We start from the raw sequence: 144,179 nt of genomic DNA on the forward strand, positions 1-144,179 counted from the left end.
TCTATAAATAAGGGAAACTTAAAAGACTTAGGAACTTCAAGAAAAATATTTAAAAATTACTCTAAAATTTTGCAATTTCTAAGTTATACTAACATCAAGAAGAATCATGGAGTACAAGTGCATATAAGTGTCTTAAGTCAATTTTCAATATATTTTACTGACTTCTTTTCTTCAAGTATTTTACCTTCTTTAAATTCTAGTTTGTTTTCTTTTTTATTTATTTAATTTAATTTCTCATTTACATTCGTATTCCAAATTATTCACATTATTTTTACAAGTTATATCAAATACTTCATATATTTTATACAAGTAATTTTTGATACACTGAGTAAATTCTGAATCGAATTTCTTCTTTTAAGAGGAATCGTATCTACTCCCCAAATTGAGATCTTGATACAAGTTTGAGTCGACGACACTTATTGAGACTAACGAAAATTAAGCAAAACAAATACAATGTACCATTTATTTATAGATGATGAACAAATAAAAAATAATCAAATAATAAATATCTAATATTTTATTATTAATAGCAATATCAATCATAGTCAATCTAATTAATATTCAAATATCGTAATGAAAGTTTTCAATGACTTAAAGAAGGGAGTTGAATTTATGGCCTATTTTTGCTTCTTTTTTAAACTTTAAAACCAAAAACATATTCTGTTGTGTCTACAATATGGATTATGCAGGAGATAATTTAATATTGTCTCATAACGAATATAACAAAAATAGAACATAGAAGAAAGAAGTACACAACCATGTATTATGGTTCAATCATCTTGTGCAATGTGCTTTACGTCCAATCTCCATCACAACAATAGTAAAATTCTCACTATCTTTTCAAATATTACAAACAATAATTCCCTAGAATTCTTCTTAATCTTATACGAGACAAACCAAATTTCTAACCAAGCTTGATTTGGCTAGATTCATTCCCTGAATTCTCAACACTAAGTGTCTACTCAACTTAGTAAGAAAACCTCTTAGATTCAAGAAATAAAATAGAAAATTATTGCAAAAGAGATTAACATAATTTTTTAATTTTCTCTAAGCAAACTCTCTTTACTTTTTCTCTCAATGGCTTTTTCTAAATCCTCACATTTATGCCTTTTTTTCATTGAATGAAAAAAAAAAGATAAAATTGAAGAATTAGAAATATTTTTATCATTCAATATCCTAGAAGGGAACCCACATTAGAAGTAAAATTCCCAATTGTTTTTGCCATCGGAAGCTGCGAGACCAATGAGAAATTTTGTAAATGCATGACCTCTCTTTATCACCGCCACCCTTCAATGTTATGGGTTTGGCAACAGTAGTACCAATATCTGCTATTTTTTCAGTTGGTGCTTGGGATGAAATAAAATATTATTCGTGGACCGATAGCCTCAAGTGCTGATTTCTTCCTTTTGGTATTAAAGCGGCTCATTCTTTTTGGTTCACGACTCATCTAAAATTACTTTCCTTCTAGCTTGACTTATTCCATTAGGTATGTGGCTTTGTTGTAAGCGGACCTACCAATCATCCTCTCCCCCTTTTTCTAAGGGGAAGTGTAGGCATCAGAGAAGTCCTGCGCAGTGCTTGCCTTTCTACCTCTCTCTGTAGTGTATTCATCCCATCTTTTGTTTATGTTCATCTTTCCATTCTCTTGGGCTCCCAAAGAATATTCCATCACATCAGCCAACCTTTCAAACATCATACTCCTTGTTATCGTATGAGTCATGGTATAATCCTTTAGGGCTATCAGTCAAAGTGGAAAATATTGTTGTCTGAAAAGTACTCCATTACGTATGTATGGTAGTTTTTTCCATATGCCCATCTAAGCGTGAGTATAGGTTTTCGACTAGTCTTGGAAGTCTTGTAATGGATTCTTCTGGTTGGTTTGTAGCACGGGTTTCCATTGGGTGAACCCTTATTGATCTTCTTCTTGTTTGGTAAGCGACCTCTTGCCAGGAACATTAACCTCTTTTAAGATGATTTAACTACTCTTTGATCTCTTTTTCGCATTCTTTCATTTCTTTTGTATAGGGAGTGGATTAAGTTGACTTTTTTCCCCACTCTATAAGAAAGTTCCCTTAGCGGTCTAAGCTTTTCTGCCTGCTTTGTATTACGTATATCAGTCGGTTCGGTAATCATTCCGCTAGCTCTTCTTCCCGTAAGGATTCGAAGTAGTGTCTTACTGTAACTGGCCCCACCGGGTAGAAATCCTCTAAGAGTCCCACAGGTAACCCCATAGGCTAACTTATCCCTCTGCATATTCATTGAAGCGAGGGCCCGGTCTTACCCCTCATCAAGGATTTCTTTCTTTTATCGCTTCCTTGATAAAGCAGCCTTTGCCACATTTCCCTAGTCCATCTAGCTCTTTCCTTGTGCAAGCTTTCTATTAGCAGTTCAAGTAGTGGAATCGTTAACTGCCTAATCTAATTTGTTTGCTATTCCTTTTTTTCTTCTATGAGGAAGCAAAGCGGTAGCATGTAGGTTTGACTAATGCAACTAGTCGGCCGAGAGGAAATCAATTCTCATGAAAGAACCCCTAGTGGCCCGGTGCATCTGTGTCTTAGTCGTGGAAGGAGCATTGGCTTAGTCTTGAGACTCTTTAACTCCTTAGTCAAATAAGGTGTTTTCATTCTTCCCTCAGATGATGTCTTCGAAGTCGTAGATCAAGTGAATGCAGTTGTAGGTCTAGCGGCATCCCTAACAAACTCCATTTTTAGGGTTTATCTTGTGCTTAATTTAGAGGATTTTATCAACTTATCTCATATTTATTCAATGAAATAGCATGGTTTTGTAATTCTCCCTAAATTTGTGCTTAAGTGTGAAAACGTGCTTTTTAGGCCTTTAATTGGTTAATTTTAATTCACCTTTGATTCCACTAGATGCATTGATGTGTTTGTTAGTGAATTCAGGATTGAAAAGGGCAAGGAATGGATCAAAGGAGTGAAGGAAAAAGCATGCAAAGTGGAGAATTCATAGAAAAACAAGGATTTGGAGTGCGCAGATCGACGCGCATGCGTGGCATGACGCGCACGCGTGAAGAGGAGGTCGTCCAGGCGACGTGTATACGTGACATGACGCATACCCGTGAGAAGGAAAACGCCAGATGACGCGTACGTGTGGCCCATGCGTACGCGTCACAGCAGGCACGTGACCTCAATAAAGGCAATTCACTGGGGGCGATTTCTGAGCTTCCCAGGCCCAAATCCAACTCATTTTTGAGGCTATTACATGCAGAAGTCAAGAGGGGTCAAGGGGGGAGCAATTAGTTGAGTTCACCATGCTTTAGGTTAGAATTCTAGAGAGAGAAGCTCTCTCTTCTCTCTAGAATTAGGTTAGATGTAGATTAGGTTAATTTCTGTAGATCTAGGTTTAATTCATGTCTTGATTTACTTTTCCTTTACAATTTCTTGTTCCTTTACCTTTACTTTTCTAGTTTAGTATTTTACTCCTTGTATTTGTTTACTTTGTTGTTGATGCATTCTTGTTTCTTTGATTCCTATTCATGCAATTTACATTTTATGTTTCTTTATGTTTAATTGAATTGTTGTTGTTAATTCCTTGCAATTGGTAGTTGTTAGATTTTATTCTTGTTGTCATTTTATCTTGTTTTTGTAAGACCCAGAACTTTTGAAAAAGGGCTATCATGAGCTAATTTCAAATTCAGTATTTTTGTAGCTGTAATTTCAGAAATTCTTTATTGAAGAAAATTAAAGTAAGTTTCGATTAATCGAATTTGAAATAAATTAAGATTATTATCTAATTTTACAATTATTAGATTATTTTCTATATTCAAATTATAAAGTTGGTAATTGTGAAATAATAAGGATTTTTATATAATTTAGATTAAATAATTAATATTTTAAATATTAATACTGCTACTTTGGAAAATAAAGGATTTAATTATATTATTTCTAATGATTTGATTTGGACATTCCATTGAAAATAATTTGTAAAATTGATGAGTAAATAGTATTTTCTATATACAATTAGTATTGGATTTAATTTGGGTTTCAATTGCTATATCATTTCCAATTTTATTTGAAATTACCGAATCGCCCCTAACCCTAATTTTCAAAATAATGGAACCCTAATCCTCTCATCCCAGCAACCGAAATCCCCTTCCCCCCAAAACAGCAGCAAACACACATGCAAACCCCTCCAATGGAAACAAAACAGGGAGAGAGAGGCTGAGTTTCGGCTGAGGAGAGGAGGAGGGAAGCTCACCGCGTCGCGCCGCCGCAGCAGTCCATGCCATCAGAGTCGCACAGCCGGAAGCGTGAGCTTTGATAGTTAGGGTGTTACATTATGGTATCAGAGCGGTCTTTCCTGTAGAGCTTGGGGAATGGACTGACTATGCTTCAGTTGCATACTCTGAGCATTTGTCATGTAATAGGTCTTGTCCGAATAACAAGAATTAGAGCTTTATGCACATGACGATCTATTGATTAATGCCATTAGCCTTGCATTGCACAATTCCTGATATTAAGTTTGGCCAGCTTAATACTAGTGAATTATGTATATGAAAGCACTGATGGGTTATCATAGATGATATACGAGTTCTGAGTAAAGCGAATCGCGGATTTTGGGAACGTTGGAAACTATTTCTCGAGGCTATTCAGTTGTGTGTCTTGAATTCTATTCGAGTCGACTTGTTCTTTCATCCTGACTTGAAGTTCTTGTTTGCTACTCCTCTTGAACAGTAATTGGGTGTTTCAACTCTATTCCTCTTTTCATATGCATTCTTGTTGATTCTAATTGCATATGGTTGTTTGACATCCTTGTCGTATCTATCTTTCTCTATTTAAATTCTTCTCCTTGATTTATGTGTGCTTTGATATACCTTTAAACTGTCCTGATGCGCTGTACCTTTTTAACTCCGGATTCTGAGTCCATTCTTAGAGAAAATTTTGATTCAGTTTTTCTCTTATTTGGCAGTGATTATAGCCAATCTTGAGATTCTTATAAAAATTGCTGTTGATTAGATATATACTTATCTATATATGAAACTTTGAAAATTTCTTATATAGTTTAACAACTATTTACTTCTAATACCCCGCCTGTGTTTTTACTGGTTTATGAAACTACACTTACTTAAAATACAATTTGACTTTCTAGTAATTTTACTATAGTTCCAATGCACATCTTTATTTGATTATGTATTTGGCCATTTTTCCAAATTTCGGAAAGAAAGGATTTTTCGCTTTCAATCCGGTTGAGTTTCGTTTGATAAACTTTACTTAATTCATTTTGATTTGAGTTTGGCCTAGCATACTACATTGTTTATGCCATTGTTGTTCTTTTGAAAATGTTGGACTCATGGCTTTCTTCTTATGAGCAGACTCGTTCCTTATTAAGCTTTTTATCTCTATGAATGTCATACTTGATTCTGTTTTAATTATTCTTCTATCTCTTGTAAGCACTACAAACAATCTCAGTTTCCCCTTCTCTGGTGAATCTCATTCATGAGTCAGTTTGATTCGTTTCAAAATAGTGTATCATTTATCCTCTCATTGTCTCTACCAGAGTTTTTAGTTAAAGATTTATCCTTGAGAACTTACTAATGATTGAGTTGTCTTTCCTATGACTTTTGTATTCTTTTGGATCAATTGAAAGCTTGTTTGATATCTCATGCCTAGTGGATCTTGTTTGAACTATCTTGATTTAAGATCTTTTCTTGTGTGGCTTGACTCCTTTTTAAGTACATCCTAATTTTCTTGAATATCCTTCTGAGATGGTGATTTCAAGTATACTTTTGGAGTCTTGTTTAAGACTTTTTGAAGTTTTGAATTCTCTTTGAAGAAGTTCTAAACTAAATTTATTTTTCGATTGCCCAATTGTAATTGAAACCATTGTTCAATTTTGATAAAGTTGATTTAAAGTTGGCATGCGCCATTTTAAATGAAGTTTTGGGAAGCTTCCATATTTATCGAAAACCTGTCCGTTTGTAATGCACCACTTATTTCCTTTATAAATTTATAAGCAAATGTTACCTCGGATTTTCTTTTCTAAATAGAGTTTAACTTTCCCTTTCGTCCTTGCTAAAACTTTTATATACGCTTGTTTGAATATGGACCTTGGGAAATTTTAAACAAGCTTTTGATTTCTATTCCGAGTTTTATGATCACCTTTGGTTAGGTGGTGCACCTAACTATCTTTCTAACATATTTGAAGAGATATTTTAGCTCTTAGCCAAACTTGTGTGCATTTTGTTTTTAACATTCTATATAATCTACTTCAACATGAAATTGAATTAAAGCAAAGCCACGTTTATGCTTTTGTTACTCTCTTGAAGGATGTTTGTTGCTTAACTTCTCTTTCAGACAGTGAAGTGATATTTTCGCAAGTTTTTCGATCTTTTTATGAATGATGTATTTGGAAGTATTTTTAATCGTGCTCTTGAGTTCTGTGAGCTTTATCTTAGGTTTGAGATATTCTCTTCTGTAAACCTCATACTTCTTCGACTCAGCTTGAATTTGTTCAAACTAATGCGCTAGTTTTCTTCTTATTGATCCTATTGAATTTCTTTGATCCAAGGGTTGTCTTTGAAGTTGTCAATTGAATTGTTTCTAGCAAACTTCATTGCTTGAGCATCCTTGTTTATCTGGAATTGGATACATTCTCTCAAATCTATGAGTATCATCCTTGACATGTGTCTCTCCTTTCTAAAATCTTGTGTTCTTCTGAGTAGACTCGAGGATTATTTTGATGTCACGTGTGATCTGTAGATGTAGTAACGTGATGCGTTAGTTCTTTAAGACGTGATATGTATATACGGAAGTTAAAGCGGTAGGTGTGCAACGTTATGAGTTGTGGGTGTTTTGTTCCTTGCGAACGAGTTTGCGGTTGTTAGGCTTATGATCGAATATGGGGATTGAAAAGTGCTTGATAGAGTTGGAAAGTTGAAGCTTTGAGGTTGATATGAGATTAGTGTGCGGATGTTAAGTACGTCATTTTAACCCTATCCTGTTCTATAGCCTTCGAGGCCTTGCCTTACTATCGCATGTTTGAACCATGTCATCTTTTGCATGGAGCCTATCCGATAACGTTTGCTTTACAATCACACTCCTACCTTTGTATCCTTGTGCATACTACAACCCAAGTATTTGAAAACCGTATATATGTCTATATGTTGAGATATTTTTGCTTCTTCCTCAAATGTGATCACGAGTAAACTGTTGTGAAATTTCTTTCGTTTTGTATCAATTTTCGAGGACAAAAATTTTTATAAGGTGGGTAGAATGTAAGACCCAGAACTTTTGAAAAAAAGGCTATCATGAGCTAATTTCAAATTCAGTATTTTTGTAGCTTTAATTTCAAAAATTCTTTATTGAATAAAATTAAAGTAAGTTTCGATTAATCGAATTTGAAATAAATTAAGATTATTATCTAATTTTACAATTACTGGATTATTTTCTATATTCAAATTATAAAGTTGGTAGTTGTGAAATAATAAGGATTTTTATATGATTTGGATTAAATAATTAATATTTTAAATATTAATACTGCTACTTTGGAAAATAAAGGATTTAATTATATTATTTCTAATTATTTGATTTGGACATTCCATTGAAAATAATTTGTAAAATTGATGAGTAAATAGTATTTTCTATATACAATTAGTATTGGATTTAATTTGGGTTTCAATTGCTATATCATTTCTAATTTTATTTAAAATTACCAAATTGTCCCTAACCCTAATTTTCAAAATAATGGAACCCTAATCCTCTCATCCCAGCAACCGAAATCCCCTTCCCCCCAAAACAGCAGCAGACACACATGCAAACCCCTCCAATGAAAATAAAACAGAGAGAGAGAGGCTGAGTTTCGGCTGAGGAGAGGAGGAGGGAAGCTCACCGCGTCGCGCCGCCGCAGCAGTCCATGCCATTAGAGTCGCGCAGCCGGAAGCGTGAGTTTTGATAGTTAGGGTGTTACAATTTTCGTTTTATACCTTCCAACTGTTTGATAAAATGCTTGCAAGGATGTTAGAGTAGAATTTTTGTGTTCTTGACTTGGGATGGTAACTTAGGTGAACTTGAGTTGCTAATGTCCAAGTGATTGATGATTGGTGTCTACTGACTCTAGCTTTCACTAAGTTAAATAGTGAGGTGGCTAGGACTTATGGATTAGGATTGATAAAGCTCATTCGACTTTCCTTCACTTGTTAGAGGATGACTTAATGGGATTGATCCTTGCAATTATCGTGTTGTGGTTAGTGACAAGGATAAAGATCCTTAACCATCAACCCTTGCCAAGACCTTTTTATCATTTGAGTTTCATTTACTTTCTTGCAATTTATTTTTCATGTCCCTTATTCAAAACCCCAGAATATACAATCCATAACCAATAACAAGAACACTTCCCTGAAATTCCTTGAGAGACGACCCGAGGTTTGAATACTTCAGTTATTTTTATTGGGGTTTGTACTTGTGACAACCAAATTAAACTTTGGTTGAGGATTGTTTGTTGGTTTAGAACTATACTTGCAACGAGATATTTTTGTGAAAATTCTTTACCGACATAAAATCGCACATCAAATTTTGGCGCCGTTGCCGGGAAATTGCAATGGTGTTATGTTATTGGCTATTGTGAATATGTTTATATTGTGAATATCTTTCTTTTTGGTTATTTCTAGGTCTTGCTAGTAATTAGGAGTTTACTTTTTCTTTACCTTTTTTATATTTTTGTTTTGATTTCCTCTTTTCCATATGAAGTCTCATCCTTGTAGTTTTGGATATGGTCATGACTATGTTGTAGGTAATGGAAACTTTAATGATGGCTCACATTATGAGAGGGATGAATTCTTGAGAAGGGAGCCACATCCATATGAGCAATCACCATGGCAACCTCCTTAACCAAGCTACTATAATTGCAACCCCTCCTATAATGCATATCATTCCAATGGATATGATGGTACTTATCATGATTATGCCACTCAACCACCATCATTCCATGCACCATACTCTCAACATAGTCCTCAAACACCATCATTCCAACCACCATATTCCCAATCCACATCCTATTTTCATCAATCACCTCCACACAATCCTAATCCATATCCTCCATATACACACACGTATAACAATTACGAACAAGCACCCATGGAACCACCACCACTCCAACATCTTTACTCCTCTAACCAAGCCCCTATGGATGATACACTTGGTATCATTCCTCATGAGCAAGAAGAGCTCCAAACCGCATTCACCAGTTTCACCTCCGCCCTCCAAGAACTTATATTCGGTATACCTCTATCTTCTACCAACAACCAAAATACCTTCCAACCTCCAAGCTTTGATGAACCTCCTTTTCAACCACAAGACGAATTCTCCTTTCCATCACAACCCTCCATGGAAGAATATCCATGTCCATCAATCCAAGAGCAATATGATCCTACTTATGTTAGTGAAGTGGAATAAGATCCAAAGGATCGTCTCAAGAAAGCGATGGATCGACTTTAAGAAACCATCTGTCAAAAGTTGGACTCATGAGATTCATGCCACAAGCAAAACATGTCCACGGATGATTGTGGAGAAGCAACCAAAGAGAAGAGTGTGAGGAAGATTTTAGAGTCTCAACTTGAGAACAAGGAAATGGAGTGTGTTTTACAACAAGTGGAAGGGATGGAGATTGTTGAAGAAGATTGGTGCACGAAATTGTGATGTCCAGGCTCGAACAATCCCTGGTAATGGCTCCAAAGCTTGGTGCTTTGATCTTAATTCATAATTGTCACAACTTCGATACAACTAACCAGCAAGTGCACTGGGTCGTCCAAGTAATACCTTACGTGAGTAAGGGTCGAATCCCACGGAGATTGTTGGTATGAAGCAAGCTATGGTCACCTTGTAAATCTCAGTCAGGCAGATATAAAGTGATAATGGTGTTTTCGAATATTAATTAATAAAATAGGGATAGAGACACTTATGTAATTCATTGGTAGGAATTTCAGATAAGCGAATGGAGATGCTTTCGTTCCTCTGAACCTCTGCTTTCCTGCTATCTTCATCCAGTCAGTCTTACTCCTTTCCATGGCTGGCTTTATGTGATACATCACCACTGTCAATGGCTACTTTCGGTCATCTCACGGGAAAATGATCCAATGCCCTGTCACGGCACGGCTAATCGTCTGGAGGCATCACCCTTGTCAATGGCTTCATCTTGTCCTCTCAGTGAATAATATGCTCACGCACCCTGTCACGGCACGGCTATTCATATGTGGGTTCTCGATCATGCTGGAATAGGATTTACTATCCTTTTGCGTCTGTCACTAACGCCCTGCAATCGCGAGTTAGGAGCTCATCACAGTCATTCAATCATTGAATCCTACTCGGAATACCACAGACAAGGTTTAGACCTTCCGGATTCTCTTGAATGCCGCCATCATTCTAGCTTACGCCACGAAGATTCTGGTTAGGAGATCTAAGAGATATTCATTCTAGCTTATTTCATGTAGAACAGAAGTGTTTGTCAGGCACGCGTTCATAAGGGAGAAGGATGATGAGCGTCACACATAATCATCACCTTCATCACGTTCTTGGGTGCGAATGGATATCTTAGAAGCGAAATAAGAAGAATTGAATAGAAAACAGTAGTACTTTGCATTAATCTTTGAGGAACAGCAGAGCTCCACACCTTAATCTATGGAGTGTAGAAACTCTACCGTATGAAAATACATAAGTGAAGGTCCAGGCATGGCCGAGATGGCCAGCCCCCTAAAACGTGATCAAAGGATCATAAGGTAATCCAAAGATGATCCTAAGATCCTAAGATGATCAAAAGATGCCTCATACAATAGTAAGAGGTCCTATTTATAATAAACTAGTCACTAGGGTTTACATGAGTAAGTAATTGATGCATAAATCCACTTTCTGGGCCCACTTGGTGTGTGTTTGGGCTGAGCCTGAGTGTTGCACGTGCAGAGGCCATTTGTGGAGTTGAACGCCAGTTTCTGTGCCAGTTTGGGCGTTCAACTCTGGTTTTGGATCCTTTTCTGGCGCTGGACGCCAGATTTGGGCAGAAGGCTGGCGTTGAACGCCAGTTTACGTCATCAATTCTTGGCCAGAGTATGGACTATTATATATTTCTGGAAAGCCCTGGATGTCTACTTTCCAACACAATTGGAAGCGCGCCATTTCGAGTTCTGTAGCTCCAGAAAATCCACTTTGAGTGCAGGGAGGTCAGAATCCAACAGCATCAGCAGTCCTTTTTCAACCTCTGAATCTGATTTCTGCTCAAGTCCCTCAATTTCAGCCAGAAAATACCTGAAATCCCAGAAAAACACACAAACTCATAGTAAAGTCCAGAATTGTGAATTTAACACAAAATCTATTAAAAATATCCCTAAAAGTAACTAGATCCTACTAAAAACATACTAAAAACAATGTCAAAAAGCGTATAAATTATCCGCTCATCACAACACCAAACTTAAATTGTTGCTTGTCCCCAAGCAACTGAAAATCAAAATAGGATAAAAAGAATAGACTATACTATAAATTCCAAACTATCAATGAAACAGAGCTTCAATCATATGAGCGGGACTTATAGCTTTTTGCCTCTTGAATAGTTTTGGCATCTCACTTTATCCGTTGAGGATCAGAATGATTGACATCTATAGGAACTTCAGATTTCGAATAGTGTTATTGACTCTCCTAGTTCAGTATGATGATTCTTGAACACAGCTTCTTTATGAGTCTTGGCCGTGGCCCTAAGCACTTTGTTTTCCAGTATTACCACCGGATACATAAATGCCACAGACACATAATTGGGTGAACCTTTTCAGATTGTGACTCAGCTTTGCTAGAGTCCCCAATTAGAGGTGTCCAGGGTTCTTAAGCACACTCTTTTTTTTTTTTTTTTTTTTGCTTTGGACCTTGACTTTAACCGCTCAGTCTCAAGTTTTCACTTGACACCTACACGCCACAAGCACATGGTTAGGGACAGCTTGGTTTAGCCGCTTAGACCAGGATTTTATTCCTTTAGGCCCTCCTATCCACTGATGCTCAAAGCCTTGGGATCCTTTTTATTTGCCCTTGCCTTTTGGTTTTAAGGGTTATTGGCTTTTTGCTCTTGCCTCTTAGTTTTAAGAGCTTTTGGCTTTTTCTGCTTGCTTTTTCTTTCTATTTTTTTTCGCCTTTTTTTTTCTGCAAGCTTTGTTCTTTGCTGCTTTTTCTTGCTTCAAGAATCATTTTTATGATTTTTCAGATTATCAAATAACATGTCTCCTAGTCATCATTCTTTCAAGATCCAACATATTTAACATTCTTAAACAACAACTTCAAAAGACATATGCACTGTTCAAGCATACATTTAGAAAACAAGAAGCATTGTCACCACATCAATATAATTAAGCTAAGTTCAAGGATAAATTTGAAACTCATGTACTTCTTGTTCTTTTGAATTAAAATATTTTTCATTTAAGAGAGGTGATGGATTCATAGGACATTCATAGCTTTAAGACATAGTTATTACTACTAATGATCATGTAATGAAGACACAAACATAGATAAGCACATAACATAGAAAACGAAAAACAGAAGAAATAAGAACAAGGAATGAATCCACCTTAGTGATGTCCTTGAGCTCTTCTATGTCTTTGCTGCTCCTCCTTCATTGCTTTTAGATCTTCTCTGATTTCATGAAGGATGATGGAGTGCTCTTGATGTTCCACCCTTAGTTGCTTCCAATAATTGTGTGGAAGAAAATGTATCCCCTGAGGTATCTCAGGGATCTCTTGATTTGCAGTCAAATGTTCTACCACTGAGCTATAGACCCTTGATGGAAGCTTTTGTCTTCCCTTTCCTCTTTCTAGAGGTTTCTTTGGCCTTAGGTGCCATCAATGGTTATGGAAAAAAAAACAAAAAAGCTATGCTTTTACCACACCAAACTTAGAATGTTGCTCGCCCTCGAGCAAAAGAAGAAAGAATAGAAGAATAAGAAGAAGATATGGAGGAGATGGATGGGAGTGTGTATTCGGCCATATGGGTGGGATTGGGTGGGAGAGAGATGTTGAATTTTTGAAGGTAGTGGGTGTATGGATGTGAGTGGTAAATGGAAAAAAAGAAGGGATGATCATGAATGGAAAGAGAGATGATGAGGTAGGTGGGGATCCTGTGGGGTCCACAGATCCTGAGATGATCCTGTGGGGTCCACAGATCCTGAGGTGTCAAGGCATTTACATCCCTGCACCAATTTAGGCATGTAAAATGCCCTTGCACACAACTCTGGGCGTTCAGCGCCAGGTTGGTGCCCATTTTGGGCGTTCAACGCCCCTTTGCTGCCATTTCTGGCGTTGAACGCCAGAACCATGCTTGTTCTGGGCATTCAGCGCCAGGATGCTCCCATTCTGGGCGTTCAGCGCCAAAACTATGCTCTGTTCTGGCGTTTGAATGCCAGACAGATGCTCCTCCAGGGTGTGATTTTTCTTCTGCTGTTTTTTATTCCTGTTTTTGATTTTTTTGTTTATTTTGTGACTCCACATGATCATGAACCTAAGAAAACATGAAAAATAAGAATTAGATAAACATTGGGTTGCCTCCCAACAAGCGCTTCTTTAATGTCAATAGCTTGACAGTGGGCTCTCATGGAGCCTCACAGATGTGCAGAGCTTTGTTGAGACTCTCCAACACCAAACTTAGAGTTTGGATATGGGAGTTCAACACCAAACTTAGAGTTTGGTTGTGGCCTCCCAACACCAAACTTAGAGTTTGACTGTGGGGGCTCTGGTTGACTCTGCTTGGAGAGAAGCTTTTTCTGCTTCCTCTCCATGGTTGCAGAGGGAGATCCTTGAGTTTTGAATACAAGGGAGTCCTCATTCCATTGAAGGACTATTTCACCTCTGTCAACATCAATCACAGCTCTTGCTGTGGCCAGAAAAGGTCTTCCTAGGATGATGGATTCATCCTCTTCCTTTCCAGTATCCAGGACTATGAAATCAGTAGGTATGTAAAGGCCCTCAACCTTTACTAATACATCTTCTACTTGTCCATAAGCCTGTTTTCTTGAGCTGTCTGCCATCTCTAGTGAGATTTTAGCAGCTTGCACCCCATAGATTCCCAGTTTCTCTATTACAGAGAGGGGCATGAGGTTTATTCCTGAACCAAGGTCACACAGAGCCTTAAAGATCATGGTGCCTATGGTACAGGGTATTATGAACTTTCCAGGATCCTGTCTCTTCTGAGGCAATGTCAGTTGATCCAGATCACTTAGTTCATTGATGAACAAGGGAGGTTCAACTTCCCAAGCATCAATGCCAAACAATTTGGCATTCAGCTTCATGATTGCACCAAGAAACTTGGCAGTTTGCTATTCAGTGACATCCTCATTCTTTTCAGAAGAGGAATACTCATCAGAGCTCATGAAGGGCATAAGGAGGTTCAATGGAATCTCTATGGTCTCTAGATGAGCCTCAGAGTCCTTTGGTTCCCCAGAGGGAAGCTCCTTTTTGACCACTGGACGTCCCAGGAGGTCTTCCTCCTTGGGATTTGCGTCCTCTCCTTCCTTTGCAGGTTCGGCCATGGCGCTTATGTCAATGGCCTTGCACTCTCCTTTTGGGTTCTCTTCTGTATTGCTTGGGAGAGTACTAGGAGGGATATCAGTGATCCTTTTACTCAGCTGGCCCACTTGTGCTTCCAGATTTCTAATGGAAGACCTTGTTTCATTCATGAAACTTACAGTGGCCTTAGATAGATCAGAGACTAGATTTGCTAAATTAGAAGCATTTTGTTCAGAGTTCTCTGTCTGTTGCTGAGTGGATGATGGAAAAGGCTTGCTATTGCTAAACCTGTTTCTTCCACCATTATTAAAGCCTTGTTGGGGCTTTTGATCCTTCCATGAGAAATTTGAATGATTTCTCCATGTTGAGTTATAGGTGTTTCCATAAGGTTCACCTAAGTAATTTACCTCTGCTATTGCAGGGTTCTCAGGATCAAAGGCTTCTTCTTCAGAAGATGCCTCTTGAGTACTGTTGGATGCAGCTTGCATTCCATGCAGACTCTGAGAGATCATATTGACTTGCTGAGTCAATATTTTATTCTGAGCCAATATGGCATTCAGAGTATCAACCTCAAGAACTCCCTTCTTCATAGGCGTCCCATTGTTCACAGGATTCCTTTCAGAAGTGTACATGAACTGGTTATTAGCAACCATGTCAATGAGTTCTTGAGCTTCTGCAGGCGTTTTCTTTAGGTGAATGGATCCACCTGCAGAAGTATCCAATGACATCTTAGATAACTCAGACAGACCATCATAGAATATATCCAGGATGGTCCATTCTGAAAGCATGTCAGAAGGACACTTTTTGGTCAACTGTTTGTATCTTTCCCAAGCTTCATAGAGAGATTCACCTTCTTTCTGCCTGAAGGTTTGAACATCAGCTCTAAGCTTGCTCAGCTTTTGAGGAGGAAAGTACTTGGCTAAGAAAGCCGTGACCAGCTTATCCCAAGAGTTCAGGCTGTCTTTAGGTTGAGAATCCAACCATAATCTAGCTCTGTCTCTTACAGCAAAAGGGAAAAGCATGAGCCTGTAGACTTCAGGATCTATTCCATTAGTCTTAACAGTATCACATATCTGCAAGAATTCAGTTAAGAACTGAAAAGGATCTTCAGATGGAAGTCCATGAAACTTGCAGTTCTGCTGCATCAGAGAAACTAATTGAGGTTTCAGCTCAAAGTTGTTTGCTCCAATGGCAGGAATGGAGATGCTTCTTCCATGTAAATTGGAATTAGCTGCAGTAAAGTCACCAAGCATCTTCCTTACATTATTATTATTTTCGGCTGCCATCTCCTCTGCCTGTTCGAAAATTTCTGAAAGGTTATCTCTGGATTGTTGTATTTTAGCTTCTCTTAATTTTCTCTTCAGAGTCCTTTCAGGTTCTGGATCTGCTTCCACAAGAATGTTCTTATCCTTGCTCCTGCTCATATGACAAGGAAGAATGGACAGAAAAATGATAATAATAATAGAGATCCTTTATACCATAGTATATGGATCCCTTTGTGAGTGGAAGAAAAGGGGGAGACAAGGAATGTAATATAAAGGAAGAAACACAACTGTGAGAATGGAAGAGATGTGAGATGAGATGTTAGGATATGAATGAATAAATAGAATGAGATGGGGGAGGAATAATTTTCGAAAATTATTTTGAAAAAGAGTTAGTGATTTTTGAAAATTGGTTTTTGAAAATTAGTTAGTATTTTTCGAAAATTTTTTTGAAATAAAAATAAAAATAAAAATAATTAGTTAATTAAAAAGAAATTTTTGAAAAAGGGGAAGATATTTTCGAAAATTAGAAAGAGAGAATTAGTTAGGTGGTTTTGAAAAAGTTAAGAAACAAACAAAAAGTTAGTTAGTTAGTTGAAACAAATTTTGAAGAGATAAGAAGTTAGGAAGTTAGAAAAGATATTTTGAAAAGATATTTTTGAAAAAGATAAGATAAGAAGATATTTTGAAAAGATATGATAGGATTAGTTTTGAAAAAGATTTGATTTTTAAAATCACAATTAATGACTTGATTCATAAGAAATCACAAGATATGATTCTAGAACTTAAAGTTTGAATCTTTCTTAACAAGCAAGTAACAAACTTCAAATTTTTGAATCAAAACATTAATTGACTATGTTATTTTCGAAAATTTGATGGAAAAATAAGAAAAAGATTTTTGAAAAATATTTTTGAAATTTTCGAAAATAACTAAGAATTTTGAAAAAGATTTGATTTTTGAAAAAGATTTTGAAAAAGATAAGATTTTCAAATTGAAAATTTGATTTGACTTTTAAGAAACAACTTGATTTTAAAAATTTTTGAAAAAGTCAACTCAAATTTTCGAATTTGATGAGAGAAAAAGGGAAAGATATTTTTTTTTTGATTTTTTGAATTTTTATGAAAACATGAAAATTATGCAATGCATGAAATTTTTAGATCAAAACAATGAATGCATGCAAGAATGCTATGAATGTCAAGATGAACACCAAGAACACTTTGAATGTCATGATGAACATCAAGAACATATTTTTGAAAAATTTTTAATGCAAAGAAGACATGCAAGACACCAAACTTAGAATTCTTTAATGCTTAGACACTAAGAATTCAAGAATGCATATGATAAACATGAAAAGACACAAAACAAAAAATCATCAAGATCAAACAAGAAGAACTACCAAGAGCAACTTGAAGATCATGAAGAACACTATGAATGCATGATATTTTCGAAAAAATGCAAGATGCATATGCAAGTGACACCAAACTTATAATATGACTCAAGACTCAAACAAGAAACAGAAAATATTTTTGATTTTTATGATTTTCTGATTTTTTTGGATTTTTATTTTATATTTTTCGAAAATTAAAAAGAAAAATAAGGATTCCAAAATTTTTAATATGAATTCCAGGAATCTTGCCATGTTAGTCTAAAGCTTCAGTCCAGGAATTAGACATGGCTCACTAGCCAGCCAAGCTTTCAAAGAAAGCTCCAGTCCAAAACACTAGACATGGCCAATGGCCAGCCAAGCTGTGATATATGGAATTACATGCATTGAAGTTATTAGTTGAAGCCTCAGTCCAAAAGAATTTAGACATGGCTTTACAGCCAGCCAGGCTTCAACATGCTTTATGAAACACTAGAATTCATTCTTAAAAATCTTGAATAAAATTTTTGAAAACATTTTTATTTTTTTAATTTTTTTCGAAAACAAAGGAGAAATTTTTGAAAAATATTTTTGAAAAATTTTTGAAAAGAAAACGAAAAGAAAGTTACCCAATCTGAGCAACAAGATGAACCGTCAGTTGTCCAAACTCAAACAATCCCTGGCAACGGCGCCAAAAACTTGGTGCACGAAATTGTGATGTCCAGGCTCGAACAATCCCTGGTAATGGCTCCAAAGCTTGGTGCTTTGATCTTAATTCATAATTGTCACAACTTCGATACAACTAACCAGCAAGTGCACTGGGTCGTCCAAGTAATACCTTACGTGAGTAAGGGTCGAATCCCACGGAGATTGTTGGTATGAAGCAAGCTATGGTCACCTTGTAAATCTCAGTCAGGCAGATATAAAGTGATAATGGTGTTTTCGAATATTAATTAATAAAATAGGGATAGAGACACTTATGTAATTCATTGGTAGGAATTTCAGATAAGCGAATGGAGATGCTTTCGTTCCTCTGAACCTCTGCTTTCCTGCTATCTTCATCCAGTCAGTCTTACTCCTTTCCATGGCTGGCTTTATGTGATACATCACCACTGTCAATGGCTACTTTCGGTCATCTCATGGGAAAATGATCCAATGCCCTGTCACGGCACGGCTAATCGTCTGGAGGCATCACCCTTGTCAATGGCTTCATCTTGTCCTCTCAGTGAATAATATGCTCACGCACCCTGTCACGGCACGGCTATTCATCTGTGGGTTCTCGATCATGCTGGAATAGGATTTACTATCCTTTTGCGTCTGTCACTAACGCCCTGCAATCGCGAGTTAGGAGCTCGTCACAGTCATTCAATCATTGAATCCTACTCGGAATACCACAGACAAGGTTTAGACCTTCCGGATTCTCTTGAATGTCGCCATCATTCTAGCTTACGCCACGAAGATTCTGGTTAGGAGATCTAAGAGATATTCATTCTAGCTTATTTCATGTAGAACAGAAGTGTTTGTCAGGCACGCGTTCATAAGGGAGAAGGATGATGAGCGTCACACATAATCATCACCTTCATCACGTTCTTGGGTGCGAATGGATATCTTAGAAGCGAAATAAGAAGAATTGAATAGAAAACAGTAGTACTTTGCATTAATCTTTGAGGAACAGCAGAGCTCCACACCTTAATCTATGGAGTGTAGAAACTCTACCGTATGAAAATACATAAGTGAAGGTCCAGGCATGGCCGAGATGGCCAGCCCCCTAAAACGTGATCAAAGGATCATAAGGTAATCCAAAGATGATCCTAATATCCTAAGATGATCAAAAGATGCCTCATACAATAGTAAGAGGTCCTATTTATAATAAACTAGTCACTAGGGTTTACATGAGTAAGTAATTGATGCATAAATCCACTTCCTGGGCCCACTTGGTGTGTGTTTGGGCTGAGCCTGAGTGTTGCACGTGCAGAGGCCATTTGTGGAGTTGAACGCCAGTTTCTGTGCCAGTTTGGGCGTTCAACTCTGGTTTTGGATCCTTTTCTGGCGCTGGACGCCAGATTTGGGCAGAAGGCTGGCGTTGAACGCCAGTTTACGTCGTCAATTCTTGGCCAAAGTATAGACTATTATATATTGCTGGAAAGCCCTGGATGTCTACTTTCCAACACAATTGGAAGCGCGCCATTTCGAGTTCTGTAGCTCCAGAAAATCCACTTTGAGTGCAGGGAGGTCAGAATCCAACAGCATCAGCAGTCCTTTTTCAACCTCTGAATCTGATTTCTGCTCAAGTCCCTCAATTTCAGCCAGAAAATACCTGAAATCACAGAAAAACACACAAACTCATAGTAAAGTCCAGAATTGTGAATTTAACACAAAATCTATTAAAAATATCCCTAAAAGTAACTAGATCCTACTAAAAACATACTAAAAACAATGTCAAAAAGCGTATAAATTATCCGCTCATCAAAGATCTAGGGGAGGTTGAACAAAAAGGAAACTCCATCATTGAAGACAACTCTACACCAAGTGACAATGGTGATCTTGTTGAAGCTTTTAACATGAGATGTGAAACCGATGTTAAGGAGGAATGTGCACAACCTCTAATACATATTTTGATTAATGAGAAAGAGTTGGAAGAAGTTAGAAAACAAGAGGAAATTGAAGAAAGTTGTCAAAAGATGGAAGTCATCAAGGAGGAGTCAAAGGAAGTGGAGCCTAAAATGTCAAGACCATTGGATATCTTCCTTGCTAAGTCACCATCCAAATTACAAGTTGAATGGGTAACCATCTCATCCTTTAATTTCCTTGGCCGATATCATTATGCATTGTTAGAAACGGATGGTCAACTTAGAGTTATGTGTGGGTTAGAAAGTAGAAAATAGTTGGGTGTTGGTTGGCAATAAGAATCAAGGTGCATAGTGGAAGGAAGCTCAAATTTTAGGATTCATGGTTGGAGTGAAGCTCAATTCAAGGGATTTAGGATGATGAATAGGAGTTACAAGGAGAATTCAATAAGTTTGTCACTCAAATGGAAGCATGAAGATCAAGAAGAAAGGGGGTTGACAAACAAAGTATGGGACCCTGGAATATACATAGACAACCATCAACTTTGGGGTCTTGTCATTTGCTTAAGCTTCCTTAAATGCCTTGTGTGCCTAATTTGGGATCCAGGAGGCTATTGGAAGTGCAAACATTGGTGGGGATTCAAGGAAGAGTTCAAGCATAAGCCACCATAGCAAAGCTTACACCAAATGTCCAACTTAAGGACTTTAAATAAAAGTGCTAGGTGGGAGACACTCCACCATGGTAACCTCTTTCCATTCTCTTGTAGATATAATCAATGAATGAATTGAGTTACCATTGTAGGTAGTTTTTCTTAATTCCTATACTCTTTACATTGCTTTGATTGATAGGTTGCTTATTAGATTCATGTTTTGATTAGAATAATTGTTGTTGAATTGTATGTGCTTGAAGTGGAAGTTTTGTTTGTTTTTTATTTGAAAATTTTTCAAAACCCAAAAGATTTGTTGTTGAATTTGAATTTTGGTTGCTTTAGAATGTATATAGATTAAGAGAGTGCCCTGTTTCTGTTTTATTCTTCTATAAAAAAATGGTGCGCCACACGTGAGCGTGGCCGACGGCACGCGTCGTATGCCATATTGAAACTCCTAGTACAAAAACCAGAGAGTTGAACTGGAGTGGTGCTGCCTTTGTGCGAATAGCACAATTGATGCCCACGCGTACGCATGACTGATGCGTACGCGTCATCTCTATTTTCTGTAATCCATGCGTATGCGTGGTCGATGCTTACGCGTCACATGCCATTCCTGCTTTCGACGCGCACACGTGGATGAAGCGCGCGCATCGCTTTCGCGCCCTGTTTCTCCCCTGTTTTCTTATTCTTACTTCTTCTTTCTTTTTCTTTCTTCTTCCTTTCTTACCTTCTTATTTTCACTTTCTTCAAAATTCCAATTCTCATTTTTCTTATTTTTCATTTTCTTTGGTATGTTGCATTTGTGCATTTTCATTCATTGCATTTTAATTTTATTTTTGTAGCTCATTCTTATTTTCTTTTCTTAGTTTCTTGTTTTAACATTGGTGTTGAACTTTCCTACTCAATTATTGAGAATTTCTTAGATTCTTTTTGTGCTTCTTGACTTGTTTGATATTATTAAGTGATGAAATTTTTAGGTCAATGCTTAATCTTTGATGACTCTTGTATCCTTTGTGCATTGATATGTACTCATATTGTCTTTCATGACCCACTCTTTCCTATTTGAACTTGATGCTTCTGAGTGTTTTCTTCATGTCATTTACTTGTGCTTTGATTTTACTCGTGCATCAAGTGTTATTGATATGCCATTCTCTTATATTGCTTTTTCACTTACATGTTGTAGCTACCATGTAGTTGAGAACCCTACTCTTATTCGGCATTAGTCCCCGCCTATGTTCTATTTACTTTGATATCCTTGTTATGGGCTTAATCTTCTTTCTTTTTCTCTCCTGCTAGGCTGGCCACCAAGAAGGAAAAGGAAAAGTTTCTACATGAGATGACAAACAAGTCATCCGCACAATCTTTTGAAGAAACTCATCAGTTATAGCAACCCATCCACCTTGCTCGTCATTACATGCACCGAGGACGGTGCAATCTTTAAGTGTGGGGAGGTCGAGACCGACTTCCGTGGGTAAATACTCCCCTTTCCAACACCAATGTTCAATTTTTTTGTTAGTTAGTGTTGCATTTGCATGATAGGTTTCATAATAGTAGAATTTGTACATATTTTGCCATCCATTTCTTTCTTGCTAGGACTACTTGGCTAGAGTGATGATTTCTTTTCCAAGAAACTATTTTAGGGCATTTCACTAATTTGAATAAAAATTTTTGTTGAACTTGCTTGAAAAATGTATTTTGGAACATGGTTTTTGAGCTAAGAACACACAACCTTGTGAGTTTTGATCCTAATTGTGTGGTTACATCATACCACTACTTTCCTTCTTGTGTGTATTATTCTCTTTCTATGATTATAATCTTTGATTTGTTTGATTCTTTATGTCCATTATTCCATGTATACATGCATTTATATGTATACATGTATATATTTGATTCTTTATTCCATGTATACATCCATTATTCCATGTATACATGTATACCCAAATAGCCTACCTTTCATCAACCATTGTTAGCCAATTTTGAGCTTATTTTAATCCCCTCTTGTTCTTAATTTTAGTACATTACAAGCCTTAAAGCAAAAAATAATAAATGTCCTTTATTCGAATCTTTGATTAGCTTAGGCTAGTGAGTGTGTGTATCATTCAAGTGTGGAAAAACTTGGGACATTGGTTGAGGTAAAAGTATGTTTTGTATTTTCATTGAAGATCTTAGGAATTGGGTACATACTCATGCATTAAATGTTAAACCATATGCATTGATGCTCTTGTATATATTTTTAGTTTGAAAAGAAAAAAAAAAGAAAAAGAAAAAATATACATATATAAAAAATGAATGAAAAAGAAAAGAAAAGAAAAAGAAAGCAATAAAAAGGGGACAAAAATGCCCCAAAGTAAAGTAATAATAACAATGCATATGTGTTGTGATAAAAAAAAATGCATGAGTGTGTGAAAAAGTAAAGAATGGGTAGTTAGGTTAGCATTTAAATTGTATAGGTTGTCATAGGTTAGGTGGAAAGTTTAAGTTAATCAAAGATTCAAATTCTAGTCCACTTGACCAAATATAACCTCACATTAACCCTAACCCCATTACAACCTATGGATAAGCCCTCATGATAAATGTATGCATGCATTAAATAATTGTCAATTGTTAGATGAAAAACAAATCTTAGAAATCATGATTAGAGGAGAATTGAGTGGAACAACCCTATACACTTGAGCGACTAAGAGCGGATACACATCCGGTGAGGGTTCGATACTCAACTCCTTGTTCCCGACTTTCATGAGCTTTCTTCTTGCAAGTCTATTTGTACTTTATTTTGAGATTTGAATTAGTGGAATTCATGAGTTATCATACTATCTTAGCATTACTTTCTTATATATGTTCTTCGAGATTGATTTACTTTTAACCAAGTAGGTAGAAACATTTAATTGCATTCATTTAGATAGATTGCATTTAGATAGGTTGCATTTAGGTAGTTTGCATTGAATAAATATTGATACCCTTCGTTTCTTTCTTAGTTTAGCATGAGGACATGCTATTGTTTAAGTGTGATGAGGTTGATAAACCCCATTTTTAGGGTTTATCTTGTGCTTAATTTCGAGGATTTTATCAACTTATCTCACATATATTCAATGAAATAGCACGGTTTTGTAATTCTCCCTAAATTTGTGTTTAAGTGTGAAAACGTGCTTTTTACGCCTTTAATTGGTTAATTTTAATTCACCTTTGATTCCACTAGATGCTTTGATGTATTTGTTAGTGAATTTTAGGATTGCAAAGGGCAAGGAATGGATCAAAAGAGTGAAGAGAAAAGCATGCAAAGTGGAGAATTCATGAAAAAATAAGGATTTGGAGTGCGTAGATCGAGGCGCACGCGTGGCATGACGCGCACGCGTGAAGAGGAGGTCGTCCAGGCGACGCGTACGTGTGAATGACGCATACGCATGAGAAAGAAAATGCCAGACGACACATACGCATGGCCCATGCGTACGCGTCACAGCAGGCACGTGACCTCATTAAAGGCAATTCGCTGGGGGCGATTTCTGAACTTCTCAGGCCCAAATCCAACTCATTTCTGAGGCTATTACATGCAAAATTCAAGAGGGGTCAAGGGGGGAGCAATTAGTTCAGTTCACTGCTTTAGGTTAGAATTCTAGAGAGAGAAGCTCTCTTTTCTCTCTAGAATTAGGTTAGATGTAGATTAGGTTAATTTTTGTAGATCTAGGTTTAATTCATGTCTTGATTTAATTTTCCTTTACAGTTTCTTGTTCCTTTACCTTTACTTTCCTAGTTTAGTATTTTATTCCTTGTATTTGTTTACTTTGTTGTTGATGCATTCTTGTTTCTTTGATTCCTATTAATGCAATTTATATTTTATGTTTCTTTATGTTTAATTGAATTGTTGTTGTTAATTCCTTACAATTGGTAGTTGTTAGATTTTATTCTTGTTGTCATTTTATCTTGTTTTCCTTTTATGCCTTCCAAGTGTTTGATAAAATGCTTGGAAGGATGTTAGAGTAGAATTTTTGTGTTCTTGGCTTGGGATAGTAACTTAGGTGAACTTGAGTTGCTAATGTCCAAGTGATTGATGATTAGTGTCCATTAACTCTAGCTTTCACTAAGTTAGTTAGTGAGGTGGCTATGATAAAGAAATAGAGGCAGCAAACAGGCAAACAACCTTGTAAGAGTACCAGCTATAGTAATCAACCCACTCCACTAGGTCTACCCTTTGCATTCATCTTGGCAGCCGTTGGTTGCTTTGTTGCTAGTTGGATGGTTTGCTTTCGTGCTTCTGGTTGATTTCCTTTAGGTTTTTGCGAGAGAAATCCAGTAAAATGAAAAATATCAGAGAATGGGAGAACTAGACCTACCGGAAGAGGTGTAGCTGCTTTCAGGTTTGTTTAAGACAGTAATCCAAACAAAAATAGCCTTCCCTTGGCTTTGATCCAATTCTGAAGCTCATTTTCTCACTGGCCGATGTCATTTTAAATTGACTTAGTTAGAAAAGTATAGATATTTTAAGTAGAAAGAAGTTTCTTTACCTTCTCCGGGGGTAGTAGTGTATACGATACATATTTCTATTAGGAATGATCTATCCCTTTCAAGTGCCTATATCTGAGAGTTCTCTCTATTAGAAGATGCCAGTCTCATAAAAAAAATTTGAAGAACAAAAAAATTTAAAAAGTTCAAAAATACAAAAATGTTGACATCATATTATAATTTAAAAAAATAACTAAAGAATAATAAATTTGATAATCAAATATTCTATCAATATAATATAAGGGTGATGAAAGTAAAAATATAATAAAATAATAAAGGGAGTGCACTAATAAGTTTTTGTCTTTAATAAACCTTTTTCAGAAATTGATCATTCATCAATAAAAGAATTCACTTTGAATTTGGTGTATGCAAATCACAAAAAAGATTAAAATTTTGGAACTCTTGTAAAGCAACGAATAAAGTTGTGGCGAATGTTTCCCCAAAGTGACTTCCCAATTTGTAATAAAAACCTACGCTAGTGGTATCCCTTGAACATTTTTCTTAACGAGGTAGCCATTTTCTTTCCTAAGGCCCTCTCAGTCTTTTTTCTTCACTGACCTCTTTCGATTTCAATCTCCTTGCTTCTTAAGTTCTTGTATGTCTCTATATAAACTATATATGAAAACAAAATCGCACGCAACTACTTTATTAATAACTAGTGGATTGAATGTCATTTTTATTTATTCATGGGTATAAGTTTTACCTTTCCAATTCCACTTGTTTATTAATGATTTTTTTGTTGAAAAATTATTTGTATTTTTTATGTTGTATTTTAACTCTCTTCAATTCCGTCATACGAATATCAATCTCGCTAGATAATCAATTAGAGGTGTAGTCATCTGCAGTCAATTAGCAATTTTTTTGAATTATCTCTTCGAAAGGAACCTAAATTCAAACTATCATAAAAAGGATCCAAAATCTAAATGAAAAGAAACATCCAAAATCTAAAAAAAAAAATATTTAAAACCATTTTGAAAATTTTAAAATTTATTTTAAAAATTTATTTAAATATTCAAAATTCATTTTAAAAATTCCAAAATCATTTCTAAAATTATTTTTAAAATTTCAAAGCCATTTTAAAAATCATTATCAAAATTCTTAATAAAAAGAAACATCTGAAACGTACAAAAAAAAAAAACATTCAAAACCTAACAAAAAAGAAATATCCAAAATCATTTCAAAAATTATAAAACCTAATAAAACGAAACATCCAAAAAAACATTAAAAAAAGAACATTCGAAAACTAAGCAAGAAAAATTTAAAACTATTAAAAAGATCCTCCAAAACTAAAAAAAAAAAACATCCAAAACATAAGAAAAAGAAACATATAAAACTTAGGAGAAAGAAACATCCAAAAATAGTAAAAATAATCATCCAAAACCAAGAAGAAGTTGTGTTTGAATGTGGCGGGACACGATGCCTAAGACGGAGGTTGCTACATTCGAGAAAAGGGGACTGTGGCGATGATCGACAGCATTGTGTTTGCAAGGGGAGGGCCTGCGGCGGTTATCGACGGCGCTGCGTTTGAGGGGAGGGGATGTGGCGATGATCGACGAAGTTGAGCTCGCAAGGGGAGAGCAGTGGAAGTGCTTGATAACACTGCGTTTACGAGAGGAAGATGGAACAACGCTACTAAGAAATGCCGTGAAGAGAAAGGACGCAGGAGCGACTAGCAGGCAGCGTAGAGGTGGAGGATGCATGGGCGAGTAGCACATGCATTGGAGGGGGACACCTCAGGGGCAACTCGAAAACGCGGAGGAGGTGGAAGGACGCTATGGCGAATGATAGATGCAGTGGAGGGGGAGGAAATAGGCGCGAGGGAGGACGCAGGTGGAGGGACAAGAATTGTCGATGGAGGTCACGACTTTGAGAAAGACTGATTAGAGCGGGAAGTCAAAGTAGGGGTTAATGTTAGGTGGTGCGTATTTCTGAACCTAATCCTAAATTTTTGAATTTTAAATCAAAATTTTTAAAAAATTGTTCAAGTTGACTGCACGTATGGTTGGTTCGCTGAACTTTCTCTATGACTATTTTAAGAAATGAAAAAGTGGGCAACAACTCGGCAAGTAACAACTTCATGAAAGCTCCTTAGCATATATTATAGAGGTAAATACTAAATCGGTACTCGAAAGATTCTGGTATTGACAAAATTGTACCTAACTTTTGTTATTAACAAAATGGTCCCTAAATTATTTTAAAATTTGACAAGTGTGCCCCTAAATTCGTCGGAGCACGTCTCTGGTGAGAAAGATACTGAGGTGGCCATCGTATTTTGATGATATGGCAACCTTGTTAAATGTATATACCAAAGTGGAATTTTTAATTAATTATCTCAATCCAACCTGGAAAATCCCCCACCCCGAAGCCCTAATCCTCATCCCCAACGCACTCTCTCACTCTCACAAAGCCAAAATGCGGTACCTCAACCTTCTCACTCTCATAGTAATGTTGTCGCCGACATCGCACAGTCACTGTCTCGTCGCCGAGTCCTCTATGTTCGCTAGCTTGCGTCGTCCCTATGCCTTCACTGCTATCACTTTGCCTGAACCCACTCTTTGTCATCCCTGCACCTTTACTACTGTCTCCTCAGCGTCACCTCGCCCGTCTGTGCTTTGTAGTGGCTCGCTTCTCTCCCTGTGGTCTAGCATAAGAACAGACACATACAACAGTAGTAGTGTCTCACTCATTGGCGTCGTCGCACCTCTCACTGGCAGCTGTGCCTTGTCTCCCCGCCGCCAGTCACTGCTCGCAATTACTCACTGTTAACCGCCAGTCGCCGCTCGTATATACTCGCTTCTCTCGCTACTAGTCGTTACAACTTCCTTCTCTGCCTCCACCTCTTAATGTTATTTGAGGTTTTTTGTTTCAGATGGTTGTTTATTGATTTTGTTATTTGCATGTTTGATTTCAAGTTCGAAGCTTGAAGTTTCTATTGTGCGATTTGGTGTGTTGTAGTATCATAGATCATGATTCATTGTTGTTTCAGCATCTAATATTTCTTTATTGTTCTTCAATTTTTGTTTTTAGTTTTTTTTTTGAACTATTTTGTTTTGTCTTGTTATGGTGGTCCAACTACTTTTTATAGTGGTTTTCAAATCAGTGGTGGTAGTGGTGCCTAAAACAGCAATAGTGAAAGAGGAAAGAACCGTAAAAGACGTGAGGCGAATCCTTTTGTAGAGATTGACTTAGAAGAGTATAACTTAGCAAAAATTAGAGCAAAAGAATTGGAATTTTTCTATTTGTAAATTTTAAAATTAATTATAAAAAATAACTTAATAATTAGCTAAAGAAACATGCCATGTCATCAAAATATAGTAGCCACTTCAACATTTTATTCAACAGAGATGTATTTTGATAAATTCAAGGACACATTTGTCAAATTTTAAAATAATTCAAAAATTATTTTGTCAATAACAAAAATCAAGCACCATCTTATCAGTACCAGAATCTTACGAAGGTGGATTTGATATTTGCCTCTATATTATATAAATGCAATCAAGTTGCGTTAATTATGAATTCCAAATTGCATGCAAGTCAAATCTAGTAGCATACTAATACTATGGTTGCGCGTCAATGAATCAGCCAATGAAAAGTGAAGTCGAGACCCGAATGATTGCGACACCAGTGCTGTTCATTAAAATATGGTTTAAACCTCTTAATAATACAATAATACCTTTCCTTTTCAATATTCCCCCAGTTTGAAGTTCTTGGATTCGTGATCTGTGAGCCATTTAAATATGAAGAAAACATAGATCAACTTCATTATCTATTTCATCTAATTCTCAAAAACAAAAATGATAGGTAAACATTTTCCTTCATAAGAATATATAATTTTACCTTTACTTAATTTATTCCATAAAGGAAAGTACCAAAAAAGAAAAAAAAAAATCAGTGAAAGTTAATCATTTTCCTCCGTAGAAAATAAAGTGTGGCTAATCAGGGTTTATTGATGTAACATATGACAATAATGGGGAAATGAGTGAGACTGTCCCAGGTACCATAAAATGCCTCTCTCGCTACAATAATGTGTGTTAAGTCCACAAATATTCTGACAGCTAATATAAGACAAAAATGATTTACAAAAACATATTTTAAGAAAATCTAAAGTGGGTCCAATTTAAATGCCAACAAGTTTTTGTAATGGAGAGATAAAATAGGTCACTAGTCACTACTCACTAGTCCTAGATTTTCCTTCATGGAATGGAAGAGCTAACATAAGTTCCTTCGTACCTTAACCAAACTCCTATTGGTAAGGTTCCTCCTACGCGTTTTAATGATATCCATTTATTTAAATACAGCATTATAGCAGCGCAACCATGGGAAGCAACATGCTAAACGAATAAGCTACTCTTACTTCTCACTAGACATATTTTATGTCTTCCTCCCACCATAACCAAAAGCACAGAGGTTTATACAGGAATATCTACCTACAATAGCCAATGAAAAGCATCTTTTCTCTAAAACTTATCTGAGGCACTTTATGAGACTAACATACTATTAAGTATATTCTTTCCTCTTGAAGAAAGCATGAGAAGAATATATGACTTTTACCATTTCTTTACTTTCTCCTTTGCAGAGGAAAGAATGTAAAACAATCTTGTCATAATCAGCAAAGTGGTTTATACACAAAGTGACAGGAAATGAAAATGGAAGAAGAACAAAAAGAATTATGATCTAGTGAAAGGATTCGGAAGTAAGGAGGGGGGAAATAAAAAAAATAAATTACAAGCACCTGCATGCTGCGAAAACTATCTTATCTCAAAATGTCAGAAATAGTATTCTCTTTACCGATGTCAGAATCCGTGATGCCTGCTCACCGTCATAAAAGAAAGGAACTAGACTGGATCAGGGAACAATGGCTCACTCTGGTAATTTCAACCGGTTGAACAGCACAATAAAACTCTGTTCAGGCACAACATAAAGAAATGCGATATCTGCACCTTTTGTATGAGGTCCAAAGCCCTAAATATGACGAGGAGAATGAAAAATTATCAAAACAAATTGCCAAATAATAACAGATCCATTAGTAGTTACAATTAACCATGCTTGTACATGGGAGAGGAAACAAAAAAGCCACAACAAACACTTCAAACCATCCATCTCATACCTTGCCATTAAGCATGAGCAATTCTCCATCAACCCATTTCGGATTTCGGAAACCAAAATCTGCAATTCTCCCTTGGCCTTTGTAACTTGCATCCTGTAAGTAGAAATGTGAAATGCGTATTGTAAGTTTTGCACAACAGTCCAAAGCAGCCGTGCACACATATGTGTGCACGCATGAACACATGCTGAAAGGAACTAAGTTATAGATTGCAATTACCACTCCTATTTCATTGGGATACAGCCCACGGTTGGTGTTGCGATTGCCTCTCCCAATTTTTGCACGGAATGTCACCTGAATACCAAAAATTTAACTTTGCTTTTCTTTTATGTATAAACAAAATAAGTGCTATAATGACTCGAGGGACGAAGAGATTCAAAATGCATAAACCTGGCCAGCAGGAACATTAAGATCGCCAGTCAATTTCACTGCTTCTACATATTCAAAGAACTCCACATCTGAAGGGTTGTGTTCATTGTCCACATCATTCCAGTGTCCGAATTTCCGATTCAGTTGAACTACTTCAGTGCCATAAGGTCCAAAGGCACCGACATAGAGACCTACGTTTCAACAAGTAGATTTCACTCTGCAAATGGTTCTTTGCACAAATCCTATGGAACACAATTAGCATAGGAATAAGCAACCTCACCATCAAAAGGATCTAAATCCCCTCTTGATGTAGGAATCCGACTGAATGATGTATACTCAGATAATCTTCTTTTTTTCTGTGCTTGATTGATAGCAAGGTTGACAATTTCACGTACGCTTTTTGAAACCTGAATCAAGTGAAGGCATTGGTCAGTTCATTATCCAAAAAGAAATGAGATGGAAGCAAAAAATTTGTAAGGGAACAAGGGAATCAACCGTTGTTTTTTTTTTTTTTTTTCTTAATTTTAGATAAATATGAAACACCCATCATTTTTGGGGAAAACACACATTTGCCATAGTCACCGGGGTATTTAAATTTGATGATTCAGAAATATAATTACATGAACTATACATGAAAAATAAATAACCCCTATAATAATAATAATAATGATGACGACGACGACGACGACAACAACAACAACAATTAGTAGAATTAATTAAACTCCCATAACATTTAGGAAACCTAGAGAACATCATCTGGTTTTGAGTTATAAAAAGACTTACCCTAACTTTTCATGGAATATAAGGATGAAAATTTAATATTGCAGTCTGAAATTCCTAGAACTAGAAAAGATGATCACTTAGGTTTCATAAACTTGAGGAGAGATCAGCATAATTCATTAAAACACTTTAGTCAACTTGATTTTTATCACAAATTCAAAATCATATTTGGTGACTACATAAAGTCACTGATCTCTATTTCACCTTGGAAGAGACCTTGTCGGAAGCCCAAAATGCCTTGGCAACATCAGAAGGCATAAGCTCCGGGACTCCTTGTGCTGCCATGTTTGAATTGGGCAATTTCTGTTCCCTAGCCTGATAATCAAGATTGCCCCTAGGGACATGCAAGAGAAAAGAATCTCTTTCCATATCTTCTATTTCTGCTGGTAGGCGAATATATTCATCCTTAGCAGGAGTGTCGTCATTATTGTGTACAACACCACCAATAAAAAGCTTCATATCCAAATCCTTTTCTTCTGAAACATCACTATCTGCTTTGAAAGAGATCTCATCAGGTTTATCAAGATCATTACTTTCCTCTCCAGGATTCTCACTGGAGCTGGTTTTATTACTACTTTCCTGCATAAATTGCTTAATAGAATCATGACCCTTCACTCCTTCCTCCTCAACATTAACATTCATAACTTTCACCTTCAATCCCGGAATTTTTTCTTTAAGGAAATTTATTACACTTTTAATGCCTTCTTCTGTTGTTCCCTCAATATTCCTGTTTTTCTCATCATTTATCTCAACCTTCTCTTTGTCTTCCTGCATCTCAACTGATGATGTATTCTCTACCTCAGTTTTGGATGGGCTTTTAGCAACTGTAGATGGAGGGCTACTCATTGAATTCCCTTTAGCTCGTCGCAAGTACACTACCTATTAGGTGTTAACAGATATGGTAAGAACATTAATTATACAGTAGTAAAGAATTGATAACTGTACAAATGTAAGATGTCAAGGACAAAAGACTCAGTATAGGCATGCCATATATATATATATTGAAACACAGAAGTATAGTCTAGTAGGAAAATTTGAACAATACCTGCATATGGTATGTGCTATCAGCGTCTTTTACCACATAAATTTCAAATATTGGGGTCCCAGGAGATCCTGTGATCAACTGCCTGTAAAAAACCAAAATGAGCAGAGCACCCAGCTAAACCAGAGATAAAACCAAAACTAGAATTAACATACCTTGGACTGTAACTCCTGCCGACAAATCTGCCCATACCAGAACTTACATGTATTATTCTACCAAAGGGGTCGTCTGAATCTTTCGTGTAGCCTACCCACCAGCCGATCTGCACATAGTGGTTAAAATGTTAATAAATATGGATGGAATGTCCTTCACAAAAACATATCTTATGTCACTAGTGACATATATGATGCTCTCACCATTAGTTTTAACGTTTTGAAGATAACTTTCAAAACTAGGGCAATTGTATTTAAGAAATCGTACTATCATAGAGCTTAAGTAGATATCACATAAAAGAGAGAAGGAACTATGACAGTAAAGCTGAATATATAATTAGGAAACAAAATATGTTAATGATCATATCCAAACTAATAAGTCCGTAGAAACTCAAAAGTAAGCTTGTGTAATAAGATTAAATGACTAATAACAGTAACATATTCTAACATGTATCCTTTTGTAGACTACTGTATGACTCCAATAGGACACTTCAGTTTAAAGCATGCTCCCTTCCAGCCGAGGGTAGGACAAAGAGTTCAATTCCAAGTGGCAGCTCTCCCCTCTAATCCATGTTGCTTTCAAGAGCAACTCTCCTCGGCACTAAATGGTTATCAAAACCCAGTTCATCCACCCCTTGATTGTGGAATGACAACCTTTCCCAACCTGATGGGATTGATGAAAGCACATAATGAGAAGTATGATATTAATTGGGAAATTTGTTGTTTGAACTGAGAGTGTGTTCCAGTCATACAGCTCACTCTAATGCCAAATTATTTTCACAAACAAACTTGTTACTCACTCACTCCATCCCCAATCCACACCATTGCTTCTAACTTGTAGGAAGAATACTGCACGGTTTTATGAACTGTGCAGTTGTACCACTATTCATTGTGATTAAGCTAATGCTTGTATAACAGCTTGTGACATAAAATTACGCTGGAAGAAAAAAGTAACCGTTTCCTATTATTAAGTTTGTGTAACCCGTTTTTTATTGGCATATCAAAATAGCAAAATGAGTGCACGATCAACTTTCTGCCTTTCTAATAAAGCTCTTAGGTTTGTGCAACTCATTTGAATAAACATAGCAAATAATCAACTTTCTGCCGTCTTTGTGAAAACATATTCATATGTACCATTTGCTGTTAACAAAGAAGAAGCTAAATAGTTACTGGAATTAAATTGTACCAGACCGCTTCCACTGCATCTACACAATCTCGAAGCATCATGATAACGTTCCTCATCAATGGCATTCTGAGAAGAAAAACAAACAAACATAGAGACAAAGAGAAGATATCATACACAATACAAAGAATGAAAACCTGAGATGAATTGATCAAATTCAAATGTGAATTAGAACCTTTAATTGAGACATGATCTCAGCAACAGTGTCTTCTCTAGCAGCTTCGTTTATAGCCCTCTTCACCCTAGCAGCTTCTCGAAAATCCTCCCTCTCAATTGCATCCTCCAGTTGAAACTAATAAAGTAACATTTTTTTCAATAACAACATAAACAAAATAATAACTTTCAAGAAGATTAATATTAAAATTAAAATCAAATATTAAAAGAAAAGGTATGAAGAGGTAATTCACCTGAAGGAGAGAGGCGAAGCTCTCGGCGTGTTCAATTTGGGAGAAATGGCGGGTCCATCGATTCCAATCCCAATCTTCGAGGGAAGAGAAAGAGGGAGAAGGAACGCAACGGCAGAAGACGTTGCGTTTCGGTGTTCTTATGCATTGAGATTGAAGGAAATGGATCGTATTCGGGATTGGAACAAGCTTCGCCGGAATTGGGGCTAGGGTTGGTCGGAGTTGTGGATCGGAGATGGCACGCGCCACCAGCACCATGTTTCAGTTTTGGAGAGTCAAAAGTCAAGGTTCGAATTAATGGCTGAAAAGCACAATTATTGAATCAATGAATAATGAAGAAAGAGGAATGTGGTTGGAACATGTATGTGCCTTCTTCCTCTCCACCTGCACCTGGGTATGGATAAGCTTCTTGTTTTTCTTGTGTTAACCACACGCTCACAAAATTCACTAAGTGCTTTTTTTTTTTTTAAATAAATAAAGAGGTAATGACCAAATCAGTACCCGAAAGATTAAAACGCTGACATTGCGGTACCTAACTACTGGAAACGACAAAATGGTACCTAGTTGATTTTAAAAACTGACAAACGTATCTATAACCTGGCCGAACCTAAGCTCCAGTGAGGACAATGCTTACGTGGTCACCGGATTATACTGACAAATCATGTTTTAATTGAGTTGTCATTTCTAATTAATTAATTTGCTAGCCTAGGTGGAAATTAGGTTAATTGGAATTCAATTTGCCCCCAAATCATTACTCTTTGCCCTAATCCCAAATCAACAACGCTCTCTGTTCATTCATTCGCAGTAGGGGATCCAAGATTGGAAGATGCATTCTGCAAGGGCTCGTGGAAAATCTGCAACGCTGAGAAGGCAGCCCTCGATGCAAGCCTGCGACGTGGATGGTGCTTCGGGCATTGTGAGTAAAAGTTACGATGGCTGTTGCTTTTGTCCCCTTCCAGTGGTTCCGTTGAAGTCGAAGACAAGTAGCAACCCTGATAGATGGTTTCTACGCTGCCCTCTGTGGAAGATAAGATTGGAATTGTGATGAATATGTGAGGAAGTAGAATAATATCCCTTCTTGGTGTATCGTCTGTTCTTATTCATTTTTAGATTTCGATTGTTGTCTGATGTTTGAACTCTTCGTGTTGTGCCAGAACACAGAAATGCGTTGTGGGTATTTCCAATGGTTGGATGAAATACAAGCGGAATGTGTGGAAGGAGAGGTTTCTTCAGAGAACAGTAATATGCTGGGCAAATCAGAACCCAAAAAGAAAGGCAGAATCAATGTTGACTGTGGGGATGGCCAGAAAATTCAAAGGATGATGATGGTACTATCTGTGGTGAATGACATGAAGGAGAATCTGAAGAGGGTTGAGTTGTGCCTAATTTTTATGTGTATTTTGATTGGGTTAAATGTGGCCTTGATTATGTTTAGGGTGGCTAAGTAGGTAGACATTGTAGATTATAATAGTATAACAGTGAGAGATTGGAATTTTGTAATCTTGTCCTCAATGTAATTGAGATAAATTAATGTATGCTGTGTTCTTGTTGTGCTTTGATTGAGTTGTTGTTGTTGTGATTTGACCAAGATACATGGAGTCTATGTAAGCCATGTCAATTAGTTTTGTAAACATAAACTGAATAAAACACCAAAATAACATCAAGTTATAACCATTAACTATTTAGAGTAACAAAGTTCAGGCCCCAAATAAGACAACCAAAATGACACATGTTCATAGTAACTGCTACAGACCCAAGATGACAGTAACAAAACACAGAAACACTAGGTTAGCACTTACATGCCATAATGGCTGTTGGGTGCATTTTAAGTAAATCATGTCCAAAATGCAAATAACAACAAACTAAAAAACCCAAGAATCTAAGCTCATTTCTTGTCATTTGTTGATGGCTTTGATGGTGGTGGTCCGGATGGCTTTTTCTTCTTCAAGGATGGGGTGGGCATGAAGCCTGTGAACCTGCTCTGGGTGGCTGGGCTTGCTGCTGCCATGGTCTCCCTAGTCACAGTTGGGGGCCTAAATGGTACTATAGGTTGGGCCTGAAGAGTGGGCCTAAGTAATGGACCTTGAGGCTGAGGCCCAACATTGGATGGAGATGCAGGAATTTGGGATTTAGACCCAACATCAGAACTGACAAGACTAGGTTGAGTAGGGGGTGGTGGTGCAGCTGCTGCATTTTGTGCTGGAGTTGGAGTTGTTGTAGTGGCTGCCATTCCTCTTCGAGTGGTGCTGCCTCCTCCTCTTGGTGGAACTGTATTGCCCCTAACAAAAGATGGTCTGCCTCTCCTCTTTGGTGCTGGTGATGGTTCTGAACTAGCTGGTGGAGCACATGGTTGGTTGCTGCTGGTATGGTGGCTACATTAGGGGCTGAAGCAGTTGTTGTAGTGTTGCCATCATTGATGTTATTCTGCATCAGTTTGTGCATTCATGAAATCAAATCTTCTATGGAGACAGATCCAACAGTTTAGTATAAGAAGGTAAAATAAATCATTAACATTTACCTGATCATGCTGAGTTTGTGGATGGTTTTGAGTGAGCTCTTCCTCATCTGCAACATGTGCAGCGTGTGCAGCCTCCATGGTCTCCTCCCAGTTAGCTTCTTGCTCCCTAGCTTCATCCTCATCAAGATCTGGTTCTTCAGCTGCTGTTCCACTTGCTTTGTCAGAACAAGTTCTGCTATTATGTCCAGCCTTGCAAAAAACACATGAGTAAGGTAAAACAGCATTAATAAAGTTGCAGATAGGACATAAAAGGTAAAGTAAATACATATAAGTAATGGTTTTTGTGTTGCTTACCCTTTTGCAGGTTTGGCATGTTATCTGTCCATATCTTCTCTTGGCCTTGTATTGGCTGTCAGAACTTTGCTCAGTGCTATCCTTTCTTCTCTTCTTTGTAGGTCTGCCAATAGGCCTCTTGTATGGAGGGGGCAGACATGGCAGCCCTTTGTGATGCTCCCAGTACTCCTGACTCGGTATGCTATTAATGTGAAACATATAAGTCCTATTATAAGCCTCGATAGTGAGCTTGTGATGGACATAGTCTTCAGGTTTCTCATTCTTTCTTTGAATTGCTGCAATCCCATGATAGCATGTTAGTCCAGTGAGCTGCCATTTTTTGCATGAGCATGTCCTCTCTCGTGTATTGACTCTCACTCTATGCTGCCATTTTGTTACTTCAAACTGATTGTGCTCATCATCACCACACCATTGTGCTTCCCAGTAATTAGCTTGTCTTTTTTCTTTCTCTAACCTACTGACTTGTACAGGGGCTATTTGTCCAGTATAAGCCATCAGTGAGTCTTTGTGAGTTGCCATTGTCTTCATGATGTAGAACCTAAGCTCCTCAAGCATTGTTAAGATGCTCTTCCCCCGAAGTCCCACGATTGTTGAGTTAAATGACTCACAGTTGTTGCTTGTCAAACTGTCTACCGTTGGCCAGTCTGAAAACCTTGATCTCGACCACTGTTCTTGTTCAAATTTTGACAAATACTCCCAGGCCTGTTTATTGATCCGTTTCACAGCTCCCATTGCATCATTAAATTCCTGATCAGTAGTTGCCTTTGCACATTGCCAAAATGTTGCCTTAAGTTCCTTATTCTTCCATCTCTTGTTCAGATTTCTCCACATATGCATACAACAGAATCTGTGCTTCACCCCTGGCATGACGTCCTATAATGCTAGGATTAAACCCTGCATTGAATGGTAACCACAATGAATTAGAGGACATTTGAAAACTAATTTATATATACTTACAGGAACTCAAAAAACATTAAGATAGTCCACATCACCTTTTGCTGGTCTGACATAAAAACCCAGCCATTCTCATTGAAGTCCCCAATGTCTGTGTGCAACTCCTCCAGAAAGAATCTCCAATTTTCCCTAGTTTCTGCATCAACAACCCCATACGCTATTGGAAACAGCTAATTATTCGCGTCCTGACCAACTGCTGTTAGTAATTGCCCTCTAAAATACCCTTTCAGAAACGTCCCATCCAAAACAATAAATGGCCTACACCCTGCTCTAAAGCCATTTTTGCAAGCAGCCAAACAGATGTACAAGTTTCTAAACTTAGGCAACCCCTCTGGCTGTGGAGTAGTCCCCATGTTGGCTCTTGAACCAGGATTAGCCTTCATGATTTTGTTAAGGTAGTCTCTGAGCCTTAGGTATTGATCTTTCTCTGTTCCCTTGATATCTTCCTTGGCTTTGTCCATAGCCCTATACATCATCCTCTCGTTGAATGAGATGTCATACTCCACTTTAAACCATTCCTGTGCCTCTCTCTGTAGCATGTTGGGATGGATCCTCAGCTTTGGGACCAGTTCCTCAGCAACCCAAGCACATGAAACAGATTTACTCTTGTTACTCCTGGGGCACGTATACTCGTCCACAAATGTCTTTATCTGAAAGGATGCTGGGTAGTTGGTCCTGGCACAGTAGCACAACCAAGGGCAGTCTGGATCATAGCAGATCACCCTACACCTCTTCTTCTCATTCCTAAGGTAGAACACCTGTCTCCCAATTTGTATGTTGTACTTCTGCACTGCTGCTTTGAACTGCTCCATGGTCTCAAACTCCATATTCAACTCCAGAGTTATTTTTCCATATGGCGTGTTGGGATTATGTTGAGGAAATACAGGTTCGTCTTCGTCATCAGTTGCAGGGGGGCTACAGAGTTCTTCGGATTCATATTGGTACATCTTAGGTTCACTATCACCATCTTCTCTATTCGGGTTTGGCACCTCTACCCTTGGTGCTTCATCCTCCTTTCCAGGTACAATTCTTTGCCCAGACAGTTGAGGCCTTGGATGATTTCTCCTTGCATTGTCCCTCCCACTAGTTTGTGTTACATTATCTGCTGCAAAGTCAGTTGAGATACATGAGAATTGAAGCAATTTCTATTCACATATCCTCTAACTAAAAAAAAAAACTAATATACCTGTTAGGTTTTCTGTAACAGGTTCCTCTGCCCTTTCCTCATCCACGAAAGGTTCTCGAAATTCAGAACCTCCATTGAGACCAGCAACATCATCAACATTGGTCTCCTCTGTAGGTTCATTCCCAGCTTCAGCTTCTCCATGGTTACTCTCATTTACACCCTTATTCTCGGCAGCTCTTCTTTCTCGGGGTAAACCACTAGGGGCTGGTCTTGGATGTCTCTTTTTAACCTTCTTAGCAGGTTTCTCCGGAGCTGATTCTCCTTCAGTGTCTTTCTCCGCATTCCCGTCATTTGCAGCTTCAAACCCTGCACCACTCTCACCTTTGTTCGACTCGTTAACTTCAATAGTGGCCTCATTTACACCCTCATTCATATTCTCCTTCACAGCCACACTCAATACCATCTCCAATTCATTAACCTCACCACTGGTCTCATTCACACCTTCATTCTCCTTCTCATTAGCATGACCGTCAACCTTATTAGTAACTTCATCCTCCTTGACACTATCACCATCTGGATTAACTTCAACCACACTATCACTACTACCATCAGATACGACTTCTTCATCAATGATTTCATGGTTTGCGTCAATGGGGTGATCAAAATATAGGTGTACAGTGTTGTCATTCTTCATCGCACTCTCACACATTCTCATGACTTCAGCATCTGTCCTAAGCACTCTAAGACCCTTACCTAACTCTAAACCAGGTTCTAGCCAGTACACCTCATTGTATCCAGGGTAACCCAAGTCTAGAAATAAACCCTCAACAAAGAACAAATTACATGTCTCCACATTCACCCGGTGTATCTCAATTACTAAACCCCCGTCGCATATCACATTACCGTCAACACCCTTTTTCAAGGCACCCATATGATGATAAACAAAAGTAACTAGACGATCCATCTAAAAAATCATAGAGGAAAGATACAATGAATAAAACAATCAACATGATAATAATGCTGTCGACAGAAAGCACGTAAATGAGAGGATGGAGTGAAGGTGAACTTACCTCTACGTAGCGTTCTTCCTAGCGAAGACTGGGGTTGCGATGATGCCACTACCAACCCCTCCTTGTTGACGGTACGACTTCGACAATGTCTCTCAAATCCTCTTCGTTCTTCTTCGCGCCAAGTAACCAGGGCAACGTCTCTCCCTCTTTTCCCTCTTTACGTGACCTTTCACTTTTACTCTACGTGAAACACTAAGTCACAGTAAGTCACCCAGCAGTAACAACACTTGTTGATTTGGGATTAGGGCAAAGAGTAATGATTTGGGGGCAAATTGAATTCCAATTAACCTAATTTCCACCTAGGCTAGCAAATTAATTAATTAGAAATGACAACTCAATTAAAACATGATTTGTCAGCATAATCCGGTGACCACGTAAGCATTGTCCTCACCAGAGTTTAGGTCCGGCCAGGTTATGGATACGTTACCAGGTACCATTTTGTCGTTTTCAATAGTCAGGTACCGCAATGTCAGCATTTTAATCTTTCGAGTACTGATTTGGTCATTACCTCATAAATAAATAAAATCTTGTGGTATCAACTAGTAATTGAAAAATAAAAATTTATAACAATATATAATAACAAAATTTGTTTTGGTGTCTAAAATCCTTTTTTAATTTTGTCCTTTTTAATAATCTACCCTACTATATGTAAGTTATTTCCAAGGTTCGGAAAATCGAATCGATTATCAAACCGTTCTAGCTACTGGTTTATTGGTTTACTGATCCAACCGGTCTAATCGGTGGGTCAACCAAAAAAACCATTTTAAAATAAAGTAATAAATAAATTATAAATAAACATCCTAAAATATAATTATAGTATAATATAAATATTAAAATAATTTTTAAATTTAAAAAACTACATTAAATGTCATGAATCAAATTCTTATAATCTTATTAATATACAAACTCAAGTTAAATAGTATAAAGAAATATCAAATATTAAATGTCAACATAAAGATTTATCAATCATCAAAACCTCAAGATGTTCTTGTGAGTTTCTTTTTTTCTGAGAAGGACAAGGTTTTCCCTTGTCCAAGGCACCAGCGACCAATATTCACCTCAGACAATTCTGGAACATGAGTAAGCTCTTCATCTCTATGATATCTATCATTAGTCTTTGGAATTCTGAATCTAAATTTAACTTTTGGTTTAACTTGTGTAGCCCAATAATTTGGCTGGGTGATTTAAATTATCGGGTAGCCCTTTCTTATCGTGCGGCAAAAGCTCTTGTTGAGATGCATAACTGGAAGGACTTGTTAGAGAATGACCAAGTATGTTGCTTTCTTTTTCCCTTTTGCTCCTTTCTCAAATCTTACCTTACTCACCATTTGATATCTTTTGCTTTCAGCTGCGAATAGAGCAAAGACAAGGTCGAGTAAGGAAAAATATACTTCCCTCCCACATACAAGTATTCAAACAACTCAGGCAGGTATGCAGGAGATGGAAGACATTCAAAACAAAAGAGAACTCCAGCATGGTAGTGTTCTTAGTTCTTACCACCATCACCTGTATCAATCAGAGAAGTGGTTAATGGAAATACAAAACAATCAAAATAATGCATGTTTTTTTTTCTCAAGGTGTGATAGAATCTTATGGCATGGGAGAGGCCTTCACCAATTATCTTATGTTCGTGGGGAGTCATGATTCTCTGATCATAGACCTGTGTATAGCATATTCTCAGCAGAAGTTAATCAAAGAAGCTCTAGTGGCCAAAACATTTAAGCAAAACCAAAATTCAGCATTCCAAAACCAGCAAAACCAGCAACTACAAAACACTAAAATCTGCCTACACCATTAAGCATTTAGCACATTATGAAATATTCCAAAACACTAAATCTTTACCCAGCAAAATCAGTGGTGCGCAGAAATTGTGATTACACTTTGATTATATAAAATTCATTGCTCTTTCTTTCCCTGGTAATGGCGCCAAAAACATGATGCCAATAACATGGTTCACAACTTCGCACAACTAACCAGCAAGTGCACTGGGTCGTCCAAGTAATACCTTACGTGAGTAAGGGTCGAATCCCACGGAGATTGTTGGTATGAAGCAAGCTATGGTCACCTTGTAAATCTCAGTCAGGCAGATATAAAATAGTAATGGGGTTTTCGAAAATAATACTAAAATAAGGATAGAAATACTTATGTAATTCATTGGGTAGAATTTCAGATAAGCGTGTAGAGATGCTTTCGTTCCTCTGAACCTCTGCTTTCCTGCTATCTTCATCCAATCAATCTTACTCCTTTCTATGGCTAGCTTTATGTAAGGATGTCACCGGTGCCAATGGCTACTTTCGATCTCTCTCGGGAAAATGATCCAAATGCTCTGTCACAGCACGGCTAATCGTCTGGAGGCATCACCTTTGTCATTGGTTGCATCCTATTCCTCCCTATGAAAATGGTCCGATGCGCTATCACTGCATGGCTAATCATCTGGAGGTTCTCGATCATACTGGAATAGGATTTACTATCCTTTTGCGTCTGTCACTATGCCCAGCACTCGCGAGTTTGAAGCTCGTCACAGTCATTCAATCCCAGAATCCTACTCGGAATACCACGGACAAGGTTTAGACTTTCCGGATTCTTATGAATGCCGCCATCAATCTAGCTTATACCACGAAGATCCCAATATCTCGGACTCGGTCCCCTGTATTAGTAATTTAAGAGATACTCGTTCAATCGAAGGTAGAACGGGAGTGGTTGTCAGGCACGCGTTCATAGGAAATGATGATGATTGTCACGTTCATCACATTCAGGTTGAAGTGCGAATGAATATCTTAGAAGTGGAATAAGTTGAATTGAATAGAAAACAGTAGTACTTTGCATTAATCTTTGAGGAACAGCAGAGCTCCACACCTTAATCTATGGAGTGTAGAGACTCTACCGTTGAAAATACATAAGTGAAGGTCCAGGCATGACCGAGAGACCAGCCCTCAAAACGTGATCAATAGTCTCCTAAGATGAACAATGGATTAAAACTGAGACCAAAGATGTCTAATACAATAGTAGAAAGTCCTATTTATAATAAACTAGCTACTAGGGTTTACAGAAGTAAGTAATTGATGCATAAATCCACTTTCGGGGCCCACTTGGTGTGTGCTTGGGCTAAGCTTGAGTGTTACACGTGTAGAGGTCATTCCTGGAGTTGAACGCCAGTTTTGGTGCCAGTTTGGGCGTTGAACTCCACTTTGCAACTTGTTTCTGGCGCTGGACGCCAGAATTGGGCAGAGAGCTGGCGTTGAACGCCAGTTTGCGTCATCTAAACTCGGGCAAAGTATGGACTATTATATATTGCTGGAAAGCCCTGGATGTCTACTTTCCAATGCAATTAGAAGCGCGCCATTTTGAGTTCTGTAGCTCCAGAAAATCCAGTTTGAGTGCAAGGAGGTCAGAATCCAACAGCATCAGCAGTCCTTCTTCAACCTCTGAATCTGATTTTTGCTCAAGTCCCTCAATTTCAGCCAGAAAATACCTGAAATCACAGAAAAACACACAAACTCATAGTAAAGTCCAGAAATGTGAATTTAATATAAAAACTAATGAAAACATCCCTAAAAGTAACTAGATCCTACTAAAAACATACTAAAAATAATGTCAAAAAGCATATAAATTATCCGCTCATCAACTAGCAACTACAAAACAAAGCCATTAGCAAATTTGAACAAAAAAATTAGGAGCCATCAGCAACTAGTAAACCAGAGTAACAAACTAACAGAGCCATCAGTAAACTAACAGAGCAATCGAGCCATTGAGCAATTAGAAAACAGTCACACTAAAACAGATTAACAAACTAACAGAGGGAACGAGCCATCAGTAAAAAAGAAGAAGATCGAAGAAGAAGACAAAAAATTGAAAACAGTCACACTAAAAATGGAACAAAAATTGAAGAAGAAGACCGAAGAAGAAGACCAAAGAACAACAATTTCAGAACTTTAAAGTTCAAACCAAGAAGAAGATCGAATAATCAGTGAAGATGAAAACGAGAAGCCACTAACCTGGATTCTGTGCCGAGAAGCATGCGAAGATGAAGACGACGTGCCGCGCTACTGGGTTCCGGACATGGGGGAGAGGAAGAAGCAGCGACGCTGACGACCTGGGGATGGCGGCGGCGCTCTGGACCTGGGAACGGCGGCAGCGATGAAGGACTAGGGTTTCCCTTGGCTTGAGAGTTCTCTAGGATTAGGACGATTCACGAATGATTGGCTCACGAAGACTTGAGCCTGCTTTAGTTTTTTTTTTAAATCAACAAAACGACGTCACTTTATCCGAACTGGCCGGTTACCGGTCCGGCCCAACTGGCCGGTTCTCAGCCGATTCGATGGTTTTTCAGCGGTTTTTCTTTCAGCGGTTTTAGAGGGAGGACCGGACCGCTTGCATTGCCGGTTTCTGGTTGAGCCGGTTCGACCGGCCAATCCGGTCCGATTTTCAGAACCTTGGTTATTTCACGTTAAAAAACTTTCATTACTTCATCTTCTCTCTTATCATATACATTCACGTTTTCTGTTATCTCATACATTCATATTCATGGAACTTTTATAATTATCTCTTTCCTCCCTTATTATCTCTCACTTCAGATTACTGTACTGCAGAATAAAAAAACTTTCTTTTTTTCTTATTCATCAAAACGACAACGTTTTTTTACTAAAACTGGGTTACTTTTGTTACACTTTCTTATAGTCAAAGTTATACCTTTTAAATCTTTGAGTTCTTGTTGATGAAATTGACGTTTATTAGTTATTATACGTTTGATTGAGTTGCCATTGTTGATTTTGTTCATTGGTTGGTTATAGTTTTAAGTAATTTTGCAATTTCACTATATTTGGTCGTTATGCCCACTAAATGTTTGTAAAAATGTCAATTTTGAATATGGAGTAGATTTTCACTCCTTAACTTGGGAAATGGATACATAGGATACTAGAGTCATAATGTCTGACATTTAGTGGTGATTTTGGGTTGTTAGCTGCTCTTGTTTTCACTAACGCTAGCTTTTTACTAAGTTAATCAGTAAGTTAGCTCAGATTTGTGAATTAAGGACAATTATGCTCACTTGACTTACTCTCAATGTTAAGAGTTGACTAAGTGAGCCATAGTTGTGGTTATGACAAGGAAATGATTCCTTAATCTCCAACCGCAAGCCAAGGTTTCTATGCATTGAACCACATTTTCACTAGTTTTGATCTTGTCCTATTTAGCATTAATTGTTCTTTGATTCATTATTAGTTCATTATTTATGCTACTATTGCTTAGCTACGATTATTCACTTGCTTGCTTGATATTATTGGTTCCTATTAATTCATTGTTTGATCTATTAATTCTTTAATTCCTTTAATTTCTGCTCTATGCTTGTAAACCCCCAACTTCACAACCAAACTTGTGTACTCGTAATTGTCAACTCCATGTGAAGACAACCCGGGAAGTAAAACTCCCTGTTATTTGAATTGAATTGTGACACTCTTTACTCTAAACTTTGATTTGGGTCAATTGTTGGTTTGAAACTATACTTGCAATGCAATCTTTATTCGTAAGAAATTTCGAACCGACGTTTGGCCCTCATAAAGTTTTTGGCACCATTGCCAGGGATGCTTATACAATTGAGTGCCACATTTTTTGTTGTTGTGAATATGTGAATAGTGTGAATATTTACTTTTTGTTTGTCATTTGACACTAATTGGTAGCACGTTCCTTTGTTTTGGTAGTTTTTGGTAGTTGCTAGTTGTTAGCTTGCTTTTTGGTTACTTTCTTACTCTTGTTTGGTTTTGATAATTGCATGATTTCTATGATTCCCCAGTTGAATGACACGGTCGCTTCCAAATCCGAGCTTGGCCTCTTTTGATCTTGAGATAGAAAGGACTTTAACCCATCATAAGCAAGCTCGGCGCCCGTTATCATTTGCGTATAGTGAATCGGATTCTCTTGAAGAGCAACCCGATTCACCATCACTTTCTAACCGTGATTCTCATTCTCCATTTAATAAGGGAAACTTGTATTCTTCTGTTGGAAGTACTGAAATTTATGTGTGTGAATTAAGTGACGAGAACATGATGGCACCACCTCGGAGAGTTACTCTTAAGGAAGTGGAAGCTCCAGACATCACCTTGCAACCATTACAAGTTCGTTACCCGGATCTAGATGCAAACTTTGAACTTAAGAGTGGGTTGATCAACTTGCTTCCAAAATATCATGGGTTACGGGGTGAAGATCCTCTCAAGCACTTGAAGAACTTTCATGTTGTGTGCTCAACTGCAAGGAGACATGGCTTGGATGAGGTAGCTATGATGGTCTTGCTTTCCCTTTCTCTCTAGAGAGAAAAGCAAATGAGTGGTTCTACATCCAACCAAATGAGGTAATAACTAATTAGGAATTATTGAGAAAAGAGTTCCTTAAAAATTTCTTTTCACCTCAAAAGACGGATCGTTTGAGGAAAGAAATTTCATGCATTATGCAAAGAGATGGAGAGACACTTCATGAGTATTAGGAAAGATTTAAGAAGTTGTTGGAATCTTGATCTCACTGCCGCATAGACGATTTGCTGCTCATTAGCTACTTTTGTCAAGGTTTAGTCCCTCAAGATGAGCTTCTTATTGATGCCTCAAGTGGAGAATCTCTCATAAAGCACAAGACCGTGAAAGAAGCATGGGAAGTCATTACGAATTTGGTGGATTCAACACAACATTTGAGGGCAAAAAATACCGAACCAAAGTATTTGAGTGAAGTTTCCCCCGCCAGTGATGCTATTTTGACTAAGACACTCGGTGAGATGACCGTTTTATTGAGACAAATCTCCCAAAGTCAACAATTCCACCAATGCTACTTGCTCAACTTCAACCTACTAGGATTGAAGGACCTCCTAGACCTTGTGGTATTTGTGCTTGCAATAGCCATTACACCGATGAGTGTCCCCAAATTCAAGAGGACAACACATTGGTGGTGGCAAATCCTTATCCATAAAGGTCCAATTTTAATCAAAGCAATCAAAGGTCATACCAATATGGAGGCAACCAAGGTCAAGGGTAAAGAGACAACTAGTATGCGAAATTGTTACTCCGAGGTTGTAAAATTTGTTGTTCATTCTCTCCCTGGCAATGGCGCCAATAACTGGTGCACAATGCCATGGTCCAAATATAACTTCACAACTTCGTACAACTAACCAGCAAGTGCACTGGGTCGTCCAAGTAATAAAACCTTACGTGAGTAAGGGTCGACCCACGAAAATTGTCGGCTTGAAGCAAGCTATGTAACCTTGTAAATCTCAGTCAGTCGGATATCAAATGGTTATGGAGTTTTCGAATAATAATAATCAATAAACAGAAAATAAAGATACTTATGTATTTCATTGGTGAGAATTTCAGATAAGCGTATAGAGATGCTTTCGTTCCTCTGAACATCTGCTTTCCTGCTGTCTTCTTCCAATCCTTCCTACTCCTTTCCGTGGCAAGCTTTCTGTAAGGACATCACCGTTGTCAATGGCTACATCCCATCCTCTCTGTGAAAAAGGTCCAAATGCTCTGTCACGGCACAGCTAATCATCTGGAGGTTCTCGATCATACTGGAATAGGATTCACCCTCCTTTTGCGTCTGTCACTACGCCCAGCACTCGCGATTTTGAAGTTCGTCACAGCCATCCCTTCCCAGATCCTACTCGGAATACCACAGACAAGGTTTAGACTTTCCGTATCTCAGGAATGGCCATCCATGGGTTCTAACTTATACCACGAAGACACTAATAACTCGGACTCGGTCTCCTGTATTAGATATCCAAGAGATATCCATTCAATCTAAGGTAGAACGGAAGTGGTTGTCAGGAACGCGTTCATGGGGGAATGATGATGACTGTCACGATCATTACATTCACAGTGAAGTGCGAATGAATATCTTAGAAGTGGAATAAGTTGAATTGAATAGAAAAACAGTAGTACTATGCATTAATCTTTGAGGAACAGCAGAGCTCCACACCTTAATCTATGGAGTGCAGAAACTCTACCATTGAAAAATACATAAGTGAAAGGTTCAGGCATGGCGGAATGGCCAGCCCCCATGATCTAAGAACAAAACATCCCAAGATGTCTAATACAATAGTAAAAAGTCCTATTTATATTAAACTAGCTACTAGGGTTTACAGAAGTAAGTAATTGATGCAGAAATCTACTTCCGGGGCCCACTTGGTGTGTGCTTGGGCTGAGCTTGAAGTTTACATATGGAGAGGTCATTCTTGGAGTTGAACACCAGTTTGTAACGTGTTTCTGGCGTTCAACTCTAGTTCGTGACGTGTTTCTGGCGTTTAACTCTAGACTGCAGTGTAAAACTGGCGTTCAATGCCCTTTTGCATCGTCTAAACTCGGCCAAAGTATGGACTATTATATATTTCTAGAAAGCCCTGGATGTCTACTTTCCAACGTAATTAGAAGCGCGCCATTTTGAGTTCTTTAGCTCCAGAAAATCTACTTTGAGTGCAGGGAGGTCAGAATCCAACAGCATCAGCAGTCTTTCTTTAACCTCTGAATCTGATTTTTGCTCAAGTCCCTCAAGTTCAGCCAGAAAATACCTGAAATCACAGAAAAACACACAAACTCATAGTAAATTCCAGAAATGTGAATTTAACATAAAACTAATAAAAACATCCCTAAAAGTAACTAGATCCTACTAAAAACATACTAAAAACAATGCCAAAAGCGTATAAATTATTCGCTCATCAACAACTCCAATCAAAGATGGCAACAACCTTCTCAAAATCACCCTTTCCAACCTCAACAAGCTTATCTACCAATCATCCCAAAGCCAACAAGCCTTCCATCAACCAACTCAACCCCACCATCAATCATACCAACCACAAAGCCCACCTACTCACAATCCAATCAACAATCACACCCCCAACCAACATATCAATCCCCACCTCAATCAAGATATCAACCACCACACACTAGACCCTTTTCCACCAAAATAGCTAACCCTTTTCTTCAAACTAACCCCATATGAATGATGAAATTCAAACCTTCATCCAAGAGCAATAGGAGTTCCAAAAGAAATAAGAAACCTACGTGGAAACCAAAGCCTTGTCCCGTTTGACTCTACCTCATTCCAACAATCACAACACCTTCCAATCATATACCTTTAGTGGCCTAACCTCTCCACCTCAACCAAACCCCAAGAAAGAATTAATACAATCACCTTAAGAAGTGGTACAAGGATGGAGGAGGTTGGTCCTAAGCTTATACTTGTGAGGGAGGAGGTACAAAATGAAGAAGTTGAGGAGGAGATGGAGTTGGGTGAAAATGAGAAGGAAGATATTGTAAGAGAAGATGAGGATTTATTGAAGTCCAAAGAACCAAAGAGGAAAAATCCCCTTGAGGAGCCCACACCAATACCTTTTCCATCGGTGGCCAAGAAAGCTAAGAAGCATGAGGAACTTGATCCTAATGTGGTGCAAATTTTCAAGAATGTGGAGGTCATTGTTCCCCTTTTTCAAGCCATCCAACAAGTTCCGAAATACGCCAAATTCTTAAAGGATGTTTGTACTCACAAGGAGAAAATTGGTGAGTTAGGGAAGAGTCCGGTGAGCAATTCTATCTCTTCTCTCATTCAGGAAAAGTATAGTAATCCTGGTCCTTGTTTGGTAACTTGTGTGATTGGTGGAATGAAATTCATGGATTGTATGTGTGACTTGGGAGCGTGTGTGAGTATCATGCCGCTTTCCATCTATAAGAAGTTGAACTTGGTACCATTAAAGCGGTCCGGAGCTAGATTTGTGTTGGCGGATAAGAGCAAAGTATCGGTTGTGGGTATTGCAGAAAATGTGTTGGTGAACATTCAAGAATTGTTATTTCCGATGGACTTCCATATCTTGGAAACACCTCCAATTGACTCGGATAAGCCATCTTCCATCCTACTTGGAAGACTATTCTTGAAGACATCCTGGTTTAAGTTACATGCATTTTCGGGAGCTTATGCGTTTGAAGCCGAAGGAAAAGCGGTAAAGTTCATGTTGGATGGAACCATGAAATAACTACGTGAGGTGTATTCTATCTTTGGTTGTCATCTTATTGAAGAAGAGGTGATTGAGTCTCATTCTGGAAAAGATGAGGAAGTGATTGTCAACAAGAGTTTGAACATGGAAGGATTGAGCAAAGAAGATGGAGAAGCTCAACCATTGCCTACCAATCAAGAAGACAAGGAGCCTATCTCCCTATTAAAGGATGAACAAGCTAAGCATACCAAGGAGTTAGAGATTCCTCCTTGGGGATGCCCCAAGAGTGGATAATTGAAATCATGCCTGTCCAACTTAAGAACGTTAAACCAAAGTGTTAGGTGGGAGACACCCCACCATGGTAACATCTTTCTAACTTCACTTTGTTTATAGTTTTGGTTCATTAAATTTTACTTTTCTTAGCAAGCTTAGGTTTAGTTTGATTTTAAGCTTAGTTTGATTAAATTCTAGTTTTGATCATGTGTTTTTAAGGTATACTACATGTTTTGGGGTTGAAAACCTTTATTGGATATCATGTTTGGTGCCTCAGAGCCTTTAAAATTTTGTGAAAACAGAGTTTTGTGCGCACAATACCCCAATTCCTGTGATCTTTGCGTACGCGCACATGGTTGTGTACGCGATCTTGTTTTCAGCCTTCCTGCCACGTGTGCACGTACACGTCTATGTGTACACACACATGACCCTTTTCCCATTAAAAAAAATACCTCAGTGTGCGTACGCACCCAACTGTGCGTACGCAACACCGTTTTAAGCCTCCCTGCCGGGTGCGTGGGCACACGCTTGTGCATGTGCACACCCTGCATTTTTCCCTAGCGTGCGTACGCACGGACCTGTGTGCGTACGCACAGGCATCAAATTATGTGTTAATTCGAAAAGAAAACCCTACCGCACTATATTCCCTCATTACCTTTCTTCTTTCTTCTTAACCCCTACTCACCCAGCACCACCATTCACCATCCCCCTTCCGCCATCTCTGTCCGATGACCCCACTGCCGCCGACAACCACCATTGCACTCTCTCTCTCTCTTTCTCTCTCTCTCTCTCTCTCTCTCTCTCTCTCCTTTCCTTTCTTCTTCTTCTCTCTCTTCCTCCATTTCTGCTCTCCTACGAGCTCTGTTCCCTGCCTTAGCAACCGAAGTTGCGTGGCTCCTTTCCAATGCCGACTCCGCCATGACTCTGGCAGTGGCAACCTCCTAGTGCCACTGTAACATCTTTCCCCTTCGTTTTCTCTCATTTACTCAGGTTCTTTTTCTTTTTTTTTTTGTTTCTTCTGTTTATTTTATGTTGTATTTTAGTGCTGATTTTAGTAAGTATATAGGTAGATAGATTGATTGTTTGTTATATGAGTTGCAAGTGTTTGTTTGTTGATTTTTGGGTTGAGTGGTGCTTGAATTTGGCTCAAATTTTGTTGAATTTCCACATTGCATGCCAAGTGTTTGTTATATTGTCTGAGTGAAACTTATGTTTGATTCATATGTTGTGGTCACCATATGTCTTGAAGTTTATTCCTATTTGGAAATTTTTTTTTGTGAATTTTGCAATTTTGAAGTGATAGTAATAATGTTTGAAAGTGAGTTTGGCAATGCATTTATTCATTGGTTTGACTTGCAAACACCCAAATCGTTGAACATTCATACTTTGTTGCATAATGGGTAAATTTTTAATAAGTGCATTGAACTTAATGAATTGAATTGACTTATTTGTTCATCATGATTTTCAAATCTTTTCAATCACATAACAAATTGCTTGTGCTTGATGTTTTAAAGTTGTTGAATCAACTTGACATGGTCTTAGCCAAGTTGATTATGTCAAGTGCTTTGCTCATGTGATTATGTCATTGTTTGGGATGAATAAATGGTCTCTTCCTTGGTTAAATTGGTTATTGTTTGTTGTGCTATCTTATATAATCTTGCGCATTTAATTGCACAACTTTAATATCCATTTTTCTCAACGAATTCAATTCCCTTTTTCTTGGATTTGCTTAAGCTTGCTTATGCTTCACTCTTTACTTATCATGTGACTTGCAAATTAAGCCACTTAATTGAGAAACTTGGGCTTTAATTTCTGATTGTGCAGTTGAAGTTTTAACTAGCCAATGTATGTGTTCTAAGCACGTGCACATTTAGAATACACACATTGTCTTTTCTTGAATCATGCCCTTATACAATTTTCCTCAATTAAGTGTTTGTTACTTGATTCCATTGTGTTTACTTCCTCATTTGTTTTCTTATGCCACTTATCTTGTGATCTTGAATTCTATTCTTTTGTTCCTTTTTAGGATGCGCTACAAAGGCAAAGGGCCGGCTACATCATCCTCGACCCCTCGAGACATTCTTCCTTGTCTTTCTGATAGTCGGAGCGATAAGCCGGATACTTTCATAGATGAAAAGGCCGACATCCAATATGGAAAGCTCGAGCAAAGAGCCATACATTGGGAGTGAAAGCTCAATGTACTGGAAAACTATGCAGCTGCTATCCATGACCGAATTGCCTCCTTTCATTAGGAATTTCTTAACCAGGATCTGATGCATGAGCATCTTTACCCTATTTCCCCTATTTTCTAGTAATTTTTAGTTAGAATTTAATAAGTTTTATTATATTTAAATGTTAAAATCCTCCTTGGATGCTACTTTGAGTTATTTTGGTATTTTAATTATTTCAGGTAAAATTCGAGCGAATTTGGCATAGTTTTATACAAAAACAAAGGAAAAAAAGTAGATGTTGTCAATCCTGATCTCCCTGCCTTCTAATGAGCATAACTTGAGCTACAGAGATCCAATCGATGCGGCTCCAACGGCGTTGGAAAGTCAACTTTCAGGGCTTTCCAATGATAGATAATAGTCTATACTTTTTATTAGGAATCAATGCCAATTTTGGCGTTAAACATCGAGCCTGGTGTTTAGCGCCCAGGAAGACAAAACTCACTACCCATTTTCGGCGTTGGACGCCAGCTAAACGCCCACTAAATGCCAGAATATGGATCCACTTTCACCAAAGGAGCATCTTTAGTTGGATTTGGCTTCTAATTGCTATATTTTATTTTTTTATTTTTTTAATTACAAACAAAATCTTTTAGATTTAGAATTCAATATTTTATTTTAGTTTCAAATCAAATTAGGTTAGTATAAATGGGAAAAGATTCACCCTTTGGAAAAGGGGGACTTCCGCACTTTTCAGAATCTTAGTTTTTCTCTATAAGTCATGAGCCACTAGACCTCCTTGGTTAAGGTTAGGAGCTCTGTTTATCTTCTATGGATTAACATTATTGCTTTTCTATTATAATTAATATATTGATTCATTTTCAAGGATTACTTTCGTACTTTATTCTATGAATTTGGGTGGAACGAAACTATGACCCTTTTTCTATATGTGTTCTTGTGATTCTTGAAAGAGTTATCTCACTTGAACAACAGCTTGAAAGTAAATTCCTCCTAAATTGCTAATTACATGAACTAATTAGGATATGTGACATATAATCCTATTAGCTTTGGGTAATTAGGGTTTTTGTGGCCATAAACTAGTTTTAAACTTAACCCTCTAATCAGAATTAAGTGACAAAAAAGGTGACAGTTGATGAAGGTTAGAGGAGACTAAATCACTAAGACATTAGGGTTTAGTCAATTAGTTTGTGATGCGGGCAGAAATTGGTGAATTAAAAATTATTAGAATATATGCGTTGCAAGTATAGTTCTTAACTCGCCAGAAATCCACCGCTCAATTTAGAAAGGTGTCACAGAAAATTGAAATTTAAAATACTGGGAGTATGAATCTCAGGTCGTCTCCCAACGAGTTGCAGAAAAAGGTGCTATTTTATTAATCAGATATTTTCGAAAAGGTTTGAGTTGAGTAAACAGGAAATTAAATTGATGAAATTGAATAATGTAAATAAAAGCCTTGACTGGGAGTTGATTACATGGAAGCCCTATTCTTGATGGAACACTCTTAAGATTAATTGACAATTGAGAGTTATTTCGTTTAGTTATCCTTTACTAAGTAAGGGAAGGTAAAACAAGTTGGAATACTGTTCTATCCACAAGTCCCAATCCACTCTTGGGAGGATTGGTGTCAGGAATTAGAAAGCAAACCAACAATAACCCAATTACAATCTTTCTCTTGAATCTTCCAACTCAAGGGTTCCTTTCAATCAACTCCCCATCAAGTTAGGGAACTACTCACTCATTATAAAGGTAAAATTTATAGCATATAAAAAAGAATTAAAGAAAGACATTATAAATAAAAATAAAAAATAGTTAATTAAAAATAAAAGTGATCCTTGTATTAAATAATCCTAAAAATATTCCGATGGTAAAATTAAACAAAGCAAAGAACATGGAAGAGTAAGCCAAGTAAAGAAAACGAACTAGAATGACGAAGTCTTGATGAGGTAATAACTCTTCTCAATAACCCAATGGAAAAAGCTAGAGAAACTAAAATCCTAAGAACTATCAATGTCTCCAGAGAAAAAAAACCTAGGGGAGGAGTAAAACTAGATCTAAAATCTAAAAACTATGTAGAATGAATGTTGTCTTTGGTTTCTGCATGTTCTCTAGCTCTAGTCTGCTGTTCTGGGCCGAGAACTGGGTCAAAATAGGGTCCAAAATCGCCCCCCAGGGAATCCTGCAGATTATGCAGATCGCGCATGTCACGCGATCGCGTCATCCATGCAGACGCGTCATTCGCGCTTTTCCTTGCCACGCGTTCGCGTCGTCCACGCCTCCGCGTCACTCGTGCTTTTCCAGTCCGTGCGGTCGCGTGAGCCATGCGGCCGCGTCACTGCGATTTCTCCTCTTTCGCGCGGTCGCATGAGCCATGCAGCCGCGTCACTTCTCACTGGTTATCTCCTCAATTTCTTGTGTTCCTTCCATTTTTGCTAGCTTCCTTTCCAATCTCCAACTCATTCATGCTCTATAAAGCCTGAAACGCTTAACGCACAGATCACGGCATCGAATGGAATAAAGGAGAATTAAAATGCATAATTAAGAGTCTCTAGGAAGCAGTTTTCAATCATGTAATAATTTCAGGAAGGAAATATAAATGCATGCTAAATTAATGAATAAGTGGGTAAGGATCATGATAAAACCACACAATTAAACACAATATAAACCATAAAATAGTGGTTTATCAACCTCCCCACACTTAAACATTAGCGTGTCCTCATGATTAATTGAAGGAGATAAAGTAAATAAGTATGAACATGCAGAAACTCATGCAATGCAATGCAATCCTATATATATGAATGCAACTATATGATTCCTGTCCACTTGATCAAAAGTAAATAAGCTCTTCAAAACAATTATAAATCAAATTTCACTAATTCTATCATTATACAGTAAGACAGATAAAAGTGCAAGAAGATAGCTCATGAAAGCAGGGAACATGGAAATTCAAGCATTGAACCCTCACTGATGATGTATGTACGCTATAATCTCTCTAGTGTATAGGGTAATCACTCTATCCTTCTCTAATAATGCTCTCTAACTTTTGTTCTTCTCCTAACCAATCAACAACAGTTAATATACCAATGCAAACATCATGAGGTCTTTTCAAGGTTGTAATGGGGCCAAGGTAGGTAGGGATACATGTATGGTCAAGTGAGCTTATAAATTGAATCTTTAATTAACCCAAGCTTCAACCCAACCTATATAACTTGCATAACCTTAGAATTCATACCTAGCTACCAAGAGTTCCCCTTTTATATTCCATACTCATGTATCAACTTTTTATTTTAATTTTTATCATATGTGCATTGATCTTTGAATTCTCAATTCAGCATTGGGGTAATTTTGTCCCCTTATTCATTTATTTATTAATTTTTTTTAAATAGAAGTAAAAATAAACATAGCTTATCAATGCACATAGATTTTTAATTCTTATAGTTTCACATGAGTAGGTACCCAAATTCCCATTAAATTATCATGACACATTCCCTTAATAACTTTTGTTCCCACAATTTCCCATACTTAACTAGCACACACAATTCTATCTTAAGCTAACCAAAGATTTAATTTGGGATATACAATTGTTTTTCCGCTTAAGGCTAGTAATGTGGTGAAATATAGAACAAATGGGATTTAAAGGCTCAAAGTGGTTAACAAAGGTAATTGAAAAGGGTAGGCTTAATTTGGATGAGTGAGTTTAAACAAATAATGGCCTCAATCATGTGCAAGCATATAAATATAATAAATATTGGACATATAAGATAAAACAAAATATAGATTACAATCATAGAGAAGTAAACACACAAGAATAAAATAATTATGGTTAAATAATGTAACCATGCATAAAGGCTCAAATCTTCACAGGTTGTGTGTTCTTTATCTCAAACATCATGTTCCAAATACAACTTCAAGAAAATTTATCATAAATTTTTTTTTAAAAATTAGTGAAATTTTGTTCCAAAGATAGAGTCTTAGAAGAAACTTATTGTCTTTTCAATCAAGTAGAGCATGCATGCAACTAACTTATTACTATGCAATTTATCCTATTCTATAAAAGAAAGAAAAACTAACTAAAATATCCTAATTTATTGGTGCTAGGGAAGAGAAATTACCTCTGGAAGTCAGGTACTGACCGACCTCCCCACACTTAAGGCTTTGCACCGTCCTCGGTGCCATCTGTCAGGAACAGGGGTGGGCTAGTTGCAGTATCTCCACAGTTGGGACCATCATGGCTCCCTGTGCTGGTAAAAGAAGTGGAGTCCGGGGTGTCTGAGTCCTTGAAGTGTCCCTTGAGTAGCTCCTTGAGGTGTTTGAATCGGCGCTCGTTACGGCACTCTCTTAACTTCACTTTCTGTTCTTGCCGATCCAATCTTTTGATTATCTGCTGGAGCAGTTCATCTGTGGTAGGTGCTTGTGGTGTTGAAGAAGGGATATCTTCAACCGGAGTAGTGGGAAGGCTTGTAGTGGCTGCTGGAAGTCTGAGGTACTTCCCATTGGGGACATACTAATCATCCCGTGGAAGCATGGCTTTGGTGTCTCCAGCTCTGTAGGAAACTCCGGCTGCTAAGACAAGATCTGAGACCAAGGCGGGAAAAGGTAAGTTGCCCGCAATTTGTATGTGTCCCATGGCATTCCGGATATGTCTTGGTAGATTCAGAGGCTGGTCCGTAAGGATGCACCATAGTAGAACGGCCATGTCTGCAGTGAAGGAGGACTCGTAAGTGCTCGGAAAGACGTAATGGGACATGATCTGTGCCCATACGCGAGCCTCCAAGGTAAGTGCTGAAGCTGATATTCCCTTAGGGCGGGTACGATGGTATTCGTAGAACCAACGGCTGCCAGGTAGTGCGATAACTCTGAGAACAGATTCCCAGTCAAATTGGTACATCTGGCGCTTGAGTGCGGCTTCTTGAAAGGCGTCCAATCCTTCTAGACTAGGGGGAAGACTCAAAGCTTGTTGAATAGCCTCTTCTGTAATGGGGACTTGCTTTTGACGGACAAAGACAGACTGCAGGGTGGGCAGGTAGAAGTTAGAGTAGAACTCGACTACCCAAGAAAGATTGACCTGCTTCTGTTGTCTCTGTAGGAAATCCCATTGTCTTCGTTCAATTTGCGGCTCAACAAAAGTAGCAATATTAGGCGGGAGGATAAGAAGGTGTTCGTTGTGGTAACTCCTTCCAGCTAGAATAGGGAACATCTGCTCACAGTAGCGATTTGGAAATCACGCAGTGTCCTTTGCTTGAAAGGCTTTCTCCTTTTCATCAACCTTTATGATCCTCTTAACTCTTTTTGTTGAGGGCTTGACTGCAGTTGAAGAAGGCTCTGCCACTAGTGCTCTTTTAGTTCCTCTTCTTGCTGGGGGTTTGGGAGTAGCTTTCTCTTTTCCTTTCTTGGTGGCCATCCTGAAAAAGGGAAGAGAAAGTAAATTAAATTCAAAGAGATATATAGCAAGGAAAAGAACGGAAAAGGTGGTGATGGATGCACATTAGGAGGTAACTGACATTAACACACGCTCATGAGTACATGTGAAAAGTCATCAAAGGAGAATAGCCAGTGCATATAATGACAAGTGAATGCAAGGTGTTTATTGGCATGCCGAAAAAGGGCATGAGTAGCATAGACCAAGCATTACTTTGTAACAAACCATCACATTTGTATTGACAATTAAATTCAATTAATTTAATAGTAAAGAGAATTTGTGAAAAGCAAGCATTGAATATTAGAATAACATAGAGAAGTGCATAATGCCATATGGGCTTTTTCACAAACACATAGCATGCATGGTAAATAAGGTATAGAAAGTATTAAAGTGAACATGCAAGCAACCCTTTAAAGAAAATAATATATAATTGCCAAACAATTTGCAACAATTCACAAGCATATAATGAAGAATAATGACTCAATTAAAATTCTAACACCATGTAAAAAGGAAAGAAGAAGAAAGAAAATATGAATAATGAAAAGAAAAAGAAAAGAAAAGAAAATAACATATAAAATAAGAAGAATGAGAGAAAAGAAAAGGATGAAGAAGAAAATAAAACCTTGTTAATGGAAGTGAGGGAGAGAGAGTGAAAGGTGAGATAGAAGGAAGAAGGGAGGAGGAAGAAATAAGGAGGGAAAAGAAAAATTAGGATTTGGAGAAGAAAAAGATATGATAATTGGCAAAATTAGGTTGAGCTGTGCGGCGCAAGCAACGCGATCGCATGTGGCACGCGGTCGCGCGACTTGCGCTTAAGGTGAGGGACGCGGTCGCGTCGGTCACGCGGTCGCGTGACCCAGTTTTGTGCCAGTGGCACGAGGGTTGCCTCGCACTCGCACAACTCTCTGTTCAAAATCATTAAATGCCAAATTTTAGGTGACGCGATCGCATGGGGCATGCGATCGCGTGAGTGGGCAGTTTATGGGGTACGACGCGGCCGCATGGGGCACGCAGTCGCGTGAGGGGGACTGCGCATCCAGCGCCAGTTCAGCACCACTCTAGCATAACTTTCAGCTGTGCACCCTTTCTACGTCGAAAATCAGGGCACGCGGTCGCGTGGGGCACGCGGTCGCGTGGGAGGCCATTATTCCCATATGACGCGGTCGCGTCAGCGACGTGGTCGCGTGGGGTGAATTGGGCCATTGGCACGCCTCCAGCCCTGCTCCTGCGTATCTCTCTATTTGTTTTTATTTTTCTCCCCTGTCCTTGCGACGCAGACGCGTCGCTGATGCAGTCGCGTCGCATGGCATTATTTTTTTATTTTTTTTAAATATGTAAATGCAGATGCACGAAATATACTAATAAAGAGAAGAGTTATTGGATAAGAAAACTAAAAATAGAGAAAAGAACGATCATACCATGGTGGGTTGTCTCCCACCTAGCACTTTGCTTTAACATCCGTAAGTTGGATGCTCCACTAGCTCAGTCTTTGGCTATGTGGGGATATTCCAAGAGGAAGATCTCGAGTTCCTTGTCTTTCTTCCACTTTTCACCATGGTACAGCTTTAAACGATGTCCATTAACTTTGATAAGCTCCGAGCTCGAAGGATGGCTAAGGTGATAAACTCCGTACGGTTCGGCCTTCTCTACTCTGTATGGACCTTCCCATCTTGATCTCAACTTGCCTGGCATGAGCCTCAGTCGAGATTTGTAAAGGAGGACCGAGTCCCCAGGTTGGAACTCTTTCCTCTTGATGTTCTGGTCATGTACAGCCTTCATCTTCTCCTTGTGTAGTTTTGAGTTCTTATAAGCTTCTAGGCGAAGGCTCTCCAGTTCTTGCAGTTGCAACTTCCTTTCAGCTCCGGCTTTCTCAATTCCCATATTGCACTCCTTGACTGCCCAAAAGGCTTTGTGCTCTATTTTAACTGGGAGATGGCAAGCTTTTCCATAAACTAAGCGAAAAGGACTCATCCCAATGGGTGTTTTGTATGCTGTTCTGTATGCCCAGAGTGCATCTTGTAGCCTGGTGCTCCAGTCTCTTCTATGAGGCTTTACTATCTTCTGCAAGATACGCTTTATCTCTCTATTTGATACCTCGGCTTGCCCATTGGTCTGAGGATGGTATGCTGTCGCAACTTTATGAATTATCCCATGCTTCTTCATTAGTCTTGTTAGTCTCCTGTTACAAAAATGGGTGCCTTGATCGCTCACGATTGCTCGTGGGGATCCAAAGCGACAGATAATATGGTTTCTCACAAAGGAAACAACAGTGTTAGCATCATCAGTGCGGGTAGGAATTGCTTTCACCCATTTGGAAACGTAATCCACAGCTAACAATATATAAAAATAACCATTAGAATTCGGAAATGGACCCATGAAGTCAATGCCCCAAACATCAAAAATTTCACAAAAAAGCATATATTGTTGAGGCATCTCATCCCTCCTGGATATATTACCAAATTTTTAGCATGGGAGACAAGATTTACAATACTCAGCAGCATCTCTAAAAAGGGTAGGCCACTGGTGCACGAAATTGTGATGTCCAGGCTCAGACTATTCCTGGCACGTGAGCAACTTGGTACGCGTAATCGTGATTACACATTCATAATTTGTCACAACTTCGATACAACTGACCAGCAAGTGCACTGGGTCGTCCAAGTAATACCTTACGTGAGTAAGGGTCGAATCCCACGGAGATTGTTGGTATGAAGCAAGCTATGGTCACCTTGTAAATCTCAGTCAGGCGGATATAAAGTGATAATGGAGTTTTCGAATAATAAATAATAGAATAGGGATAGAGGTACTTATGTAAATCATGGGTAGGAATTTCAGATAAGCTAATGGAGATGCTTTTTGTTCCTCTGAACCACTGCTTTCCTGCTGTCTTCATCCAATCAGTCTTACTCCTTTCCATGGCTGGCTTTATGTGATACATCACCACTGTCAATGGCTACTTTCGGTCATCTCTCGGGAAAATGATCCAATGCCCTGTCACGGCACGGCTAATCGTCTGGAGGCATCACACTTGTCAATGGCTTCATCTTATCCTCTCAGTGAATAATATGCTCACGCACCCTGTCACGGCACGGCTATTCATCTGTTAGTTTTCGATCATGCTAGAATAGGATTTACTATCCTTTTGCGTCTGTCACTAACGCCCTGCAATCGTGAGTTTGGAGCTCGTCACAGTCATTCAATCATTGAATCCTACTCAGAATACCACAGACAAGGTTTAGACCTTCCGGATTCTCTTGAATGCCGCCATCATTCTAGCTTACGCCACGAAGATTCTGGTTAGGAGATCTAAGAGATATTCATTCTAGCTTATTTCATGTAGAACAGAAGTGTTTGTCAGGCACGCGTTCATAAAGGAGAAGGATGATGAGCGTCACACATAATCATCACCTTCATCACGTTCTTGGGTGCGAATGGATATCTTAGAAGTGAAATAAGATGAATTGAATAGAAAACAGAAGTACTTTGCATTAATCTTTGAGGAACAGCAGAGCTCCACACCTTAATCTATGGAGTGTAGAAACTCTACCGTATGAAAATACATAAGTGAAGGTCCAGGCATGGCCGAGATGGCCAGCCCCCTAAAACGTGATCAATAGTCTCCTAAGATGAACAATGGATTAAAACTGAGACCAAAGATACCTAATACAATAGTAAGAGGTCCTATTTATAATAAACTAGCTACTAGGGTTTACATGAGTAAGTAATTGATGCATAAATCCACTTCCGGGGCCCACTTGGTGTGTGCTTGGGCTGGGCTTGAGTGTTGCACGTGTAGAGGTCCTTCTTGGAGTTGAACGTCAGTTTTTGTGCCAGTTTGGGCGTTCAACTCTGGTTTTGGCTCATTTTCTGGCGCTGGACGCCAGATTTGGGTAGAGAGCTGGCGTTGAACGCCAGTTTACGTCATCTATTCTTGGCCAAAGTATGGACTATTATATATTTCTGGAAAGCCTTGGATGTCTACTTTCCAATGCAATTGGAAGCGTGCCATTTCGAGTTCTGTAGCTCTAGAAAATCTATTTTGAGTGCAGGGAGGTCAGAATCCAACAGCATCAGCAGTCCTTCTTCAACCTCTGAATCTGATTTCTGCTCAAGTCCCTCAATTTCAGCCAAAAAATACCTGAAATCACAGAAAAACACACAAACTCATAGTAAAGTCCAGAAATGTGAATTTAACATAAAAACTAATGAAAACATCCCTAAAAGTAACTAGATTCTACTAAAAACATCCTAAAAACAATGTCAAAAAGCGTATAAATTATCCGCTCATCACAACACCAAACTTAAATTGTTTCTTGTCCCCAAGCAACTGAAAATCAAATAGGATAAAAAGAAGAGAATATACTATAAATTCCAAACTATCAATGAAACATAGCTCCAATCAAATGAGCGGGACTTATAGCTTTTTGCCTCTTGAATAGTTTTGGCATCTCACTTTATCCATTGAGGTTCAGAATGATTGGCATCTATAGGAACTCAGAGTTCAGATAGTGTTATTGATTCTCCTAGTTCAGTATGATGATTCTTGAACATAGCTTCTTTATGAGTCTTGGCCGTGGCCCTAAGCACTTTGTTTTCCAGTATTACCACCAGATACATAAATGCCACAGACACATAATTGGGTAAACCTTTTCAGATTGTGACCCAGCTTTGCTAAAGTCCCCAATTAGAGGTGTCCAGGGTTCTTAAGCACACTCTTTTTTTTGCTTTGGACCTTGACTTTAACCGTTCAGTCTCAAGTTTTCACTTGACACCTACACGCCACAAGCACATGGTTAGGGACAGCTTGGTTTAGCCGCTTAGGCCAGGATTTTATTCCTTTAGGCCCTCCTATCCACTGATGCTCAAAGCCTTGGGATCCTTTTTATTTGCCCTTGCCTTTTGGTTTTAAGGGTTATTGGCTTTTTGCTCTTGCCTCTTGGTTTTAAGAGCTTTTGGATTTTTCTGCTTGCTTTTTCTTTCTAATTTTTTTTTATTTTTTTTTTTGCCTATTTTTTTTCTTTTTTTTTTTTCTGCAAGCTTTGTTCTTTGCTGCTTTTTCTTGCTTCAAGAATCATTTTTATGATTTTTCAGATTATCAAATAACATGTCTCCTTGTCATCATTCTTTCAAGAGCCAACATATTTAACATTCTTGAACAACAACTTCAAAAGACATATGCACTGTTCAAGCATTCATTCAGAAAACAAGAAGCATTGTCACCACATCAATATAATTAAGCTAAGTTCAAGGATAAATTCGAAACTCATGTACTTCTTGTTCTTTTGAATTAAAACAGTTTTTATTTTAAGAGAGGTGATGGATTCATAGGACATTCATAACTTTAAGACAAATTTACTAACTACTAATGATCATGCAATGAAGACACAAACACAGATAAGCACATAACATAGAAAATGAAAAACAGAAGAAATAAGAACAAGGAATGAATCCACATTAGTGATTGTGGCGTTTCCTTCTTGAGGAACCAATGATGTCCTTGAGCTCTTCTATGTCTCTTCCTTGTCTTTGTTGCTCCTCCCTCATTGCTTTTTGATCTTCTCTTATTTCATGAAGCATGATGGAGTGCTCTTGATGTTCCACCCTTAATTGTCCCATGTTGGCACGTAATTCTTCTAGGGAGGTGTTGATTTGCTCCCAATAGTTTTGTGGAGGAAATTGCATTTGAGGCATCTCCGGGATCTCATGGTGATGAGCTTCCTGCGCCTCTTGAGCTCCATGAATGGGCTCTCTTGCTTGCTCCATCTTTTTCTTAGTGATGGGCTTTAGAGATGAATCTTTCCATCTCCCATGGCTCAGAGGTGAAAGCACTTGCCTTCCCTTTCGTCTTTGAGGTTTCTCTGGCCTTAGGTGCCATTAATGGTTATGTAAAAACAAAAAGCTTATGCTTTTACCACACCAAACTTAGAATATTGCTCGTCCTCGAGCAAGAGAAGAAGAATAGAAGAAGAAGAAGAAGATATGGAGGAGAGGGGGAAGGTGTTGTGTTTCGGCCAAGAAGGGTATAGAGGGGTTGTGTTGTGTGAATTTGAAGAAGAATGGAGGGCTTTATATAGGGAAGGGAGGGGGTTAAGGTTTGGCCATTTAGGGTGGGTTTGGGTAGGAAATTGGTTTTGAATTTTGAAGGTAGGTGGAGGTTATGAGGTAGGTTTATGGGGAAGAGTGGATGGATTTGAGTGGTGAAGAGGTGATGGGGAAGAGTGTTTATGGGGTTTTGTGAAGGAGGGGTGAGAAGAAGTGAGTGGAGGTAGGTGGGGATCCTGTGGGATTCACAGATCTTGAGATGATCCTATGGGGTCCACAGATCTTGAGTTGATCCTGTGGGGTCCACAGATCCTGAGGTGTTCAAGGATTTACATCCCTGCACCCATTAGGCATGTAAAAATGCCCTTGCACACAACTCTGGGCGTTCAGCGCCAGGTTGGTGCCCATTTTGGGCGTTCAACGCCCATTTGCTGCCATTTCTGGCGTTGAACGCCAGAACCATGCTTGTTCTGGGCGTTCAGCGCCAGGATGCTACCCATTCTGGGCGTTCAGCGCCAGAACCATGCTCTGTTCTGGCGTTTGAACGCCAGACAGGTGCTCCTCCAGGGTGTGATTTTTCTTCTGCTGTTTTTGATTCCGTTTTTGATTTTTTTGTTTGTTTTGTGACTCCACATGATCCTGAACCTATAAAGACATATAACTAAGAAAAATATAGTTAGATAAATAAAAATTGGGTTGCCTCCCAACAAGCACTTCTTTAATGTCAATAGCTTGACAGTGGGCTCTCATGGAGCCTCACAGGTGTGCAGAGCTTTGTTGAGACTCTCCAACACCAAACATAGAGTTTGGATATGGGAGTTCAACACCAAACTTAGAGTTTGGTTGTGGCCTCCCAACACCAAACTTAGAGTTTGACTGTGGGGGCTCTGGTTGACTCTGCTTTGAGAGAAGCTTTTCATGCTTCCTCTCCATGGTTGCAGAGGGAGATCCTTGAGTTTTAAACACAAGGGAGTCCTCATTCCATTGAAGGACTAGTTCACCTCTGTCAACATCAATCACAGCTCTTGCTGTGGCCAGGAAAGGTCTTCCTAGGATGATGGATTCATCCTCTTCCTTTCCAGTATCCAGGACTATGAAATCAGCAGGGATGTAAAGGCCTTCAACCTTTACTAATACGTCCTCTACTTGTCCATAAGCCTGTTTTCTTGAACTGTCTGCCATCTCTAATGAGATTTTAGCAGCTTGCACCCCATAAATTCCTAGTTTCTCTATTACAGATAGGGGCATGAGGTTTATTCCTGAACCAAGGTCACATAGAGCCTTAAAGATCATGGTGCCTATGGTACAGGGTGTTATGAACTTTCCAGGATCCTGTCTCTTCTGAGGCAATGTCAGTTGATCCAGATCACTTAGTTCATTGATGAACAAGGGAGGTTCAACTTCCCAAGTATCAATGCCAAATAATTTGGCATTCAGCTTCATGATTGCACCAAGAAATATGGCAGTTTGCTCTTCAGTAACATCCTCATTCTCTTCAGAAGAGGAATACTCATCAGAGCTCATGAAGGGCATAAGGAGGTTCAATGGAATCTCTATGGTCTCTAGATGAGCCTCAGATTCCTTTGGTTCCTCAGAGGGAAGCTCCTTATTGGTCACTGGACGTCCCAGGAGGTCTTCCTCCTTGGGATTCACGTCCTCCTCTCCCTCATTGGGTTCGGCCATTTTGCTTATGTCAATGGCCTTGCACTCTCCTTTTGGATTCTCTTCTATATTGCTTGGGAGAGTACTGGGAGGGATTTCAGTGATCCTTTTACTCAGCTGGCCCACTTGTGCTTCCAGATTTCTAATGGAAGATCTTGTTTCATTCATGAAACTTACAGTGGCCTTAGACAGATCAGAGACTAAGTTTGCTAAATTAGAAGCATTTTGTTCAGAGTTCTCTGTCTGTTGCTGAGTGGATGATGGAAAAGGTTTATTATTGTTAAACCTGTTTCTTCCACCATTATTAAAGCCTTGTTGAGGCTTTTGATCCTTCCATGAGAAATTTGGATGATTTCTCCATGATGAGTTATAGGTGTTTCCGTAAGGTTCACCTAAGTAATTCACCTCTGCTATTGCAGGGTTCTCAGGATCATATGCTTCTTCTTCATGAGAAGCCTCTTGAGTACTGTTGGATGCAGCTTGCATTCCATGCAAACTCTGAGAGATCATATTGACTTGCTGAGTCAATATTTTATTCTGAGCCAATATGGCATTCAGAGTATCAACTTCAAGAACCCCCTTCTTCATAGGCGTCCCATTACTCACAGGATTCCTTTCAGAAGTGTACATGAACTGGTTATTAGCAACCATGTCAATGAGTTCTTGAGCTTCTGCAGGCGTTTTCTTTAGGTGAATGGATCCACCTGCAGAAGTGTCCAGTGAAATTTTTGATAGCTCAGATAAACCATCATAGAATATATCCAGGATGGTCCATTCTGAAAGCATGTCAGAAGGACACTTTTTGGTCAACTGTTTGTATCTTTCCCAAGCTTCATAGAGGGATTCACCTTCTTTCTGTCTGAAGGTTTGAACATCAGCTCTAAGCTTGCTCATCTTTTGAGGAGGAAAGTACTTGGCTAAGAAAGCCGTGACCAGCTTATCCCAAGAGTTCAGGCTGTCTTTGGGTTGAGAATCCAACCATAATCTAGCTCTGTCTCTTACAGCAAAAGGGAAAAGCATGAGCCTGTAGACTTCAGAATCTACTCCATTAGTCTTAACAGTATCACATATCTGCAAGAATTCAGTTAAGAACTGAAAAGGATCTTCAGATGGAAGTCCATAAAACTTGCAGTTCTGCTGCATCAGAGAAACTAATTGAGGTTTCAGCTCAAAGTTGTTTGCTCCAATGGCAGGAATGGAGATGCTTCTTCCATGTAAATTGGAATTAGGTGCAGTAAAGTCACAAAGCATCTTCCTTACATTATTATTATTTTCGGCTGCCATCTCCTCTTCCTGTTCGAAAATTTCTGAAATGTTATCTCTGGATTGTTGTATTTTAGCTTCTCTTAATTTTTTCTTCAGAGTCCTTTCAGGTTCTGGATCTGCTTCCACAAGAATGTTCTTATCCTTTCTCCTGCTCATATGACAAAGAAGAAGGCACAGAAAAATAATAATAATAATAGAGATCCTTTATACCACAGAATAGGGATCCCTGTGTGAGTAGAAGAAGAGGGGGAGACAAAGAATGTAATATAATGGAAGAAACACAACTGTGAGGATGGCAGAGATGTGAGATGAGATGTTAGGATATGAATGAATAAATAGAATAAGATGGGGGAGGGATAATTTTCGAAAAATATTTTTGAAAAAGAGTTAGTAATTTTCGAAAATGGTTTTTGAAAAATGTTAGTAATTTTCGAATTTTTTTTTTGAAAAGGGTTAGTAATTTTTTTCGAAAATTCAAATAAAAAATAAAGTAATTAGTTTAATTAAAAAGAAATTTAGAAAAAGAGGGAGATATTTTCGAAAATGAGAGAGAGAGAGTTAGTTAGGTGGTTTTGAAAAAGATAAGAGACAAACAAAAAGTTAGTTAGTTAGTTGAAACAAATTTTGAAAGGATAAGAAGTTAGAAAAGATATTTTGAAAAGATATTTTTGAAAAAGATAAGATAAGAAGATATTTTAGAAGTTAGTTTTGAAAAAGATTTGATTTTTAAAATCTCAATTAATGACTTGATTCATAAGAAATCACAAGATATGATTCTAGAACTTAAAGTTTGAATCTTTCTTAACAAGCAAGTAACAAACTTCAAATTTTTGAATCAAAACATTAATTGATTATGTTATTTTTGAAAATTTGATATAAAAATAAGAAAAAGATTTTTGAAAAATATTTTTGGAATTTTCGAAATTAACTAAGAATTTTGAAAAAGATTTGATTTTTGAAAAAGATTTTGAAAAAGATAAGATTTTCAAATTGAAAATTTGATTTGACTCATGAGAAACAATTTGATTTTAAAAATTTTTGAAAAAGTCAACTCAAATTTTCGAATTTGATGAGAGAAAAAGGGAAAGATATTTTTTTGATTTTTGAATTTTTATGATGAGAGAGAAAAACACTAAAAAGATGCAATGCATGAAATTTTTAGATCAAAACATGTGATGCATACAAGAATGCTATGAATGTCAAGATGAACACCAAGAACACTATGAATGTCAAGATGAACATCATAGACACAATTTTGAAAAACTTTTAATGCAAAGAAAACATGCAAGACACCAAACTTAGAATTCTTTAATGCTTAGACACTAAGAATTCAAGAATGCATATGAAAAACAATAAAAGACACAAAACAAAAAATCATCAAGATCAAACAAGAAGACTTACCAAGAACAACTTGAAGATCATGAAGAACACTATGAATGCATGAAAATTTTTGAAAAATGCAAGATGCACATGCAATTGACACCAAACTTATAGCATGACTCAAGACTCAAACAAGAAACAGAAAAATATTTTTTTGATTTTTATGAATTTTCTAATTTTTTTTGGATTTTTTTTTCGAAAATTATATGAAAAAGAAAAAATAAGGATTCCAAAATTTTTAATATGAATTCCAGGAATCTTGCATTCTTAGTCTAAAGCTTCAGTCCAGGAATCAGACATGGCTCACTAGCCAGCCAAGCTTTCAATGAAAGCTCCGGTCCAAAACACTAGACATGGCCAATGGCCAGCCAAGCTTCAGCATTTAACACCAGAGTATATTGCTCTTGATAACAAATTGCAAGCCTCAGTCCAAATAAATTTAGACATGGCTTTACAGCCAGCCAGGCTTCACATGCTTCATGAAACACTAGAATTCATTCTTAAAAATTTTGAATAAACTTTTTGAAAATATTTTTTTTTCCGAAAACAGATGAGAAAATTTTTTGAAATATTTTTGAAAATAAAATAAAAAGAAAATCACCTAATCTGAGCAACAAGATGAACCGTCAGTTGTCCAAACTCGAACAATCCCCGGCAACGGCGCCAAAAACTTGGTGTTGTTGCCAGGATTGGGATCTCAGACGATTCTTGGCGCCAAACAGGAACAATTAAGTCCCCGGCAACGGCGCCAAAAACTTGGTGCACGAAATTGTGATGTCCAGGCTCAGACTATTCCTGGCACGTGAGCAACTTGGTACGCGTAATCGTGATTACACATTCATAATTTGTCACAACTTCGATACAACTGACCAGCAAGTGCACTGGGTCGTCCAAGTAATACCTTACGTGAGTAAGGGTCGAATCCCACGGAGATTGTTGGTATGAAGCAAGCTATGGTCACCTTGTAAATCTCAGTCAGGCGGATATAAAGTGATAATGGAGTTTTCGAATAATAAATAATAGAATAGGGATAGAGGTACTTATGTAAATCATGGGTAGGAATTTCAGATAAGCTAATGGAGATGCTTTTTGTTCCTCTGAACCACTGCTTTCCTGCTGTCTTCATCCAATCAGTCTTACTCCTTTCCATGGCTGGCTTTATGTGATACATCACCACTGTCAATGGCTATTTTCGGTCATCTCTCGAGAAAATGATCCAATGCCCTGTCACGGCACGGCTAATCGTCTGGAGGCATCACCCTTGTCAATGGCTTCATCTTATCCTCTCAGTGAATAATATGCTCACGCGCCCTGTCATGGCACGGCTATTCATCTGTCAGTTCTCGATCATGCTAGAATAGGATTTACTATCCTTTTGCGTCTGTCACTAACGCCCTGCAATCGTGAGTTTGGAGCTCGTCACAGTCATTCAATCATTGAATCCTACGCAGAATACCACAGACAAGGTTTAGACCTTCCGGATTCTCTTGAATGCCACCATCATTCTAGCTTACGCCACGAAGATTCTGGTTAGGAGATCTAAGAGATATTCATTCTAGCTTATTTCATGTAGAACAGAAGTGTTTGTCAGGCACGCGTTCATAAAGGAGAAGGATGATGAGCGTCACACATAATCATCACCTTCATCACGTTCTTGGGTGCGAATGGATATCTTAGAAGTGAAATAAGATGAATTGAATAGAAAACAGAAGTACTTTGCATTAATCTTTGAGGAACAGCAGAGCTCCACACCTTAATCTATGGAGTGTAGAAACTCTACCGTATGAAAATACATAAGTGAAGGTCCAGGCATGGCCGAGATGGCCAGCCCCCTAAAACGTGATCAATAGTCTCCTAAGATGAACAATGGATTAAAACTGAGACCAAAGATACCTAATACAATAGTAAGAGGTCCTATTTATAATAAACTAGCTACTAGGGTTTACATGAGTAAGTAATTGATGCATAAATCCACTTCCGGGGCCCACTTGGTGTGTGCTTGGGCTGGGCTTGAGTGTTGCACGTGTAGAGGTCCTTCTTGGAGTTGAACGCCAGTTTTTGTGCCAGTTTGGGCGTTCAACTCTGGTTTTGGCTCATTTTCTGGCGCTAGACGCCAGATTTGGGTAGAGAGCTGGCGTTGAACGCCAGTTTACGTCATCTATTCTTGGCCAAAGTATGGACTATTATATATTTCTGGAAAGCCTTGGATGTCTACTTTCCAACGCAATTGGAAGCGTGCCATTTCGAGTTTTGTAGCTCCAGAAAATCCATTTTGAGTGCAGGGAGGTCAGAATCCAACAGTATCAGCAGTCCTTCTTCAACCTCTGAATCTGATTTCTGCTCAAGTCCCTCAATTTCATCCAGAAAATACCTGAAATCATAGAAAAACACACAAACTCATAGTAAAGTTCAGAAATGTGAATTTAACATAAAAACTAATGAAAACATCCCTAAAAGTAACTAGATTCTACTAAAAACATCCTAAAAACAATGTCAAAAAGCGTATAAATTATCCGCTCATCAGCCACCAGAATCCACAGTCCAAGATTTTTCTAGCAGTTCTTTGAGGGCCAAAATGTCCTCCACTCTTAGATGAGTGATAGGCCTCTAAGATGGACTGGAATTCTGATTGAGGAACACACCGTCTAATTACCTGATCAGCGCCACATCTCCATAAATATGGGTCATCCCATATATAATATTTAGACTCGCTTTTCAGCTTGTCTCTTTGATGCTTAGAAAAGTTTGGAGGAAATGTGTGGCTAACTAGATAATTAGCTACAGGTGCATACCAAGGGGATACTTCAGATACTGCTTGCAGGTTATCAAATGAAAAATTATCATCTATATGAGTAGAATCATCCTTAATGTGCTCAAGGCGACTCAAGTGGTCTGCCACTAAATTCTGGTTACCACTCCTATCCTTTATTTCTAAATCAAATTCTTGTAATAACAGTATCCAACGTATAAGCCTCGGTTTGGACTCCTTTTTAGATAATAGATATTTTAAAGCTGCATGGTCCGAATACACTACTACTCTAGTACCAAGTAAATAAGCTCAGAATTTATCCAGAGCAAAAACAATAGCAAGAAGCTCTTTCTCAGTAGTAGTATAATTGGACTGGGCAGCGTCTAAAGTCTTAGACGCACAAGCAATAACAAAAGGATCCTTACCTTCGCGCTGAGCCAGCGCTGCTCCTACTGCATGGTTGGAAGCATCACACATGATTTCAAACGGCTGGTTGACGTTAGGATTTTTGCCAGTAAAGAATTTCATAAAAACAGTTGCGTTGTAGATATAGTCTCTAAACCAACAAAAATCCCTTCGTACAAATGTTTTGGTTGTCACAAGTAACAAACCCCTTTGAAATTGATAACCAAGTATTCAAACCTCGGGTCGTCTTCTCAAGGAATTGCAGGGAGGTATGTTCTTATTATTGGTTATGAGTTTTCTGGGGAATGTTGAGTTTGGGAAATGGGCACAGGTATATTTAAATGACAAGTAAAATAAAGTAATAATAATAAAATCTCTTGGCAAGGTATAAGAAATTAGAAGTCCAGACTTAGTTATCCTTATCAATAATAATGAAAGTTGAATCTTAATTCCACTTAGTTGACCTTTACTAAAGCAAAGGAAAGTCAAGGGACTAATTAGTTTGATCTTCGAATCCTATTTATTTCCTAAGAAAAGGTTGGGATTATTTGAAGTTCAGTTCAATTAGCAAAGATAACAGTTATCAATTATGTTGAGATAAGGTAACTCCTGAGTTACTGCTTTCTTAACCAAGACAAAAAGGGAAAAAGTAAATTTACCGGAATAAAAATGCCTTCAGATGGGAAGCAACATTAACATAAATTAAAGAGAGCAATCATAATTCTGAAATACCTCAAAATATATTAAAATAGAAAATCAATCATAAAGAGTCATAAACAAAAGTGAGAAAAAAAATAAAAAGAACATTGAACCTGGATTGAGAGTCACTCCTAAAACTAAGAGAAGTCCTAAATCCTAATCCTAAGAGAGAGAAGAGAACCTCTCTCTCTAAAAACTACATCTACTCCTAAAATTGTGAATATGAAAGCCTCCTCATGAATGGATGCATTCCCCCATTTTATAACCTCTAATCTGTGTGTTCTGGGCTGAAAGCTGGGTCAAAAGCAGCCCAGAAATCGCCCCCTGCGATTTCTATTACGTTCAGGTCGCGGAAAGGTGACGCAGCTGCGCGGATTGGGTGTTGGCCAGGTCACGCATCCGCGTGACCCACGCGTTCGCGTCGCCTGGCGTCAGGGCAACTATGGTAATTTATATATCAAATCGAAGCTCCGAACGTTAGCTTTCCAACACAACTGGAACCGCGTCATTTGGACCTCTGTAGCTAAAGTTATAGCCGTTTGACTGCGAAGAGGTCAGGCTGGACAGCTTAGCAATTTCTCCAACTTATTGTATTCCTTCCACTTTTGCATGCTTCCTTTCCATCCTCTGAGCCATTCCTGCCCTATAATCTCTAAAAACACTTAACACACATATCAGGGCATCTAATGGTAATAAGAGAGGATTAATATTAGCAAATATAAGTCCAAAGAAACATGTTTTCAATCAAAGCACATAATTAGGAAGGCAAATGTAAAACCATGCAAATAGTATGAATAAGTGGGTAAAGAGTTGATGAAAACCACTCAATTGAGCACAAGATAAACCATAAAATAGTATCACTGGCTCCAGTCTGGTCCTCTCACAATTGGAGCTTGAGTCAGGGCGGCCTTCAGCTTATCAAACGCTTGCTTGCTATCGTCACTGAACTCGAACTCAATATCCTTCTGTAGTAATCTGGATAAGGAAAGTGCTACCTTACTAAAGTCCTTAATAAATCTCCTGTAAAAACCTGCATGGCCAAGGAACGAACGGACTTCCCTCACAGAAGAGGGGTAAGGTAAACTAGAAATAACATTCACCTTTGCTGGGTCTACAGAAATACCATTATTAGATACTACATGTCCTAATACAATCCCTTGTTTTACCATAAAATGACATTTTTCAAAATTCAATACAAGGTTTGTATTAACACATCTGTTTAATACTCTAGATAATCCATCTAAGCAAAGGCTAAAAGAATCACCATAAACGCTAAAATCATCCATAAAAACCTCCATACAGTTCTCAATAAGATCAGAGAAAAGACTCATCATACACCTTTGGAAAGTAGCTGGTGCATTGCACAAGCCAAAGGGCATTCTCTTGTAAGCATAAGTCCCAAAAGGACATGTAAAAGTGGTCTTTTCCTGATCCTCAGGAGCTATATGAATCTGGAAATAACCTGTGTAACCATCTAAAAAGCAATAATGTGATTTACCTGACAGGTGATCCAGCATTTGATCAATAAATGGAAGTGGGTAGTGATCCTTACGGGTGGCTTGGTTGAGATGCCTGTAATGAATGCAGACTCTCCAAGCATTCTGAACTCTAGTTGCTATGAGCTCTCCATGCTCATTCTTCACTGTAGTGACTCCAGACTTCTTGGGCACCACTTGTACTGGGCTAACCCATTCACTGTCTGAAATGGGATAGATGATACCTGCTTCCAATAGTTTGGTCACTTCCTTTTTGACAACTTCTAAGATAGTGGGATTCAATATTCTTTGGGGTTGACGGACAGGTTTTGTGCCCTCTTCTAAAAATATTCTGTATTCACATACTTGAGGGTTGATACCTACTATGTCTGCCAAACTCCACCCAATTGCCTTCTTGTGCCTCCTCAGTACATCAAGTAACTGCTCTTCCTGTTGAGAAGTGAGTTCCCTTGCAATGATAACTGGAAACTTTTGCTCATCTTCAAGATAAGCATATTTGAGGTGTGGAGGAAGAGGTTTTAATTCCAACTTCTGATCATGGGCAGGCTCTGGATTGTCTGGAACTTGTGAAAATGTCGAAGTGCCCTCATTGTCAATCAAGAGGATCCCCACACTTGGACCTTGTCCAGTGTGCCTCTCTTCTAATTCTTCCTTGTGAACTGCAGCTACAGTTTCATCTATGACATCACACTGGAAGATAGAATAATCTTTTGGAGGGTTGTTTATGACTCCATTCAGATTGAAGATTACTATCCGGCCATCTATTTCAAAAGAGTATGTTCTTGAAAAAACATCCAATTTGAATTTTGATGTCTTCAGAAATGGTCTTCCAAGTAGGATTGATGATGGCTTATCTGAGTCATTATGGGGCATCTCCAAGATATAAAAATCAGTGGGAAATGTAAGCCCTTTAATGTTCACTAAAACATCTTCAGCAACTCCAGCCACTATAATAATGCTTTTATCTGCTAACACAAAACGAGTTGCCGACCTTTTTAAGGGAGGGAGCCTCAAAATATCATATATAGACAAAGACATTATACTAACACAGGCTCCTAAATCACACATGCAATCATAAATTACTATAGCACTAATAGTACAACTAACTATACAAGGACCTGGGTCACTACACTTCTCAGGTAATCCTCCCATTAAAGCAGATATGGAACTACCTAAAGGAATAGTTTCTAATTCATTAATTTTGTCCTTATGTATACATAAATCTTTTAGAAACTTTGCATATTTAGGTACTTGTTGAATAACATAAAAAAAAGGAACGGTTACCTCAACCTTTTTGAATATTCCTACCATTTTGGGATCGGGATCCAGCTGCTTCCTGGGCTTCCTTGCAAGTTGTGGAAATGGAATGGGAGTGGTGTTTTCTGTAGTGTCTGTGCCTCTTGGTGCTTCCTCCTGTGGTTGGGCTTCTTCTTTTTCAGTTATGTTCTGTATGTCCTCTTCCTCTTCAACATCTTCTATTTCTACGACCTCTTCAGCTGAGGCGTGTTCTGGTGGGCTTGGCTCCTCCTGATTCCTCTCCTGCAGTGTGGTTCCGGACCTCAGGGTGATGGCATTAATGCCTCCCTTTGGATTTGGTAATGGTTGAGAGGGGATTCCAGTGGAGCTCGAAGGTTGGTTACTGGAATTTTGCATTGATCCAATCTGTGAGACAAGAGCTTGCAAAGTAGCGGTCAGACCATTCAGACTGGCATTAATGTTATTTTCCATGGTCTGTTGACTTCGCTCAAAAAATTTTAGTAACTCTTCATTAGAAGATGAAGAAGGATGAGTGAATTGAGAGGTCTGCTGTTGGGTATTCTGTGGTCCTTGGGATTGCCTCAGGTGAGGTGCTCTGTAAGGTTAGTTTTGCTGCCTGTTGTTGTTATTATTCCACCTCTGATTTTCCTGATTATCTTTGCCTCCTCTGTTATTGTTGTCCCTCCAATTCTGGTTAGAATTGTCCTGCTATCCATGGTTATGATTTCCACCTTGATTGTACCCTTGGTTGGGGCGGTCATAGAAATTATGAGTGGATGCCACCATGTTGCCTTCCTGTTGGAGCTGCGGGCATTCATAAGTATAATGGCCATAATCAGCACAAATTCCGCAAACTCTTTGTGGGACTAACTGTTGGTTTTGCTGTGGTGAAGGAGGTTGAGCTTGCTGAACTTGTTGTTGATTCAATTGTATTTGCTTCAGCAAGTTGGTCATTTCACAGATACTCTGAGTCAGAGCAGCAGTCTCTCTGCTAGAGGATACTTTTGTAACAGCTTTTGAACGGCCTTGCTTTTGTCTGTGGTTCCTAGTAGATTCAGCTAGGTCGCTGATTAATTGCCATGCCTCATTAGTGGTCTTGTACTTTTTCATAGACCCATTGCTAGCACTTTCCAATATGGTCTTATCTTGGGGCCTCATACCCTGTGTGATGTAGCTGAGTAACACTATCTTGTCGATCATGTGGTGGGGGCATGCTTCCAGAAGACTATTGAAGCGCTCCCAGTATTCAAAGAGAGTCTCGTTGTCATCTTGAACAATCATGAAAATGTCTTTCCTCAGTTTATCAGTAACTTCAGATGGAAAGAACTTCTCCAAAAACTCTTTTCTGAGCGTATCCCAGTTGGATACATTTGCTAGGGGTTGAGTGTAGTACCACTCTCTTGCTTTTTCCTTAAGAGAAAATGGGAAAGCTTTCAGTAGAATTGAAGTTTCATCTGTACCATCTCGCCTTATAGTAGAACAGGCTGCCTGGAAATATCTCAGGTGCTTGATAGGCTCTTGAGTAGGTAAGCCATGAAACTTGGGCATCAAATTGAGCAGTGCGGTCTTTATTTCGAAATCTGTAGCCACCATTGGGTGATGCGCTTGAAACGGTTGCATTATAAAATCAGGGGCTCCTTCCTCCTGGATGGTAACTCTTCTGGCTACCGCCATGTTACCTGTACGTAAATCAACCGAATCAGTAGAACGGGGGCTGGTTTCTTCCTCAGATGGCGTTTCAAATCCGCCCTTAGAGAGGACTAACCGACGCCGAGATCGCCTTATTCGTGAGATGGTTCTTTCAATCTCAGGATCGAATAGGGGCAAGCGTGGATCAGGAAGTGAACGCGTCATCTAACGAAAGAAACATGCAGCTCATAGTAGCAAAATAAAATAAAATGCAAATAAATAAATTCTAATTAATAACTTTAGCACTCTATTGCAACTCCCCGGCAACGGCGCCATTTTAATGAGAGGAACTTTTGTGTGGTCTAGAAATTTGCGGATAAATCCTCATTGCAAGTATAGTTTCTAAACCTTCAAAAGTCCTTTCATACAAATGTTTTGGTTGTCACAAGTAACAAACCCTTTTTTAAAATTGATAACCGAGTATTTAAACCTCGGGTCGTCTTCTCAAGGAATTGCAGGGAGGTATGTTCTTATTATTGGTTATGAGTTTGTAAATTAGGGGTTTTAGAAATTAGGGAGCAGTATGTTGCATAAGAAGAATAAAATAAATAAATAACTATAAAATAAACTCTTGGCAAGGTATGAAAACAGGAAGTCCTATCCTAGTTATCCTTATCAATTGTAATGAGAATTGGATTTTTCTCCCACTTTGTTGACCTCTAACTATGAAGGTAAGTTAAGTGGATGAATTAATTTTTATTCCTCAGGTCCTAGTCTTTCCTTGGGAAAGGCTAGAGTTATTGGAACTCGAATTAATTCTTGAAGAATTCCAATTTTCAATCAACAATGAGTTTGATAACTCAAGTGTTTCCAATGATTCAACCAAAGCCAAAAGGGAAGAAAGTCTACTTGAATGAAAATAACTTGGATAAACACAGAGCATTAATAAATTAAAGAGAGCAATCATAAGTCTGAAATACCTCAAATTATATTAAATAAAATATTCAAATCATAACATGGAAAAGTTCATAAATTAAATTGGGAAAATAAATAAAAATAAAGAACCTGTGATTGAGAGTCGCTCCTAAAACTAAGAGAAATCCTAAATCCTAATCCTAAGAGAGAGGAGAGAACCTCTCTCTCTAAAAACTACATCTACTCCTAAAATTGTGAATGTGAAAGCTTTTTTTATGAATGGATACAATCCCTCTACTTTATAGCCTCTAAGCTGTATTTTCTGGGCCAAGAACTGGGTTAGAAACAGCCCAGAATTCACTGGTTGCGAATTCAAACATGCTGAATTTCCGTCACTGCGACGCGTCCGCATGGAGCATGCGGTCGCATCACCTAGCGTCAGGGTAACTATGGCATATTATATATCAAATCGAAGCCCCGGACGTTAGCTTTCCAACACAACTGAAACCGCGTCGTTTGGACCCTTATAGCTAAAGTTATAGCCGTTTGAGTGCGAAGAGGTCAGGTTGGACAACTTTGTAGTTCCTTCAACTTCTTGTATTCCTTCCACTTTTGCATGCTTCCTTTCCATCCTCTGAGCCATTCCTACCCTGTAATCTCCGAAATCACTTAACACACATATCAATGCATCTAATGGTAATAAGAGAGGATTAATCATAGGGAATTTAAGGCCAAAGAAGCATATTTTCAATCAAAGCACATAATTAGGAAGGCAAATGTAAAACCATGCAAATAGCATGAATAAGTGGGTAAAGAGTTGATAAAATCCACTCAATTGAGCACAAGATAAACCATAAAATAGTGGTTTATCAACCTCCCCACACTTAAACATTAGCATATCCTCATGCTAAGCTCAAGAGAAGCTATAAAGATGAAGAGGAATGGTAGAATGCATGAAATGCAACCTATCTGTATGAATGCAACTATATGGAGAATGTTTCTACCTACTTGGTCAAAAGTAAATAAGTTCTCCAAGACAAATACAAACCAATTTCCACTAATTCAAATTAGACAATAAAAGACAAGTAAACTTGTAAGAAGATAGCTCATGAAAGCAGGGAACATAGAATTGAGCACTGAACCCTTACTGGTAGTGTATATCACTCTAACTCTCAAGTGTCTAGGGTCAATCACTCTACTCTTCTCCAGTCATGCTTTCTAAAATTTGTTCTTCACCTAACCAATCAACAATAAATAATATACCAATGCAAACATCATGAGGTCTTTTCAAGGTTGTAATAGGGCTAAGGTAAGGGTAAGGGTATATGTATATGGCTAAGTGAGCTTTATAAATTGAATCTTTAATTAACCTAAGCTTTCACATAACATACATATACTCTATATAACTCTAGAATCATGCCTAGCTACCCATAGTCTTCACTTTTGCATTACATACTCATGTATCAACTTTTTCTTTTTAATTTATCACATGTGCATTGATTTTTTCATTAACTCAACATTGGGGTAATTTTGTCCCCTTATTTATTTATTTATATTATATATATATATTTTTTTTTCTCATTTTTTTTTCTTTCTTTTCTTTTTTTTTTTAAATCATAAAAGCAAACATAACTTATCAATGCACATGGATTTTTCATTATTTTTCTATTTTGGTTTTTCATGAGTAGGTTCCCAAATTTCCCATATTCAAATAAATTAAAAACATGATACATTCCCTTATCAACCCATGTTCCCACAATTTTCCCACACTTATTTAATACACAATCTCTATCTTAAGCTAATCAAAGATTCAATTGGGATAATTAATTTGTTTTTCACTTAAGGCTAGTGATGTGGTAAAATATGCAGCTCATAGTAGCAAAATAAAATAAAATTCAAATAAATAAATTCTAATTAATAACTTTAGCACTCTATTGCAACTTCCCGGCAACGGCGCCAAAAATTGATGCGGGCAGAAATTGGTGAATTAAAAATTATTAGAATATAGCATTGCAAGTATAGTTCTTAACTCACCAGAAATCCACCGCTCAATTTAGAAAGGTGTCACAGAAAATTAAAATTTAAAATCTTGGGAGTATGAATCCCAGGTCGTCTTCCAACGAGTTGCAGGAAAGAGTGCTATTTTATTAATCAGATATTTTCGAAAAGGTTTGAGTTGAGTAAACAGGAATTTAAAATGATGAAATTGAATAATGTAAATAAAAGCCTTGACTGGGAGTTGATTACATGGAAGCCCTATTCTTGATGGAACACTCTTAAGATTAATTGACAGTTGAGAGTTATTTCGCTTAGTTATCCTTTACTAAGTAAGGGAAGGTAAAACAAGTTGGAATGCTGTTCTATCCACAAGTCCCAATCCACTCTGGGGAGGATTGGTGTCAGGAATTAGAGAGCAAGCCAACAATAACCCAATTACAATCTTTCTCTTGAACCTTCCAACTCAAGGGTTCCTTTCAATCAACTTCCCATCAAGTTAGGGAACTACTCACTCATTGTAAAGGTAAAATTCATAGCATATGAGAAGAAATTAAAGAAAGACATTGTAAATAAAAATAAAAAATAGTCAATTAAAAATAAAAGTGATCCTTGTATTAAATAATCCTAAAAATATTCCAATGGTAAAATTAAACAAAGCAAAGAACATGGAAGAGTAAGCCAAGTAAAGAAAATGAACTAGAATGACGAAGTCTTGATGAGGTAATAACTCTTCTCAATATCCCAGTGCAAAAAGCTAGAGAAACTAAAATCCTAAGAACTATCAATGTCTCCAGAGAAAAAAAACTAGGGGAGGAGTAAAACTAGATCAATAAACTAAAAACTATGTAGAATGAATGTTGTCTTTGGTTTCTGCATGTTCTCTGGCTCTAGTCTGCTGTTCTGGGCCGAGAACTGGGTCAAAATAGGGTCCAAAATTGCCCCAGCGAATCCTGCAGATTATGCAGATCGCGCATGTCACGCGATCGCGTCATCCATGCGAACGCGTCATTCGCGCTTTTCCTTGCCACGGGTTCGCGTCGTCCACGCCTCCGTGTCGCTCGTGCTTTTTCAGTCCGCGCGGTCGCGTGAGCCATGCGGCCGCGTCACTGCGATTTCTCTTCTTTCGCGCGGTCGCATGAGCCAGGTGGCCGCGTCACTTCTCGCTGGTTATCTCCTCAATTTCTTGTGTTCCTTCCATTTTTGCTAGCTTCCTTTCCAATCTCCAACTCATTCATGCCCTATAAAGCCTGAAACGCTTAACACACAGATCACGGCATCGAATGGAATAAAGAAGAATTAAAATGCATAATTAAGAGTCTCTAGGAAGCAGTTTTCAATCATGTAATAATTTCAGGAAGGAAATATAAATGCATGCTAAATTAATGAATAAGTGGGTAAGGATCATGATAAAACCACACAATTAAACACAATATAAACCATAAAATAGTGGTTTATCAGTTTGCCATGGAATGAATCTTGCATTGTTAAAATAGTTGGTAAGAAAACTTAATCCGAAAAAGTAAACATCTCCAATACTTTAACTATTGTCTCTCACGTTTTCACACTAGACCCATTTTTTGCATTCTTTACTCTTGTTTTGCTGTTTAATTTGTTTTAAAACCCACCAAACCAACTCTTCCATTTGCCTAACTAAGCCAATCAGTTGACCATTGTTGCTCAGTTTCTCAGTCCTCGTGGGATTGATCCTCACTTACCTGAGGTATTACTTGGACGACTCGGTGCACTTGCGGGTTCAGTTGTGGGTATTCTAATTCTCGCACCAAGTTTTTGACACTGTTGCCGGAGACCGACGGTGATTGACAACTACCAGTTGTCTAATTGCTTAGATTATGTATTTTTCTTTAGTTTTGTTTATTTTTTTTTTAATTTTCGATTAGATTTGATTTGTTTTTCTTTAATTTCTGAAATTAAGTTTGGTGTCTCCTTATTTGTTTTTCTTCTACTTTTCTTTTATTTTTCTCTTTTTAAATTTCGAAAACACTAGCTGATTTTCTTTATCCAATTAATTTATTTTCCTATTCATTTTTTGAATTTTTTTAGGTATATTTCTTATGTTAATTAATTTTATTATTTTTTAAAATTTTCAAAAATATTAGTGTTTCTCTTAGTTTAATTTTCGAATTAATAGTTTAATTTTTCTTAAATATTTTTCAAAATTTATGAATTACTGCTTGTGTCATTTTATTTTATTTCTTTTACGCACTCTGAGTAGAGATTCTCACTTTTTCTTATTTTCTGTTTTTGTGTGAGCAGGAACAGGAAGGAGTTCACTATGAATCCGAATGGGAATGAGCAACTTAGAAGGACCGTGGACTCATACACTACTAATCCTAATTTCTATGGTAACAGTGTTGTTGTGCCTCTCATTGGAGCAAACAATTTTGAGCTGAAGCCTCAGTTGATTTTACTGGTGTAGCAGAATTGCCAGTTTCATGGACTCTCGTAGGAAGATCCTAACCTATTTATTTCTAATTTTCTGCAGATCTATGACACTGTGAAGACTAATGGAGTAAATCTTGATGTCTACAAGCTACTTCTCTTCCAATTTGCTGTCAGGGACAGAGCAAAGCAGTGGCTTGACACTCAACCCAAGGAGAGCTTGGACACTTGGGATAAGGTGGTCAACAAGTTTCTAACCAGATTCTTTCCACCTTAGAGGATGACTAAGCTGAGGAATGATGTCCAAACCTTCAGGCAAAAAGATGGTGAATCCCTCTATGAAGCCTGTGAGAGGTACAAGTCTATAATAAGGAAGTGCCCTCCTGACATGTTCTCAAACTGGATCCAATTACAGATGTTTTATGATGGACTCTTAGAGATGGCTCAAATGTCTCTAGATAATTCTGTAGGTGAATCTCTGCATATGAAGAAAACTCCTAAAGAGGCTAATAAGTTGATTGAGATGGTTGCTAACAACCAATATTTATATTCTTCTAAGATGACCTCTGTGAAGAAAGGAGTCATGGAGTTGGATGCCGTAGATGCTCTTCTTGCTCAGAACAAGCTTTTGTCTAAACAAATGAGTCTTATTACTCAACACTTGAGTGGGATGCAAGCGGTAGCTGTTAATACTCAAAATGCTCCTCAAGATGTTTCTTATAACATGAGTGGTGGCTTCACCCAAGGTGAGACTTATGATTATGCTTAATTTCCTCATGAACAGGTTAATTTTATGGAAAATGCTCCTAGAAACCCTAATGATGATCCATATTCCAAGATCTTTAATCAGGGGTGGAGAAATCACCCAAACTTTGGGTGGAGAGAACAACCTCAGAGGCAACAGAATTTCAATAATCCTCAGGGCAGTTTTAATCAAAATATTTTAAACAACTGACAATCCCAGCCCTCTCAACCACAACAATCACCGTCTCCATCTTAGAATGCTCCTGACTTGGTGTCTATTGTTGCAGAGCTCTTCAAGTGCACTCTTAGTTTCATGCAGAACACCAAAGCTTCACTTAGGAAATTGGAGGTTCATATGGATCAATTAGCCACCAAGGTTACTGAAATTGATCAAAGGACCACTAATACCCTTTCTAGTACCAGAATTCCAAATTCAATAGAGGAGTGCAAGGCTATCGCCTTGATAAGTGATCAAGTGGCAAGTGTAGAGGCAAAAGTTACTGAGATGCCGGTTGAAAAAAAAGCTCTGGAGGAGGTGCAGAATAAAGAGGAGCACGCCCCCTCTAGACACCCGGACAACCCTTTTTCAGTTGATCTTGAAAAGTATCCAGTGTTACCCAAGGCACTAGAGTATAAGCCTAAGATGCCATACCCTCAGAGGCTCCAAAAGGAGACCAAGGACAAGCAATTTTAAGGTTCTTGAAAGTTTTTAGAAAGCTAAAAATAAATATTCCTTTTGCTAAGGCTTTGGAGCAAATGCCTCTCTATGTCAAGTTCATGAAAGAATTACTTTCCAAGAAGAGGACTTTAAAGGGAGATGAGACAGTGATTTTGACTAAGAAATGTAGTGCCATAATTCAAAGTAACTTGCCAAAGAAGATGCCAGACCTAGGAAGCTTTCAGATTCCATGCACCTTTGGGAGTACAACCTTTGAGAAAGCCCTGTGTGATCTTGGTGCAGGCATCAATTTGATGCCCTTACTCGTCATGAAGAAGCTCGGAATTCAAGAGGCACAACCATAAAGGATAGCACTATAAATGGCAGATAAGTCTCTAAAACAGGCACATGGAATAATAGAAAATGTCTTGGTCAAGGTTGGAGAACTTTTTCTTCCTGCAGATTTTGTGATCCTTGACATGGGAGAGGATACAAACGATTCTCTGATCCTTGGAAGGCTATTCCTAGCCACTGGGAGAGGTCTGATTGATGTTGACAAAAGGGAATTAGTTTTGAGGATGCATGAAGACTACTTGGTGTTCAAGGTCTTTAAACCTTTACATCACTCTGATGAAGGAGGCACTTGTATGAAGGGTGAGCTCACTACCCCAAGTATACTAGGACCTTTGACTGATGCAAAGTAGAGTTCACTGTTCAAGTCTCCCTTGGTGGGAACTAATAAATTCTCCCTGACATTAAACCTAAGTTTGGTGTTGGGAGTGCATCATCCACCAAGGAGGGAGTTCCTAAGAAGAAGTTGCCTAGAGGTTAGATGAACAAGAAGATTTCCATTGAAGACTTCTCACATGGAATGAAGGTGTTCATCACTAAGAGTCTGATTCTGCCTTATACAGTGAACATAATCCTATTTTTTGAGCACATTGAGTTAATCCATGATAGCACAAGAAAGAGATTCATAGTGAGGGGTAAAGATCTGAGCCCCTATGACCCTCCTCTTTAGAGGAGCTGACCGTCAAGCTAGTGATGGTAAAAAAGTGCTTGTTGGGAGGCAACCTAACCATGGGTATCCTTTAGTTTTATTTCAGTTTGAGTTTCATATTTTGTGCTTTATTTTCATTGATTTTCATAAGTTTTTCTAGGTTTAATCTTGTTTGTGATCATGCACAGTACTTAGAACAGGGACAGGAGGACTCAGGATGAAGAACAGAACACCCTAGAGCAGGGAGTGTTTTGGTGCTAAACGCCAGCTGAGCATTTAGCACCAGTAAAGGAGTAGAAGAACCTGGCGTTAAATGCCAGGAGGGTATTTAACGCCTAGAATGGTATCCAAAATGGGCATTTAACGCTAGAAGTGTAACAACCCCGATTTTCGAGTACGTGAGATCTTTTCTGAAAATACGAATTTCTCCGAAAGATCAGTAAGGGAAAACCTCTATTATTTCATCAAGAATTTCAATCCTCATTGTCATTATGCCATGTTTAAGCTAGGACCTCTTTTGAGGCAAGCTCGATAAAACAGTCACGAAGAACCTAGTTTTTGAACCGTATCGGTTAGGAGTTTTGATTCGGTTTTTTGTAAATAGTCTCTGTTTGACAAACCGGACTCGATTTATGAGAGAAGAGGGATAATAGGATGATATTATCATTATATTAGTATTAGAAGCTTCTTGAATGATATTATAAGGTTACCTGGTCAGTTTTAGTTAAAAATAGAAAATCGGTTTAACTGGGTTCACAGTTTACTGGTGCAGCTTAGCACCAGCACTCTTTGATGACTTTAGCAATGCTAATGCCTCATCATACATGTTCTATTCTCATATTAAATGTATTACTAGTGTCATTTATGCTAGTAGCTCAGAAAAGAAATTGTAGAGATGTTTTTACAAGTGTTCCGATACATCTAGTTTTAGTAGTTATACACCTGAGATATTTTAATATTATTTTAATCCACCTCCAAGCCAACCAATCACAACTCACCCTACACCCCCAAGACACTCCAAGGCTGTCTCATTTCTTCATTTTGGACGAAAATAACAAGAGAGAAAAGAGAGAAACTTTCATGAACACTTAATCTTCAAAGTTTAATTTATTCTAAACTAAAACTCAAATCAAAACTCCGATTTCACCAAAATGATCCTCTCTTCTTTCTCTACATGATCATATGACTTATCAAGGCTGGAATCAAGGTGAGTTGGCTGCACCATCTCCCTTTTGCTTCGGTTTCAAGGAAACATGCTTAAACATGTGTTTTCTTGATGTTCTTTCTTAGGAATCATGCTTAACTTGACTTGAGGGCCAAGAAACATTAATTTCCAGAAAGTCTAAGGTGAGATATCCCTTCCTAATGTGCTGAGAGAGATTTGGTCAGTTGAGGGTTTGTGGATTTAAAGTTGTTCTTGATGTGATTTAGGAGGAAAAAGTGCTTAAGGACCACCTGAAAGTCTAACTGAATTAGGAGCAACAAAACCAGGTAGGGTTTGGTAAAATTAATCTTGATTAATTGTGTTTCACTTGTGTGATTATGATATGGTTTGGTTATGCTTGAAATTGATTGCTTATAGACTTAATGAACCTATACTTGGGACAGGCTAACTATTCATTCCAAAATTTACATAAGTCTTAAAAACAAACGTTAAACAGAGAAATCAGAGCAGAATAAAGTAACACAGAAAATAGAGTAACCAGAGTAAAGTAAAGAGATAAAGAAAAAAAGAGTAATAGGGATATAGAGAAAAGAGTAATGAGAGCAGAAGAAATAGATACAGAGAGTTGCTATTCCTGTAAGCCGAAGTTCACTTACAGGGGTGCCATTTCTGTAAGCTGAAGTTCATTTACAGAGGTGCCACTTCTATAGGCCAAAGTTCACCTACAGAAAGTTGTTGTTTTGTGTTTAGACTATTCCTGTAAGCCGAAGTTCACTTACGGGAGTGCTATTTCTGTAGGCCGAAGTTCACCTACAGAGAATAAACCATATCTGGGACTTGTTCCTATGTAATGTCGGGTTGCAGGGTGTAAACCGACACGTGAGCTCATGGCCTGCTTAGGACAGACATGCATCATACTTGGTTGCGCATTTCTTCTGTTATGATTGTTGTTTGAATGTATGCTTTCTTTGTTTGTATTCTATCCACTGTGTCTGTGTTTTATTTTCTTGTATTTTTCTGTTTATATTTTATTTTCTCTATTTTCTCTATTTATCTGTATCTTCTGTTTACTGCTTCTCCGTATTCTGCTATTTATCTGCTAAACAACATAGAATTAACGAACTTAACTAATAACCCCGGCCCTACTAAGAACTCCATAGTTCTTACCCCTTCTCTCTCCCTTCCCTCTTCAGATGGAAGCGTGAGTACCCTTCCGTAATTCACTGATGACCGTTTGCAAAGAGGATTCCGCTCTAGGTAGTCTTCTGAGTCTAGGGTGAATCTCGTTCTCTGTTTATATGTATATACGGTGAGACCAGCCAATGTCTGCACCCCGTTTGTACGTGAACCTTAACCTAAGTCCTGTGTACGAGACTCTTGCTATGTGGCTACTTGATGAGGTACCAGAAAGATGTCATATGGCAATGACTGATCGTGTAGAGGAGTAGTAGATGGTGCTCCACCTTTTGATGATGTTCCATCTGACTTGAGTTTTGAAGACCTAGAACGTACTTTCCCTCGCTTTAGTAGTTTAGAGGGACTAAGTGAGTATAGAGTCTAGGCTAGCCTGGGTGCCAGCTTAGGAACTTCTTGAACAGGTCAGGACCTGGGATGTTGTATGTATATATATGTATATAGTTATTATCTAGCTATATCTAGGGGTGTTCTAACTAAAGATCTTTACTCTAATAAAGGCTGGATAACCAAATGTTATTAACTGTTGAGTTGTATATAAGTGTGGTTGTTTATAACTATTTTATCTGTTATTATTTTTGAAATGATTATGAATCATTCAGTTTACTAACCCAAATGATTTTAAAAAAAAGTACCTCACAAAATAACTACGTTTTTAACAACGAATTAGGCTCATATAATAAATAATAGATAATAATTAGGAAGACAAGTTGGTAGCGCTTAGTTTCTAGTATGATCATGACGTACCAGAAATTGGGTCATTACAAGAAGAGGGGTGGAGCATACCCCCCATTGGGCGCTAAACGGCTGGCGTTTAGTGCCACCCATCTTTAAAAAAAAAATTAAATTCTTCTTCCCCTTCTATCACTCCTATCTTCTTTTGCATTAATTTTGTTTTTACTCATTCGTGTGCTTTTTATGTTCCTCCCTATTTTCAGTTTTTCTTTGCTTTGGGACAAGCAAGCTTTTAACTTTGGTGTTGTAGAGTGAGCTCTCTATTTATATTATCATCAATGGCACTAAAGGGAGGTGAATCATCTTCACGGAAGAGCAATAGCCACCAGGTCTGAGATGGTTAATAAACCCCAAATTTGTGATTTATCTTGTGCTTAATTTAGGGAATTTTATCACCTTTCTCACATTTATCCAATGAAATAGCATGGTTTCGTAATTCTCTCTTAATTTGTGCTTAAGTGTAAAAATATGCTTTTTAGGCCCTTAAATTGGTGATTTTAATTCACTTTAATTCTATTCGATGCCTTGATGTGTTGTTGAGTGATTTCAGGTTCATAAGGCAAGTATTGGATGGAAGAAGTGAAGAGAAAAGCATGCAAAGTGGAGAATTCATGAAGAAATGAGCATTTGGAGAATTGAGGGCCACGCGCACGCGTCATTTACGCGTACGCGTGAATTGAAGATTTGCAAGCCACGCGCACGCGTCACCCACACGTACGCGGAGGAGGAATTTTGGCCAGCGACACGCACGCATCACCTACGCGCACGCGTGAAGCTGATCACATGACCTCATTAAAGTGAATTCGCTGGGGGCGATTTCTGAGCTTCCCAGGCCTAAATCCAACTCATTCCAGAGGGTATTTCATGCAGAATTCAAGCTGTGGCAAAGGGGGAGCACTTAGTTGTAGATTAGAAAGCATGTAGTTAGTTTCTAGAGAGAGAAGCTCCCTCTTCTCTCTAGAATTAGGTTGGGATTAGGACAAATTCTCCTAGATCTAGGTTTAATTTCCTGTTTTTATCTTGTTTCTATTTCAATTTCTTGTTGTTACATCTATGCTCTCTTAGTTTTCTTGTCAATTTCCCCTTTGATGTATCTTTTATGTTGATGTACTATTGTTGGATTTGGATTTCCTTTTAATACAATTCATGTTTTATATTCCCTTGTTGTTTAATTGAGTTGTTGTTAAATCCTTGCAATTAGGTAGTTGTAGATTTAATATTCTTGTTGTCAATTTACCATGCTTTCCTTTTGGCGTAAGCGTGGATTGGTGAAATGGGTTCGACGCGTATGCGTGAGTCACGCGTATGCGTGATGGGTTATTCAGAGAGGCGACGCGTACATGTGGGGTGACGCGTACGCGTTGGTGGGTTTTGTGCTAAAAGCACAATTCCAGCCCAAAACTTGCACAACTCTCTGGAATTTGTATAGGAGGTGAAAATTTTGGATCCACGCGTACGCGTGGGCGATGCGTACATGTGGATGGCTGAAAAACTTGGGATCATGTGTACGCGTGGGTGACGCGTACGCGTGACATGGTGCTCTATTTTTCAAAATTTTTTCAAGTTCTTGCACCAAACCAAGCATTCCAAACCTCCAAACAGCTATCAAAACACCATAAAACCTTATTTAACATACTAGACTCCCAAATAAACTCAACAAACTAAACTAAACATGAATTTAAACCTATTTTACCAATATGTACAAAAGAGAAAAATGAAAAGATGTTACCATGGTGGGGTGTCTCCCACCTAGCACCTTTGTTTATTGTCCTTAAGTTGGACTTATGGGGAGCTCTTTATCAAGGTAGCTTGTGCTTGAATCCATCCTTGAACATCCACCAATGCTTGGACTTCCAATAAACTCCATCATTCAAGATTGATATCTCCAAGCTTTGATGGAGTTCTTCACAAACCTTGAGCTCCCAAAATTGATCCTCTCTTTGTAATCCGGGATCCCATACTTTGTTTTCACACCCGTCTTTGAGTTGATCATGATAATTTCCTCCGGGTGGTAAGCAAGCTGAATTCTCACCAAGACACCAAACTATCCTCCTAGACCCATCCAATTAAGCACTACACCAATCCATGCTCCTAAATTTTGAGCTTCCAACCATAATGAGCCTAGATTTACACCACCAACCACTAAACATCCTCCTCTTACACTTAATTCCGCAAAGAACCCTAAGTTGGCCATCCGTTTCAAGCAAATCAAATTCAAGTGGGATAATAAAGCTAAGAGTTAGAAGTTTTACCCACTCAAATGAATTATTAGATGGCAACTTAGGTGGAAGAGTTTCCAACGGTCTTGACAAAGCACGTTCCACTCCCGTCCATCCTCTTTTAGAGGCTTCCACCACTTGGCAAGGTTTTTTAAGCTCTACCTCTTGCTAAACTTCCTCAAGTTCACGTTCTTCTTCACCAATGTCATCTAGCTCTTCCCCATCACTCACATCATAGATAGGAGGCTTAGTAAAGTCTACCCCATCATCAATTCCAAGCCCAAGGAGAAAGGATTCCTCAAACTCAAAAGGATCATATGTTGATGCGGAATCATCATAGATAGGCGAATTAGGTGCTTTCCCCACTTCTTCGAATTCTTCATTCTCAAAATTCCTTGGAGGTTGTGCACTATCCTCCTTGACATCACTTTTAAACTCCATGGAAGAAGGCTCTTCCACTTGAGATTCCTCCTTACACTCAACATCTCCTACATCTTCAACCACTACTTTCTCTTGTTCAATAATCTCTACCTCTTCCTCTTGTTGCACTTCTTGTCTCAACTCCTTCTCTTCACCTTGAAGATTCAAGTCTATTTCCTCACTAAGCTCCTTAGTTACTTCTCCACATTCAACAATGTGAGTGCCTTGATTGTGTAAGCTTAGGTGGGATGAGACCATGTTGCTAATGGCTTCCATCACGATAGCAATCTTGGCTTCTACCTCCTTGAACTCGTTTTCCGTCTCCTCTTGTTGCCTTAGGATATAAGATCTAAGATCTCTTTGCTTTAGCTTGAGGGCATGAAGACCTTCATCTATTGGAGGTGGTGGAAGAAATGGTTTATTGTTTGAGGGAAAGGTATTGTAGTTGGAAGATGGTTCATATTGGTGAAAGTCTTGAGGTGGTGTATATGGAATTTGTGGTTCATGGGAGTGTTGGTGTTGGAAATGTGGTGGCTCTAGGTATGGTTCATATGGTGGTTGGTATGGTGGATATGTGTTAGGATCATATGGAGGTGAATGGTGGTATGAGGCTTGTGAGCATGATTGACAACAATATTGAGGGTTTGGTTCATAATTGTGTACATTATAGGGTGGATTGTAGCCATGAGAGATTGGAGGAGGGTGTTGCCATGAAGGTTGACCATAAGCATGTGGCTCCTCTCTAAATTGATATCCATTCCCACAATGTGGTTCCTTATTAAAGCTTTCATTCCCTACAACATAATTGTAACCAAACTCATAGCCAATGGGATGAGAATTCATAGTGAAAGAGAAAACAAAAACAAAAGCTAACAAGAAACAAAGAAAACACAGTCCTACAACTAGCAACAACTAACAAAGAAGCAAAAAGCAAACATATTTAGAATATTCACATATGAACAATAGCCAATAACATAACACCATTGCAATTCGCCGGCAACGGCGTCATAAACTTGAAAGAGTCGAACCGTCGGCTAAGAATTTCTTCCCGGTTAGAGGAAATAACTTCGTTGCAAGTATAGTTCCCAACCGAAAAGCAATGCTCAATCAAAGTTTAAATTGGTTGTCACAAGTACAAACCCCAATGAAAATTAACCGAAGTATTTAAACCTCGGGTCATCTCACAAGAAATTGCAATGAAGTGAATGATTATTGGCTATGAAGGAACACGCCGGGGGGAGGGGGTTTGATTTGGTAAAAGGGCAAGAAAATAAATGGCAACAAAAGTAAAGCAAGCAACTAAAGAAAGAAATTAATAAAGAGACATTCATGGCAAGGATTGAGAATATAGACTTTCTATCCTAGTCATATAATGATTAACAAGAATTTATCTTATTCGTCATCTCCAACAATGGAAGAAGGTATAATGTTATCTTCATATAGGGAGAAAGTCAAATAAGACTAGCTAATCTCAATCCAAAAGTTCTAATCAACTCACTAATTGAATTAGCAAGATTTGATGCACCACTATTTCGTGTTACATTTTGTACTTAATTGAGTGGATTTTATCCACTAAACTCACACTTATTCATATAATTCGCATGTTTTACATTCTCCTTCCTAATTTTGTGCTATGATTGAAAATATGCTTCGTTGGCCTTAAATTTGCTATGTTTAATCCCCTCTTATTACCATTCGATGCCTTGATATGTGTGTTAAGTGTTTTCAGGGTTTATAGGGCAGTAATGGCTTAGAGGATGGAAAGGAAGCATGCAAAAGTCGAAGGAATACAAGAAATTGAAGGAATTGCTAAGCTATCTAGCCTGACCTTTTCGTACTTAACTGATCATAACTTGAGCTACAGAGGTCCAAATGAGGAGTTTCAAGTTGCATTGGAAACCTAACATCCAGAGCTTCGAAATGATATATAATTTTCCATAGTTGCCAAGCTGTTAGGCGATGCGCACGCGTGAGGCACGCGTACACGTGACCTGGCGAAAGTTCAATCCACACGTACGCGTGGACGACGCGTACGCATGACAAAGCCACGTGCTGGACGCATCAAAAAATGCTGGGGCAATTTCTGGGCTGTTTTTGACCCAGTTTTCGGCCCTGAAAATACAGATTAAAAGTTGCAGAGTGGGGGAATCAATGATTCATCATCAAATATTCATTCACTTCTCATTATTCAATCATAATCTTAGGTTTTAGATGTAGTTTCTAGAGAGAGAGGCTCTCTCCTCTCTCTAGGTTTTAAGATTTCTCTTAGTTTTAGGTTTATTTCTTCTCATTTCCAGGTTCAATGTTTCTTTAATTTAGTTCTCTTCTACTCTTATTTGTTCTAGTCCTTTAGTTTATCTATTCCTCTTGTTGGTTATTTGCTTACCCAATTTAGCTTTATGAATTCTAATGTTAGACTTGATTTTCTATATTAATGCAATTTGAGGTATTTCAGATTTATGATTGTTCTTATGTTATTGATGCTTTCAATTGGTTGTTTGGATTTTACATTCCCTATTACTTTTCTATGTTTTTATGTTATGCCTTCCAAGTGTTTGATAAAATGCTTGGGAGGATTTTTGCAAACGTGTGCCTTATTATTGGTTATTGTAAATATTTGCTTTTTTGCTTGTTTGCTAGTTTTTGTTAGTTTAGGACTTAGTTGCTTATTTTTACTAGTTTTTGTTTTTATTTTCTTTAGCTACTATGAATTCTCACCTCTTTGGCTATGATTTTAGTTCAAATTATGTTGTAGGGAATGGAAGCTACAATGAGAATATGCATCAAGGTTGGGACAATCAAAGATGGGAGGTACTACAAGGATTTGATCAACCCTCTTGGCAACAACCTCCACCAAAATACTATGACCAAGAGCCATTCCAAGAAGCATACCAAGATAACGGCTATGGTGAGCACTCTTTTGATTATCAACAACCACCACCATACGCCTATGAACCCCCTCCTCAACATAATTTTGAACCACCATCCTTACAAGCCCCTTACCACCAAACACTCCCATATGACCCTAATCCTTACCCACCATACCAAGAGCCTTATGAGCCATACTTAGAACCACCCCCATTCCAACACAATTACTCCCAAGAACCACCACATTAATATACACTATCTCTACACCCTTATCAAGAAGAACCACCTCCGTATTATAAGCCCTTTCTCCCAACAAATGAACCTTCCTATCCACCCCAAGCTCCCATAGATGATACCTTTAGTGTTATTCACCAAGGGCAAAGAGAGATTCCAACCACACTTATCTCTACTCTCATTGGTCTCACCTTTAAAGTCTAAAATCTTATATCCCGCATGGAACAACCCTCTACCTCTACTATTCAACCCTCAAGCTTTAGTGCACCACCACCCTCTGTACAAGAATACCCATATCCATCAAGCCAAGAACAACATGATCCCAATGATCCTACTGACCCAGAACAAGAGTGAAGAGATCATCTTAGGAACATAATGGATTGGTTTTACGCACACATATTTCAAGAGAAGCAAGAGGAGGCCCAAAAGGTGGAGGTAGGAGAGACCCTTGAAGATGAAGTAGTTGACAAATTAGTGAAGGTTACACAAGAGGGAAGCTCCATCATTGAAGACAACTCTACATTAAGTGACATCAAGGAGGAGTCTGATTTTGTATTAGAGCAAGTGGAGAAAGCCGAAATTATCAAAGAAGCGAAAGTGGCTGAACACTTAGGAGATGCAGAACCTCCATGGGAACCTCAAGTCATAGAGCCTCCTTCCAAGACGTTTGAATTTGATGTTGAGGAGGGTGTACAACCTCCAAGGCATATCATAGTTGAAGAGGAAGAGGTTACTATTGCAGAAGCGTGTCATGAGGTGGAAGTCATCAAAGAGGAGCCCAAGAGAGTGAAGCTTACATTGGCAAGGCTGCCACTGGAGATACTTCCCCCCAAGCCATTACCATCCAACATAACATTCAAGTGGGTAAAATTCTTATCCTCCAATTATACCTTCCCACTTGAATATGGTCTGCTTGAAACGGATGGACAACTTAGAGCTATCTACGGTTTTAAGAGTAAAAGGGAGATGGTCAATGGTTGGCAACAGCATCCTAGGTTTGTTATGGTTGGAAGCTCAAAGCCTAATTGCAAGGGTTGGTATGATTCTCAATTGATTGGGTCTAGGAGATTATTTGGGCACTTAAATGAGAATTTCACAGCAGAACCACCCGGATGGAATCATGATGATCAACTTGAAGACGGGTGTAGAAACAAGATTTGGGATCCCGACATACAAGAGGATCAACTTTGGGAGCTCAAAGCTTGTGGAGAACTTCATCAATGATTGGTGAATTTATTTGGAGATGTTGACGCTTATTGGAAGTCCAAGCATTGGTGAAAGTTTCGAGACGAGTTCAAGCACAAGCCACCATGACAAGGAGCTCACCAAATGTCCAACTTAAGGACAATAACTAAAAGTTCTAGGTGGGGGACAACCCACCATGGTATGATCTTTCATTTTTATTCTTAGTTCTATTTTATTTTATCTTAATTAGCATTCATTCATAATTTCTGCATAATCATCTGCATTCTGCATATAAAAAAAGGGGCAACCCACGCGTGCGCGTAGGCCACGCATGGGCGTCGATTCCCAATGTTGCTATCCCATCCAACGAACAGAAAGTTGTGATGGAATCATACGGCTGGTGTGCTCTACGCACAATTAGACCCACGCGACGTGTCTAGGACGCGTGCGCGTCAATTGTAACTTGGGAAATTCACGCGTATGCGTCCAGCACGCACACGCGTGGATATGGAAATTGGCGTAAATGTGCTTTTGAACAGAGAGTTGTGATGGTCTGGGGCTGGACCATGCTCGAGGCAAAAAACCACCCCGCGCGTACGCGGCGCTGACGCGTGCGCGTCATTTCGCTTTTAGACCACCCACGCGTATGCGTGGGCGACGCTTACGCGTCGCATGGCCAGTTTAATTTTCACGCGTACGCGTGATGTACGCGTGCGCGTCGCGCCCTGTTTTTAAATTCCTACTTCTTTCTTCTATCCTTTCTCCTTCTTCCCTCCTCTTTTCTTACCTTCTTCTTCTTCATTTCTTCAACTTCTCATTCCTATTCTTTTCCATTCTATTTTACTTAATTTATTTGTATACTTTCATTCATTGTATTTTAATTTTGTGCATGTTTTTATTTTTCCATTGGTGTTAAATTTTCTTATTCAACTGTTGCATCTTTTCTTGAATTATTCTGGTGCTTCATGACTTGTTTCATTCTAATTGGGTATTATTATTCATAAGTTAATGCTATTCTTTTATGATACTTGCATTCTATTTGTATTGTTATGCACTTATACCATCTTGCATTACCCACTCATACTATATTTGTTTTCTATCTTTGTTTCTGGGTTACTTTTCTTCCATTTTCTCTTCTTTCAGGATGGCCATCAAGAAGGGAAATGGAAAACGTTTACATGGGGTGACAAACAAGTTCCTACGCATATTCTTTGGAAAAAGCGTCAATTGTAGCCACCCGTCCACTTGCACATCTTAGCATGCACCGAGGACGATGCAATCTTTAAGTGTGAGGAGGTCGATACCGACTTCCGTGGGTTAGCTATTTCCTTCTCAACACCAATGTTTAATTTATTAGTTGTTGTATTTGCATGTTTGATTACATGTTTGCTTGATTTTGTGCATGTTCTTCTACTACTACTTGGTTGGAGTGATAAGTTCTTTTTCAAGACCCTTTTTATAGCATTTCACTAATTTAAATTAAAACTTTTTTGTTAGACTTGTTTGAAGATTGTAATTTGGAACATGGTTGATAGCTAAGAACACACAACCTGTGAGATTTGAACTTAATTATATGGTTACATTATTTAACCATAATATTTTATTCTTGTGTGTTTTCTTCTCTATGATTGCAATCTTTGCTTTGTTTCATTCTATATGTCCATTGTTTAGTGTATTTAAATGCTTGCATATGATTGAGGCCATCGTTTGTTATTAGCTCACTTATCCCAAATAGCCTACCCTTTCAATCAACCTTGTTTGCCACTTTGAGCCTTTTAATCCCCATTTATTCTATATTTTACCACATCACTAGCCTTAAGCGGAAAAACAATTAATTACCCTAAGTGAATCTTTGGTTTGCTAAGATAGAGATTGTGTATTAATTAAGTGTGGGGAACTGTGGGAACTTGGGTTGACGAAAGTGTGCTGTGTTTTATTGACAAAAGTATTGGAAATTTGGGTGCCTACTCATGTGAGACCAGAAAAATTAAAATACCATATGCATTGATATGTTATGTTTATTTTTACCATAAAAAACCCAAAAATATTTAAATAATTAAGTAAATAGATAAATAAGGGGACAAAATTACCCCAATGCTAAGTTTAATAAAAGATCAATGCACATGTGGTGAAACTAAAGAAATATTTGGTACATGAGTATGTGATACAAAAATGGGAATTATGGGTAGCTAGACATGAATTTAGAGTTAATAGAGTGTGTGTAAGTGAGAGCTTAGGTTAGTCAAAGATTCATATTATAGCTTAATTGGCCATACTTATATCCTCACCCTTACCTTAGCCTCATTACAACCTTGAAAAGACCTCATGATGTTTGCATTGGTGTACTAAATTTTTGTTGATTGGTTAGATGAAGAACAAAGTTTAGAAAGCATGACTAGAGATGAGTAGAGTGAATTAACCCTAGACACTTGAGCAATTAGAGTACATATACACTACCAGTGAGGGTTCAATGCTTGATTCTATGTTCCCTACTTTCATGAGCTATCTTCTTACAAGTTTACTTGTCTCTTATTGTGTGATTTGAATTAGTGGAATCCATCTCATATTTATTCTTGGAGAATTTATTTACTTTTAAACCAAGTAGGAAAGAGCATTTTGCATTTAGTTGCATTCATATAGATATGTTGCATTTCATAAGTTTTACCATTCCTCTTCACTCCTTTATAGCTTCTCTTGAGCTTAGCATGAGGACATGCTAACGTTTAAATGTGAGGAGATTTGATGTACCACTATTTCATGGTATATTTTGTACTTAATTGAGTGAATTTTATCCACTAAACTCACACTTATTCATATAATTCGCATGTTTTACATTCTCCTTCCTAATTTTGTGCTATGATTGAAAACGTGCTTTGTTAGCCTTAAATTTTCTATGTTTAATCCCCTCTTATTACCATTCGATGCCTTGATATGTGTGTCAAGTGTTTTTAGGTTTATAGGGCAGGAATGGCTTAGAGGATGGAAAGAAAGCATGCAAAAGTCAAAGGAATACAAGAAATTGAAGGAATTGCTAAGCTGTCCAGCCTGACCTCTTCCTACTTAACTAACCATAACTTGAGCTAAAGAGGTCCAAATAAGGCGGTTCAAGTTGCGTTGGAAAGCTAACATTCGGGGCTTCGAAATGACATATAATTTACCATAGTTTCCAGGCTGTTAGGCAACGCGCACGCTTGAGGCACGCGTACGCATGACTTGACGAAAGTTCAATCCACGCGTACTTGTGGACGACGTGTACGCGTGACAGAGCCACGTGCCGGACGCATCAGAAAATATCGGCGGCAATTTCTGAGCTATTTTTTACCCAGTTTTTGGCCCAGAAAACATAGATTAAAAGCTACAGAGTGGGGGAATCAATGATTCATCATCAAACATTCATTCACTTCTCATTATTCAGTCATAATCTTAGGTTTTAGATGTAGTTTCTAGAGAGAGAGAGAGGCTCTCTCCTCTCTCTAAGTTTTAAGATTTCTCTTAGTTTTAGGTTTATTTCTTCTCATTTCCAGGTTCAACGTTCCTTTAATTTAGTTCTCTTCTACTCTTATTTGTTCTAGTCCTTTAGTTTATCTATTCCTCTTGTTGGTTATTTGCTTTCCCAATTTAGCTTTATGAATTCTAATGTTAGACTTGATTTTCTATATTAATGCAATTTGAGGTATTTCAGATTTATGATTGTTCTTATGTTATTGATGCTTTCAATTGGTTGTTTGGATTTTACATTCCCTATTACTTTTTTATGTTTTTATGTTATGCCTTCCAAGTGTTTGATAAAATTCTTGGGAGGGTTTTAAATTAGCTTTTTATGATTCTTGGATTTGGTTGAGTAATTAGAGACTCTTGAGTTATCAAACTCCTTTGTTGATTGATAATTGAACGTTGCTGGTTGACTTGGATCCCTCTAAAGCTAGTCTTTCCTTAGGAGTTGACTAGGACTTGAGGAATCAAATTGATTAGTCCACTTGACTTTCTTTTATTCGGTAAGGGTTAACTAAGTGGGAGCGATGAACAATTCTCATCACAATTGATAAGGATAACTAGGATAGGACGTCTAGTTCTCATACCTTGCCAAGAGTATTTCTAGTTATTAATTTACTTTCTCGCAATTTACATTCCTTGTTCAACTTTTCAAAAACCCAAAAAGATATAATCTCATAACCAATTATAAGTAACACACCTCCCTGCAATTTCTTGAGAGACGACCCGAGGTTTACATACTTTGGTTATTAATTTTATTGGGTTTGCTTTAGTGACGAACAAGTTTTTGTATGAAAGGATTCTTTGTTGGTTAAGAAACTATACTTTCAATGAGGTTTCATTTGTGAAATTCTTTACTGGCAAAAATCCGTTCGTCAAAGATATTAGAGTCAATGGAAACAATACTAGCTAACAACTCTAGATCACCAACATAGGTTGGGTATTAATGACTCAAGATTACCTAATTCCTCTTTCCAAGCCAAGAATGCTAAAAAATCTGCTCTAACATCCTTCCAAGCATTTTGTCAAACACTTGGAAGGCAGTGGTTGAGTTTCATTATCTTCTACTTATTTTATTTTCTATTTTCAGTATTTTATCTTATTTCCTATTTTCTGTTTGAAAGCCTTTGCATGATTAGTAGTAGTATTTTTTGCTTTCTGGCTTAGTTATTTATTTTGAAATTTCACGTTTATTTTGAAAAAATTGTCCCATGTATTACTCACTAAGCTTGAAAAATCAAAAGAAAAAGAAAAGAAGTAGTAAAATGCATGAGGCTTGAGTTATTTTATGAGTTACTCTGATTGCTTTGATGTGGTGGTATTATCTTTGATTCTGAATGCATGAACTGAATAGTGCATATTTGATCTTGAAGTTGAGATTGTTGGTTCTTGAGGTACAGGAACTTAGAGAAGTATTATGGTTTCTCTAAAGTAAGTAAGAAATTGGTCTTTTAAGCAAAACAAATAGCAAAAAGAAAATAAAAATAAGAAGCAAGGTCTAAGGCTCTGAGCATCAATGGTTAGGAAGGTCCAAAATGATTAAAAGCTCAAATGAGTTATTTTTCTAACTATATGCTTGTGGTATGAATGTGTCAAGTAACCCTTGAGACAGAGCACCAAGAGTCGTGACCAATTGCAATTATAGAGTATGCCAAAGGCTCTAAGCACCACTGACTGAGCGAAAATAAAAGAAAAATTAGAACTTAAGGAGTTTCTTAGTTAAGTGCTTATGGTGTTCTTGTGTCAAGCTAAGCTTGAGACAAAACATTTAGAGTCACGGCTAGGCTCAAGGTGCAAAGCACCAAGTAAAAAATATAAGAAAAAGCTGTGTTCAAGGATCAATCAAAGCTTCAAGAGGAAGAGAGCCCATAATATCATCCCAGTTCTAGTTCTGAGAGATATAAACATTTTTAAGCTTCAAATGATAGTGAGATGCCAAACCTATTCAGAGTCAGAGTGTCATTATCCCTACTCAGTGATTAGACCTGAGCTTAAATGAACACTCAAGTCTTGCACATCTTTTCTTCTCACTCCTATATTGTTCTTAGTTACTTTAGGAAAAGCAACCGTTTAAGTTTGGTGTTGTGATGCGTGAGCATCTTTATCCTATTTTCCTCCTATTTTCTAGTCACTTTTAGTTTGAATTTAATAAGTTTTATTATATTTTAGTGTTAAAATTATCTTTGGATCCTACTTTGAGTTGTTTTGGTATTTTTTTTAGGTGAAATTCGGGCAAATTTGGCAGAGTTTTGTGCAAAAACAAAGGAAGAAAGTAGATGTTGTCAACCCTGACCTTCCTGCATTCCAATGAGCATAACTTGAGCTACAGAGGTCTAATCGATGCGGTTCTAATGGTGTTGAAAAGCGAACTTCTAGAGCTTTCCAACGATATATAATAGACTATATTTTTTTTCAGGAATCACTGCCTATTCTGGTGCTAAACACCCAGAAAGACAGAACTCACTACCCATTTCTGGCATTGAACACCAGCTAAATGCCCACTAAATGCCAGAATAAGGATCCACTTTCACCAAAGGAGTATCTTTAGCTGGATTTGGCTTTTGATTACTATATTTTATTTTATTTTTGTTATTTTTAATTACAAACAAAATCTTTTAGATTTAGAAATCAATATTTTATTTTAATTTCAAATCAAATTAGGTTAGTATAAAAGGGAAAAGATTCACCCTTTGGAAAAGGTGGACTTTCGCACTTTTTAGAAACCCAGTTTTTCTCTGTAAGTCATGAGCTACTAGACCTCCTTAGTTAAGGTTAGGAGCTCTGTTTATCTTCTATGGATTAAGACTATTACTCTTCTATTTTAATTAATGTATTGATTTAGTTTCAAGGATTACTTTTGTACTTTATTCTATGAATATGGGCGGAACGAAAGTATGACCCTTTTTTCTGTATGTGTTCTTGTGATTCTTGAAAGAGTTATCTCACTTTTACAACAGTTTGAAAGTAAATTCCTCCTAAATTACTAATTACATGAACTGATTGGGATATGTGACTGATAAACCCATATTTCATGAGTTCTTTTGTACTTAATTAGAGTGATTTATTCAACTCTTCACCTACTTATTCACATTAATTGCATGGTTTTACTTTCCCTTCCTTATTATGTCATGTTGTGAAAAACATGTTTCCTAAGCTTTAAAAATTAATTATTTTAATTACCTTTATTTCCATTCGATGCCGTGATTAGTGTGTTGAGTAGTTTCAGATTTTCTAAGGCAGAACGACTTAAAGGATGAAAAAGGAAACATACTAGAATGGAAGGAAGAAGCAAAACGGAGCTTTAAGGAAACTGGTATCCACGCGATCGCATGGATGACGCGATCGCATGCCAAGCACAAATCAGCAGCGACGCGGCCGCATGACTGACGCGACCGTGCGCCTTAAGCAGAATACATATGACGCGGTCGCATGACTGACGCGACCGCGTGGCAAGGAAAAGCTCCAAATGACTCGACCGCGTGACCCACGCGGACGCGTGACAGAGGCCACGCACCAGAAATTACAGAATACGCCCCCAGCGAATTCTGAAGCCCTTTTTGGCCCAGATCCAAGTACAGACAGCATAGACCAGAGGTTATAAAGTGTGGGAATGCTTCCATTCAAAGGGAGCTCGCATTTTTTCACCTTTCAATGATTTAGATTTAGTTGAGAGGGAGATCTTCTCTCTCTCTCTTTTAGGATTTAGGATTTTTTCTTGTTTTAAGAGTAACTCTGGATCCAGGTTTAATGTTCTTTTAGTTTTACTTTTATTTATTCCAACATTTGAATTGATTATTATAATTTATGAATTATTCCATGTTACAGATTTCTAATTGAATTAATGATAATTTGAGGTATTTTCAGTTTATGATTATTCTCTTTGATTTAAGTTGCCATTACTTCCCATCTAAGGACACTTTTATTATTTCAGCAATTTACTTTTTCCCCTTTTGGTTTTGGTTTAGAATTCAGTAACTCAACAGTTATTAAACTCAACATAATTGATAATCGTTACCTTGCTAATTGAGTTGAACTTAATTAATCCCAACCTTTTCTTAGGAAATAATTAGGATTCAAAGGTCAATTTAATTAGTCCCTTAACTTTCCTTTGCTCTGGTAAAGGTTGACCAAGTGGAATTAAGATACAACTTTCATTATTGTTGAGAAGGATAACTAAGTTGGACTTCTAATTTCCCTTATCTTGCCAAAAGTTGTTTTACAGTTACTATTTATTTTTACTTGCCGTTTAATTCACTCGTCATTTAAATTACTTGCTTCTCACCTTCTAAACCCCGATTACAACCTTTATAGCCAATAATAAGAACATACTTCCTCGCAGTTTCTTGAGAAGACGACCCGAGGTTTGAATACTCGGTTAACAATTTTTAAAGGAGTTTGTTACTTGTGACACTCAACACGTTTGTACGAAGGGATTTTTGCCGGTTTAGAAACTATATCTACAACGCAACCGTTTCTATGAATTTCTTTATTGGTAGAAAACTCTGACGTCAAAATGGCTCCGTTGCCGGGGAACTGCTAACGTGTGCCTTATTATTGGTTATTGTAAATATTTTTTTTTCTTTTGCTTGTTTATTTATTGTTGTTTTTCCTTTTTCTCTTTATTTGCTACTATGAACTCTCACCCCTCTCGCTTTGAGTTTGGTTCTAATATTGTTGAAGGAAATAGAAGTTATAGCAGGAATGTGCATCAAGGTCAGACCAATCAAGGATGGATGGGGCCAAGAGGATCTAATCAACCCTTTAGGCAGCAACACCCTCCGAGATATCCTGGACAAAGACCATTCTACCGTGCATACCCAGCTATAAGACATGGTGGACAACCTTGTAACTACCAACAAGCCCCACCCCGTGCATATGAACCATCCTTTCAACATAACCTCGAACCACCACACTCACAAGCTTCTCTTCACCATTTGCCATCATATGATCCTTCCTTACCCCAATACCAATCCAATCATTCCCAATCATCACCACTTTCCTTTGTATCATGCCCAAGTCTGGCAAACCGCGAAGTAAAGGATCACCTGAAAGAAACAATGATTAAATTTCAAACAACCATTTAACAACTGGAGCAAGCACTAATTCAATGGGCCACTAGGCGCTCAAATATACAAGGACCAACCACAGCTCCATGTGGACAGCCCAATGAAGAGCGTAGCATGAAAGAAATACTGGAGACTCCAGTGGACAAGACAGAGAATGAATTCGTACTAGAACAAGTGGAAGAAGCTGTCATTGTTCAAGAAGAAGAGTTGGTTGAAGATCTAGGCGATGCTGAACTTCCTTGGGAATCCAGAATCGAGGAAAACTCCGTCCGAGATGCCACAGTTTATGCTAAGGAGGATATCGTACAATCTCCAAGGCAAGTCGTTTACGAAGAATCAGACGGAATAATCCAAGAAGCAAATTTCCTTGATGATGATAGTCGCAAGTCTAGTTCTCCTAGTGATGAACTTGCGTCCGCAAGTGAATTCTCTGAGATCGAAGAATCTTCCCCAAGTGAATATGAAGATGATGCGGAGGTAGATTTCTCTCAACCTCCAATCTATGACTCGAGTGATGAGGAAGACATAGAAGACTTTGACCAGGATACATATACAATTGAAGATCTTTGCAAGGAAGTGGAAGAATCAGAAGAACACAAAGAAATGGAACTCACAGAACCACCAAAAACACCTGTCCCAAGGCCATTACCACCCAATACAAGCTTTAAGTGGGTACAATCCTTAACTTATAACTTTACTTATTCACTTGAATATGGTTTGCTTGAAACAGATGGCCAGCTTAGAGCTCTCTGCGGCTTTAAGAGTAAGAGGGAAATGGCTCGTATTCAGAGCTGGTGCACCAGGTTCAATAAGGTTCCACGCTTCACCTCGAAGTACACGGATTGGTATCGTGCTCAATTGCATGGATCACGGAGAACGTTTGGTCACCACGGTGAGATTCTACTCTTTAACCCGCTCGAATGGAAACTTACAAAGCAAAACGGAGGCGGATCTAAAAACACAGCTTGGGATCATGGATTATGTTCTGACATTCGTCATCCCGGGAGGCTGGATATCTGTTTAAAGCTGCGCAGGAGCTTTACATGCCTAGTTTAGGACCCCGGAGGCTATTGGCATTCCAAGCACTGGTGGAGATTTTTGGACAAATTTAAACACAAGCCACCATAACAGGATACTCTTCCAATGTCCAACTTAAGGACTTTAACTAAAAGTGCTAGGTGGGAGACAACCCACCATGGTATGGTCGCTTCTTTTTCAACTTATTTCTTGATAATTGCTTTCATTTTTCCTTTTTATTTATTAAACCTGGAATCATGCATAAGCATTCATGATAGTCATTGCATTCTGCATTTTTCATGCATATATATATAAAAGGTTACACGACGCGACCGCATGCCCCATGCGATCGCGTCATATCGCGAAAAACACCACCCATGCGACCGCGTGACCCACGTGGCCGCGTGATATATATATCGGCGTAAGGATCCAATGGACAGAAAGTTGGGCTGGAATCGTGCGGCCCTTGTGCGATTCGCACAAATTGGCCCACGCGATCGCATGCCCCATGCGATCGCGTCACTTACCCAATACCAATCCCACGCGACCGCGTGAGCGACGCGATCGCGTCGCATGGATTGCACATCGCCCCAAAAGGAGACAGAGAGTTGCGCTAAAACGGCGCTGGAGTCGTGCGTTTAGCACGACTTCCAACGACGCGATCGCGCGACCATGCGATCGCGTCACCCTTCTTTCCCTGCTCTCATGCGATCGCACACCCCACGCAATCGCGTCACTCCCATTCTCGTCCCAACCACGCGACCGCGTGCCCCACGCGGCCGCGTAGATTCGAAAATATAACCCCCCCAGCCCGCGAACCCTATCAGTCGCGCAGCCCTCACCCCCAACCCTCTTCCCCTTCTCTGCCTCCTCTCCCTCCAACCACCACCCACCACCTTCCAGCCACCACCGCACCATCCCCCAGACGCCGCCGCCGACCCACCACCACCATCGTACCACCCTTCCCATTCTCTCTCCTTCCTTCTTCCTCTCTCCTCCCCTTTCCACCGCTGCTCGCCGCCACCACCTCACCACCGACGGCCATCCACCGCGCCCCACCCCTTCAGCCAGCAACCCCAACCCCCAACCCCCACCTCCCACCCCTATCCTCTTCCTCCAACACTTAACCTAAACCCTTTCTCCGCCACCAACCCCCTCCGCCGCCACCACCGCGTCGCCGTGCACCACCACCACACCGGACGTCGCCGCAGCCACCTTCTTCCCTGTCCCACCCCTTCCGCTTACCAGGTTCCGCAATACGCAGCCCTTTCTATCTGTTCGTTATTCTTCTGTATTTATTCCGTTTATGTTCATAATTAGGATAGTTAGACTTGCATGTTGTAGTGAAATTTTAGGTTGTTAGGTAGCTTAGGCTGTGGTTAGTGGATCTAGGTCTGTTTACTTGCACTGTTCTTACTTCTGTTTTATCCTATGTGCAAATCTGTTGCTACTATAATCATGATTTATATGCTGCTTTCTTGTATGTTGCTGCTGTTTACATTGCGTTTTTATGTTTATTTTATATCTATGTACTTGCAGCTTGATTTTTTTAATTCATATGAACTAATTAAATTGCTGTTTATTTTCCGGGACAATCCAATTTTAGCCGGAATGCTGCCCAATTTTTTTAAATTTTGTTTTCATTCATGTTTTGGTTTGGCATTTCTGAAATATGTTTTACTCTGCTTTACCCAAACCACTATATGAATGCTATGGCAGATCTTCTCATCCTTTTTGATTTCCTGGTTCATAAACTGCTTGTTCAATTATGAATACTTCTATTCTTACCTGCGAATCCTTGTTATATGGAATTTTTTCTATGCCACTTACTTTCCTAACTCACTAATTTTAATTTACTAATTTCTTTTTCAAATCCTAACCATACTAACCCTTTTGATCTTTTTTCTGATTATTTTCACTTTCCTCTAACCTTCTAACCATGGCATATTGCTTATTTTTTCCATTTAACATAAATTCAATCACATTTCATATACTCATTTTCCTTATTCTATTCCTTCCTTACCGCTTTGAGTTCCCTTTGTTTAAATTGCCTATTTGCTTCCCTATTTTTTTTATCCATTCCTGATTTTCTAATTTTCAGGATGTCTGCCTCACAAAGGAAAGGCAAAGGCAAGGCTACTGGCAAGCGCAAGAGAGGAGATTCCTCCCAGTCCATCATTGCTCTAATGCACGATTCATCATGGCGGGAGAAGAACTTCACACCGCAGGAGAAAGCTAACCAGCTGCTTCCTGCAAACGATCCTATAAAATTTGCAAACCGGTACTGTGAACTGAAGTACCCGGCTTTTGCAAACTCCAGAAACCTATACCTGGAACATACCTTGAAGATTCCAGAGGCCCTCCAGCAATACACTACTGAGCAAATCAAGCAAAGGGGCTGGTTCTTTCTGGAGAGACCACTGACAGAGGTCAATGCATCTTGGGTCAGGGAATTCTGTTGCAACTACTACCTTACTACCCTTGATGCAGTGAACCTAAGGGAAAAGCAAATTCTGGTCACAGAGGAAGCCATAGAGACCATTCTCCAGCTCCCAGCCAAGTCGGATCAGCCAGATAGTTTTGCACAGGCTGAGGAGGACATGGGCCAGATGCAGTTTGACTGGGATGCTGTGAAAGCACGGATAGCTCTCGACCCTGCTGTTCCTTGGGAGATGGGTCAGAACACCACTATGCCTAGAGGAATCAAGAGAGTGTACTTGAACGATGAGGCTCGGCTATGGCATCAGATCTTGAGTAATTTTGTGATGCCGAGTACTCACAAGACGGAGATCCCGGCTACCATGATCACCCTCCTTTGGTGTGTGCTGGAGGGTAAGGACATATACTTACCTCATTTTATCTGGCATTATATGGCCAGGGCCCACGTATGAGGCACCCTCCCCTTTCCTTACCTGGTTACACGGCTAGGCCGTCAGGCTGATGTGCCTTGGGAGGATGCCGATGAGAGACCACCCGCAGCGGACTGCAGGAAGATCATCCCGCACAGTAAGAACTTCCTTGCTTTGGGCTACAGACCACCACCTGTCACTGCTACTGATGAGACAGCCCCTCCGTCTGCTGGACCCTCTTCATCCACAGCTGCCCCAGCTGCCCCTGCTGCCACCACTGCACCTCCACCCGCCTCTGAGCCGGTCTATCGCCTCGTGCACCGTCTATTCTGCCAGCTTGATCAGATGGAGCGCCGTAACAGGCGCCGGTATGAGAGATTAGAGAGCCGCAGCAAGCGACGCTATTCCCATCTGAAGCTGATGATCAGACAGGGCACCGACATCCCCTCCGAGCCCGACACCCCTTCAGAGCCATCAGAGGATGAGCACGAGGAGGAGCCTCATTCCCAGGCGGAGACTCATCAGCAGGCAGCCACAGAGCAGGCTGCCCCGCATCAGGAGGTTATGCCCCAGATAGAGGCTGCAGATCCGGAGATCCCGCTCCAGTCTGTCCCACCTCCACAGCAGCCAGATCCTCAGCCCACCACCGCCACGGAGACCCCAGCTACCATCCCTACCATTGATGACACTCCTTCACACCAGGATTGATTGAGCATCAAGGACGATGCGTCATTTTAAGTGTGGGGAGGTCGCTATCTCTGGCGTTTATTTTGGTGAACCACTACATACTTTTTCTTTTATTTTGGATATTTTTTCTGTATTTTTCTCTTTTTCTTTTACTGTTATTTTCTAAGTACTTATACATTGCTACTTGTGTATTTTACTCTATTTTCTGCATTTTGCATTTTTTGTTCATATTTTAGTTATTTAGTTTAGTTTAGTTATTTAGTTTAGTTTGCAATTCTGATTTATTAGTGGATTAATTAGTATAGTTTACCCTTTTTAGCATAAGATAGTATAGTTTAAATAAAAAAATATAAAAAGGAAGTAAACTAGAAACTTTAACAGAATCAAAACAACCCACACCTTGTATATATAGCATTACATGTTAGTTGACAACATTTCATCAAGGAGGAACATTAAAACTTTAAAAGCTACCCTAAATAATTTTTTTTAAAAAGAGAATAATGGGAATTTTTAACTAAACCTGCATACAATATATGAATGATATATGATGCTTGAGTTAGAGAACACACAGCCTGTGAGTCTTGAGCCTAAATTGTATGGTTGCATTCAAACCATAATCTCATTTCTGTGTGTCACATTTCTTTTTATTCTGATGTTCTTTACTTTGCTTTAATCTATATGTCCAATTATAGAATATAGAATAGATACATACCAAGAGAATGATTGAGGCCATCATTTGATTTTAGCTCACTCACCCCAAATTAGCCTACCTTTTACATTGCCCTTGTTAGCCCCCTTGAGCCTTTCAAAACCCTTTTATTCTATTTAGCCAAATTACTAGCCTTAAGCAGAAAAATAAAATAAAATCCCAAGTGAATCTTTGGTTAGCTTAAGATAGAAAATTATAAATAGAGTTAAATGTGGTAAACCTTTTGGGAACATGGATGATAGAAACAAAAGGTAGAGAAGTTAAAAGGAATAAAATAAAATTTGGGAAACATGCTCATAAGAAAATCTAAATAATTCAATTATCATGTGCATTAAAAAAAAGTTATTTTTCAGCATCTAAATAAAAGGGAATACAAAAAGGAAATTCCCCAATGAAAATAATGCACATGGAATAAAAAATAAAATAAAATAAAATAAAAAGTAAAACATGAGCATGTAACAATAAGTGGGAAATTATGGGAAATTAGGTAAAGAAATTTTATTTTACTAGATGTGTATGTTAGGTGAGATCTTAGTCTAATTAGGGATTCGTTTATTAGCTCACTTAACCCTATACATAAATCCTTACCTTTACCTTGGCCCCATTACAACCTTAATTAAGACCTCATGACTTTTTGGTATGACTATGTTCTATAATTGTTGATTGGTTAGATGAAAAACAAAGCTGTAGAAATTAAGAATAAAAAGAAAAATAGAGTGAATAAACCCAATAAACACTGAGTGACTAGAGAGTAAACACAAAATCCAGTGAGGGTTCAATAACTCATCAACATATATCTGTGCTTAAAATTTACTAATTGTTTTGCAAGTTTGTATAATGTTTTCTTTCCCATCTCATTTGCTAAAGTGCTTTATTATTTAAGGGTTGGCTATATATATATACACAACTCCTTGAGAATGTGAATTAACTTAGCTGCATGTAAACTTTATATATGAGTGGATAAATTAGAATTGCATGACTCATTAGGTAGATGCATTTAGCATAGGTTGCATTTCATAACATTCCATCACTTTAACCTTAACTATTTACCTTGGATTTAGCATGAGGACATGCTAGTGTTTAAGTGTGGGGAGGTTGATAAACCCATATTTCATGAGTTCTTTTGTACTTAATTAGAGTGATTTATTCAACTCTTCACCTACTTATTCACATTAATTGCATGGTCTTACTTTCCCTTCCTTATTATGTCATGTTGTGAAAAACATGTTTCCTAAGCTTTAAAAATTAATTATTTTAATTACCTTTATTTCCATTCGATGCCGTGATTAGTGTGTTGAGTAGTTTCAGATTTTCTAAGGCAGAATGACTTAAAGGATGAAAAAGGAAACATACTAGAATGGAAGGAAGAAGCAAAACGGAGCTTTAAGGAAACTGGTATCCACGCGATCGCATGGATGACGCGATCACGTGCCAAGTACAAATCAGCAGCGACGCGGCCGCATGACTGACGCGACCGCGCGCCTTAAGCAGAATACATATGACGCGGTCGCATGACTGACACGACCGCGTGGCAAGGAAAAGTTCCAAATGACGCGACCACGTGACCCACGCAGACGCGTGACAGAGGCCACGCACCAGAAATTACATAATACGCCCCCAGCAAATTCTGAAGCCCTTTTTGGCCCAGATCCAAGTACAGACAGCATAGACCAGAGGTTATAAAGTGTGGGAATGCTTCCATTCAAAGGGAGCTCACATTTTTTCACCTTTCAATGATTTAGATTTAGTTGAGAGGGAGATCTTCTCTCTCTCTCTTTTAGGATTTAGGATTTCTTCTTGTTTTAAGTGTAACTCTGGATCCAGGTTTAATGTTCTTTTAGTTTTACTTTTATTTATTCCAACATTTGAATTGATTATTATAATTTATAAATTATTCCATGTTACAGATTTCTAATTGAATTAATGATAATTTGAGGTATTTTCAGTTTATGATTATTCTCTTTGATTTAAGTTGCCATTACTTCCCATCTAAGGACACTTTTATTATTTCAGCAATTTACTTTTTCCCCTTTTGGTTTTGGTTTAGAATTTAGTAACTCAACAGTTATTAAACTCAACATAATTGATAATCGTTACCTTGCTAATTGAGTTGAACTTAATTAATCCCAACCTTTTCTTAGGAAATAATTAGGATTCAAAGGTCAATTTAATTAGTCCCTTAACTTTCCTTTGCTCTGGTAAAGGTTGACCAAGTGGAATTAAGATACAACTTTCATTATTGTTGAGAAGGATAACTAAGTTGGACTTCTAATTTCCCTTATCTTACCAAAAGTTGTTTTACAGTTACTATTTATTTTTACTTGCCATTTAATTCACTCGTCATTTAAATTACTTGCTTCTCACCTCCTAAACGCCGATTACAACCTTTATAGCCAATAATAAGAACATACTTCCTCACAGTTTCTTGAGAGGTTTGAATACTCGGTTAACAATTTTTAAAAGGGTTTGTTACTTGTGACACCCAACACGCTTGTACGAAGGGATTTTTGCCGGTTTAGAAACTATATCTACAACGCAACCATTTCTATGAATTTCTTTACTGGTAGAAAACTCTAACGTCAGTGACATATAATCTTGTTAGCTTTGGGTAATTAGGGTTTTTGTGGCCATAAACTAGTTTTGAACTTAACCATCTAATCGGAATTAAGTGACCACGACGGTGGCGGTTGATGAAGGTTAGAAGAGACTAAATCACTAAGACATTAGGATTTAGTCAATTATAGTTTGCCATGAAATGAATCTTCCATGTTAAAATAGTTGGTAAAAAAACTTAATCCGAAAAAGTAAACATCTCCGATACCTTAACTGTTGTCTCTCACTGTTTTCACACCAGACCCATTATTTGCGTTCTTTACTCTTGTTTTGCTATTCAATGCATTTTAAAACCCACTAAACCAATTCTTCCATTCACCTAACTAAGCCAATCAGTTGACCATTGTTGCTCAGTTCCTCAGTCCTCGTGGGATCGATCCTTACTTACCTGAGGTATTACTTAGACAACCCGGTGTTGTTGCCGGTTTAGTTGTGGGTTTTCTAAATCCCACACCAGGATCCAATGGAAATTAATGAATCAATGGTGAGGGAATTCTACGGAGATCTCTTGGCTTGGGAAGTGGAGATGGTATTCCTCCGAGGAAAGTGATTGGATACATCCAATCAAGCTTTTGAAGCCCCCCTGAAGATTCCTCACATTCTGCTTAGTCAAGATGCCTATCAGAAGATTAAGGTGGATGTGATTAAGGGCAAGATCCCTTTGGATCTTTTTTTGAAGAAGATTATTCGTCCTGAGGCCCGTTGGGTGTATAGTGCGGGCGAAAAAGCTGCCCGCATCAGCATTGCATGCTCTGATCTCACTCCCGAGGCGCGGATATGGTAGCAGATAGTGGCTGATTATCTGTGTAACACCCTAATTATCCTAAGCCTTTCCTCATGCTGTAAATTGATGTGTGAGCATCTTATACCCCTTTTTTCTAGTTGTTTTTATACTATTTTTGGTTAGATTTTATTTACTTTTAATTGATTTTCGTGCAAAAATCACCTTTGGATGCTACTTTGAATTTTTCTTGTGTTTTTATCGTTTTTGGTGAAATTCGAAGCTGTTTGGAGATGCCTGGGGCAAGAAAGGAAAATGCTGGCAACTCCCCCCTGGGCGCTGAACGGCCACCCCAAAACTTGGTGTGCAAAATTAGAACTCACACAACTTTATCGGCAAGTGCACCGGGTCATCCAAGTAATACCTCAGGTGAGTGAGGGTCGATCCCACAAGGATTGTTGGACTGAGCAAGCAATAGTTATCCTGTTAGACTTAGTCAGGTAAACAGTAAAACATAGTTGTTGGTGTAAAATACATAAGTAGAGAAAAGCAAGTAAATAAAGCAAATAAACAGGTTTGGTGTAAAACAATGATGAAAAAACTGTTAAGGCCTCGGAGATGTTTACTTTTTCGGATTAAAACGTCTTACCCTATTTTAACAATGAGTGATTCATTCTATGGCAAACCATAAGTGATTAAACCCTAATCTCTTAGTGTTTTAATCTCCTCTAATCCTCACCAAAAGCCACTCTTGTGGTCATTCAATTTAGATCAGAGGGTGAAGTTCAGAAAACTAGTTTAGCGCCACAAAAACCTCAATTACCAAAGCTAATAGGATTTTATGTCATATATCCCAATTAGTTCATGTAATTAGCAGTTTAGGAGGAGTGTTTTCAAGTTGTAGCTCAAGCAAGGTAGCTCTCTCAAAAATCACAAGAGCTCATGTAGAATAAGGGTGATACTCTTGTTCCTCCCAAATTCATAAGATTAAAAACAAAAACAACACCTTAGAATTGAATCAAACATTAATTAAAATAGATGAATAATAATATTAATCCATAGAAATAAACAGAGCTCCTAACCTTAACCAGGAGGTTTAGTTGCTCATGACTTACAAAGAAAACAGGGCTCTGAAAGTTGCGGATGGAAGATGATCCTAAACCTAATTGATCTTCTCCTTTAAATACTAACCGAATAATAAATGATAACCTAAGAGATATTATTTTAAAATAAAGATTACAAAGATAAAATAAGATAAAACTAATAAGCGCTAAATTCACTTGGAGGTCCAATAGAATGTGAAACGGATTGCTTGCTGGCGTTCAGCGCCAGGATTGGGCATTTAATGCCTGAAAGGGAAGTGCGCCTTTGACTTTTTGCCCCTGATGCGTGAGCATCTTTCCTATCCTTTCCTAGTAAATTTGCATTTAATTTGTTGAGTTTAATTAAGAATTAATTATCTTTTAGCCACTATGGATGCTACTTTGAGTTTTGTTCAATTTTGTTTATTTTAGGTAGCATTTGGTTGGATTTGATGGAGGTTCCGCAGAAAAAGAGAAGAAGGCTATATAGGGCAGAAATTCTTAGAGGATGGAGAGGAAGCTTGCACAAATGGAAGGAGCACAAGAATTAAAGGAGATGACAACGAGGAGCGACGCGTGCGCGTACCTGACGCGTGCACGTGATTTGGAGCTTTCCATGGCGACGCGTGTGCATAGCTGACGCGTACGCATGGATTGAAGATTTGCACAGTGACGCATGCGCGTACCTGACGCGTACGCGTGACATGCGAAAAAGATCATCGACCCGTACGCGTGACTGACGCGTACGCGTGACAAACGCGAAGTGCAGAAAACGCTGATTAATTAATTGTGATTTAAAACTTTATTTTTATTTTAAAATAGGAAAAGATATTATTTTAGTTTTAGAAGATAGATTTTAAATTAATTAGGATTAGATATAAAAGGGGATTTGAATTATTCCACAGGGGATTCCATTCCACCTCTACCAAAATACATTTTATCAGAATCCTTATTTTCTCTTTGCCATGAGCAACTAAACCTCCACTATTAAGGTTAGGAGCTCTTTCTATTGTATGGATTGATAATATTATTTTCTATTTTAATTCATGTATTGATTTTTATTTCAAGAATTGTTTTCGTTCTTTATTTTATGAATTTAGGTGGAACGGAAGTATGACCCTCTTTCTAATTGAGTTCTTGTATAACTTGGAAAAGCTCTTTACTTGAACAACAGCTTGAAAACATATTCTCCTAAATTTCTAGTTTATCTGAATTTAACGGGATATGTGACATACAATCCTTTTATATTTGGGTAATTAGAGTTTCTCTGGCATATAAACTAGAATTAAACTTCACCCCCTAATTGGAATTGATTGACCAAGGAATTGGCGGTTGATGAATTTTAGAGGAGACTAGAAAGGTCTAAGAAATTAGGGTCTAGTCACATATAGTTTTCCATGAATTAAATCTTGCATGATTAAAATAGTTAATAAGAAAAGTCAATCTGGAAAATAGATAACTTTGAAGCCTTAACTGCCTTCTCCATATCTTATTCCCAACTTAGTTATTCGCCTGTCTTCTGTTTAATGCATTTTGAAATCTCAAACACTATTTTCTATTTGCCTAACTAAGTAAATTAATCAACCATTGTTGCTTAGTCCTTCAATCCTCGTGGGATCGACCCTCACTCACCTAAGGTATTATTTGGTACGACCTGGTGTACTTGCCGGTTAGTCTGTGGTAAGAATTTCCACACCAAGTTTTTGGCGCCGTTGCCGGGGATTGATAGTGATTAACAACTATCAGTTGTTTGATTGCTTAGACTAGGCATTTTAGTTTTAATTTTTTTTAATTTTTGCTTAGTATTTTCGAAAAAATATTTTTTTAGATAAATAAATAGCACTAATATTTTTCCTTAATTTCTGAAATTAAGTTTGGTGTCACCTAGTTAATTTTATTTTAATTTCCTTGTTTATTTTCCCTGTTAATTTTTGAAATTTTCTGTTTAATTTCAGTTATCATTTTCGAAATTTTTTTAGTATTTTTATTTTATTATTTTACACAGGATACCTCACTGGGACTTCTCTGCACTCTGACGTAGAGAATCCCTTCTTTTCTTGTTGATGAGCGGATAATTTATACGCTTTTTGACATTGTTTTTAGTATGTTTTTAGTAGGATCTAGTTACTTTTAGGGATGTTTTCATTAGTTTTTATGTTAAATTCACATTTCTGGACTTTACTATGAGTTTGTGTGTTTTTCTGTGATTTCAGGTATTTTCTGGCTGAAATTGAGGGACATGAGCAAAAATCAGATTCAGAGGTTGAAGAAGGACTGCTGATGTTGTTGGATTCTGACCTCCCTTCACTCAAAGTGGATTTTCTGGAGCTACAGAACTCGAAATGGCGCGCTTCCAATTGCGTTGGAAAGTAGACATCCAGGGATTTCCAGCAATATATAATAGTCCATACTTTGGCCAAGAATAGACGACGTTAACTGGCGTTCAACGCCAGCCTTCTACCCAAACCTGGCGTCCAGCGCCAGAAAAGGAGCCAAAACCAGAGTTGAACGCCCAAACTGGCACAAAAGCTGGTGTTCAACTCCAACAAAGACCTCTACACGTGCAACACTCAGGCTCAGCCCAAACACACACCAAGTGGGCCTAGGAAGTGGATTTATGCATCAATTACTTACTCATGTAAACCCTAGTAGCTAGTTTATTATAAATAGGACCTTTTACTATTGTATTAGGCATCTTTGATCAGTTGTATGCTATCTTAGATCACAATAGGGGGCTGGCCATCTCGGCCATGCCTGGACCTTCACTTATGTATTTTCATACGGTAGAGTTTCTACACTCCATAGATTAAGGTGTAGAGCTCTGCTGTTCCTCAGAGATTAATGCAAAGTACTACTATTTTCTATTCAATTCATCTTATTTCACTTCTAAGATATCCATTCGCACCCAAGAACGTGATGAAGGTGATGATTATGTGTGACGCTCATCATCCTTCTCCCTTATGAACGCGTGCTTGACAAACACTTCTGTTCTACATGAATTAAGCTAGAATGAGTATCTCTTAGATCTCCTAACCAGAATCTTCGTGGCGTAAGCTAGAATGATGGCGGCATTCAAGAGAATCCGGAAAGTCTAAACCTTGTCTGTGGTATTCCGAGTAGGATTCAATGATTGAATGACTGTGACGAGCTTCAAACTCGCGAGTGCTGGGCGTTATTGACAGATGCAAAAGGAGGGTGAATCCTATTCCAGCATGATCGAGAACCGACAGATGATTAGCCGTGCTGTGACAGAGCATGTGAGCATATTTTTTACTGAGAGGAGGGGATGTAGCCACTGACAACGGTAATGCCCTTGCATAAAGCCAGCCATGGAAAGGAGTAAGACTGATTGGATGAAGATAGCAGGAAAGCAGAGGTTCAGAGGAACTAAAGCATCTCCATTCGCTTATCTGAAATTCTCACCAATGAATTACATAAGTATTTCTATCCCTATTTTATTATATTAAATTCGAAAACACCATTATCCATTTATATCTGCCTAACTAAGATTTACAAGGTGACCATAGCTTGCTTCATACCGACAATCTCCGTGGGATTCGACCCTTACTCACGTAAGGTATTACTTGGACGACCCAGTGCACTTGCTGGTTAGTTGTATCGAAGTTGTGAACCATGGTATTGGCACCATGTTCTTGGCGCCATTGCCAGAGACAAGAAAGAGCCATGAATTTTACATAATTAAAGTGTAATCACGATTACGCGTACCAAGTTGCTCACGTTGCGAGGGATTGTTCGAGCCTGGACATCACAATTTCGTGCACCAAGTTTTTGGCGCCGTTGCCGGGGATTGTTCAAGTTTGGACAACTGACGGTTCATCTTGTTGCTCAGATTAGGTAATTTTCTTTTTATTTTATTTTCAAAAATTTTTCAAAAATATTTCTAAAATTTTCTCATCTGTTTTCGAAAAAAAAAATGTTTTCAAAAATTTTATTCAAAATTTTTAAGAATGAATTCTAGTGTTTCATGAAGCATGTGAAGCCTGGCTGGCTGTAAAGCCATGTCTAAATTCGTTTAGACTGAGGCTTCCAACCATCACTTTTATACGACTGTAGGGTATGTCAGGCATGTCATGTCTGAATCACATGCTGAAGCTTGGCTGGCCATTGGCCATGTCTAGTGTTTTGGACCGGAGCTTTCATTGAAAGCTTGGCTGGCTAGTGAGCCATGTCTAATTCTTGGACTGAAGCTGTAGACTAAGAATGCAAGATTCCTGGAATTCATGTTAAAAATTTTGGAATCCTTATTTTTTCTTTTTCATATAATTTTCGAAAAAAAAAATATACAAAAAAATAATTAGAAAATCATAAAAATCAAAAACATTTTTTGTGTTTCTTGTTTGAGTCATGAGTCATGTCATAAGTTTGGTGTCAATTGCATGTGCATCTTGCATTTTTCGAAAATTTCATGCATTCATGGTGTTCTTCATGATCTTCAAGTTGTTCTTGGTAAGTCTTCTTGTTTGATCTTGATGATTTTTTGTTTTGTGTCTTTTCATGTTTATCATATGCATTCTTGAATTCTTAGTGCTTAAGCATTAAAGAATTCTAAGTTTGGTGTCTTGCATGTTTTCTTTGCATTAAAAATTTTTCAAAATTGTGTCTATGATGTTCATCTTGACATTCAAAGTGTTCTTGGTGTTCATCTTGACATTCATAGCATTCTTGCATGCATCACATGTTTTGATCTAAAAATTTCATGCATTGCATCTTTTTAGTGTTTTTCTCTCTTGCATCATAAAAATTCAAAAATAAAAAAAATATCTTTCCCTTTTTCTCTCATCAAATTCGAAAAATTTGGGTTGACTTTTTCAAAAATTTTTAAAATCAAGTTGTTTCTTATGAGTCAAATCAAATTTTCAATTTGAAAATCTTATCTTTTTCAAAATCTTTTTCAAAAATCAAATCTTTTTCAAAATTCTTAGTTATTTTCGAAAATTCCAAAAATATTTTTCAAAAATCTTTTTCTTATTTTTATATCAAATTTTTGAAAATAACATAATCAATTAATGTTTTGATTCAAAAATTTGAAGTTTGTTACTTGCTTGTTAAGAAAGATTCAAACTTTAAGTTCTAGAATCATATCTTGTGATTTCTTATGAATCAAGTCATTAATTGAGTTTTTAAAAATCAAACCTTTTTCAAAAACTAATTCCTATCATATCTTTTCAAAAATATCTTCTTATCTTATCTTTTTCAAAAATATCTTTTCAAAATATCTTTTCTAACTTCCTAACTTCTTATCTTTTCAAAATTGGTTTTCAAAATTTGTTTCACCTAACTAACTAACTTTTTGTTTGTTTCTTAACTTTTTCAAAACTACCTAACTAATCCTCTCTCTCTCATTTTCGAAAATATCTTCCCCCTTTTTCAAAATTTCTTTTTAATTAACTATTATTTTAAATTTTAAATCTTAATTTTCGAAAAACTACTAATATTTTTCAAAAACCATTTTCAAAAATCACTAACTCTTTTTCAAAAATATTTTTTGAAAATTATCCCTACCCCATCTTATTCTATTTATTCATTCATATCCTAACATCTCATCTCACATCTCTGCCATCCTCACAATTGTGGTTCTTCCATTATATTACATTCTTTGTTTCCCCCTCTTCTTCTACTCACACAGGGATCCCTATACTGTGGCATAAAGGATCTCTATTATTATTATTATTTTTTTTCTGTGCCCTCTTCTTTGTCATATGAGCAGGAGCAAGGACAAGAAGATTCTTGTTGAAGCAGATCCAGAACCTGAAAGGACTCTAAAAAAGAAACTAAGAGAAGCCAAAATACAACAATCCAGAGATAACCTTTCAGAAATTTTCGAACAGGAAGAGGAGATGGCAGGCGAAAATAATAATAATGTAAGGAAGATGCTTGGTGACTTTACTACACCTAATTCCAATTTACATGGAAGAAGCATCTCCATTCCTGCCATTGGAGCAAACAACTTTGAGCTGAAACCTCAATTAGTTTCTCTGATGGAGCAGAACTGCAAGTTTCATGGACTTCCATCTGAAGATCCTTTTCAGTTCTTAACTGAATTCTTGCAGATATGTGATACTGTTAAGACTAATGGAATAGATCCTGAAGTCTACAGGCTCATGCTTTTCCCTTTTGCTGTAAGAGACAGAGCTAGATTATGGTTGGATTCTCAACCCAAAGACAGCCTGAACTCTTGGGATAAGCTGGTCACGGCTTTCTTAGCCAAGTACTTTCCTCCTCAAAAGCTGAGCAAGCTTAGAGCTGATGTTCAAACCTTCAGACAGAAAGAAGGTGAATCCCTCTATGAAGCTTGGGAAAGATACAAACAGTTGACCAAAAAGTGTCCCTCTGACATGCTTTCAGAATGGACCATCCTGGATATATTCTATGATGGTTTATCTGAGCTATCAAAGATGTCACTGGACACTTCTGTAGGTGGATCCATTCACCTAAAGAAAACGCCTGCAGAAGCTCAAGAACTCATTGACATGGTTGCTAATAACCAGTTCATGTACACTTCTGAAAGAAATCCTGTGAGTAATGGGACACCTATGAAGAAGGGAGTTCTTGAAGTTGATACTCTGAATGCCATATTGGCTCAGAATAAAATATTGACTCAGCAAGTCAATATGATCTCTCAGAGTCTGCATGGAATGCAAGCTGCATCCAACAGTACTCAAGAGGCTTCTTATGAAGAAGAAGCTTATGATCCTGAGAACCCTGCAATAGCAGAGGTGAATTACTTAGGTGAACCTTATGGAAACACCTATAACTCATCATGGAGAAATCATCCAAATTTCTCATGGAAGGATCAAAAGCCTCAACAAGGCTTTAATAATGGTGGAAGAAACAGGTGTAACAATAATAAACCTTTTCCATCATCCACTCAGCAACAGACAGAGAACTCTGAACAAAATACTTCTAATCTGGCAAACTTAGTCTCTGATCTGTCCAAGGCCACTGTGAGTTTCATGAATGAAACAAGGTCTTTCATTAGAAATTTGGAAGCACAAGTGGGCCAACTGAGTAAAAGGATCACTGAAATCCCTCCTAGTACTCTCCCAAGCAATACAGAAGAGAACCCAAAAGGAGAGTGCAAGGCCATTGACATAAGCACCATGGCCGAACCTACAAGGGGAGTGGAGGACGTGAATCCCAAGGAGGAAGACCTCCTGGGATGTCCAGTGATCAATAAGGAGCTTCCCTCTAAGGAACCAAAGGACTCTGAGACTCATCTAGAGACCATAGAGATTCCATTGAACCTCCTTATGCCCTTCATGAGCTCTGATGAGTATTCCTCTTCTAAAGAGAATGAGGATGTTACTGAAGAGCAAACTGCCAAGTTTCTTGGTGCAATCATGAAGCTGAATGCCAAATTATTTGGCATTGATACTTGGGAAGTTGAACCTCCCTTGTTCATCAATGAACTAAGTGATCTGGATCAACTGACATTGCCTCAGAAGAGACAGGATCCTGGAAAGTTCATAATACCCTGTACCATAGGCACCATGATCTTTAAGGCTCTGTGTGACCTTGGTTCAGGAATAAACCTCATGCCCCTCTCTGTAATAGAGAAACTGGGAATCTATGGGGTGCAAGCTGCTAAAATCTCATTAGAGATGGCAGACAGTTCAAGAAAACAGGCTTATGGACAAGTAGAGGACGTGTTAGTAAAGGTTGAAGGCCTTTGCATCCCTGCTGATTTCATAGTCCTGGATACTGGAAAGGAAGAGGATGAATCCATCATCCTAGGAAGACCTTTCCTGGCCACAGCAAGAGCTGTGATTGATGTTAACAGAGGTGAAATAGTCCTTCAATGGAATGAGAACTCCCTTGTGTTTAAAACTCAAGGATCTCCCTCTGCAACCATGAAGAGGAAGCAGAAAAAGCTTCTCTCAAAGCAGAGTCAACCAGAGCCCCCACAGTCAAACTCTAAGTTTGGTGTTGGGAGGCCACAACCAAACTCTAAGTTTGGTGTTGAACTCCCATATCCAAACTCTAAGTTTGGTGTTGGAGAGTTTCAACAATGCTCTGAACATCTGTGAGGCTCCATGAGAGCCCACTGTCAAGCTATTGACATTAAAGAAGCGCTTGTTGGGAGGCAACCCAATGTTTATCTAACTTTTATTTTCATTGTTTTTCATGTTTTCTTAGGTTCATGATCATGTGGAGTCACAAAATAAATAGAAAAATTGAAAACGGAATCAAAAACAGCAGAAGAAAAATCACACCCTGGAGGAGCATCTGTCTGGCGTTCAGCGCCAGAACAGAGCATGGTTCTGGCGCTGAACGCCAAAAATGGGCAGCTTCTGGGCGCTGAACGTCAGAACAGGCATGGTTCTGGTGTTCAACGCCAGAAATGGCACACAAATGGGCGCTGAACGCCCAAAATGGCCACCAACCTGGCGCTGAACGCCCAGAGTTGAGTACAAAGGCATTTTTACATGCCTAATGGGTGCAGGGATGTAAATCCTTGAACACCTCAGGATCTGTGGACCCCACAGGATCCACTCAGGATCTGTGGACCCCACAGGATCCCCACCTACCTCCACTCACTTCTTCTCACCACTCTCTTTCTCACAACCCCATAAACACTCTTCCCTAAAAACCCCTCACCAATCACCTCAATCTCTCTTCCCCACTAAACCTTCACCACTCACATCCATCCACTCTTCCCCATAAACCTACCTCATAAACTCCACCTACCTTCAAAATTCAAAACCAATTTCCCACCCAAACCCACCCATATGGCCGAACCTTAACCCCCCCTCCCTTCCCTATATAAAGCCCTCTATTCTTCATCAAATTCACACAACACACCCCTTTACACCCTTCTTGGCCGAAACCACATCTCCCTCTCCCTCTCCATATTTCTTCTTCTTCTTCTTCTATTCTTTTGTTTATTGCTCGAGGGCGAGCAATATTCTAAGTTTGGTGTGGTAAAAGCATAAGCTTTTTTGTTTTTCCATTACCATTGATGGCACCTAAGACCGGAGAATCCTCTAGAAAGGGGAAAGGGAAGACAAAAGCTTCCACATCCGAGTCATGGGAGATGGAAAGGTTCATCTCCAAAGCCCATCAAGACCACTTCTATGATGTTGTGGCCAAGAAGAAGGTGATCCCTGAGGTCCCTTTCAAACTCAAAAGAAATGAGTATCCGGAGATCCGACATGAAATTCAAAGAAGAGGATGGGAAGTTCTAACAAATCCCATCCAACAAGTCGGCATCCTAATGGTTCAAGAGTTCTATGCCAATGCATGGATCACCAAGAACCATGATCAAAGTAGGAACCCGAATCCAAAGAACTATGTTACAATGGTTCGGGGGAAATACTTGGATTTTAGTCCGGAAAATGTGAGGTTGGCGTTCAACTTGCCAAACATGGAAGAGAACGCACGCCCCTACACAAGGAGAGTCAACTTTGATCAAAGGTTGGACCAAGTCCTTATGGACATATGTGTAGAAGGAGCTCAATGGAAGATTGACTCCAAAGGCAAGCCGGTTCAACTAAGAAGATTGGACCTCTGTGGCTAGAGGATGGTTGGAGTTTATTCAATGCTCAATCATTCCCACTAGCAACCGGTCTGAAGTTACTATAGACCGGGCCATCATGATCCATAGCATCATGATTGGAGAAGAGGTGGAAGTTCATGAGATTATACCTCAAGAACTCTACAAGGTGGCTGACAAGTCCTCCACTATGGCAAGGTTAGCCTTTCCTCACCTCATCTGCCACCTATGCAATTCAGCTGGGATTGACATAGAGGGAGATATCCTCATCAAAGAGGACAAGCCCATCACTAAGAAAAAGATGGAGCAAGCAAGAGAGCCCATTCATGGAGCTCAAGAGGCGCAAGAAGCTCATTACCATGAGATTCTGGAGATGCCTCAAATGCACTTTCCTCCACAAAACTATTGGGAGCAAATCAACACCTCCCTAGGAGAATTGAGTTCCAATATGGGACAACTAAGGGTGGAACATCAAGAGCACTCCATCATGCTTCATGAAATAAGAGAAGATCAAAAAGCAATGAGGGAGGAGCAACAAAGACAAGGAAAAGACATAGAAGAGCTCAAGGACATCATTGGTTCCTCAAGAAGGAAACACCACCATCACTAAGGTGGATTCATTCCTTGTTCTTGCTTTCTCTGTTTTTCGTTTTCTATGTTATGTGCTTATCTATGTTTGTGTCTTCATTACATGATCATTAGTAGTTAGTAACTTTGTCTTAAAGTTATGAATGTCCTATGAATCCATCACCTCTCTTAAATGAAAAATGTTTTAATTCAAAAGAACAAGAAGTACATGAGTTTCGAATTTATCCTTGAACTTAGCTTAATTATATTGATGTGGTGACAATGCTTCTTGTTTTCTGAATGTATGCTTGAACAGTGCATATGTCTTTTGAAGTTATTGTTTAAGAATGTTAAATATGTTGGCTCTTGAAAGAATGATGACTAGGAGACATGTTATTTAATAATCTGAAAAATCATAAAAATGATTCTTGAAGCAAGAAAAAGCAGCAAAGAACAAAGCTTGCAGAAAAAAAATATATATATAGGCAAAAAAAAAATAGAAAGAAAAAGGAAAAGCAAGCAGAAAAAGCCAGTAACCCTTAAAACCAAAAGGCAAGGGCAATAAAAAGGATCCCAAGGCTTTGAGCATCAGTGGATAGGAGGGCCTAAAGGAATAAAATCCTGGTCTAAGCGGCTAAACCAAGCTGTCCCTAACCATGTGCTTGTGGCGTGTAGGTGTCAAGTGAAAACTTGAGAGTGAGCGGTTAAAGTCAAGGTCCAAAGCAAAAACAAAGAGTGTGCTTAAGAACCCTGGACACCTCTAATTGGGGACTTTAGCAAAGCTGAGTCACAATCTGAAAAGGTTCACCCAATTATGTGTCTGTGGCATTTATGTATCCGGTGGTAATACTGGAAAACAAAGTGCTTAGGGTCACGGCCAAGACTCATAAAGAAGCTGTGTTCAAGAATCATCATACTGAACTAGGAGAATCAATAACACTATCTGAACTCTGAGTTCCTATAGATGCCAATCATTCTGAACCTCAATGGATAAAGTGAGATGCCAAAACTATTCAAGAGGCAAAAAGCTATAAGTCCCGCTCATTTGATTGGAGCTATGTTTCATTGATAGTTTGGAATTTATAGTATATTCTCTTCTTTTTATCATATTTGATTTTCAGTTGCTTGGGGACAAGCAACAATTTAAGTTTGGTGTTGTGATGAGCGGATAATTTATACGCTTTTTGACATTGTTTTTAGTATGTTTTTAGTAAAATCTAGTTACTTTTAGGGATGTTTTCATTAGTTTTTATGTTAAATTCACATTTCTGGACTTTACTATGAGTTTGTGTGTTTTTCTGTGATTTCAGGTATTTTCTGGCTGAAATTGAGGGACTTGAGCAAAAATCAGATTCAGAGGTTGAAGAAGGACTGCTGATGCTGTTGGATTCTGACCTCCCTGCACTCAAAGTAGATTTTCTGGAGCTACAGAACTCGAAATGGCGCGCTTCCAATTGCGTTGGAAAGTAGACATCCAGGGATTTCCAGCAATATATATTAGTCCATACTTTGGCCAAGAATAGATGACGTAAACTGGTGTTCAACGCCAGCCTTCTACCCAAACCTGGCGTTCAGCGCCAGAAAAGGAGCCAAAACCAAAGTTGAACGCCCAAACTGGCACAAAAGCTGGCGTTCAACTCCAAGAAAGACCTCTACACGTGCAACACTCAGGCTCAGCCCAAACACACACCAAGTGGGCCTAGGAAGTGGATTTATGCATCAATTACTTACTCATGTAAACCCTAGTAGCTAGTTTATTATAAATAGGACCTTTTACTATTGTATTAGGCATCTTTGATCAGTTGTATGCTATCTTAGATCACAATAGGGGGCTGGCCATCTCGGCCATGCCTGGACCTTCACTTATGTATTTTCATACGGTAGAGTTTCTACACTCCATAGATTAAGGTGTGGAGCTCTGCTGTTCCTCAGAGATTAATGCAAAGTACTACTGTTTTCTATTCAATTCATCTTATTTCGCTTCTAAGATATCCATTCGCACCCAAGAACGTGATGAAGGTGATGATTATGTGTGACGCTCATCATCCTTCTCCCTTATGAACGCGTGCCTGACAAACACTTCTGTTCTACATGAATTAAGCTAGAATGAGTATCTCTTAGATCTCCTAACCAGAATCTTCGTGGCGTAAGCTAGAATGATGGCGGCATTCAAGAGAATCCGGAAAGTCTAAACCTTTTCTGTGGTATTCCGAGTAGGATTCAATGATTGAATGACTGTGACGAGCTTCAAACTCGCAAGTGCTGGGCGTTAGTGACAGACGCAAAAGGAGGGTGAATCCTATTCCAGCATGATCGAGAACCGACAGATGATTAGCCGTGCTGTGACAGAGCATGTGAGCATATTTTTCACTGAGAGGAGGGGATGTAGCCACTGACAACGGTGATGCCCTTGCATAAAGCCAGCCATGGAAAGGAGTAAGACTGATTGGATGAAGATAGCAGGAAAGCAGAGGTTCAGAGGAACGAAAGCATCTCCATTCGCTTATCTGAAATTCTCACCAATGAATTACATAAGTATTTCTATCCCTATTTTATTATATTAAATTCGAAAACACCATTATCCATTTATATCTGCCTAACTGAGATTTACAAGATGACCATAGCTTGCTTCATACCGACAATCTCCGTGGGATTCGACCCTTACTCACGTAAGGTATTACTTGGACGACCCAGTGCACTTGCTGGTTAGTTGTATCGAAGTTGTGAACCATGGTATTGGCACCATGTTCTTGGCGCCATTGCCAGAGACAAGAAAGAGCCATGAATTTTACATAATTAAAGTGTAATCACGATTACGCGTACCAAGTTGCTCACGTTGCCAGGGATTGTTCGAGCCTGGACATCACAATTTCGTGCACCACTTGTCTTCTGTTTGTTTATTCGCAGGAACAGAGACAAGGAACATCTCTTAGACTTTGATTCTGAACCCGAAAGAACTCTCAGGCGACGTTTGCAACAAGCAAGACTTTACAAGGCTGCAGAATCCACTATGGATCCTAATAATGCTGTTAATGCCAATGTGACAAATCCGAATGAGAATGAGCCACAAAGGAGAGTGCTTGGCTCTTACTCTGCTCCTACTGCAGATCTTTATGGAAAAAGCATTGTGGTGCCTCCTATAGCTGCGAAGAACTTTGAGTTGATGCCACAATTGGTCACCCTGGTACAACAAAACTGCCAGTATCATGGTCTCCCCCACGAAGACCGAAATCAATTTATTTTTAATTTTCTACAGATTTGTGATACTGTGAAGACGAATGGAGTGAACCTAGAGGTGTACAAACTCATGCTCTTCCCATTTGCTCTGAGGGATGAAGAAAAGCTATGCTAGATTCTCAACCCAAGGAGAGTTTAGATACTTCGGACAAGGTTGTTATAGAGTTTCTAACTAAGTTTTTCCCACCAAAGAAGCTGACTAAGCTTAGGGTGGAGGTTCAGACCTTCAGGCAGAGGGATGGTGAAACTCTTTATAAAGCTTGGGAGAGGTACAAGCTACTGATTAAGCAATGCCCTCCGGACATGTTCTCCAAATGGACCCAACTAGACATCTTTTATGAAGGCTTGGGCGAAATATCCAAGATGTGCTTAGATAATTCTGCAGGTGGTTCATTACACAAGAAGAAGACACCGGAGGAGACTATTGAGCTGATTGAATTGGTTGCTAGCAACCAATATTTATACTCATCTAACAGGAATCCTGTGAACTCTGAGGCTCCTCAGAAGAAGAGTATTATAGAAGTATAAGCTCTTAATGCTCTTCTTGCTCAGAATAAGCTTTTGTCTCAGCAAATAATTCTACTTACTCAACAGATGGGTGGCATGCAAGTCTCAGCTATCAACACCCAAAATTAACCTCGATAGGTCCCTTATGACATGACAGGTAATTTTGTGCAAAATGATAATTATGATTATGCTCAATGCTCTTCTGAACAGGTCAATTACATGGGGACTGGTCCTAGAAATCCCAATAATGATCCATATTCTAAGACATACAATCAGGGATGGAGAAATCACCCAAATTTTGGATGGAGGGACCAACCTCAGAGAGCTCAGAACTTCAACAATAATTCTCAGGACGGCTTCCAACAGAACAATCACAATAACTACCAATTTCAGTCTCAGCAGCAATAACCAACTCAGCAGGCAAACTCTAAATCAGAAGAAGATTCTAATTGGGAGATGATGAGGAGTTTTATGCAGGAAACTAGAGCCTCCATTAGAAACTTAGAGGTGCAAATGGGTCAATTGAGCAAGCAAATACCTGAGAGGTCTGCAAGTACATTTTCAGTTGATACAGTGGTGAACCTAAGAGAAGATTACAAGGTTATTCAATTGAGAAGTGGTAAAATAGCTAGCTCTGAGACAAGGGCCAATGAAGAACTAGTTGAGAAGAAAGCTCCAGAGGAGAAGAAGGAAGAAGCGGAGCACGCCCCTCTAAAGCGTGCAGACAACCCGTTCCCTGACTCTCTTGACAAGTATCCTACATTGCCAAAGGCTCCTGAATACAAGCCAAAAATGCCATATCCTCAGAGACTTCAGAAGGCTTCCAAAGAAAAGCAGTTCTCTAAATTTTTAGATGTCTTCAAGAAGCTATAGATCAACATTCCTTTTGCAGAGGCTCTTGAGCAAATGCCCCTTTATGCTAAATTTATGAAAGAATTGTTGACTAATAAAAGGAATTGGAAGGAGCAAGAAACTGTGGTGTTAACCAAGGAATGTAGTGCTATTATTCAACATAAAATTCCTGAGAAAATGCAAGACCCAGGAAGCTTTGTGATTCCTTGCACCATTGGAGATGTCACCATTCAGAGAGTTTTATGTGATCTTGGAGCTAACATCAATCTCATGCCACTTTTAGTGATGAAAAAGCTTCAAATTGAGGAGGTAAAACCCACTCGTATTTCTCTTCAACTTGCTGATCTTTCTATTAAATTACCTGTGGGTGTTGTTGAGGATTTACTTGTCAAAGTAGGACCTTTTATTTTTTCTGCTGATTTTGTTATATTAGACATGGAAGATGATGTAAAATCCTCTATTATTGTTGGTAGACCTTTTTAGCTACAGGTAAAGCTCTGATTGATGTGCAAAAGGGTGAATTAACCTTGAGGGTCAATGAAAAACAGGTGGTCTTTAATGTTTTTGAAGCCCTCAAGCACCCTAATGATTCTGAAGGGTGTATGAGAATTGATGTTGTTGAGCCGCTTGTTTGAGAAGTACTGGAAGCTGAGGTACTTGATGACATTCTGGATCCTAGTTCTGAGTATGAATTAGTTGAAATTGATAATTCACCACCCCAGAAGATTATAGTACACACGCCTAAAGCAGAGGAGGAAGCCCCAAAGTTTGAGCTCAAACCTTTACCTCATTCTCTAAAATATGTGTTCTCTGGTGAAAATGATTCCTATCCAGTGATTATTAGATCTTTCCTGAAGCCTGAAGAGGAAGAGGCGCTTGTTTCAGTGTTCAGGAGCCATAAAACAGCTCTTGGGTGGACCATTAGTGACTTGAAGGAGATTAGTCCAACCAAGTGCATGCACAATATCCTTCTTGAAGATGATGCTAAACTAGTTGTGCAACCACAAAGGAGACTCAATCCAACTATGAAAGAGGTGGTCCAAAAAGAGGTAATGAAACTATGGGAAGCAGGTATTATTTACCTTATTTCTGACAGTCCTTGGGTAAGTCCTGTGCAGGTAGTTCCCAAGAAAAGAGGGATGACAGTGATCAAGAATGAAGAGAATGAGCTTATTCCTACAAGAACAGTCACAGGATGAAGAATGTGTATAGACTATAGGAGGCTCAACACTGCTACCAAGAAGGATCACTTCCCCCTGCCTTTCATTGATTAGATGCTTGAGAGGTTAGCTGGTCATGCTTTTTACTATTTTCTTGATGGATTTTCTGGATATAATCAAATTACAGTGGACCCTCAAGATCAAGAGAAAACAGCATTCACATGCCCCTTTGGAGTATTTGCCTACAGGAGAATGCCTTTTGGACTTTGCAATGCTCCAGCAACTTTTCAGAGGTGTATGCTTTCAATTTTTTCTAATATGGTTAAAAAGTTCATTGATGTATTTATGGATGACTTTTCTGTCTTTGGTAATTCTTTTGAATTATGCCTTAAGCATTTATCTCTGGTCTTGAAACGGTGTCAAGAATCAAACCTTATTTTAAATTGGGAAAAATGCCATTTTATGGTTACAGAAGGTATTGTTCTTGGACACCAGATTTCAAGTAAGGGAATTAAGGTTGATAGAGCAAAGGTAGATGTAATTGAAAAATTACCACCACCAGCTAATGTTAAGGCAGTCAGGAGTTTCTTAGGTCATGCAGGATTTTATAGAAGATTTATAAAGGATAAACCTTTAAGCAACCTGTTGGTTGCTGACGTTCCTTTTGTCTTTGATGCACGGAAACTTGTCTCTCAACAAATTTCCCTCGGAAAGTATACCGAATTGTCGTCAAGTAAAAACTCACAATAGAGTGAGGTCGAATCCCACAGGAATTGATTGGTCAAGCAACTTTAATTGGAGGAATGTTCTAGTTGAGCTAAGCAGAATTTGATTGGAGAGTTGCAAAAAATTAACTGGCGGGAAAGTAAATGGCAGAAAGTGTAATTACTGGAAATAAAAAACTGAATGTAAATAACGGAAAGTAAATTGCAGAATCTTAAATGGGGAATGGGGAAGATGAACATAAAAGTAAATGGCAGAAAGTAAAGAGAATGGGTAAGATCATAAATGGGGGATTCATTGGGTTTAGGAGATGTTGTATTCTCCAGATCAAGTTCATTCTCATCTCTTCCTCAATCAATGCATTCATTGATCTCCTTGGCAATCTTAAGTGATTGCATTCCAATTCCTTGGTAACCCAATCTCTCAAATCTTGATCAATAGCCAATTCCTTGGTCTAATTACTCAAGAGAAGAGATGAAGTATGGTCACTGATTATACCACATGTATTCCTAAATCAAAGTATTGGTAGGATTATATGTTACCATATCCACCCAAACCCCAATTTGGTCCAACATGAGAAAGCATTTCTAGTATGATCTCTTCATTCCTCTTCCAAGGTCCGAAGAGATCCAAGTATGAATAGCTTCTTTTCCAAGATAACTACCCAATAGGATGAAGATTGAAAGCTTTCTAGTAAAATCAAGAGAAAAGAAAGAAGAAGAATAATGAAAACTATTATTGATCCATCAAATTACAACAGAGCTCCCTAACCCAATGAAAGGGGTTTAGTTGTTCATAGCTCTGGGAATGGAAAGCGTAATTGTAAAGTACATTATGAAAACTAAAACTAGAAGTTGCAGAGAAAGTAAAGTATACAGAGTGTAGTTCTCCAAAATGCCAAAAGCTCCCTTACTAGTTCAAAACTACTCCTATATATACTACTCTTCTGACCTTCTAGTTGGCTCTTCAAGTCTTGGAGATGGGCCTTTGGATCTTAAGTTGAAGCAGTTGCAGTCTTCAGTGGGCTCATCTTTGCTTGCAGAGACAATGTGAGTTAGGCATGGACGTTAGTTAGGACGTTAGTGGTGTTAACGTTAAGTGAAAATGTGGGTTCGAGAACGTTAGTGATGATCACCTTTTTCACTAACGTTCCTAACCTAAGATGGTCCATGTTAACTTCAATGTTAGTGGCACTAACATGACCACTAACGTTGCCTCTTGGTCCTTCGCAAACGTTATTGGCATTCACCTTTTCCAATAACGTTTGCATGTTGTCTTTCCTTCCTACATTAGAGTCCACGTTAGTGTAGCTAACGTGACCCCTAACATGGGCATGCCTCAGCTTCGAGAGTGTTAGTGACACTTACCTTTGTCACTAACGCTCCAAATGCCCCTTCTCACATCAGTGCCTCACGTTAATTGTATTAACGTGGCCACTAACGTGATGGTGATTGCCATCTCCAACGTTAGTGACAAAGGTGAGTGTCACTAACGTTGGCTCATCATTTCTTTCCTCCACATTATCTTCCACGTTAATGTAGTTAACGTGGCAACTAACGTGGCTAATAGTGGCTTGGTCCAACATTGGTGACAAAGGTGAGTGTCACTAACGTTGGCACTTCTTTGTTCCTTCCACGTTAGAGTTCACGTTAATGTAATTAACGTGACTCTTAACGTGGCTAAGTGTGCCCCTTTTTTCAACGTTGGTGGTATTCACTTTTACCATTAACGTTGGAGCTTTACTTCTCTTCCACATTAGCTTCCACGTTAATGTAGTTAACGTGACAACTAACGTGGGCTATGATGGCTCACGAAGGCGTTATTGGCGATCACTTTTCTCATTAACGTTGCAAGCTAGCTCCCATTCCACGTTAATGGTCACATTAGTTAGACTAACGTGGCTATTAACGTGGCATCTTCCTTACTTCCTTTATCCTGAAATCAAGCAAGTAAAGTGCATCAAAGCTAGGTTCTAACTCATGAGATCATGCATCATCCACTTTATCATTCAATTCATGCATAATTCTCATAAAATCATATAAAATTCACAATGTTTGCTTGAATCAACATGTAAGTGATTATCTACCCAAAACTTGCTTATTAACTAAGAAAATGCATGAAACTACCCTAAAATAGTAAAGAAAAGGTCAGTGAAACTGGCCAAAATGCCCTGGCATCACAACACCAAACTTAAAGCTTGCTTGTCCCTAAGCAAGTACTGAAACATGAGAATGATGAATGAAATGCCAAGAGAAATGAGTCATTATTGTGGAAGTCATGTCCTTGGTTTTATGGGTTTTCATGCATAGCAACTTAGGTTCATTCCTTCACTGGCTTTCAGGCCTTTATCATGCCCTGGAAGACTCACTTGATAGCATCCTATGAGACTTTTATTCATTGATCCTTTTATCTTTTCAGGGTTTAACTGTGTTCTTAGACTAGGTGCTTTGTGAGAGGGCGACTCTTTAAGATAAGCTTTCAGCCAGCACTCTCGAACCAGTTGGTCCAAGGTGCTGGGTGTTAAGACACCCCTAAGGACTTACTCCCTCGAGTCTCTTTCCCCCATACATACACACCACAGGCACATGGTTTGTTATTTTCTTACTTGAGACCTTGGTGTCCAGTACCTCTTTGGGTTACTAAGTGTTCTGTAGCAAAGGTTACTCTTGATAGTGGACTTTCAGCTGATAATCCCGGGTTAGTTAACCCAAGTTACCAAGTGATAAGGCACCTCTGAGAGCTTATTCATCCAAGTAGATCCTTTATACAAAAGCACCACAGACACATGCCTTAAGATTCAACCCTTGGTGCCTAGCCTTATTTCTTATTCTTTTTCTTTATTTCTCAACTTTCATTTTTCTTTCCCTTTTTCTTATTAGGATCTTGTTATTTAGCTCGTCTCATGGGGTGTGTTTCAAGCATATGATTCAGGACAAATAGTTGCCTTCCTACCTTGTTGGTGAACCAACTTAGCTAAGTAATTACTACACCACAAGCTTAAGAACTTACTCCACAATATGAACCTCATACTGGTCTTTCATAACATCTCTTTTTATTTGATTTAGAGGACAAGCATATAAGTAGGCAAGTTGAAAATGCATCAGTTATCTTGAAACAGCACACATATGACAAAGGCGGGGAAAAACGAACATTAAATCTTAGTGATGTAAACTAAGGAGTAGCTAATAATCAGGGATACATTCAGACTTCCAATTTGAGCATTTCCAAGCATGTGGAATTGATAAAACACTATTTTATGGTTTATCTTGTGCTCAATTGAGTGGATTTTATCAACTCTTTACCCACTTATTCATAATATTTGCATGGTTTTATATTTCCTTCCTGATTTTGTGCTATGATTGAAAACATGCTTCTTTGATCTTATAATTGCTTATTATTAATCCTCTCTTACTACCATTAGATGCCTTGATATGTGTGTTAAGTGCTTTCAGAGATTATAGGGCAGCAATTGCTTAGAGGATGGAAAAGAAGCATGCAAAAGTGGAAGGAATACAAGAAGTTGGAGAAATTGCTAAGTTGTCCAGCCTGACCTCTTCGCACTCAAATGGCTATAACTTTAGCTACAGAGGTCCAAATGATGCGGTTCCAGTTGCGTTGGAAAGCTAACGTCTGGGCTTCGATTTGATATATAATATGCCATAGTTTCCCTGACGCTAGGTGACGCGACCGCGTGCTCCGTGCGGCCGCGTCGCAGTGACGGAAATCAGCGTGTTTGAATTCTTCTCCAGCGATTTCCGGGCTGTTTTCGACCCAGTTCGCGGCCCAGAAAACACAGATTAGAGGCTACAGAGTGGGGGATTGCATCCATTTAGAGAGCAAGCTTTCATAATTCATAATTTTAGGATTAGATGTAGTTTTTAGAGAGAGAGGTTCTCTCCTCTCTCTTAGGATTAGGATTTAGGACTTCTCTTAGTTTTAGGAGTGACTCTCAATCTAGGTTCAATGTTCTTTTATTTATTTTTCCAATTTAATTTATGAACATCCATGTTAGATTTAAGTTCTTTTGTTAATGCAATTTAAGGTATTTCAGTTTAATATTGCTTTCTTTTATTTACATGATTATTGCTTCCCATCTGAAGGCATTCTTATTCCAGTAGATTTACTTTTCCACTTTTGGTTTTGGTTAAGAAATCAGTAACTCAGGAGTTATCCAATTCAACAGCATAATTGATAATTGTTATCTTGTCAATTGAGTTGAACTTCAATAATCCCAATCTTTTCTTAGGAAATAAATAGGATTCGAAGATCAAACCAATTTATCCCTTAACTTTCCTTTGCTTTAGTAAAGGTCAACTAAGTGGAATTAAGATTCGACTTTCATTATTATTGATAAGGATAACTAAGTCTGGACTTCCAATTTTTCATACCTTGCCAAAAGTTTATTTTATAGTTATTATTATTTTATTTTACTTGTCATGTAACATATTCCCTCCTTACTTCCAAAACCCCAATTTACAAACTCATAACCAATAATAAGAACATACCTCCGTGCAATTCCTTGAGAAGACGACCCGAGGTTTGAATACTCGGTTATCAATTTCAAAGGGGTTTGTTACTTGTGACAACCAAAACGTTTGTATGAAAGGACTTTTGAAGGTTTAGAAACTATACTTACAACGAGGATTTATCCGCAAATTTCTAGACCACGCAAAAGTTCCGATCATCAAAATGGCGCTGTTGCCGGGTTATTGCAAACGTGTGCCTTATTATTGGTTATTGTAAATATTTTTTTATTTTTGCTTGTTTATTTGTTCTTATTTTTGTTTTTATTTTTGCTTTTTCATAAATTAAGAGGTTATTGGTTTTTATTTAGTTATTAAAAAAAATTTTTTTTTTCAAAAATTTGTTCTTAGTGTTAATCTTGATCTTCAAGCTGTTCTTAATTGTTTTCTTCGTTTTGATCTAAAAATTTGAAATTTTGTGTCATTTTATTGTTTTTCTCTTTCCTCATTAAATTCAAAAATATTTTTAATTAATTTTTTTTCGAAAAAAAAATTTCAGATTTTTATTTTTAAAGTTTTTATCTTATCTTATCTTATTTCAAAAATCAAATTTCAAAATTTAAATTTAAAAATTTTCAAATTTCAAATTTCAAATTTCAAATTTCAAATTTCAAAATTTAATTTTCAAATTCAAAATTTAAATAACCTTTTAATTCAAATTTATTTTTATTTTTATTTTTAATTTTTATTTTGCTACTATGAACTCTCACCCCTTTGGCTATGAGTCTGGTTACAATTATGTTGCAGGAAGAAGAAATTACAATGAGAATAGGCATGAAGGTTGGAACAATCAAAGATGGAAGGAGCTACAAGGATTTGATCAACCCTCATGGCAACAACCACCTCCAGTGGACTATCAACAACCACCACCATATGCCTATGAACCCTTTCCTCAACATGACTTTGGACCACCATACTCACAAGCCCCTTTCCACCATTCACCTCCATATGATCCTGACCCACATCCACTATACCAACCACCTTATGAGCCAAATGAACCATACACAGAACCACCACCTTTCCAACACAACTACTCTCATGAACCACCACCTCAATATACACCATCTCCATATCATTATCAAGATGAACCACCTTCCTATTATGAACCCTCTCTCCCAACCAATGAATCCTTATATCCACCCCAACCTCCAATGGATGACAGACTTCGTGTTATTCTTCAAAGGCAAGAAAGGATGAATAAGAGTGTGCAAAATTTCGCGACCACCTTTGGCGAGTTAATAAATATAATAGCTTCCTAATATCTGAGCACTCAAAGAACTCCCATGGCTACATATGGAGAATCAAAAGAAGAGCAAAGCATGAAGGAAACACTAGAAACTTCGGTGGACAATGAGGAACATGGCTTTGTATTGGAACAAGTGGAGGAAGGCATAATAGTTGCAGAGGAAGAAGTGGTCGAAGACTTAGGAGATGCTGAACCTCCATGGGAAAGTCAGGTTATTATTTTGAATTGCCCCTTTTTGATCTTTATTGTTGTCTTTCCTACATGTTGTAGCTACCATGTAGTTGGGCTATCATCTTTCCTTTGGCATTCCTTATCACTTGGAATTTCCTCCCTTCCAGTCTTAGTTTTCTATATTTTACACTCTTCATTTTTTCTTCTTCCTTAGGCATGGGTACCAAGAAAGAAAAAAAGAAGGCCACTAACAAGACACCAGCAAGGAAAGGAACCAAGAGATCTCCAACTAAGGCACCTCCATCTACAAGCGTCAGTTGGAGCAACCCGTCCACCTGCACATCTCAGCATGCACCGAGGACGGTGCAATCTTTAAGTGTGGGGAGGTCGATACCGATCTCCATGGGTTAGTTACTCCTCTATCTCAACACCAATGATTTATTTTCCTTATTCATTGTTGCATTTGCATGTTTGATTGCATATTTGTTTAATTTTTTGCATATTTTACCACTTGGTTGAAGTAATATTTTCTTTTTCAAGAAAATTTTTAGAGAATTTCACTAATTTGAATAAAATTTAATGTTACACTTGTTTGAAGAGATATTATACTGGAACATGGTTTAGAACTCGAACACACAAAACCTGTGAGATTTTTGAGCCTATTTGAATTGGTTACATTTTATCAACCAAAATTTTGTTTTAGTGTGTATTTTTCTCTCTAAAATTGTGATCTTTGTCTTGCTTAATTCTATATTTCCATTGTTTGATGTATACATGCACTTATATGATTGAGGCCTTTGTTTCACTGAGCTTACATACCCATATGGCCTTACCTTTCATTATCCTTTGCAAACCAATTTGAGCCTATTTTACCCCTTTGTTCCTTATTTTAGCACATCATTAACTCTAAGCGAAAAATAATATTGTCATTAGTTTGAATCCTTAGTTAGCTTAGACTAATGAGAGTGATCATGAATTAAGTGTGGGGAAAAGTGGGTTTGAAAATATTTGGTTTAAGAATTGGGTGTTATATATCTTTATGAAAATGTGAAAGAAATGTTTAGGACATGTTCATGCATTCAATAATTTAATCATATGCATTGAGAAAAACAAAAGAAAAATATATATATATATATAAAGAAGAAGAAAAAGAGAAAAAGAAAAGAAAAAGAGCAATTAAGCAAAAAGGGGACAAAATGCCCAAAAGTAAGTAAAAGCAATGCATATGTACTGTACTTGAAATCAGAATGCATGAATATGTGGAAAACATGGTTAATGGATAGTTAGATATTATATTATGATTACATGGATTGTCTAAAGTTAGGTGGCAAGTTTAAGTTAATTAAGGATTCAGATTTTAGTCCACTTGGCCAAATACAATCATACCTTGACCCTAACCTCATTACAAGCCTTAAAAGACCTCTTGATTTGTGTATTTGTGCATTAAATTTATGTTAATTGTTAGATGAAGAGCAAACCTTAGAAAGCAAGGTTAGTAGAGAATTGAGAGAATCGAACCTTAAACACTTGAGTGATTAGAGTGTATACACTACCAGTGAGGGTTCGATGCTCGATTCTTTGTTCCCGGCTTTCATGAGCTATTTTCTTCTGCAAGTCTATTTGTACTTCATTTTTATGATTTGAATTAGTGAAATCCAGTTCATGTATGTTCTTAAAAGATTTGTTTACTTTTAACCAAGTAGGTAGAAACATTCTTCATATAGTTGCATTCATACAGATAGGTTGCATTTCATGCATTCTACCATTCCTCTTCACCTTTATAGCTTCTCTTGAGTTTAGCATGAGGACATGCTAGTGTTTAAGTGTGGGGAGGTTGATAAACCACTATTTTATGGTTTATCTTGTGCTCAATTGAGTGGATTTTATCAACTCCTTACCCACTTATTCATAATATTTGCATGGTTTTATATTTCCTTCCTGATTTTGTGCTATGATTGAAAACATGCTTCTTTGATCTTATAATTGCTTATTATTAATACCCTCTTATTACCATTAGATGCCTTGATATGTGTGTTAAGTGCTTTCAGAGATTATAGGGCAGGAATGGCTTGGAGGATGGAAAAGAAGCATGCAAAAGTGGAAGGAATACAAGAAGTTGGAGAAATCGCTAAGCTGTCCAGCCTGACCTCTTCGCATTCAAACGGCTATAACTTTAGCTACAGAGGTCCAAACAACACGGTTCTAGTTGCGTTGGAAAGCTAACTTCCGGGGCTTTGATTTGATATATAATATTTCATAGTTGCCTTGATTCTAGGCGACGCGACCAAGTGCTCCATGCGGCCACATCGCAGTGACGGAAATCAGCGTGTTTGAATTCTTCTCCAGCGATTTCTGGGCTGTTTTCGACCCAGTTCGCGGCTCAGAAAACACAGATTAGAGGCTATAAAGTGGGGGATTGCATCATTCAGAGAGCAAGCTTTCATAATTCATAATTTTATGATTAGATGTAGTTTTTAGAGAGAGAGGTTCTCTCCTCTCTCTTAGGATTAGGATTTAGGACTTCTCTTAGTTTTAGGAGTGACTCTCAATCCAGGTTCAATGTTCTTTTATTTATTTTTCCAATTTAATTTATGAACATCCATGTCAGATTTAAGTTCTTTTGTTAATGCAATTTGAGGTATTTCAGTTTAATATTGCTTTCTTTTATTTACATGATTATTGCTTCCCATCTGAAGGCATTCTTATTCCAGTAGATTTACTTTTCCCCTTTTGGTTTTGGTTAAGAAATCAGTAACTCAGGAGTTATCCAATTCAACAGCATAATTGATAATTGTTATCTTGCCAATTAAGTTGAACTTCAATAATCCCAATCTTTTCTTAGGAAATAAATAGGATTCGAAGATCAAACCAATTTATCCCTTGACTTTCCTTTGCTTTAGTAAAGGTCAACTAAGTGGAATTAAGATTCGACTTTCATTATTATTGATAAGGATAACTAAGTCTGGACTTCCAATTTCTCATACCTTGCCAAAATTTTATTTTATAGTTATTATTATTTTATTTTATTTGTCATATAACATATTCCCTCCTTACTTCCAAAACCCCAATTTACAAACTCATAACCAATAATAAGAACATACCTCCCTGCAATTCCTTGAGAAGACGACCCGAGGTTTGAATACTCGGTTATCAATTTCAAAGGGGTTTGTTACTTGTGACAACCAAAACGTTTGTATGAAAGGACTTTTGAAGGTTTAAAAACTATACTTACAACGAGGATTTATCCGCAAATTTTTAGACCACGCAAAAGTTCCGATCATCAGGAATCAAGTAACAATACAACCTTTTGGTGGTGACTTCTAGCCATCCTTTTGTTGTCATCGTCCATAGCTTTTGCATCCTTCTTCGCCTCCTTGGATGATGGTGCACTGCTTTTCCCGAAGATTTGATTGAGTTCCTGCAAAGTTATTGGAAGTTGTTTGTTCCCAAAGAACTTGAGAAATAGTTAGCATGCATGTATGCTTGTGAATTTCTGAACCTGATTTGGTGTGTGGACACCAAACTTAGTTCCTTGCCTAATACGACAGATTGAATACATGCAGAGAACCTTATGTTCTTTTATTACTAAAACGACTATGAACTAGAAACTAAACTCTTGTCAAGTGGTTTCCTTGATTGGTTAGGGCTAGCAAACTGCTCTTGAAGAGGTGTAGTGTGATTCTAACTGAGATCTTTGGTGGAATACCAAACTTAAAATCACACATTCACTCTTGGATTGTTTTGGTGTGCACACCAAACTTAGCTCCTCGCAATACAGGGCAAACCACTTGTAACTTTTGTTGAGATGATAATGAAAAGGAAACTACCTTAGGTTGGGTTGCCTCCCAACGAAGCGCTCTTTTAGTGTCGCTAGCTCGACGATTTCTCCATCAGTTGAGATGATATTTCATTTTGGGGCTTTCCCCCATGTTGCCCATGTAGTGCTTGAGCCTTTGTCCATTCACAGTGAAGGTCCTCTTTGAGCTTTCCTCCATGATTTCTATGTGTCCATACGGCGAAACCTTTGTGACAAGAAAAGGTCCAGACCACCTTTACTTGAGTTTCCTGGGGAAAAGTCTCAATTTGGAGTTGTAGAGGAGCACTTGCTGTCCTTTTTCGAAGCTCCTAGGTTTCTGATTGAGGTCATGTCTTCTCTTTGCCTTTTCTTTATAGATCTTGGCATTTTCATATGCTTGAGATCTAAACTCCTCCATTTCCTGCAGCTGCAAGACTCTTTTTTCACCAGCGGCAAGGCTATTAAAATTTAGTAGCTTGAGAGCCCAGAGAGCTTTGTGTTCAAGTTCCAATGGTAAATGACAGGCCTTCCCATATACCAATTGATATGGGGACATCCCGATTGGTGTTTTGAATACCGTTCTGTATGCTCAAAGAGCATCATCTAGCTTCTTCGACTAGTCTTTTCTTGATGCTCCTACAGTCTTCTCTAGAATCCTTTTTAACTCTCTGTTAGATATCTCAGTTTGCCCACTTGTTTGAGGGTGGTAAGGTGTGGCAACCTTGTGCTTTACCCCGTATCGTAGGAGAAGAGCTTCTAGTGGTCTGTTACAAAAATAGCTCCCTCTATCACTGATGAGCGCTCATGGGACTCCGAACCGACTAAAGATATTCTTTCTGAGGAAGTTCATGACCACCTTGTTATCATTTGTTGGGGTTGCAATGGCCTCTACCCACTTGGAAATGTAATCCACTGCTACTAGGATATACTTGTTTGAATATGAGGTTGGAAATGGTCCCATGAAATCGATTTCCCATACATCAAACAGTTCTAGCTCTAAGATGAAATTCTGTGGCATCTTATTTCTTTTGGGTAGGATTCCAGCTCTTTGGCATTCATTGCAGTTCTTTGCTACTTCCTTGGCATCCTTGAAAAGGGTGGGCCAAAAGAATCCGCTTTGTAACACCTTGGCTGCAGTTCTTTCCCCTCCAAAGTGGCCTCCATAACACGAACCATGGCAGTTCCATAGGACCTCTCTTCTCTCTTCTTCTGAAACACATCTTCTAAGGATTCCATCTGAACACTTCTTGAATAAATATGGTTCATCCCAAACAAAATACTTCACGTCATTGATGAGCTTTCTTTTTTGATGTTTGTTGATTTCTGGAGGTAAAGCCCCAGTTGCCTTGAAATTGGCAATATCTGCAAACCAGTGTGCTCTGTGAACCGTCATCAACTGCTCATCTGGGAAGAACTCATTTACACTTGTATCATGTGTTCCTTCTTTATCATGAGGGATTCTGGATAGGTGATCTGCTACTTTGTTCTCTGATGGGATATTTTTGTGGAAAAACGAATTTCTCCAAAACACCCAAATCTAACCGGCAAGTGCACCGGGTCGTATCAAGTAATAAAACTCACGGGAGTGAGGTCAATCCCACAGGGATTGATGGATCAAGCAACTTTAGTGGATGATTAGTTTAGTCAAGCTAACATTTGTGTGATAATTGATGCAGCAGAAAGTAAATGACAAGGAAAATTAAAGTGCAGAAAGTAAATTGGACAGTAACTTAAAGAACAAGGAAGTAAAATAGCAAGAATCTTAAATTGCAAGAAAAGTAAATTGCATGAAAGTAAAGGGGACTGGGTGCAGGGAAATTAAATGAAAGCAGTAAATCAAAGCTTAGAACAATTGCAAGGAAATTAAAATTGCATGAAAAGTAAATTCAGATCACAGTGGCTCAAATGTAAAATGCAGAGGAACAAAAGTGCTGGAAAGTAAATTGGGAACAAGGAGATCAGAGAGCAAAGTGACTGTGCTTAATTTGCAGAAATTTAAAAGGATGTTGAAGATCTCAGGAGTGGATCCTTCCTTGATCCAACAAGAGAAAAGTTGCAGAGAATTAAAAAAAGATTGCAGAAGAAGTAAAGAGAAGTTGCAAATAGAGAATGAAAACAGAATTCCTTCCAATCTCAATTCAAGATTCAAAACAGAAAATGAAACTCAGAGAGAGAGCTCTGTATTTCTAATGCTCCCTAGTGGAGCTCGCCCCCTATTCTCTCTATTCGGGCTTACTTTCTAAAATGAGAATGATGCCTTATATAGGCATTTTTACAAAATGAAAATGAAATTCAAAACAAATTACAATTAAAATGAAATTTCTATTCTAACTATCTCTTGTGCCTTTGAGTGGTGTCAATTGGGCCCTTGCTCTTGATGGAATTGGGTTGATAGAGGCCTTGGTTGATTGCTCTTGGAGTTGGAGAGAGAACCAATGTGAACCGGGTTGTGAATCTTAAAAGCTTGAGTAAAAGTTTGAGTAAAAGTTTGAGGCAAACTTTTACTCCAACTTTTCACACCAGCTGCCCCATTCTTGCTGATACCAACGTTGGGGCAAAAGTTTGAGGTCAAACTTTTGCTCCAACGTTGGCCCCCTAGTACATATATGTGGCGCTACTTTGTCCTCTTGTCAACGTTGCCAATTTTATGCCCACTATAGACTATTATATATGGTTGGAAAGCTCTGAATGTCAGCTTTCTAACCCAATTAGAATCGCCTCAATTGGACATCTACAACTCAAGTTATGCTCATTTGAAGAGGACAGGGTTGCTGGCTTTGGTGCCCAACGTTTGAGGTAAAGTTTGCCTCAAACGTGGTCGAAAACGCCAGTTTTGGAGGCTCAAACATATTGTCCACCCCATACTATTATATATTGTTGGAAAGCCCTGGATGTCTACTTTCCAATGCCGTTGGGAGCACATCATTTGGAGCTCTACAGCTCGAGTTATACTCCGTCGAAGGTGCAGAGGTCAGTTGGCCTCACTGCAGGTTGCACCATGTTCGTTTATGCTCATTGCGGGGCAGTGTTCTCCCTCAATTTTAGTGTCCACCATGCAGTGCCATATATGCTTGGAAAGCTCTCGATTCCTACTTTCTATTGCTTTTTGAATCACCTCATTTGGAGCTCTGTAGCTCAAGTTATTCTTGTTGGAAGTATACCCCTTGCATGCCTTGTGGCGGCAACGTTAGCCAAAAAGTTAGAGGCTAACGTTGGCGCAAACTTTTGCTCTCCAGGGTGTGTTTTTCATGCGCCAACGTTAGCCAAAAAGTTAGGGGATAACGTTGGCGCAAACTTTTGCTCTCCAGGGTGTTGATTTGTGATGCCAAAAGTTAGCCAAAAAGTTTGAGGCTAACTTTTGCTCCAGCTTTTTGCCCAAAAGTTAGCCAAAAAGTTTGAGGCTAACTTTTGCTCCAGCTTTTTGCCCAAAAGTTTGCACAAAAGTTTGAGGCAAACTTTTGCTCAAACTTTTTGTCCTCTCTTCCTCCTAGCCATTCCTTCTTGCTTCAACCTTTCTCCAAGCTTTCTTCACCTATCATTAATCAACCAAACACATCAAAGCTATGCTCAAAATCATGAGATATTCATTCTTTCATAATATGTGACAATTATAGCATAAAACCTCATGAAATTGCATTAATTCATACATGGTTGATTAAATCAAAGGAAACATGAAAATCTACCCAATTGGCTTGCTTATGGCTCAAGAAAGTGCATAAAACCTATTGAAAACAAATGAAAAAGCATAGAAAAACATGACATGGTGACATGTCATCACAACACCAAACTTAAACCTTGCTTGTCCCCAAGCAAGAAAAGAATCATGCAATAAAGATTGACAATCCAAGGCAAGAAGAATAGCAACTCAATGTTCATGGTAAGCTAGTTTTCTAAGCATGCTACAATCATAAAAGAAATGTAAATGATTGGTGCTTCCATCTAGCTCAATTTATGAAATCTTTTTCTTATATTTCTTCCTTGAAACAAGCTTTTGATTTTCTTATTAGCTTCTCCTTTTGGGTGCTTTGCCCCATGAGTTGATAACAAAGCTACGACTTCTAAATGCTTTGTTTTCAAGTATTACCACTTGATACATAAGCACCACAAGCATTTGATTAGAGGACTTCATTAAGCTCATTTTTCTTTTCTTTTCTTGACTCTCTAATCATTGATGCTCAGAGCCTTGAGCTTTGAGGGAGTGCTTTTGCACTTTGAGCCTAACCTTGACTTCTAAGTGTTTTGTTTTCAAACATTTGGCTTGATACATAAACACCACAAGTACTTAACAAATGAATTGCCATTGGTACTCAGAGCCTTCAGCTTTCTCATTCTTTCCCTTTTTCTTTTCTTGCTTTATTTTGCATTTGCTTCTTCAAGGTTTTCATGATTTTAAAAGATTTCACAAAATGTTCTAGATGAAAATTTCAATTAAATAAAATCCAATGCAATTGAGCAACAATTAATCATACTAGCTTTCCATTACTTGTATGCACATGCTAAACTCTTCTTTAGTTCCTTGTTTGTTTATGATCATGATGCTTTACTGCTTTTGAATTCACAAAACTCAAGTTGGTAATCACAATGGCATGGCAACATGTTATAAATCAATATTCAAGCTATGCTTTATTCATACACACATGTAAACAGAAAAGATGAAGACAATCATGCATTTTAAGCGCTGGAAACAAATGAGGAGAAAAGGAACTTTACAACCTTGTAGTTCATCTTCATTATTGTTGTCCTTTTTCCTCTATTCTTCCTCCTTCCCTTGCCAAACTCAGACTGCTTGCTCATCCTCAAGCAACAATTAGAACAATGGCTAGGGGCTAAGATGGATCATGAATGTCTTACACAATGAAAAGTTAGTAGTACATGTGTTCTAAGCAAGCAAAATTAAAGATAATAATCAAGGCATAAGAGACAGAGATATTGTGATTGCAAACTTAAGAAGGTGAGCATAATACTTTGCATAAAGAATAAGTGGCACACCAAACTTAGTGTGACACTTTCACTTGGAATTGATGCAAGTATCTTGTAAGGATTGGAAGCAAATTTTGTTGCATAGCAACACCAAACTTAGAATGCAATCCTATGTCAATTTATTTGAACTAAAACTAAACAAAAGAAACTGTTATATGTTAAATACAATCACCAAATGAAGAGTCTGTTATGAATAAGGATGTCTTGGTGATGTATTAACAAAAACAGTTAATGAAGGAAAGCATTAAAAATAAGTAAATAAATGAAACAAAGAGAAAACAAAAATTATCCAACTAAGAAGAAAAATAACTCTGTAAAAGGCAATATGATTATGCAGACAAGTGATGTTGCTGGATTGATTTGCATAGAAAAATAGGTGGTACACCAAACTTAGAATCTTGGTGTGTCACTTTCATGTAAAATTGATGCAATCATCCATGAAGATGGAAAACAGTTTGTTGCAGGGCAACACCAAACTTAGAATGTAACCATATGCCAATTTATTGAAATTTAAACAAAGCAAGGAAAAGAAATGTACCTACTGTCTACCTGTTCTTTACTTTCTTCCTCTTCTTCCAATTTGTTAAGAGAAATGACTTCAAAGGAGGAGAAGATTCAGCTATTACCCCCTGTCTTGGTCTCTCCTCAGCAAGCTTTCTTTTGTACATGGCTTGATTGAGCTTGCTTGCTATT

The 144,179-nt window shown here is 38.2% G+C and overlaps 2 protein-coding genes and 3 non-coding genes across 5 annotated transcripts; 1 reads left to right on the forward strand and 4 right to left on the reverse strand.

Moving 5' to 3' along the window:
- Positions 1-29,352: 29,352 nt before the first annotated feature.
- LOC112722359 (protein EXECUTER 2, chloroplastic) lies at positions 29,353-34,324 on the reverse strand. Its single transcript, XM_025773355.3, has 11 exons — positions 33,860-34,324; positions 33,628-33,744; positions 33,456-33,521; positions 32,273-32,379; positions 32,121-32,202; positions 31,280-31,954; positions 30,576-30,702; positions 30,317-30,486; positions 30,146-30,220; positions 29,930-30,022; positions 29,353-29,784 (listed from the first exon to the last, which is right to left on the reverse strand). The coding sequence occupies exons 1-11, from the start codon at positions 34,112-34,114 to the stop codon at positions 29,683-29,685; spliced, it is 1,869 nt and encodes a 622-aa protein (XP_025629140.1). The 5' UTR covers positions 34,115-34,324; the 3' UTR covers positions 29,353-29,682.
- Positions 34,325-36,275: 1,951 nt separating this feature from the next.
- On the reverse strand, positions 36,276-37,535 carry LOC112721623 (uncharacterized). The gene is made up of 2 exons (XM_025772671.1): positions 36,669-37,535; positions 36,276-36,563 (listed from the first exon to the last, which is right to left on the reverse strand). Exons 1-2 carry the CDS (start codon positions 37,533-37,535, stop codon positions 36,276-36,278), a joined length of 1,155 nt encoding a protein of 384 aa, XP_025628456.1.
- A 28,603-nt stretch (positions 37,536-66,138) lies between these two features.
- Positions 66,139-66,246, forward strand: LOC112724649 (small nucleolar RNA R71). Its single transcript, XR_003163803.1, has one exon. It is a non-coding gene; the product is annotated as a small nucleolar RNA R71 (small nucleolar RNA).
- A 15,592-nt stretch (positions 66,247-81,838) lies between these two features.
- LOC112725205 (small nucleolar RNA R71) lies at positions 81,839-81,942 on the reverse strand. The gene has a single exon (XR_003164328.1). It is a non-coding gene; the product is annotated as a small nucleolar RNA R71 (small nucleolar RNA).
- A 36,522-nt stretch (positions 81,943-118,464) lies between these two features.
- LOC112725192 (small nucleolar RNA R71) lies at positions 118,465-118,572 on the reverse strand. Its single transcript, XR_003164316.1, has one exon. It is a non-coding gene; the product is annotated as a small nucleolar RNA R71 (small nucleolar RNA).
- Positions 118,573-144,179: the final 25,607 nt, after the last annotated feature.

Source organism: Arachis hypogaea, chromosome 11, assembly GCF_003086295.3.
Source record: "Arachis hypogaea cultivar Tifrunner chromosome 11, arahy.Tifrunner.gnm2.J5K5, whole genome shotgun sequence".
NCBI lineage: Eukaryota > Viridiplantae > Streptophyta > Magnoliopsida > Fabales > Fabaceae > Arachis > Arachis hypogaea.

Coding starts and splice junctions, on each gene's coding strand:
- LOC112721623 (XM_025772671.1), bottom strand. CDS start 37,535: ATGCCAGGGGTGAAGCACAGATTCTGTTGTATGCATATGTGGAGAAAT. Junction 36,564..36,668: donor CATGCCAAACCTGCAAAAGG/GTAAGCAACACA, acceptor GTTTTTTGCAAG/GCTGGACATAATAGCAGAAC.
- LOC112722359 (XM_025773355.3), bottom strand. CDS start 34,114: ATGGTGCTGGTGGCGCGTGCCATCTCCGATCCACAACTCCGACCAACC. Junction 33,522..33,627: donor AGATCATGTCTCAATTAAAG/GTTCTAATTCAC, acceptor TTTTCTTCTCAG/AATGCCATTGATGAGGAACG. Junction 30,487..30,575: donor GGATTTAGATCCTTTTGATG/GTGAGGTTGCTT, acceptor GTTGAAACGTAG/GTCTCTATGTCGGTGCCTTT.